This window comes from Homalodisca vitripennis, chromosome 1, assembly GCF_021130785.1.
Source record: "Homalodisca vitripennis isolate AUS2020 chromosome 1, UT_GWSS_2.1, whole genome shotgun sequence".
Classification (NCBI taxonomy): Eukaryota; Metazoa; Arthropoda; class Insecta; order Hemiptera; family Cicadellidae; genus Homalodisca; species Homalodisca vitripennis.
Genome location: NC_060207.1, coordinates 227,920,773 through 228,064,951, shown reverse-complemented (window position 1 = coordinate 228,064,951; position 144,179 = coordinate 227,920,773). Strand labels below are relative to the sequence as shown.

The 144,179-nt window shown below is 34.2% G+C and overlaps 1 protein-coding gene across 1 annotated transcript; it reads right to left on the bottom strand.

The window, feature by feature from the left end:
• Positions 1-23,824: 23,824 nt before the first annotated feature.
• Positions 23,825-82,905, bottom strand: LOC124356218 (transcription factor collier). The gene is made up of 6 exons (XM_046807406.1): positions 82,535-82,905; positions 59,364-59,517; positions 51,006-51,069; positions 45,197-45,252; positions 27,524-27,597; positions 23,825-23,897 (listed from the first exon to the last, which is right to left on the bottom strand). Exons 1-6 carry the CDS (start codon positions 82,702-82,704, stop codon positions 23,825-23,827), a joined length of 591 nt encoding a protein of 196 aa, XP_046663362.1. The 5' UTR covers positions 82,705-82,905.
• Between the last annotated feature and the right edge of the window lie 61,274 nt (positions 82,906-144,179).

Here is a 144,179-nt window from a genome sequence, read left to right as displayed (position 1 = left end):
ATAAATGAAAAAATAGGATTTCACCACTGAGAGATTGGCTACGGTCAAATTTCGTTTCTAAAAATAAATAAGGATCTAAAACATTTTCAACTACAGTTAAGGATCAGTTTTATAGAGTGGTGTTATCAGTGCAACAATCAAAGTGTAGGATAATGAACACTCGCTTATTAACTTTAAACCCCGAATAAAGATGGTGCCTGTAATTTGGCTTTAACAACAAATTATTCATCTGTGAGACACTGTAGCAGGGAACTGGGGGTGTCTCAGTCACAACATTTACAAGTATTTAAAGTACACTATTGTTTCTGCAAGGAGAAATCCGTAGCTGCCATAAACCCGGGATGCAATCTGATATATCGGTCTGGCAATTTCTGTGTTTTCAACAGTCAAGAATAAAAGTGTAGTGGAGGCAGTAAAGATGACCGAGGGGGCGAGGGGGCTGGGGGACGGGGGGATGTCCAGTGGCAGGAATCGCTGACCAGTTGCCTAGCAACGTAGATTGCTCTTCAATCCACACATCATCTTGCACTTTTTGCACATTCGGCTGGCCAGCCTGCTATCGACTCCTTGGCTTACACCTGTTGGCCATTGGCCTCCAACAAACAAAAACTGAGATTTGTTTTTATAAAGATTTCAGAACATAGAGGTCTTTGTTGTACATGACAAATATGCAAATATGAATTTCAACCCGTTGTTAAATTAATACACAACTTAGTATGCTTTGCAACAAGTATTATGTTGAAAGAAGAAAGCCTTATACTTCTGAACTACCTGCGTTCTGTATCGTTCGAAATGCAGGCGTGGGCAAATTATCTTCAGAACTAATCTTTTTGTTGGGTAAAAGGTTATGTTGCAAATTTATAGTCAACCAGTTAAGCCTGAGTGGGTTTTTTATCTTTCAAATAGTATGCTGAAGGAAAAAAGCCTTATAATTCTGAACTCCTTGCAATATTTACTCATTCAAAATGCAGGCGTGAGACAAACTATCCTCAGAACTAATCTTTTTTGTTGGGTAAAAGGTTATTTTGCAAATTTGATTATCAGTTAAGTCTGAATGTTGTTTTTTAATCTTTCAGAATGCAACGCAACTTACCATCCGTGTTGAGGGGAGTGAGATGGAAAAGACTGTGTTCCGTCTTAAACACATTCCCTAAACTGCTGACCACAAACTTATTGCACATACACGGAAGTATCCAACCACTAAAACAGAAGTAAGGCCGAAAACAACCACAACAGAGAAACAAATATGGGGTATCAGGTTCCTGAACAAACAAAGATGATTATGAATGGTCAGTTCCGCTGTCAACCCTTTTCAAACGTAAATGATAGGTTTCCTCGGGTCTTTAACAACAGTGGCAAATTACTGGGAACCACAGTAGGTTGTGGGAGCTGTCTTCTGTCACAGCCTTCACAGCGGAGTTGGAGGGCCTTCACACATCAACATGATTTATGCCTTCTTCAGTTGGAGATTTAGCAACAGAGACCATTAATTATCTGGTCAAGTAAACAATAACGTTTAGGAAATCTTTTGCTCTAATCGAAGTGCCACTATGAAATCTTTAAACTTTTAGGTCCTAACGAATCCGAGCCCATCAGTCTTTCCAGATCCAAATTGACTACTAAAGCCACGCGGACACTGTTGGTAGATCATAGTAAAAGATCCCACGCTCAAATTTCTCAAATACAGTTTGTGGTAGAAGCTGAATTATATCCCTGGTTCATCAATTAGGTCATTGGCTGAGCGTTAGCGAAGCCTATCACTTGAGGGGCTAGAAAATTTCATTTCTTTCCGTCTGTCCACATGATATGTAGACAGTTGAATCAAAGAAAAAGTAGACTATCTAAATCCTATAATACTCTATTTCAAAAGACGTTCTTATTTTTGGGGCCAAAATCAAGACCAATGAATCTTGCATCAACATTAAAAAAATCCAATAATGGTTACTCTCTTCTACTCATGATGATCTGAAGCATATGTTTCGAATCTATCAATAGTTGCCTTTTTTAGTTATCAAAGCTATATAACTAACATATTCGTGTGAGTGTGTGTGACTTTCTCCTTTCAAAATTTGATGATTTATTTGAAATCTTGGTAACTCCCGCCTTCGATCAAGGTATAAATATGTCTCTTAAAAGGTGCTTATATGTTCTCTTGAGTCAGTCATGATTGATTAAAAAAAATTATATTTTATGAACATTCCAACACATTTTACACTTAAATAAAAAAAATATTTTTTGTTTTCTCATATTTTAGGAGGCCTACTGTAAAAAGATCAATTACTATTACATCACTACATCATTAGCAATGTAACAATCTAGTAATATAATTTTAAGGAAGTATGTTTTTGTTTAAAGTTTTGTTACAGCATACATACTTTGCTTTATACTGTATGTAATATTGTTTGGGTTGTGATTTGTATACTTGAGTCATGTGATGAAAGATTATTAATATATTATTATATCTCAAAAAGAAACTGATATATAGACTTCAAATTTTACGTGAAGCTTCATTTTCATACAGGCAACACTGAGTTCGATGATGGTTACTGTCATTTCATGGGATTTGGCTTACATTGGTATTAAGGGTAACCATGATGGCAACGATAAAATAGTAAAATGAATAAATTTGTAAGCAATACAATCATAAGAGAAGAATATGTGACATATTTACAACACAATTTTACCATGACTTATTATTTAAATATTGATACCAAACCTAATGTAATGAACATAAATGTGAACGTATCATGTGGCAAGGTATGTTTAGACTGTAGACTTTAAAATTGGCAAGAAACTACATTTCTATATGGACAAGAATGAGGTCTATGTTGTTGCATGCCCAACCTTGGAATTTGGCTGAGCTTGACCTATCACTCAGTAAAGTGGCACAATTTCTCTTTTGTATACCGGGGGGATGTAGGCCTAAACATTTCACTTTTGTATAATAATCTGTTGTCTACATACCAACAACAGGTTAAGTGGTAGAGAGGACTTTTAAGTCCTAACTTCGCCTCTGTAAATAAAGGCATTTTTCATTTCATTTCATTTCAACAGTTATATGTTTGAAATTTTGTTTCAACCAACCTTGTTTAGACAGTAATGAGTGTTATGCTCCTTTTAAATTGTGGTTCAAGATTAAAATCACACAGTAATTTTTTGTGATGAGACATATATTTTCTAAAAATAAAAAAATGTTCGTATCTGAGAACAATCATAAAACTGACGAAAAGCCAATTAATATGACGTAACATGTTTCAATACTGTAGTACTTAGAGAGGTTGGATTTTTGTAATGTATCATATATGGTACATTAGTACTTTTAATTAGTCACCAACTTTCCAGACTTCCAGGTAAGGCAGTAAAAAAAAGGACTAAACTAATCACAATACGGAACTAGAAGTAGCACAGAAAGTAGGAAGGAAATAAACAAAGTTAGTCCATTATACTGGTCTGCGGTCGGTGAGCTACTATTTATTTATCTCCTACTTTCTCCTATCCTATAATGCTGCCCCTAAATAGATTTGTAGGGCCTCCACCCTCCAGGGCGGGCATCTGTCACAGGGAATCAGACGGACGGACAGACGGGGTGATCTTGCCTGAATAAGTAAACAGACGACATGATGCAGGGTACACGGTGGGCGAGGGGAGGGGGAGGGGAGGGAATCATTCATAAATAAATTAATGCGCGGCCCGTGCGCCACAATCAAACCGGCTGTAAACCACGATGCCGCTTAAACTTCAATTTGGACGCTGAAGGAACCGACAAATGAAAGAACCAAACAAGAATCCAATAAAATGGGTGTAATAAACGTATCTTGTTTATCCAACCTTCCTCCCCCTCCCCCCCCCCACAACTCACTACACTCTCACATCCTCGCCTTCACTCTATATTCCGTGAATTCGTACGACAGTAAAATATAGGCGTTTTCAGTTTATCACGCGCCAATTAATTTTGGGTATTTTCTTAATCTATGAATTTCCAATTATTTTTTTGGCACTCCAAAAACGAAATTCCCTGTTTCTCATGGCACCTGAGTTCCTCGACTCAAATGTGATAAAGTTTTAAAAATGCCTAATTTAATATAAAACGTAACTAGAATCTCGAACTAATAATCAATTTACACAATTTGATTTCATATATTTGTGTATATATCTTCAAAATAGGTATTAACAGTATGCAAACAAAACTTGCTTTACAAATGTATGCATCGATATAGATAATACACTTATTAATGAAAATGAATATATAAAAACATTGCTTTTTGTTAGTACACTTATACGTGTATACACTGCATACTTCATTATATATTGTTTTCTATTCGTTTTATTAACAATGACAAATATTATGTTTTATGTCTTGACAAATTGAATTACTATTAATACAGTTGACATTTATACATATGGATGTTAAAATTCTATTTAGAAATAAATTCAAAAGTACAGACGTGCTTAAACGTTGTGAAATGTTTTAATTAATATTAAATGTATTAACAATATAATAAGAATATTTGTATAGTTTAATTTGTTGTTCCTGGGCACAGAATTAAGTCTTAAATATGATCGTATTCGAATTTCTTTTATTAGAATAAAAATACAGAAAAGCTACAAGGCATAGATTGTTAAAAGAAACAGAATTCAAAATTGTTGTATTGATAACAACAGTTTTGCCATGCTGCTTTTACTGGTTTATATAACTGTGTATGCTTATAGCAATTTATATTACAAACCTTTATCGTTACTTTCTTTAAATAAAACACGACTTTAAAATATTGACCTTGAATTTCTGTTCGGGTGTGACTGTTTTACTCTTTGTTTAGTGGAAACCGCGAAAACCACGAACGCAATTTCAAACCGTACTCACTTTTAAAGAATACAGAGCGTAACTTCCCCGGCCAGAAAAACTGCCTATCGAACACAGAGCAGAAATATCAGGGAGTTGCTTTATAACCATAAACGGAAGATTTCTCGCAGTTGTAAAATACCCGATAATGGTGAAGGGTTGGTGGGGGGTGTTGGGGGGTCGGTGGGGGGGCGGGGGAGTGACACAGAGGAATGGAGCGAACAGGTCTGCCTCTGTGAGAATACATTATTTATAAGACAGTCAGCCTGCTATATGCAGCATTGTAGCTACGATTGAGCCAGTAACGCGAAGCGGCGCCGAGTTGTCGAAAGAAGGCGAAGGCGTCGGCAGCCGCGATAAAGGAAGACTTATCGTCGGGACGCAAATTGTTCATTTAATTCGGCTTTGTACGCGCCTCACATTCGGCTGACGACGCAATCTCTGGGAGATAGCGGATCGCGACTATCTTGATTTTGTGAATTGGGGAATTAATTAGAAACAAAATCGGTTCATCAGCGTGAGGCCTTGGGATCTGAAGTAATTTGGGGAAGTTCCACTAAGTTGTCTGCTGATGTTGTTTGCGATGTTACAGAAAAGTCATCTTATATATCAGGGCAGTGGGGGGCCTTATCTTAACCGGGCATAGTAATTGAATTATGAAATCATAATATATTGAAGGGTTATACAGTAGAAGGAAACGATTTAATCAAGCAAGTTATGGTGAGGTAGCGGGATTTACATATTTTTGTTGAATTGAAGTTTCGAAAGGTGGTTTGTTCTGTTTTCTTCAGGTGTAACACCCTAAAATGCAATGTTAAGCACACGCACAATTAAAAAAAAATTGAGTTTCGTATTTATTTAAACGAAAATTTTTGAAACAATGCGCCTTGCAACGCAACCTACTATAAGCAGAAGAAATTCGACATAGAAGAGAACAAAATGAGCGATTCCTTAAAAAATAAATATCAATAAGATAAAATTTGAATTTTCTTCAAACAGAACAACAATTACAGAGAGGAAGACCGACGCTATATGCAGTGTTACACGTACGCCACGCGTAACAAATAAAAGGTGTTGCACAAACAATAACAGAGCGCTCTGACGAGCCTAAATCGTTTACCGGTTTCACCTTTATTATTCACAGTTGTTAATAGTGTTACTTTCTGCTTTTAACAGTCAGGCTACAGTTGTTTCAAACTGTGTCTAAATCCAAATGCTCACTTCGATTTTTCCATAAGTTGTACATATTAAATATTGCTAGTTACCTAAATCAATATTATGTGCAGAATATTTTGTGGAGACTTACGCTATAATACGTGGCGGAAGGTGCAGTATTACACAAGTTATAATAACCAACCTAAGAATTTCTCTCATGAAAAATGGTGACTCTTTAAATGTCAATAAAAATTATTTTCATACAGTTGCTACAAGAAGCAAATAAAACATGTACTGTTCAAAATAACTAATTGTAATAAAATCGCGAGCAAGTCTTGAACGTAAAAGAATTTGCAAAGGAACAAATTTTTACCCAAGGATTTGTATTAACCTAAATAGACATTTATCGTACAATACGATGTTATGAGATACTCAAGCACTTACGATTAATCGAGAAATTGAACCACTGTGAGGCTTTATGCGCATCTATTGAGTGTAAACCGAGCGAGAGTAAACCAAATTGATGATCCCGCTAAGTGCACTATTTAGCACACCTCAGTTAAAAGGCTCATGGACGCGCGAGCGGGTAAGGGCTAACACATGCAAATCTAAGCCGGGCATTCCATTTAATCTATTTAGGACTCGAGTGGGACTGCCACGCGTACATTCAGGGGATGTCACTGAGAGGCACGCGCGATGTGGAGTGTCCGCTAATCGCCGGGAGAGTTGCCTTCGCAGAGGCCACATGGTGTAGGCAGTCGAGAGTAATTAAACAACTACAGACCTATCGTCGTCGATGGGATAGTCACTAGGAAGATGAGTTCCAATTGATTTGTTAAAACCATTAGTTTTTTGAATAATGAACACTCTACTTTGATCTATCTCACAGTCTCTATGAAATAATATTCAGAGTGTTCATTAAAAGTGTTCCCATACTTTGGGATTTTGTTCTACACATAAAAATGAACAGAAAAGTTTACATGAAGGTATGTCCTAAAACCTTTTACCAAAAACATGATATCTTTTGAACCAGTTAAAATAAAGTTGTGAAACTTGAGTATTGTAAGGACTTTTGGTAGACCTTTTTGAAAATAAAATACTAACAAAATACATTTACCCGTTTCAAAATGGCAGGGGTTTAAATTGTTCCATCAAAATAACTAAGTTAATGTAAAGGGATTTGTTAATATTTTATTTCCAAACATTTTTACCAACGATTAATACAATTCTTTATTAAGTCGTTTCTGTGTATGATATTTGGGTTACAGTTAGGTATTGGAAATTCTATTCTAAGCTTTGGTGAAGCAAAAATATGAGGCTACAATATTTAGCAAATGATTCAACCAAACTTTTGTCTCTCTAGCAACAATTATTAATCATCTGTTATAAAAATTGTGTTTTTATTTTTGAGACGAAATCTTCTTAATTTTATGGTATTTCAAAAATAGTACTGATAACAAATCAATAAAATTGACTGTAGTATTTTGTGCAAACATATTAACATTTACAAGATAACTGAATTTTAGAGTTAAAGTGAAGCATTAAAATTGTCACTTAATTCCATCTAGTGCATAGACCTTCATTTCCATAAACCATTTCAATCAATATCTCCCCATTTTTCGCCAATACTCAAACTTAATCGCCGTTACATCACAAGACTAGTTAAATAACAGACGGACCACGTTAAAGATCAACACTGCGCAATTCACAATAGGAGTGGAGTACATAAAAATAGCGCAAATAGAGCCATATTGGCGAGTAGGGGTGGGGGTGACATATGGCGAGGTCTGTCCCACACGGCATCACGTCACGTCTGTTGCGTATTTGATACAGTGACCTTATTGATCACCAGACGCCAATGGCCAATAGTGCAGCTAATGGCTTGCCATGCACCATTCACTTAAGGTCCGATCCGAATTGAGCCGGCTGTCGGGCTATCAAATCTTTCCGACCGGTTGACCTTCTCTCCCATTGCAAGTTTATGCGTTGGCTCTCGACTCAATTGAGAGTCCTATGCCCGCATGACTAAGTGATTTTGTGATCTTTAACTGGAGTTAGCAGACAATGATTAAGTAACTAGTATTGAGCTTTAGACCCCATTCGAGCTTCTATTTTCATTGTTGCGCCATTTTATTCCAAAGACCACCATAATTACCAACCGCTCAATGGCCACGTCGTTGGCAAGGATGGCATAAATTACTCTGTAAATTTGTTGGATTTTGTTCTTTTTCGTGTTTTCAGAAAATGTTAAGTTGCCCTTAGCCAAATTACTCCAAAAAGTCTATAAAAACTAAAATCTACTAAAGATTTAAATATTTCATTATTAAAATAAACCAATTTGGAGGGTAGGAAGTACCATGAGGAATTTTCCGTGATTAATGTAACTGAAAATAAAATGTTTTATAATGTGTGAGTACATTCACCGTGTGAGCTATTCAAAATAGATTTTTATGCAAACTTCCAAATTCGATGAAACTTTTGTAGGCTACGAGTAGAATGCATTAGAAAAAAATTATATGCGCTTTGAAAAATATCATCGGCAAAGCTCTAACGCAGTTTAAGTTAATAATTACTACAAATTTTAAGACTATGCAATATTATTATCTCGCAGATATTTCTAAAGTCTTGAGAAAGCAATATCTTCTGAGGTGTACTTAATATATATTGTGCATTTACTCCTATTGTTTATGGTATTCACCAAACAAGTCCTGAGCTGTGTGGAACATAAATTAGAAACGCTTAACATTTGGAGGATTAAAAGCTTCAATGAAGGAGAAAGTCCATTAAATTTTCTTATTTCTTATAAAGATAAAAGATATTTCGAAGCTACTTCCAAAATCTCGAGAAAAGATTATCTACTGAGGTGTACGTAATATATATTGTACATTTACTCCTACGGTATTCACCAAACAATTCCTGAACTGCGTGGAACACATAAATTAGAAACGCTAACATTTGGAGGATTAAAAGCTTCAATGAAGGAGAATTCGGGGGTATCGTGTACCGAACATCCACTGCCTCTCGCCACGACAGCGGTCGCTGCCCACATGACAGCAACAAGGCAGTTATATCGCTGTCACGTGACTGTCAAGTGACGTCACTGTCCACGGCAATCAGTAATACCACCACCGTGCTGGCCGACAGTTGGCCAGCCTGCATCCAGCGGTCTCACGCTCCTATATAATGTACGATGTTTGACCCTGAACTCATTCAAATTTGTATGACCGATGGAAGCGATAGCTTGACATTTTAACTCGGTTAGAAATTACAACCGATCTGCTGGGAGTTTGGTTTTAAAAATTTATTTTTTATATTTATAAATACTATGCTATGTGTGAAATAAAAATAAACATAAATCGACATTTTTTATTTAGGTTATGGGTAGATAAGGTTGTGATATGAACCTTTAAGGAAGCGCCCATCTTTCTTAGCACATCTCAAATTTGTATTAACAATTTCTAATAAATTAATTAACCTACGTTTATTTTTTATTAAATACTGCTTTTCGAAACAGCAAATGTCAATAATTGGTATAATTAAATAAGAGTACTAATTCGTAGCAATCGTTAACATGAGGTTTGTTCTTTAATTTTAATACAATCTAGCCGACGACGTGTATTGCTGATAATACTTCTTTACACATCATGAATAACAATGATGTTTTGTATTTTGATGTATACATTAAACGAACAGATTACAAGAATGTAAAAGAATAGAAACTAGAAATAATTATTGAGTTGAATTTTGTGTGCTTACATTTTAACCTTAAATATTTATTATTTTTCAGTTAGTAATAAAATGGTTGAAAAAAGTGTGTTTCCGATTATATTAAAGAGTATTTATTTATTTAAAGCCTAAACAAAACAAAAGATAATATTGGGTAAGATTGGAATTGTTGTTATAACAATTCAAACAAATTTGTATTCAATTATTATATATTTAAAGTTTTTTTTATATTTGTCTAAAACTATTTTGCCCTACTTTTACTATTCAACCATATTTTTTTTAACTTTTTAGGAAAAGTAAATTTTTACTGACATGTAGTACGAGAATGGTACGAAAAAAAACGTTAAAATCCGTGTTGCTATTAACGTACAGAATCAAAAGCTACAATTTTTGGCACCTGTGTAACAACTATAAAAACACACTGTATTCACGTGATTGAATAATCACTTTGTTTACAGCGCGATAATGTCATAGTCGAGATGATCCATAGCTGTAAACAAACATCGGCCGTATTTAGTGTCAAACGTTAATTACACGGTTTTTATCCCTCTGGAAAGCTTTTAAGCGTGGATTCGGCGGAAAAAATGCGCTCACAGACGGATCAGTAATGTGTAATTTGCGCTGGAATCCTTGTCCTGCGTCCTGATAGCCGTCCATGACCGCCGTGACGTCATCAATATGCGCGGACAATCGAATCTGCGCTCGTTATCGGGAATTGTTGGCGCGCTTTTTCGGGCGTTACCGAGCAATCAAAGTTTGATTCTTCCCTCTGCCGATTATTACGACCGCATTCACAGACGCTGTCGATTTCCCGGCCTCTGCCACAAAACAACATTCAATCGCCATCATTTCGCCCGACATAATCGCGTTTGCCCGCGGAAGCTCGCGCCCTTTTATTGAATAAACAGGTCGCATTATTCGCTCCGCGTGACGACTCTCTCCACTTTTACTGGGAAAGGGAGCATTACGCTTTTATCTGTAGGAGTTTTTCAATTACGGTGTGTTTACAAGTAAACATTACGTAATAGTTTAGGAATTACATATGCAAACGAAATATCAAAACTAAAATCATGAATCGTAAGGCATGACAAGGCGCTAAAAATACATTTATGTTAACCAACATCAGCTTGAAACATTCTTATAACATTTTCCGCATTGTATTTATACATTCAAATAAAATAAAGTTTTTTGAAGAGCTCTCTAACCTTGTTCTAGATGCATTAAAGCGTTCTGAAACAAATTTACTTAATTTTTAAAGGATTTCTTTTACACGAATTTCCAATAATAACATTTTGTTTTGTTCGATGTGTCTATGGAAAGTTCAAATTAATCCTGGTTTCAATTAACCGTATTGTAAATTAGTTTGAGTAACTTATAGATGATAAAATTGCGTATTTAATTAATAAAGAAATATTTACGGACCCTAACAATAGTTTTATTCGATTGAACTGTTACACTTTTAAACATTGTTAAGTTTAAAAATACTGTAACCATCTTTAACTCTTTTCGTAACTACCATAATATTCAAAACTGTTATTTATAAGATTAAAAAAAATTGTAACTGTCAAATGGAATAATTAACGACTTAGTAACGTAGTGATTTTGAAATATGATAAAATTGCGTATTTTATTTAAGTACTTAATTAATAAAGAGATATTCACGCAGTCTAACAATAATTTTATTTGATTGCACTGTTATACTTTTAAATATTGTTACGTTTAAAAATGCTGTAACCAATTTTAATTCTATATTTTGCTTAGTTGCCATAATGTTCAAAACCATTATTTATAAGATTAAAACAAATATTGTCAAATTGAATAAGTAACGACATAGTAACGTTGTTATTTTGAAATATGATCGAATTGCATATTTTAAACAAGTACTTATTTAATAAAGAGATATTCACGCAGTCTAACAATAATTTTATTTGATTGCACTGTTATATTTTTTAAATATTGTTACGTTTAAAAATGCTGTGACCAATTTTAATTCTATATTTTGCTTAGTTGCCATAATGTTCAAAACCATTATTTATAAGATTAAAAACAAATATTGTCAAATTGAATAAGTAACGACATAGTAACGTTGTTATTTTGAAATATGATCAAATTGCGTATTTTAAACAAGTACTTAATTAATAAAGAGATATTCACGCAGTCTAACAATAATTTTATTTGATTGCACTGTTATACTTTTAAATATTGTTACGTTTAAAAATGCTGTGACCAATTTTAACTCTATATTTTGCTTAGTTGCCATAATGTTCAAAACCATTATTTATAAGATTAAAACAAATATTGTCAAATTGAATAAGTAACGACACAGTAACGTTGTAATTATGAAATATGATCAAATTGCGTATTTTAAACAAGAACTTAATTAATAATGAGATATTCAAATAGTCTAATAATAATTTTATTTTATTGCACTGTTATACTTAAAAAAAAACTTTTACATTTAAAAATTATTTAACTATTTTTAACTCCATATTTTGCTTAATTCCCAGAATATTCAAAACCGATATTTATAAGATTTGAAAAAAACACTAATTATATTAAGTGACCGAATTATTACTTCATTGACAATTGGATACGTACAGACATCGTAACATCGTGACACAAGCAATACAGATCATACTTGACACAAACACACTAAGGTACAGTAATCACCAGTTCACAGATGCCTACTCGGTATCGAGCTGGCCTGTACCTCAGTTTGCGTCAAAGCTAAGGTGAAGTGACAGAGAACAGTTGACTTGTGCCGGGAGCACGGTGGAAATCTAGGGCCCAGTAAATAATGGGGTACCCCCTCCCCCGCAAGCTTACAGAACAAACAATGGGGTCTTATCTCAGGTCCCTTTGTTTTCACACCAAATCAGCTTCTAACATTCACTTTATCTTCATTTCTCTCCCTCGTGCGGAGAAAACATCTGACAAATATCTCGGGCACAGATTAGTCAGTCGCACATGCTGATAAGGCGGAGTCATGTGGTCTGTTATCAGTGGTGTTCGAGCACATGGCCACTGTGAAAACTGATCCTGGTAGGTCAACCGCTAAGCGGTAGTGATGGGAGAATCGAATACAGAAACGAATACAACCCGGGTATTCACATATTCGAATACCTCAAAATGAATTCGAATACTTTTGAAATTAACACACTTTCTCTGGAAGAACCGAATTAGAACCTACAGTATTCATTCGTTGGGAATAATATAATAAGTATTCGAATACTTATAATCGAATACATATTCGAATACCTCAAAATTAATTCGAATACTTTTGAAATGAACACATTTTTCTCTGGAAGAACCTAAATAAAAACCTACAGTATTCATTCATTTGGATTAATAGTATTCAAATAAAGTATTCGAGAGCTGTATTCGTATTCATATACGTCTATTTATTGGAGGATTTAGATATATATATATATAGACTATAAAAATAATAATTCATAATTACTACTTTGGAGATTCATAATTTTGAATAAGTAAATAAAAATTTTAAAACTCTCGACAAAATGTAATCGTTTGTCACCACTTACATGCTTTGAAGATAACACCTCATAATCAGACTACAACATAAAATGTTATCAGCCGACTCCCTCCCTTCTATTAGTTAGAACAGCGCAAATTATACACCAAACTCAACAAAAAACAGTTATCCAATTCAAAGAAACTAAATTTTTTAGGCTTGCGTTTACGTAACTTATTTAGTAAACCATCTCCAGCATCAAGTTATATTTTAACAAACTACGGTAATAACAGATTTGCATCGGTTTTATAACATACTGACTCTCCATCCCAAAATCGAGTCTAAATAAGTGGATATAATACAATTAAAAGTGTTGAGTGTTATATATTAATTGTGGGCTTATAAGTTTCTAGGGAATTTAGAAATGGTCAGAGGAAATAACTTTTGAGGTAATTAATTGACAAAACCAAACTTAACGTATGGAGCACCGAATGTTGCACCATTAAATTATTATTTTTACGTTTCTGAATTTCATAAAATAATAAAATGTGCGCTGTCTGAATTTGTTGTTGTGATTGTTGCCGACTAAGGTTAAGAACTTGTAAAAAATAAATAATTTCGTAACCGTTTCTTCTGTGAAGCACTGTGTAAATAAAGTCGAAAAAATTGGCAATTTCAGCACGAAGACCGACGTTGGCGCGGTGGCGGGAGAACAAACACGTGTCGGGAAATCAGAGCGGCAGCGCGGGAAGCGAGCGGATGGGCAATCAGCAGAGCAGTTCGATCGCAACGCCCAATTGGACTTTAACGGTCTACATGCGAGGAATATGTAACTTACAAGGGCTGGCGCGTGGGCGAGGGGAGGGCGGGGGTTGTTGTTTGATCATCACGGATTAATTAATTACGCTTTCCCCTGCATTCCGGTTTTATAACTCAATTCAACCTTGATTCAATTTCTAGCGAAGCACCTAAGTCATCCGATCATTGGCTCGTTAGCACGGCCAGACGCTGAGTGCCCTGAGGGGATCTTTGTCCGAGCCGATGTACCACGGTTCATCCCGGTTTTGTTGTAGTACTTAACAGCCACTAGTATTGTCGTTCTTGCAATAGGCTTAAGGTCAAACAAACGATGAACAATGTAAAGTTGCACTAAACGCTTCGCTTGTTGTCCATAAGCAGGGTATCATAATGCATACTGCTCTTTTATTTGTCCTTCAAAAAGTCAAGGAAGTAGGATTTGCTATCTTTCAGTGAAACAATAAATCAGTAACACTACGTTTCGAGATCTGCAATCTGACCTCTTCTTCAGGTAGGTACATAACTAATCCACATATTTACAAACTAGGTTAAAACAAACAATTATGTGTTATTTACCTGAAGAAGAGATCAGATTGTAGATCTCAAAACGTTGTGATACTGACTTTTTGTCTCTGAATGATGGCAAATGCCCGGAACAATCCTGTTTCCTTCACAATCCTTCCATTCCAATTTAAAACTTGAAAAGGTGTGTTTTTTCATACTATACTTTTTTATGAGAATTTATTACTGTTTATTATTAGTCATGTTAAGTATTGTAATTTTGCAAAATGGTTATGGGAATGTAAATAAATAAACTGTTATTTTGTGAGTACGAGTCATTAACACAATTCTAAACTCAGTCACCCCAGAGTACTTAAAACGTCATACTAATGGAACACACTGAGTTGTAAAGTTTGCAGTGATGACAAAATTTTAGGTAATAATAATTTAGTTAAATGGTACTAAAGGTGTATTATTAAGTTTTAATTTTCAAAATGTTTTAACATTATTTTTTGGAAAAGGAACTGTGAGTACTGAATATTTAAGTATTGTGGAAAATTAGTTTCTTTATAAAACAAAACCAGAGATTATAAAAATGGGACCTACAGAAATTGTATAAAGAGACCATTGCATTGTATGTTGCATTAAAATATATGTAATTTCAAAGTAAATATATTAATCTTCAACTAAGAAGATTAATTATACGATACATTTATAAACACTACAGATTACTGTTTAAAGTGATCCGAACAGGTAATTTATGTTACTGTTAAACTTAAGAATAAATACTTTAATTATATATTTAAGATTAGGCTATAGTACTTTTCATGAGAAGCGATACCGTAGCTCTAGGAACTGCCTGATTTTATGAAACGAATTTATTACAATTTGTTAAAAAAAACGCTAGTTTACTGTATAAAATATGTTTGTGCTAAGAACGCTTTAGAAGAACCATTTCATTTTCCTAATAGAAAAGAAATACATATTTATGGCTACTTAATTTGCGATATTTTTAACTAATCATTTATTTTTATCCACTGAACAGTTGTCAATGTTTGGTCATTACTAGAATTGTGAGCTGGTATTTATTGTAACCTAGATCGTAATGTGTATTAGGACACCTGAGGAAGGCATCGGGTTGTAGATTTCGAAACGTAGCGTTACTGATGTTTTGTACCGATGGTGAATGGTCGGCAAAACCGGTCATTCGCGTTTGAATGTTTTGCTGACATTCTTCCAACTAAGTACCGGCTATGAAAAAGAAGTCAATTAGTTGGAATAGTACAGTTCATTAAGTAATTTATAAATTAATACGCCTGATAAGTTTTATATACGTTTTACTGAATTTATATTTGTTACCAAGGATTAACCTGCTCGAGGAAATCCTACGGGTTGCGATCGTCTTTAGATCCTTTAACACATAAATTAAAGTCCGCGCGATGTCGGAGACATGTGGGCAAAATCCTTTAATTCCGGGGAGGTCCGGCATCTGGGACCCGGTCGAGTGGACTCAGGTGTACCAATCATTGTTCCCCCAACACATTTAATTATACATGTTAATTGCATTGCATTAGTAGGTCGGTCAACAGGGTGAGGAGACGTCGCTTGTGGCAGGACCAATTACAGCGTCCCTGCACTGCCAGGCCAACCTGCAGTAGGCCTACTGAAGTTGCACAGTCGTCAACGTATCGTCATATCCTACTAACTGCGTTGTATGTGGTAACTACGTTTCATTGGATGAATATTTTGTAGTTATAAATATAAACTACCCACGGAATTTATCCTCATTGGGTAAATTTAACTTTTGCTTTGTTCGGATAAAAACATGATGGATATGAAAATGAAAAGTCTTTCATGAATAAGATTAAACCAGGTTATGTAACAGTCTAGTCTTATTATATTGTGTCAGTTGATGATTATGTATCTATATTATATTTATCAGCATTATTGCTATATTATTATTATTTTATCTATAATATAATATATGTGCCTATAACATAATATAGGGCGAGAGGTTTTGTGCTTAAAAGAGAGCGCTTTGAATTATTTTCATCGAGAAGAAATCTAAATTTGTTGTTAAATCTGTCTATTTTTGTTTTCAATAATAAAAGCCTATTTCCTCAATATTACCATCAGTATAGTACAAGAAACAAAAACAGTTGCATAATTCCTAACCATAGATTGAAACTCTTCCAAAAATTATTATAATATTTGGGACAAAAAATATTTAATTTCTTACTTGACACCGTAAAGAACTGCACTGACTTTCGTCTTTTCAAATCCATGCTGGGATCCTTTCTTATGAATCGTGAATTTTGCGACTTATATAAATTTGTTAACTCTAGTTCAAAGTCTGTAAACTAAGTTGTTTAAGAAATAGTATTTATTATACACCATGACTATGTTCGAAACATTGTAATATGTCTATGAATAATAAAGTATCCTATTATTGTTATTGTTATATTTGTGTTATTATTATATTTATAGTCTGTATTGTTATTTCATTGCATTTATTTGACTTATCGCTCAGTAATTAGTTCTAATCCTTAGTTTGTTATTGTTGTGCATTATTTAGTTGTTAATGTCCCACTATTCACTGTTGTATCGAGCTGAGTTTGTTTTGTGCTGTGACCTCTTGAACTTGGTTCTGTTTTTGTATTATTGTTTTTGTGTATTAAATGAATAGTAATAAATGATAACAATACATATTTTAAATATTAAATGTATGTATACTATTCTGAATTGAGGGAAAAAGCCAAGTTAGAACTGGTTATGAAATTATTATAGCCTATAAGAGTGACAAATTGTAGCGTTTTGAAGCCTTATCAACCATTTATTCATTAGAGTGAACTGTTATGTTTAAAAACAAGTGCTTACCGTTTGATGTTAAATATGCTTCTAATCTTATTCATAACATTAACTGTTGTATCTCTTGAATTGATATAAGTGATTATTGGTATTTAGTATTGTACATAGTTATTTTTATTACACATATTAACATTTTAAAACACTATTAGGGGCCTAAGTCAAATAAAAAAAAATAACAAAGGAAGTGATTATATAATGCTTCTTTTAATATAAAGGAGCTTGAATGGAAACTTCCAACTGGGCTACTACGTTTAAACACGAGTCAAGAAGGAGGGGGGGGGCTCCTAAACCAAAACTTTCCTCTGAATCAGTGACGGTGACATTATCATTAAAAACCATGTGCCAGAAGAAAAATTCTGTCCTAAAAATGAAATAACATTTAAATAAATAAAAACAAACAGTGCTTTTTTCAGCAAGCGATCATCAAAGTTGCAAACCTTGATTTGCAAAACAACTCTTGTACAGATAAATAATCATCATTCTAAAACTAAAGATGCAGGGGGCAAAGCATTGTATATTTCCGGTCCAAAGTATCTAAAAGCTATCTTACCGATTTTTAGACGGACCCTTGGCAAATTAAATAGGCCTGCCGAGTACTACGAGTGTTCATTTCTTGCCTGAAAATAAGCTTTCGATGAGATATTCAGGCTTGCCAGTCCGAAGATCTTTGTAGATAAGTTGAACAATTTGCAAGTCATAGCAATCTTTAATCGATAACAGAACTGTAGACAAATCTCAGAACTCTGTTTTGCAATCTAGTGAGAACGATTACATTGAGACAACGATCGAAAGATGGAAGAGCAGAGTACACAGTAGACGAAATCGCATATACTAAAATCAGTTTTATAAGAAATACTCGCTACATACTCAAGCCCTGAGTATCAACCCTGTTAAAAGGGCACCCGCATATCATACCCGACACATTCGTTTTTCCATTTCGACTTTTTTCCCACCTCTGCGGCCCCGAGACAATACGGTCCCCCGAGAGCTCCACAGTTTTCTCAGCCGTTCCAATTAATGAAATGGGCAGCCAGCGGACGCAATCTCAATCCCGGGTTTGCATGTCTGCGATGTCCCGTCCCCGTGTCGTTGGACATGCGACGCCGCCTCCACCGCCGCCCGCCGCCGCGCCGCCTCTCGCTCATCCTAGTAATGGATTCCGTGTAGGTTGTAGCCCGCGGCGCCTCCTTCACACACTGTAGTCTGTAGTGATAGCTCACTCTGTAGTTGTTTACTTTTGCAATACCCATCTATACAGTGTGTTCCAGATTTTATGCACACTGAAGGGATCTTGGAACCGATAAGAGATGCAGCAAAGACTAAATAGACAAAAGTGTGTGCAATAACAAGACCAACAAATTAACATGGTCAAATAGATTATTGATTGAATCGTTCACTCGCTGCGCTCAAAACATTTGAAACTGGCACAGCTCTCTTATTAGTACCTATAGTATAATAGAATAGAATATGTATTCCTTCCATTATTGTACATAGTTATATACAAAATCAAAATTTAACCCGGAATTTCTAGCCATCGAATCGACAAAAGAAACGTCTCTTAAAGTGTAAATAAACTTAAAACTTGGCGGTCCACTGCAGTGTTCACAACGAAATAAAAAATAACACATAATTGAATACTAATACTATATTACCATCAAAAATAAAACATTATTACAAACCCAAGAAATTACGTATTCTACATAAAACTAATACGTTTTTGTATATAATAAGAATTTAAGATATAGCAGTTTAAAATATAAAAACAAAATAATAAATGCATCCAGGTTTCATAAAAACTTCATGTAATAATGGAAAGTTTGTTTCAACGTTTGTTAAAGTCAGCATTAAATTTCTTTTAGTTTAACAATATTACTACGAAAAATTTTTCACTACTAACAAGAATGAGCTGTAAGTGTGAAGTACATTTTTTAATGCAATGATCCACTTTTTACTGAATAAAAAGAAAGTAGATTTTTACTGTTTTCAAAAATACCATAGCCTATATGTTATAATTTGCTTTGTGGTTTCGTTTAATAGTTCTTAAAACCCCCCGTTTTTGTTTGGTTCTTTGAAGGGTATTTTGATTATACTATTCGGGTAGTTGGTAAACCTGACTGTTACTTCACTGCCAATATTGTTGAAATCAGCTGTTTAGTTAAACATAGAAATTATATGACAAGGTCTGTTTAATGTGACTGACAAAAACTTTATTGTCGTCTCTATAACCTATAATCGTACAATTTGATTTGGATAATATACACTGGTAATGGTGACAAAACAGAAACCTCATAAAATGAGTTCAGGTGTGAAACTGAACAAAATGGTGACAAAAACACCATAACATTTCTCCCTAAATATTAATATGGCTTTACACAGTTAAGAGAGTTCTGATAAATACTAACTGTGACTGTCGAGTTTTTACGGTTTATATAGAACTTTATATAAAATGTATTTATCTTTTGTACTCAAAAGAGTTTTTATTCAGGTTTGTCATAATTCATTTTAATCAGTAGTAATGAATACACGGTGGACATTTACATTAATAGATAGAACATTTCTATAAGATGTCTTACAATTTATTTAGACCTAAAATATTAAATTGTTCAAATGTTAAAGATTAATTTCGATCGAAAATAGAGTTGTAATGTGAACTCAATATTAATGGTACTTGATAAATAGTTAAAATTTAAAAGCAAAAACGATAAATAAAAGTCGATTAATGAAAATGTTATTTGTAATTAATTGTGTTTCATAATAAAAGGACAGATTACAATAAATTCCTTATCATAAATTAGACCTTATTGTTAAATTTGATCGAAATTGAACTTTCTGGATTTTACAATACCACTTTTCAGATTACAATTTTATTTCCCTCTACACCATATCTTAATAAAGCCAAATCATGTGAGCCCTGTTGTCGATTAATAGTTTTATACATATTTGTAAAAACTATTTCCAAAATAAATGTCAGCCGTTTCAAATTTAGACAGCAATATCAATAAAACAAAGTTAATAACGCCAAATGTTACAAAGACAATACTACAATGCTCTGCATCCAAATATCATTTAGGTTCCAACGAATGGGACAAACTTGCCAATTGTGCCCATTGTCGATTTCGTGTTCTTTGTCAAACATTTCTCGGCGCTTGAACACAAACACGAGTCTGACGTCACGCTGCGTACTATTGTGGCTGCAGAATAATATTCTGAGGCCAGTATTTCGGGTTAGTGAGTCGGAACTAATTGTCGAAAATATGCCGATGCGAGCTAATCAGCGTAGTTCCCCGTCGATACGTCCCTGATTAGCCTAGACAATGTGGCGGCCCACAGGGGCCTAGTCTAGGCACCATGCTGTTTCTTGTTTGCCGACAATGCACGTGCTCTGTGCTGTGGCCTACGCACGTCCAGATTACGGTTCACCCTAGAGACGTTTCTCCCGCGGCAATTGGTTTTCTGACATGAATTGTTGATCTTTAATAACAGATGATTGAATAGTAATGAACTGATGGCGATTCAATCAGAGCGAACAAGCAATTATTGAATGAATCGCGACTTGAATAAGTGATTTTGCTACTCAAATAATGTTTGATTAAAATCAGAGGTAATTATGTAAGTTTTTGTGCGGTTAAGATTCCAAACCAAAGTAAACAAAATATCTTATGGCATTATTTGAAAACGAGGTCCAAACAAATTTAAGTTAACAGAGCATCAGATGAAACATTGTCGATAATGATTCTGCTTAGTGATATAGAATTTGATGCCTAGACAAATCAATGGTTGTGTTTATATTTATTAACTATAAAATTGGTGCATGCTAATTTTAAGTTGCAAAATTCAGCTTTAAAATCCGTTATGCGAATTTTGGAGTACTGGCATTCAAACTTAAGGTATTCCCAAAAATACCTCAAATATTCATCACTTATGCATTTGCCAAATCAACAACACAATGTGCATTTATTTATAATGCACTCTGAAACTTCTTCTTGGCTGGGATGCTTTTGTCACTTCAACATAAGAATTCTTCTCCAACTTTACGTTTACAACGAACTAAGTTGATGTCGAAAGCTCCTACTTATTTATACATTGATAATTGAAAATACCATATACGTTGTTAATTGTGTAAATCAAAATTAATCAAATTACGAGACTTATTCTTTACTCATAAGCAAACTAACTCTCTAGTAGGTCTGAGCATTATTAGTCTAAGCAATTACCCATGTTGAAATTTTATTTATTTCTTATCCACTGAAGTCAGTATTATCATGCTACTGAAGAAGTCGACATAATGAAGAATTCTTCATTCGCACTTTAAGTTTGTAACGAAAAAGGTTGATCCTACTTATTTATATATTAATAATTTAAAATACCATTACGTTGTTAATTGTATATATCAAAATTAATGAAATTACGAGACGTGGTCTTTACACACAAGCGAACTAACTCTCTAGTATGTCTGAGCATTATTAAACAATTATCCATATTGAAATTTTATTAATTTCTTATTCCACTGAAGTCAACGTTTTCTTGCTACTGAAGAAGTCAACACAATGAAGAAAGATGGAATTGATGGATGGGGTTAAAGCAAGGTGAGAAGAAATGACGAGTTCGGTAAATAAATAAAATAAAATAAATTGTTTTAAAACTTTACTGTGGCGGTCGTAATGTTGCATTTAATCAGTGAATAAGTTCTCTGAGTTCGAACCCGAACCGATCTTGTGCGCGACAATGAGCAGTGCGCTACAATCAGTTCAGACCGTACGGAGGTGATGGGATTGACAATTTGCAAAAAGGGACGTGTTTGAGAAGCATTCCAGGAGCATTCTCTAAAGTAGAATCTGCCGGAAACGCTGAATAATATTATTCCGTCCGGCGCGGCGCGAGCACGACAATTCAAACCGTTCCAAATACCATCCACACTCGGTTCGGTCCTACCCTAGGCTCTATTCTCTCCCTCGGGGCGCCATTTTGTCGTCATCCCTTCATCTTCCTCTTTTCTTGCATACCCTCCACCCCCCGCCCCGCAAACGGCACGCTGCTCCCCCGTATAGTAATTCCACTATCGCGAGTTATGTGTAGGGGCGCGGGAAGAACTACGGGGAAAAACGACGCTACCCTCCCGTTATTCGACCTTTATTATAGGGCGTTATTGGCCCTTACACTCGTTCTCCGCCGCTCGATCGGAAACACCGCCAACATTTTCTAATTAGGCTGACCTACGAGGCGGTTCATTTTGTGATTTCCGCTGGATGCTGTTGCTGTCACGTTGCGTTTGTGAGCCCTTAGATTCTGCCCTTCGTTTATTCTGTAGCCATTCGCCCAATCGAAAAAAAAGTTAGATAAACCATTATATTTAATTTTTACATTTAACAATAATATGTCCTTAAACAGTTGGGTTATTTACATTAGAACAGTCCACTTATAAAATATACAATTTCGGCTAGTTCAATTTTTTAACACTGTTTACACAACATAAGAAACATAATACATAAAAACATAAAGATAAAATATTAAACATTGATTGTGGATTGATTAAAAATTCACCCTTCCTTTAAAATATAACTAAATTCATTTTGACCCAAACTTTTATACATATATTAATATTTATTTTATTTTACAATGTTTAAAAAGAAACACTAGACATAACAACATAAAGATAAAATATTAAACATTGATTTTGGACCGATTAAAAATTCACCCTTCCTTTAAAATATAGCTAAATTCTTTTTGACTCAATTTTTTATACATATATTAATATTTATTTTATTTTACTTTCAATTAAACAAATCTTGTATTCAGCTGATAATTGTTTGAATTTTAAAATATTTATATTATTTGAAACTATTGATTTACATTGACGATGGCATCTTGTGGGAAAATAAAATTATATGATAACTGTGTGTTTTCTTTTATCAAATGATAGAAAACAGTTCCCCCCCCCCCAATAAGAAGGGCTCCTCCTTCAATGTGTGCACAAGGTTTTTAAGAAAAGCGAATGAAATTAGGTGGTTTGTTATTTAAAATAATATAATCAAAAGTCTACCAAGTTGTGTATATATGAATATTCGTTTCAAAGATATACTGATTAACAGCTGTGCACGATTAAATAGGAGATAAAAATCTATAACGTCCTAATTATATTGCGATATTATGTATTTACCAACATTGATATCTGTTAGTATGGGGTATGAAACAGTTCAGGCAGCATGTATGTGAATATATTATTTGACTACAATTTAGGAAAATATAATCGTATAAGTTTTTTTAATTCTTTAAATTAGTTTTCATTGTAATTTATCAAATTTGACATCAAACACTCATATTTATTTTCCTTGTAAAGGAAACGCATTGCACTGTTCTCCAATAGTTTTGAAGAAGTTACGCTTTTACTATTGGTTACAAAAGTCTTCTAAGCGTGCCATAATTAATTAACCACTCGACTACCAAGATACGTTAAATCTGGGTACTCACCTATCGATGATGACTGGGTCTGAGGGGGTTTCGTTCCTATTGCCACAACTCTTCTTGTCACAACACCGACTGCAAAATACAAATTATATTAGGGTTTGTTTCATACTGGACAATACATACGTGAAGAGATACACAATGATGGGAAAGTGGTGGCGCACTACCTTGCAGCCCCTGTAGCTCTGGCGGTTATGTCACGAACATACCAAAGAGTAAATACCCAAAGCTATCGTCCACGCCAAGAATCAACATTGCTGGTCATCTTTGTGGAAGGCTAACTCTTAATAATAGTTCAGCTTTGCAGTTACCAATTCTTAGCCTTCCACAGGTAGCCTGAAATGTCTCAAGACAGTAATTCGGAATTTTCACTCGGTCTGACAAAAAGACATAGCATCGGCTGTACACACGCGAATGAGCTACACTTATTAATTTTGGAAGACGCGTTAAAGTTCAAAAAATTACGGATTTGTCAAAATGGTTTATTTTTACAGATAAAGATTTACTGTAAACATAGACAAATCAATCGAGATGGTTTGTGCTTGATGTTTATCAAATGGAAGCAATACCGTTGTTAATTTAAGATTGTAACTTTATAAACGCACCAGATGATAATAAAAATCGTTTATTTTTACAGATAATGATTTATTGTAAACATAGACAAATCAATCCAGGTGGTTTGTGCTTGATGTTTATCAAATAGAAGCAATAACATTGTTAATTTAAGATTGTAACTTTATTAACGCACCAGATGTTAAGAAAAACTGTTTATTTTTACAGATAAAGATTTACTGTAAACATAGACAAATCAATAGAGGTGGTTTGTGGTAGAAGTTTATCAAATGGAAGAATACCACTGTTAATTTAAGTTGTAACTTTATTAATGCACCAGATGTTAAGAAAAACAGTTTATTTTTACAGATAAAGATTTACTGTAAACATAGACAAATCAATAGAGGTGGTTTGTGGTAGAAATTTATCAAATGGAAGAATACCATTGTTAATTTAAGTTGTAACTTTATTAATGCACCAGATGATAAGAAAAACTGATTATTTTTACAGATAAAGATTTACTGTAAACATAGACAAATCAATAGAGGTGGTTTGTGGTAGAAATTTATCAAATGGAAGAATACCATTGTTAATTTAAGTTGTAACTTTATTAATGCACCAGATGATAAGAAAAAACTGATTATTTTTACAGATAAAGATTTACTGTAAACATAGACAAATCAATAGAGGTGGTTTGTGGTAGAAGTTTATCAAATGGAAGAATACCACTGTTAATTTAAGTTGTAACTTTATTAATGCACCAGATGATAAGAAAAACTGATTATTTTTACAGATAAAGATTTACTGTAAACATAGACAAATCAATAGAGGTGGTTTGTGGTAGAAGTTTATCAAATGGAAGAATACCATTGTTAATTTAAGTTGTAACTTTATTAATGCACCAGATGATAAGAAAAACTGATTATTTTTACAGATAAAGATTTACTGTAAACATAGACAAATCAATAGAGGTGGTTTGTGGTAGAAGTTTATCAAATGGAAGAATACCACTGTTAATTTAAGTTGTAACTTTATTAATGCACCAGATGATAAGAAAAACTGATTATTTTTACAGATAAAGATTTACTGTAAACATAGACAAATCAATAGAGGTGGTTTGTGGTAGAAATTTATCAAATGGAAGAATACCATTGTTAATTTAAGTTGTAACTTTATTAATGCACCAGATGATAAGAAAAACTGATTATTTTTACAGATAAAGATTTACTGTAAACATAGACAAATCAATAGAGGTGGTTTGTGGTAGAAGTTTATCAAATGGAAGAATACCACTGTTAATTTAAGTTGTAACTTTATTAATGCACCAGATGATAAGAAAAACTGATTATTTTTACAGATAAAGATTTACTGTAAACATAGACAAATCAATAGAGGTGGTTTGTGGTAGAAGTTTATCAAATGGAAGAATACCACTGTTAATTTAAGTTGTAACTTTATTAATGCACCAGATGTTAAGAAAAACAGTTTATTTTTACAGATAAAGATTTACTGTAAACATAGACAAATCAATAGAGGTGGTTTGTGGTAGAAATTTATCAAATGGAAGAATACCATTGTTAATTTAAGTTGTAACTTTATTAATGCACCAGATGATAAGAAAAAACTGATTATTTTTACAGATAAAGATTTACTGTAAACATAGACAAATGAATAGAGGTGGTTTTTGGTAGAAGTTTATCAAATGGAAGAATACCACTGTTAATTTAAGTTGTAACTTTATTAATGCACCAGATGATAATAAAAACTGTTTATTTAATTTGGCACACAATTTGAGATCTATACGTACGAACAGCGGATTTAATCACATGTTTAGACTTGTTAAACTTCAATAAAACCTGTAATTTAGCGTACATTAAGGACTAACCACATTATGTGGAGCAAACACGCGTGTTTTATCGGAAGACGAGGAACCCGCTCATGTGTGTTGTATAGGAGAGTATAGATATAAGTGAAGTGTAGTTGTTGAGGGGACTGTACCCGTTGGAAGGTAGGGGATGGTCGGGACGGGGGGGAGGGGTGATATGCGAATCCCCAGGGAGGTCCTGGAGGAGGGCTGACTTGCACTTCCTATTTTCGGAGATATCGGCGGGACAACATTACGTTGGTCTCCAAGACGCATTCCTATTGTTATTATGTGTCCCGAACTCCGCTCTACGGACGAGTATGTGTCGGCAATAAACGACCTCCGGCAGGTGATCACACACACACCAATCAACTTTATGTCGGCCTTTGACGTTACGGCAGTCAAGTAGCTATCAAGCGGGTGTTGCGGGGTGGGGGGGGGGGGTATTGACGGCCGAATATTAACAAGTATTCATCCCCTATAAAGATTCGTAAACAATATTGAATTCAGTTTGATGACTGTATAGTACACTCGCGTGTACCTGTTTATAGATAAAACGTGTTTACTTGTAAATCAATCTTGAGTTTCTGGAAATCAGATTTGTTTTATTCTTAATTATTTGGAAAATAAAAAATTAATATCGAAGTTAAATATTCGTGTATCTTTTAAAACTTGTATCTCCCTCGGGCTTTACGAATATCTTTTTTTTAATTGGCCGATTCACTCAGCCATTCTCGAGATTAGCGCTTAGCAACACATTTAGCGATGACATATCCGCGATTATATATACACTTAAGGTTTTATTATCATTAAGAATTCCGCTAGATACTCGTGGCATTGCAAACAAAATAAGAGGAAAATTTAGAGCCCAAATGTTATTGGTATTCAAGTCAAAGTCCATAAGTTATGTTCCACAAACGTAAGAAAACGCATTTGATAAAAACATTATATTAAAAAACGACACAATGATGGACTCTCCCCTGTATACGGGCAATCACGTTTTAAAGTGTGAAAATACTATCAAATCACAACTTTGCCTCCAATGCCAGTTTAAGATCATCAACGTGAGGTAAAATTATTCTTGCGCATTATAATACTGTGGATTTTTGTAAAACATTTACAATGGAACATCTAGAACAGAACAAGGTTGCACCACCAATTTAAACAACCATTGATTATGGTTGCATATTTGCATAGTAGCCTATACTGTAAATTAATATTTTGTTGTTCAGTATCTTGCTAATTAAGATTCTTCTAATTTAATTGATTTACAAAAAGCTTTTACCTGCACATGACCTCGTGGGTGAGAAGGACTCTGCACATTTCCGGGTTCTTGTCCTGGCCTTCATAGATTATCGCCTGAAACACAAAATACTCACATCAGCAACAGACTTTTGTTACCAAAACTAACAAATATTCGTCATAAGCTATAAATAAATTCCTAAATACGAGGAAGTAGCATGTGAGCAGTTAAAATTTGCTTCATAATTCATTCACCACCCCAACTGACTATCATTCATACTTGCTTTCGTATCGGTTTGTGTGTAAATGTGTGTTTTTGTTTGCTTAGACTACAGCTGTGTGGTTTTTGACAAATATTGTGTTTTTGTGTTCACCTAGTATTAAATATGTTCTAATAATTTTCAAATCAATCCTGTTAGGTAATGAGAACCTCAGAAATTCGTGATATACTCTTGTGCTCAGATCACACTTCAAGGTGATGTTTCCAAGGGTAATTGATGTACACATTAACCATTAATACTCGATGACAATTATGTAGAAGCTCATGTTACCACATATTGGCTTAAAGATTTTAGAGTTCACGCATGAACAAATAAAATAATCTACACATTTTTGCACCCCTGTTGGTTTGTATGTGCTTGTTTACTGTGAAACAAGATATCTTGCTTGTTAATAAAAATTATATTTGGCTCAGATACATGTATGAAAATTTTAAGCGAGTTTTCAAGTTTAAGTTTCAACTCAATTATATTAAAATTTAAATGGTTGCTACAAAGAAAAATACACCAAAGAACCAAATACTTCATACAATCGTGTCAAACGGTACTTGTTCTTGAAGTATCGTTCTTTTATTTAGATGGCTTTTTTAATTGTATTTACTATAATATTTTATCGTGATCAATGAGAATCACGAATTGTTAAATACAGGCGGACTTCGGTTTCGCTTTGCCCCACAACAGACAACATCGTGGCTCAGAGAACGAGTCCTAGTAGAGCGATGTTTACAATTTTCAATATTGACATAGGGGTAATAGAGGTAATAGAGTTGACAGAGGTTGTAGAAATTATAGAGGTAATAGACGTTATAGAGGTCAAAGAGGTCATAGAGGTTATAGAGGTAATCGAAGTTATATAGGTTATATACGTTGTAGAGGTTATAGAGGTAATAGAGTTTATAGAGAGGTAATAGAGATTATAGAGGTAATAGAGACTATAGATATAATAGAGGTTATACAGGTTACACAAAGACAGAATCTGTTTCTGTCATCGCCATGTGGCAAACTCTACAAAACGCCCAGCCAATCAAATTTTGTTGTGGCTTTTTTGTTTAAATATATGAATACGCTTCAAGGGAACAAATGTAGATTTTAAAATCGAGAAATTTATTAAAATATTCCGTTGTTTATCTTCTGCACAGAAGTAGACACAAATTCAGTTCACTTACGTCTGCGAAACCATGCAAATTAACAAAACTGCTAAAACCAGTTTTAAACATCCCTAGATATTCAGGTGACAAAGCGAAATTTAAGAGCTAAAACAAGCATATTAGGGGAATTTATAACTGAAAACTTTACTTTCGTCTGAATTTAGACCTAAATAGACTTTCCAATACGACTAACTGATCTCGATGTGTAACACGACAATGCGAGTGTTTGTGCGAGAGTTGACGCGTGTCCGACAATCGATGACCCCTGTTTCTGTCACAATTGACCCTGCAGACCGCCGTGTCGTGCCGATATACAGATATCACGGCCACTTCTAATATTCATAATGTGTAAACATTAACCGGCCCGGGGCTCTAATGACACGGCACGGCTCGCGGTGTTCTCTCCATTATGTGATGAGCCGCGATCATCGATTACGTAGCGGCGACACGCGATTTTTACATTGTCCTGTTCTCTTTTAGTGTTTGCCTTTCAATCTCTTCTGGTTCCAGTTTTCCACAGGACCTAACTAGAAGGATAACAGGACTTCGGACATTTCCCATCGTTATATGTTACAAAAGGTACAACACAACATTTTGAGGCTTGGAATCTATCCTCTTTGTCAGGTGGAGGAGGTATTAATACATAGAGAAATAAAGAACAGAAATGAAAAAAAGGAGGGAAAGAAAAGGGCTCAAACAACCAAAAAGCTGCTTAGAGTCCAGTCTAAGCGTTGTCACTGCACAGGATGCAAGTCCCAAGCACAAGTAACGAGCTTTTGGGTACGCTTAAACCCTTTCCTTTCCTTCTTTCCGTTCCTTATTGTTGTATGTATTAATACCTCCCCCACTTGACGAAGAGGGTAGATTCCAATTATCAAAACGTTGCATTATACCTTTTGTAACATATAGTGATGGCAAATTTCCGAAATCCTGCTATCCTTTCAAACCTTTCCATCGGCCATAATAAACTTTAAACAGAGAACTGACTAGAGTTTAAGATCCTTGAATGTCTCGCTTATGGAGACTGTTACTGAAATTTCCGAGACTAGCCACACCTAGACACTCTGGGTCGTTTGGGGCTTCGAGTTTACAATTCGATTTTCAAAACCAGACAAAGTGTAGTTTGTTTTATTAATATTTCATCAAAATGTATTCACTAATGAAAATAGTTCAGGAGTGATCTATGTGTATATGCTTTATTTACTGCTATGAATTATTACTTGTGTCTATATAGAGTAAACCGTACAAAAATGGAAAACACAAATAAACTCTTCATGCGCTGCAGCACCAATTTATTTAGAAAGAACAATTCAATAAACCATCGGTGTGAAGTAGATGTGTTGAAACTACACTTTGTCCGATGTTAATATTACTTCCTTGGGTAACATGAAATCTCTAGTAATCATGTTAGCTCTGTATAGTACCACCATGTTTCAGTGTTGGTAACTAAACATAATCACTCTATCAAGGTGAATGAAACACAAAACTCATTCAGTTATAACTCGAGTGTCTTTAGTAATCTAAAGATTGCCGTTGGTCAATAAGTGTGTAGTAACCAGTTGTCAGACTTAGTTAAAGATAACTCTTCCTCCTGTATAGTCTCTTTGTGGAAAGTCTTATTGGTCCAAAAAAAGTGTTGAGATTACACAACTATTAATTCTGGCCGCCCTTATGGCCTGTACGAGGACCTTATAAAACAAAACAAGTGGAAAAGTTGGCACAGTGCCAGTTCCATTGATAATAAGGGTTATCTAATTCCGACGCCTTACTCACCATTCTAATAAAAGCACTCACAGTGCATTCATAATATACGTTTTAAATTGTGTATTCCACTATTTATTAAATTTATCCAGCCCCATTCTCACACCTCAAAAATGTTACTAAATATACATTTTTTACAACTTCATTAAATGTTTTGTGGTGTGATCTAATGTCAGTAAGATATTACCTAACAGAGAATGAGTGAAGGTGTCCTGTGTAGTAACTCGGGTACTGGTCTCATGCCGAAAGCTCGCTCTGGTCCCATATGACGAAACTAACCTACACCACCAAGCGCCACCAGTGTTGACCGATAGGGGCTTTGTTCCGTGGATTAAGAAGCCCCTCCAGTGATAGATTCTTGTTTAATTGAATATTTAATGTTCCTCAAACGTGCAGGCATGGTGGCGACTGCCTCCCCCCCCCCAAACCCTTCCCCCAACAGCAAACGCCCTCTTTGTTTCCCTACGTCCCGAACAAGATACATTTTTAATTCGATGAAGCTATGAAAAAGGGGTTCTTTTTGGCGCGCGTGAGGAAGTCAGCACTCGATTGATGTCTGTTTCTTTCTCGTGGGGTTGAGGGGGGGGGAGGATTGAGGGGGGGGGTGAAGCGATGTTCGCGTGTTTACGTACAGTCTGTATATATTTTGCGCTTGAAATTAAAAAAATACAAGGTGTAGAGATTGCGTACAGAATCAATGTTACACAAGTTTATTAATTTGTCAAAGTAATATCAAAACAATAAAAACGAAAAAATATTCTCCTAGTACGGTTGCTGATCTAGAATTTTCTAGGAACACAAATGGTAGTTTCGATGTACTGAAATGTGTCCTCAACTTTTATAACAAACCTATCCAAAAATAACCTTTAAAATGGGAGAAACGTAAATGTGGGTCCTCAAAGTGGATAGGAGCTGAGCGGCGGAGTTCCCTGAATACAGAACAAGACGTGGGAGTGAGAGAGATAGAGAACCGAGTAAGGATTGATCAGTTGGGTTATGCGAGCCAGGACTGATCCATGAAGGTCCAAAGGCCGTCGCGGCGTCCCTGGGGTCTCGGGACTAAACCAAAGAAACAGGGACTGCACGACAAAATAGTCTAATGTGATTCACCTACCCTACCCCTCCCTGGGGGATCGGACACGGCGTGCACTGTGGACCCAGATGGGCAAATTGGGCGGCCGACCTAAACAGCATGGACTCACTGGGACATCCCAGCACTGCCTGGGGATATCCCGCGTCCCTCTCTCCTTATATTCCCTGGGGAATTGCGCTTGTTTTGGCAAATAGGCCTAGACACTACTTCCTTACTTTGATTTGTACAGTAGGAACTGGTCTCCATTGATCCTGCGATAGAGCCGTGATTGCTTCTTCCCGACTCTATCTGGCATTGTAGAAGAAGGAAATTAGAAATTATTCAGCAGTTTAAAATCACGACTGCCTAAAATTACCAAACAGCAATATTTTGGCTTGCACCTCTATAATTCATCCTGCCCCACTGCTTCCATGAACCCCAACAGGTGCTTCATCGATTTACAATATAACCTCACATTATTATTATATTTCACTATATTGTTCACTTATAACCCCCAAGTTGAGTATCAACGTGTTTAATGCATAAAAAACTTTAATCTAAATTTTGTAATTTAATTAATTAATTGTATTCGTTAATTTGATAGTATTACACACTCTACCGCACATATGGTCACTTTCCGTAAGCTTATACGACTAATACAATAGTTTTAAAAGTCGTTGAATTTTATAAAGAACAACAGTTTTTTAGTTTAACCACTACAGCTATTGTCACCTTTCAATAACTACGATATGTGAGAATGAAAATGAAGCAACAAAATAATAATAGAATATAATAGTAAAAATACTAAAAATAATAACTGTTAAAATATTATTATTGGAACTTCCGAAAAAAGAGGTTGAATCAATCCACAAGCTATGTAAGTGCAGCACCTGAAGCCTTGTCGGTGATTATTGCTAACAAATAAAATTGTAGGTATATATAACTGTATGTATACAGCGACTTGTAGCTTAACTACATTTACGAATTACTGATCATAGAAAGTGGTAAATCAAAATACGAAATTTCAACTAAGAAACTACTCTTCTAACGCAGAGTTGCTTTTTTATATTTTTAAAACTCCGACCTCTCCTAAAGATTACCAGTGAGATTGACTTCTTGGCAAAGATTTACGGAAAGAGCCTAAGTATATAACGTTTTATAACAAGACAGGAAACGATTCTGATATAATAATTGATTTCTTCGCAAATCAATTTCAACGAGTTCCGTGCTTAATGTTCAATAAAGAGATTTTGCAACGTTTGTGGGAGTGTATTATGCATGTTAACTTGTTTTATCTATAGAATTATACGGGAATCAAGACACAGTAAAATAAGGTGTAAGCAGGAGAGTTAGTTCCGCGAGTTGACGCTAGACGGCGACACTGCAGCGTATGTCGGGTCAGCTCCGCAGACAATTAACAGGGATTTATTACAGGGTAATTTAAGACATCAGGTGGTTGTAGGATTACTGTAGTACTACACCATCTTCTACCCCTCGCACCCCTCCCCCCCTACCCCCTGATACACGCAACCCTTCTTGGCTTCTTGAGCTGCAGCGTCTTCCCTACATACACGGATATTACCAGCTGATAACACTATCGTACTCCAATAGAAGTTATCAGCTGTCAGTTACTGCTAGGACTGTACCTGCCATTTTTCTTATTAAAATAGGCCTATTAATTTTTAATCTGGAATAACATTTATTTAAATACTATCACTTTCGTTATGTAGACTAACATGTGGTCTATATATTTAGTAGTTTAGGAACAGACCATTAAAGTAGCAATTCCAGCCTTTTTGCCAGAAGTTAATAAAATGAATTTATTGTATTTGTAATTTTACCAAGCGATGACCTTCCAGCAAAATATTGCAAAATAAACTTTATTTATAAAAAAAAATAAATTTACAAAGTCAGGTGTCCGCAGATCACGCGTGACTTACATATGTTATAAATTACAGGAATCGTGATCATTAGGTTTAAAGTTGGCGAAAAAACACAAATAATCTCATTCTATTCGTATTTCTTTGTGATATTTTGTTGATAGTGTAGCACTTTCAAAAACTACACCTCGACCACTTTTAATTAAAAAGCAGAACTCTTATAAAATGTCAACTTATTTGTATAATACACATGTTTAATTTATTTACTTTAAAACAGCTATACTATGCAAACTAATAAATAAATAAATAAAAAAATAGCATAAAACCAATATGCTGTATATCAAATAATAAAAAAAGAAATTGTTTGTGCCAATTATTTTGACAAATTTTGTACTTATATTCAAATATTTTAAACTAGTGTATTTACTTTATGTTCGTGTAAATATCATGTGTAGCCTAAAATAAAACAAAAAATCAAAATTATCACACCTATCATGAGTTATGTTCCTTTCCAACCCACCCAAAGTCCCCTTATGTTTCCTTATGTTATCTTCAATTTAAATGCTATTTAAAATAACGTAATAGTATACGAGTTCTGGTAAGTGTTCATATTTGTTCTTATAGTCTTTTTAATTTATCCTGTTTAGATTTTTTACGTTCTATTTATGAATAATATTTCAATTTTTGGTCATATATACTTTTACAGATGATTTTTTGTATACGGGGTTTTTTCACTTATGGATAGGCGTTATAAAAGAAGCGGTAATGCCAGTGCTGAAAAAACAGGTTATTGAAACCAACACCAATATTATCAAACAAATTAAGTTATTCCTGCAACAAAAATGTCCCAAATATTCCCAGAGCGTGTAACAGAAATAAACACGTTCCCGCCTGCGCCTCAGCCGAGCTGTGAAAGACTGCTATATGTTTTAACGCCGTGTATTGAATTGAATTATAAACGCTGAGCGAGCGATAAATATTTTGCCACGTTTGAGCAATTATTGACGCCATTCCACACTCCACACGCCCTTTGCGAGAGTTTTGTGGCACAAAAGTGTTTATTTTGATGGGCGGTAAGTTGTTTTGAAAACAAGCGCCGGGCGGTCGTCATATGGCGCGTGTTATTTGATTATTGCATATCTGGAGTACAATCGAGTAGCAGCTGATCGCTGAGTCAACAGACCCCCCACCCCCCGCTACCCCTTCACCCACCTACATAGCACCGTCCATGACCATTGTTGTCCTCTCTATCCACTCTTTCAACAATAAAACTCGCGGAGGGGAAACAACAACTAGATGATTTTTATCTAAGACAACGTGAATGCCATATTCATAATAACACATATACATAAGACATAAGCAGTTTTAGCTTTTTACTTGAAGGTAACTTCTACCAGCTAGCGTGGCACATCTACAGGATTTGTGTCAAAGTTTGGAGTACTGCTTATCTTAAAGTATTGCTCCAACCAAGGACGTAGGCAGACCCCCAGGACCCTCTCACCAAAATTTTAATTTTTTCAAGTTCTATTTTAGCAAACTATTATTATTTTTTAAATAATTCAGTATTACTGACATGTCTCATTTAAACAACCACTTCAGTAGTGAGGTTGACAGTTATTTTAAGTTACAATGTTCTTCCATTCAGTAGCTTAGTAGCAAGGACATAGCCATCGAGAGGGTCAAATTTTTACCTTTTTAGAATACGATTATTATTATTTAAATAATTCTGTATTTCTGACATGTACTGTTGAAAGATCGTTCTCAACGTTGAAACTAGTCAAGAGCTGTTTAAGGAACCAAAATGCGGTATTAGCGGTTGACTGCATTTGCCCTACTCCCCCCCTAATGTTTTTCCTGGCTACGATTTCGGTTTCAGCTACAGTGACTTTTCCATATTCTTGTATTTATAAAAATTATTTGTAGACCGTAACGACTGCATTGTTTGAGTAGTTGCAGAAGTGAGAATGTAAATAAGAAAATGGAGATCCAGCAGTTAATGATCGTAATTTTGAGTTTTAAATACATAAAAGTTACGGTTCATCAATTGTTTTATTTCTACCATACTTAAAATGGTAAATATTAAATATATTTCTAAAGTTTACTCTGATACTAGTCATATGTAATGGTTATCACCCAGCGTGAACAATATGTGACTCAATTCTTGCAGTCTCCAGAACACTAAAAGCTTTTCATATACATCACATCGAACAGTGGTTACCGAGATAATTGCTCAGCTTTTCATTGGTACATCTCCAGACTTCAGGCTCCATGTGTATTGACTTCTCATTCCAAAATGCCTTATGCATGCCATAGAAATCGTCGTATGGTTGAACAGTTATGCAATCGTAGCTTATGAACTAATTATAGGACTGTAGTAACAGACATATTATTGTAAACTGGCCGTTTGGTTTCATTATAATATTAATAACGTAAAGAGGTATTCGTTAATGAATTTTAACACTGGTGATACCTCAAGAAATTAATCTTCTATACCCATGCAAAATTTAAACAATATATTTCAGGCGTAAGTGCATTAAACAATAGTTTCAGACTTGCAATATATCTCGTTCTGTAGTGTTGTAGTTTCTTCATTAGGCTACATGAAACTAATATAAGAGGAGTTCAGAAAATTAGCCTAGAACCAACATCTCGGGGCGTTTATTAGACCAGCATATGTGTGTATATATAAAAGATCAACCGAGCTTTATGTGTGTTTCATGTTCTTTGTTTGAAGTTTGTTTTTGACGATTTAAAGTTTGTGAAGGAAACAGGATTTTCCATCCGTTCAGTGATGCAAAAAATCAGTAACACCACGTTTCAAAATCTGCGATCTGATCTCTTCTTCAGGTAAATAACTAACCTGACACAATTATTTACGTGAAGATGAGATCAGATTTTAGATCACGAAACGTAGTGTTACTGATTTTTGTATCACTGAATGTTTTATGTTGACATAATTGCTTGTAACGTTGGCTGTGCTATTTTTACAAAGTTAACTAGTACAGTTTTGTTTGGCAAATCCACACCTTTACTATCCTTGACATATTATACAGTAATATGTGCAGAAACGCCATGACTGTTGTTCTCTGTTGCTTCGCTGAGAGGTAGGGGGAGTTTTAAAAAAAATATTTTTCACCTCCAGCTTCAATAATTCGGGATTCACAATATCTCGAGGTCGCTGGTTTCTAGTTTAAGTAAAAATGAGTTGTGTATAGTGTGTCTGAAACTGCCTTAAATATGTGACTGCTCTGTGTTACAAGACAAGATTGAAAATCTTGAACAATAGAAAATTAATAAAAATAGTTTTTATAAACTAGGGAGGGAGCATACAATACTTGAGAGTAAAGAGTCCTATTTTATAATTGCCTAAGCATCAAGAAAACAAAATATTGCCAGCAAAATCCAATATTTTTGGCAAAATTAGTTGGTTTGGTACACAAAAAAGGTTATTTTTAGTTGTCAAGAAAACTTGCTGTTTCATATTTTCAATAAATCAATTAAACTTATTCAGGAAAGAATTTAAAAATCCACATCGTATGTGTGAAAGTTTGACGCAGAGTAATAAAAATACGATTACAAATTTGGTAACGCTTTTAATAGTGAGGCTTTGATGGCCAAAGGGTGTGTCGGAATGCCGTCAAACGCGAGGAAGTGACGCGGCACTGGATTGGTAATGGCGTTACCACCGATACACGGCCAGACTGCAATCAGGTGAGTGCAATCATTAGACCCCCTTGTTAATGGCCGAGAACTGATTGCTGTAACGTCATCAGTGAGTTAGACTCTGTACGCAGCTCTTTGTAATATCGGCTCTGTACGATACTGGGATAAACAGATCTAATGTCGGTCATAACTGTACACTGTGCAGTCACAGTCTCTGTCCTTTCTGTTGCTCGTGCTGTAACCTCTTTGTAATATCGGCTCTGTACGATACTGGGATAAACAGATCTAATGTCGGTCATAACTGTACACTGTGCAGTCACAGTCTCTGTCCTTTCTGTTGCTCGTGCTGTAACCTCTTTGTAATATTGGCTCTGTACGATACTGGGATAAACAGATCTAATGTCGGTCATAACTGTACACTGTGCCAGTCACAGTCTCTGTCCTTTCTGTTGTTCAGGCTGTAACCTCTTTGTAATATTGGCTCTGTACGATACTGGGATAAACAGATCTAATGTCGGTCATAACTGTACACTGTGCAGTCTCAGTCTCTGTCCTTTCTGTTGTTCAGGCTGTAACCTCTTTGTAATATCGGCTCTGTACGATACTGAGATAAACAGATCTAACCTCGGTCATAACTGTACACTGTTGCGGTCTCTGTCCTTTCAGTTGCTCGTGTTCTAACCTCTTTGTAATATCGGCTCTGTACGATACTGAGATAAACAGATCTAACCTCGGTCATAACTGTACACTGTGCAGTCTCTGTCCTTTCTGTTGTTCGTGCTGTAACCTCTTTGTAATATCGGCTCTGTACGATACTGAGATAAGCAGATCTAACCTCGGTCATAACTGTACACTGTACGGTCTCTGTCCTTTCAGTTGCTCGTGTTCTAACCTCTTTGTAATATCGGCTCTGTACGATACTGGGATAAACAGATCTAACCTCGTCCATAACTGTACACTTTGAGGTCTCTGTCCGTACATTTGCTCATGCTCTAACCTTTTTGTAATATCGGCTCTGTACGATACTGGGATAAGCAGATCTAACCTTTGTCATAAATGTACACTGTGCAGTTTTTTTTTGTCATTTTATTACTCGAAATCATGGAAAATTTGTGATACACATTTCAGTATCTTAGATTTGGAATCTTTGGTATAGCTAAAAAGTGTACGACAGTCTCAGAAGCCGTGAAAGAAGTTTGTTTCTTATTTCAACCTTTCTTAAATAATTTCCTACATTCGTTCCATTTAACACTATCAGTAACAATTTATTTGCTGTTGGACAGGATAAATCCCCGTTTTAAGGTATTTTATTGTTTGTATAGAATTTGTTTTGTCTAACAACATATTTTCAGTTTACGTGGGTAAGTAATTTTTTAATATTGGTCAGCTGGAATTTAGTGAATCAGCCCTACAATAGGTGTTATATAACAATTCAACGAGCTATTCAGGTTTTAGTGTTTTATAAGGGCTGTACTGTCCATTTAGAATACTACCCTCTTTTCTATAATCTTTTACACTTTTATAATTGTAGAACTATACTTTAATCCGTTTGTTTTAGTAGATGTCGCTGGCAATATTTTTTAAAATTTTAACATGTAATACTTATGTCAGATTCAGAGATGAGAATATTCTGTATTGTAATATTAATTATCGTCGGGTACAATAAAATGAGACGAAAAAAGCAAGCAACGGCTGTGACGAGTACAACGTCTGCAAAAGCGACACTGTAGTCCAACACTACTGACCGCCCTTATTACATGGGCTGCTAATTCTATTTGTTAGCGTTTACCCGCTTCTCTGCTAATCCAGTTTACACTCGACCTCACTCTCCACATCTCACCACTTCTACTACTGCTCTCTGCAGTTCTTCAGTCTCTCCCTCCATTACAGAACATCTGTGAGAGCGACACTACTGACCGTCCTTATTACATGGGCTGCTAATTCTATTTGTTAGCGTTTACCCGCTTCTCTGCTAATCCAGTTTACACTCGACCTCACTCTCCACATCTCACCACTTCTCCTACTGCTCTCTGCAGTTCTTCAGTCTCTCCCTCCATTACAGAACATCTGTGAGAGCGACACTACTGACCGCCCTTATTACATGGGCTGCTAATTCTATTTGTTAGCGTTTACCCGCTTCTCTGCTAATCCAGTTTACACTCGACCTCACTCTCCACATCTCACCACTTCTACTACTGCTACTGCTCTCTGCAGTTCTTCAGTCTCTCCCTCCATTACAGAACATCTGTGAGAGCGACACTACTGACCGCCCTTATTACATGGGCTGCTAATTCTATTTGTTAGCGTTTACCCGCTTCTCTGCTAATCCAGTTTACACTCGACCTCACTCTCCACATCTCACCACTTCTACTACTGCTCTCTGCAGTTCTTCAGTCTCTCCCTCCATTACAGAACATCTGTGAGAGCGACACTACTGACCGCCCTTATTACATGGGCTGCTAATTCTATTTGTTAGCGTTTACCCGCTTCTCTGCTAATCCAGTTTACACTCGACCTCACTCTCCACATCTCACCACTTCTACTACTACTCTCTGCAGTTCTTCAGTCTCTCCCTCCATTACAGGACCATCTGTGAGAGCGACACTACTGACCGCCCTTATTACATGGGCTGCTAATTCTATTTGTTAGCGTTTACCCGCTTCTCTGCTAATCCAGTTTACACTCGACCTCACTCTCCACATCTCACCACTTCTACTACTGCTCTCTGCAGTTCTTCAGTCTCTCCCTCCATTACAGGACCATCTGTGAGAGCGACACTACTGACCGCCCTTATTACATGGGCTGCTAATTCTATTTGTTAGCGTTTACCCGCTTCTCTGCTAATCCAGTTTACACTCGACCTCACTCTCCACATCTCACCACTTCTACTACTGCTCTCTGCAGTTCTTCAGTCTCTCCCTCCATTACAGAACATCTGTGAGAGCGACACTACTGACCGCCCTTATTACATGGGCTGCTAATTCTATTTGTTAGCGTTTACCCGCTTCTCTGCTAATCCAGTTTACACTCGACCTCACTCTCCACATCTCACCACTTCTACTACTGCTCTCTGCAGTTCTTCAGTCTCTCCCTCCATTACAGGACCATCTGTGAGAGCGACACTACTGACCGCCCTTATTACATGGGCTGCTAATTCTATTTGTTAGCGTTTACCCGCTTCTCTGCTAATCCAGTTTACACTCGACCTCACTCTCCACATCTCACCACTTCTACTACTGCTCTCTGCAGTTCTTCAGTCTCTCCCTCCATTACAGGACCATCTGTGAGAGCGACACTACTGACCGCCCTTATTACATGGGCTGCTAATTCTATTTGTTAGCGTTTACCCGCTTCTCTGCTAATCCAGTTTACACTCGACCTCACTCTCCACATCTCACCACTTCTACTACTGCCCTCTGCAGTTCTTCAGTCTCTCCCTCCATTACAGAACATCTGTGAGAGCGACACTACTGACCGCCCTTATTACATGGGCTGCTAATTCTATTTGTTAGCGTTTACCCGCTTCTCTGCTAATCCAGTTTACACTCGACCTCACTCTCCACATCTCACCACTTCTACTACTGCTCTCTGCAGTTCTTCAGTCTCTCCCTCCATTACAGAACCATCTGTGAGAGCGACACTACTGACCGCCCTTATTACATGGGCTGCTAATTCTATTTGTTAGCGTTTACCCGCTTCTCTGCTAATCCAGTTTACACTCGACCTCACTCTCCACATCTCACCACTTCTCCTACTGCTCTCTGCAGATCTTTAGTCTTCTACTGTTAGACAAATGTACTCAATAAAGCAATGAAAGAAAGTTAAATTTTTTTATACCTAAATTTTGAATTTAATATGAATAGTTAAAACAAATAATTATAAGTAAAAATAGTTTTATATTGAGAAAAAATATATTTTAAATATATTGTTATAAACACTATATTATGTTTGGAAAATTTCCTTATTAGAGGGGTTATGTAAATCGCATTATAAATCATAATAAAAATCCCCCGTTATTTAAATAGTCTAAAATATTTTTTGTGCATAAAGTTAAGAAATTTTATATTCCAGTACTTATATAATACAAATTAAAACATTCAAATGCCTCTAAACTTTGTTCTTATTTAACTTAAGCTTTAAACATGTACACTGACATTGTAAAACACGAAACACTGTAAACTGTATTGGATAATGTCATTTATTGTACTAAAGTAGAAATCAAAAGTAATGATATTAATTATTACAAGACTCTATGAATTCTTATAGGTGCATAGATTGTGTATATTTTGCTTTTCCAAATGAAATAAGAATCAAACTGATCAACAATGCAATATTGTGGAAATAGTTCCGCGTGTTGGTATATCCTTATCGTACCATACACAACCGCAAGTCACCATTATTTACGTACTTTAACGCCGCAGTTATTGTGTTTGAATATTGAAATAAATTGAAATGTGACACCGCGGTACAGGTATTACTGTATATTTATGATTCTGAGCTGTGAGACTAGAACTATTTTTGTTGTTATGCTTTGGAACACCAATAATACATCAATTTTTGATACCGAAATATTTTATTTACAGTTTCTCTTACCTTGCGGCCAAAAAATTTAATCTGTTGCGGGGTATTGATTTTTATATGATAAAACATGAAAAGCTGCAGAAGGAGGCTGCCCGTAACAAGCTTTCCTCTGTTAAGAATTAATATCGTAATCACGCACGTGCCGGGGGGCGGGGGAGGGGCGTGGGTAAGTCACGTGGCGGTCACGTGGTCAGAGTGATACTATTTACATTGCAGATTGGCCCGACTATAGAGAGCTTACTGAGTCATGTAATAGATTGGTCCACAAACATCTCGGCTGGGGTGGGACGTTATCGCGATCCCAGTTGTGGGGCCCGGGTTACCGGGACCGGGTCCCGGGAATGGGAAAGTCGAAAACTAGTGGGAACGTTCAATGTATGGAGACACTCAGAACGTTCTCAGGTCTGGTTTATGGTGGTTCACGATGAACAGAAGTCTCAGTATGAGCATAATTTCAAATATGCCTCGGTTCGTGTTCTTTTATTAAGAGTCAAGCAGGAAATAAACACAACGAAGCAGTGGTGGGAAGGGTTGGTTCAATGCGAATCTTGAATTAAGCTCCAGTTCACCTTCCTCTTACGTGCAGCATCTGAAATCGGATACGGCCGCAGACTCGACTCCTGAAATCTGAGTCATGTTCGTCTGGAGGGTTCCAAAAATAGTCACTCTTTACGTCGTTTCGACATCAGAGACATCTAGACTGCAAAATAGATTACAATCCAGATTAAGAGGAATTCCCATTGTCTTAACAGGTGCACAATTGTGAAAAGTCCCTTTTCAGCTTATTTGTTCTTCGTCACCGACTATTTTTGGATCCCTTCAGACGATATTGACTCCAGATTTTAGAAGTAAAATCTGCAACAGCGTCAGATTTCATATGTTGCACGTAAGAGGAAGGTGAACTGGAGCTAAACTCAAGATTCGCATTGAATCAACGCTTCCCATCATAGCTACCAACCGTCAAGGTGGTCTTTTTATAGGTTTAATTCCATATGTAGGTCTGCAGTTTGAAGTTTTAAAGTTGACTTTGTAGAACTATAAAGATCACCAGCAAATAAGACGACTTCACATAGAAGCGGTGGCCAAAGTGAACTGGTGCGTTGTGATATAGTAGTTTGTATTTGACGTAGAACTTCAAAGCTTTTAACCTCATGAACGTATTAAACTCCTTAATCTTGTTGCGCTGTTGTTGTTATATATAACATCACGGATGTAAGAATCCTGTTATCTTTATCTTAAACTGCTATTTTTACAATCTTAGACAGAAAGTAAATTAAAAGAGCCAACAAGCGACAGTAGACGCGTTTTAATCGAAATTGGCTCGGGGCACAAATTAAACTCGACTATGGCACTTGAAATACCTTAGATAAAAATTAATCTAAACAGACAAAAGTTGACACTTTTTGACTAAATTATATTTTCGAGACTTAAAAAAACCTAAAATAGAACCAGTCAAAAGTTTAAGTTTTGAATCTCTCAACCATGGACACCGAAATAATATATACCTGATACCTAAGTCTACTTTAAACAAATAGTAAGGCTCCATCAAATTACATAAAAAAATGATTTCACTAAGAAAGCTATGGCCTTTGATTTTGAAAATTGTGTAGGTAACTGCTAGGTAACTATTTCTGAATTTATAACAAGGTCAAGCAATGTAATTTCAGAAAAGTAAACTAATGGAACAAAAATTCTAAACTATTAAACTGAATCCATATAGAAAGTATAAAATTGTTTGGTTATTAAAATTGAAAATTTAAAAAGTAGTATTGTTACACGAATACATTTAGCAAGAGGACGTTTACGATCTTGGTGTCCCAAGTTGAAGACGACGACTTCCCAGTGGCATTACCCTACGCATGTTCGCCATTGATTGTAATGCTCTAATGACATAACGCAACAATCGGATAAGCGCAGGGCCATTAACAGCTCAACTAATGGTGCTCCCATGATTGCACTGTAACTGGGCAACAGATCAGCAACTAACAGTGTTACAGCCGGGCAATCAGGTGTAACAGTGGCCAGCTCATGAGGAACACCTATCTTCGGCTACCTTCCGGTGGAAACCGTGTCAAAACATATAGATACAACACGTTTGCGTGGTGTGAACTGGATAACGATCAAAATTACACCGGTCACAAAAGCATGATTGTGAAGGAAACAGGATTTTTCCGAACATTTGCCATCGTTCAGTGATGCAAAAAATCAGTAACACTACGTTTCGAGATCTGCAATCTGATCTCTTCTTCAGGTAAATAACTAACCTGACACATAATTACAAACTAGGTTAACATCAACGAATCATACCAGGGCGTTGTGACACGCGTAAGTCAGGAATCACAACCACCATGTCGTGTGTCAACTTCACTACTCTAAAACGTGCACTTAATAACAAAACTAAACACAATACTAATTAAACTGAACTGCAGAGTACAGGTCATAATAGGTCTGCATTCGTCGACCAACCACCTACGACTGACAAACTTCAAACAAAGTATCTATGATTTTTTAAAGTTTTGATGACTGAAGGTTATTTCAATGCCAAATGCCTGAGAAAGAAGTCTATGGGTATTGACTAAAACATATACGGTCGATTGGTACTTGGAGATAATTAATTATGAATAAGACCATTGATCTAAATTTAATTTGTGTTACAGCTGACTCTGTATAAGACTTCTCAACTACGAGTTCAATCTATACAGACAGAAAAATGGATTATGTGTACGATAAGCACAAAATTTGTATTTTGCTCTTTTATTTCGACACAAATTATTTATTATTTTATTTATTAAATTGATTAATACATCTTTTATACATAAAATAGTAAAGAGTAATACACTATTATAATTTCAATTTTGTTGTTTTGATGAATATTTTGCTATGAACTACAGCATAATTTTTTCATAAAAGCAAGTTATACTAGTAGTATATTGAAGACTCTTGAAGCAATTGGAAAAAAAACTCATAAATACTACTAAATGTAAATAATACAATATTTTTCCAAATTATTTATTTTTTGGACGAGGCCTTTCGAAACCAAAGGAGTTGCCTGATGATGTAACCTTTGGTTTCGAAAGGCCTCGTCCAAAAAATAAATAATTTGGAAAAACATTGTATTATTTATATTTAGTAGTATTTAATAGTAGTATATGTCTGGCATATAAAACCTTACAATGTACAATACAGAGTTAAGTACATGAACAAATACCACAATGTTGGTGAATTAATTGCTCATGTTTTGAAAGAACGGCACCACACCAGCCAACAGAAACGTGCACTGCAATATTCAGCAACAATTAAGCATTCAACAATTAGAGACAGAAATGTACTCACCTGTTTGGTGACAGAGTCGATGAGCCTGACAAAGATGTCCTGCTCCTGGCGGGCACCTGGAACACAACAGGACCTCATCAGCCAGTCACCAGGACCTCGCAGGACTCCCGCAGGAGACCCTGCAAATCAGCGGCGACAAAAGCCCTTTGTGTCACGGACCCGAATTATTCATCGGACAAGAAGTGAGATCAAAAAGCCTCATTAAAGTTGCAATTAGAACACAATTAAGGCCGGCGTGACCGCAAACGTGGTGAGATTTTCGACCCGAAGCGGAGTCCCCAGTGAAGACCTTTATCTACCGAGCAAATACCACCGGACTTTGAGGCACGGCTCCGCGGGGGGAAAGAAGTAAACACGGCTTTGTGCACCCTTCTCCCCCTGCCCCCCTGGAATTGTTAATGGGAGTTAAAGTTAACGGGTTATTGTTAAATGTTCCTCGGAGCTTTGTCATTTCCCGTAGCCTGCAGATACAGTGGAATTACAGGTCTCTGTAGAATATTGAGTGTTTGCTGACGGTTAATCCTAGCGACGGGTAGACTTTAATAAGCGACCTACACTCGTTATTCGGTTGTTTGTATCGAATGGTTCGATGTTTTTATCCGAAGCAATAATTCGATATTACAGTTTATTTTACTTAGCATATGATTTCAACTTATTATTTATGGTAATTTTAAAAACAATAAACTGCAAAAAGTAACTGGTAAAATGGCGATAAATATGAGGAATATATGTGAGGTATTTCTCACATATGACGAAATTTGTTTAAGTGGCCACAACATGTGGGTTTGGTTCCTGGTAACCCATGGGGAGAAATTCTTTCCTCCATTTCACAAAAGCGGTTACTCATTGATATCAAGCAGGGAAAATTATAAATATTGTAAGGTTTCTTTGGTATCTAAGACTAGGCCATAGTTGGTTTTGTTGTTTTGTAATGTTACTGTTAAATTTATGTTTTTAAAATTGTAATGTACGAGATTCTTCTTGTTACGGTAATGTATTATAACTCTTATTGTGGACGATTTTTACATATCGAAGTTGGAACTATTCGATAAAAACAACCGAATAACGAGTGAAGGCCACTTATTAAACTCTCCCCCTTGCGACAATGCCAATTATAAATGGCATTAATAGACAGTTTCGACGTTTTTATTTGAAATTAGAAAATTTATCTCTTTTTTAATGATAGGTACGTAATATGTTTCCTCCATTCATTTTGTACAAAGCATTTCGCTGTTCATACAAACACCGCCATTTACAATTTAGAATTATTAAACCTAAAAAATGATATACCCATTGTACTCGATGATCGATAAAATTAACTTTGTGACGAGAGAATTATGTAATTAAAAATGTATTCGCCGCCACCGAACGGCGTATGGGATGAGTGAACTTCGGCCATTTTACTTGTTACGCGAGTCCTGGAACTTTGTAAGTGTTATGTTCATTTTTTCCCCGGCAACGTTCTAGGGTTCGTCATTAATTTGAATGGGAAGCAGCTGAATTACCCAGACTGACCTGCATTCCCAGAAAAACCGGAGAAGTTCGCTAATGTGCAGTTAACTAAAGGTAATTATACGAGTGCTCAATGGACCGATGAGTCTACCCTGACAAAGCCGAATGTAAGCTATCTATTTAGTTAGAGAGAATGTAATTTGAATTGAATTCTAATACAGTTTGTTTTTATGGGTTTCATTCTCTTAATTAGAGACTAAAGATTCACCTTAGTCGCTAGTATGGTGACTTATATCGGGATTTTAAAGTGGTGTTTCTTAAATAGAACAGTTTGAAGAATAATAAACTCGAACTGAAATTTGTAACTTTCGAATAATAAATTTATACCCTGATATAAATAATTGATAAAGACATTTTTTTGGCTACACAAATGTCAAAGCAGTTAAAAGGTACTTCACCTTATAAATGTAGCCTCGAAAAGTGTTTGATATAAGTAAACAATAATAAACCTTTGAGCACTTTTGTAGATTTTATTTGTACTATGTACATTTTGGATTCGATGAATCCATCATCAGGTACTTGTAGGTTAAGGTAAATGAATTAAATAAATAATTGAAACCAAATTCACGTGTTTTTAACTTCCTAGGTGGTAAAAGTTTCTATATGTGATCAATTTATATTGTTTAAAATAATAAATTTTTTGTTAGAAAATCTTTGTAATTTAAAATAAAACATTAAGACTAATTTTAGCACTTTCATAAATTTTAAAATGTTCTGAAGTTGACAATAATGGACTTTTTTGCATGTGTGTAAAACTTGAAGATTACTTGCGATGTTTGTGTATGTTTGGCTGGTGTTACTTTAAATGTTCAGCATTTATATGTGCATTAAATCTAATTTGGAAGGATCTGCCGGTTTTTTCCAATATAGTGCTTTTGGCAATCATTGCATTTTAATTTGTATAGGTACTCCACTATGGTTAAATTTTGAATTTTTATTTTGGTTTGTTGAATAACTTTTGTTTTTTATTATAAGGCCGAGGTTGTTAGAAGTGTTGAATGGATCTTCAAACATCCGTCTGATGATGGATTCTTCGAAATGTACATAGTACAAATAAAATAAAAAAGTGTTCAAAGGTTTATTATTGTTTACTTAGTACTTCACCATCTTTCAAAGTGACCTATTACTAACTTTTAGCAAATCAACATTTGTTTACTTCTTCCATACTTATTCATTGCACGGTTTAGGCTTCTTAAAAGCTGCACTGTACCTCGTACCACTCGCTTTTTTCTTAAACCCAAATTTCCCTGAGGTGTTCGTATATCTGACTTTACCTTTGTAAACTAATAATTAACTATAACTTAAGCGTGACACTTGAATCATCGATAAAATAGTATTCAACTTTTAATACTTTACCACCTAAAATAGGGATTACACTTTTAGAGTTCTTTAAAGTTCAATAGAGAAAATATCCAAATTTAAATAAATATTTTATAACAATATATTAATATTTCTTAGTATAATGAGTGGTCAACTAAAACCCTTTATTAAAATTATTTTATTTCCAGACACGTGTTTCAATATTCAACCATCATCAGTGTGTACATTAACCTCTAAATAATAATAATAAACAACTAAATATACACAATGTCGATGATTTAAACAGATGTTAAAATTTATATGACACAGTGTTGTAATTTTGATTAGTATTTTTAATTTAATTTTTTTTCAAAATTCATTTCATTTAAAATGACGAGAGGTTGTTTATTATAATTTAAAGATCCACATATGTATATTTAGTTGTTTATTATTTATTCAGAGGTATTAATGTACACACTGATGGTGGTTTAGGATTGAAACACGTGTTTGGAAATAAAATAATTTAAAAAAGTGTTTTAGCTTTACCATTTATGATGATAAAATAAAGATAAAGGTAAGGTGGAGTTAAAAACATAATATTTCTGAAAATATGTGATAGCTTCTGTGTGTAATGTGTAATGGACTTGTGGACCATTTAAAGAGATGTTATAATTTATATGACATAGTTGTAATTTTGAATTAGTATTTTTAACTTTAATTTTTTTCAAAAAATGGTTAGTCGTATTGTTTAGATTGCTATTTAATATCTTGTGAGGAGGATCTTTATTATAACTTAAATGGTCAACACATGTATATTTAGTTGTGTATTATTTATTTAGAAGTTAATGCACACGCTGATGATGGTTTTAATGCCGAAACACGTGGAAATAAAATATTTAAAAAAGGGTTTTAGTTGACCATTCATTATACTAATATAAAGATAACCCTGTAATGTGGATTTCACATTTCTGAACATATGTGATAGCTTCACTTAATTTTTTTCTGGTTGGCACCAATGCTGTTTTGCTTATGCATAAAGATTACACGAAATGGACTTATGGATTAAAGAAAAGACTAGGATTACATTTTTTGGTTGGCTTATGAAATTGGCACATCGGTAAGCCATGATAGGGTCCAGGATGGACAGCGGCAATTAGTATTTGAGCATCCAACCGCCCTAAGCCACCTAGATTTATACCCAGATTATCATCTTAAATATATTATTGATAAGCCGGGGGAGCCGGGCCGGTTACCATGGGCGGGGGGAGGGAGGTACCTGTCTTGGCCCGGTCGATAGGTAATTAATCGAGTACCACGTGACCATACACTTGCCCTATTATCGGGCATTGATGTGATCTTGTATTGTACGATCACCAGTCATGTTGGCCATGTAACAGCGGTCCGCATCTACATACTACTGCCCCGACCTCCCCGTCCCGACCCGACACCGACCTGCAAAGTAGTGTGATTTCTCGTACAATCCACACGCACGTGAATTTGGTACAAATGCATTCCAATACCCCCTTCTTAATTTCCGTCTTTTTCTTAAGCCACGTGATGAATATTTTCGTATCATTGAACCCTTGCCTTCCATAAACAAATCACCTTGATGTAGGTTCTTTAGTATTTTACCTTGTTACACAATTAATCATTTTGAGTACGAGAAGGGTACGAGAAGCGTTAGAATTTAGAATTGATTGTTTAATTCAATACTGTAAATCATTTTTTTAAATCTTAATTTTCAGTCCTTTTCTTAAGCCACGTCATGAATAGTTTCGTACCTTATGGTTGTTTACCTTCTAAAAACACATAACCTTGACGTACGTTCTTTACTTTTTTTCGTTGTTACACAATTGGTCATTTTGGGTACTAGTCGAGTACGAGAAACCGTTAGCATTTATAATATATTGTTTAATTTAATACCGTGAATCATTCACGCAAATCTTCTTAATTTCCAGTCTTTTTCTTAAGCCACGTCATGAATAGTTTCGTATCATTGTGCCCTTATGGTTGCTTACCTTCCATTACACATCGCCTTGATGTAGGTTCTTTAGTGTTTCACCTTGTTACAAAATTAATCATTTTGAGTACGAGACGGGTACGAGAAGTATTAGAATCTAGAATACATTGTTTAATTCAATACCGTGAATCGTTTACGCAAATCTTCTTCATCTTTACTCCTTTTCTCCACGTCAAAAATAGCTTCGCATCATTGTACCTTTATGGTTGCTTACCGTCCATAAACACATCTTCTTCATGTACGTTGTTTAGTGTTTTATCTTGTAAAAAATTAATAATTATAAGTACGTGACAAGTACTAGAAACCGTTAGAATTTTGATAAGATTGTTTAACTGACCTAACTTAACATAATCTAACCTAACCTAACCTGTAGAACTATATCCGGGTATTTATTTCAATGACACCAAAGTGTAACTTGACCTAAATGAAAATGTATTTTCAGTTTTCTCGAGAGATTCTTACAATTTATAAACTTTAAACTACAGGTAAATTGATTCCCAATCCTGTTTCCTACTTTTTTTGGAATTCCCCTCCTAATCGGTAGTCACAGGTTCGCCGAATCTCTTTTCCTGACTTCTTGGACATCGCAGCTAGGTCATACCTAGTCTTCATTCCTAACTGAGGTCCTAGTCGTATTTCTTTGATAAAGCGATGGAAACATTTATCTTATTGGGAAGCTAGCAAGAGGAAAAGGACGCTACATCATCCTGTCCATAATTCGTTAGTTATAAAGCTATTGAATCGTCTACATAACCATTACTATATAAAACTACAATTTCACTGCAAAGAATTAATTCATTCTATTCGTTTTGTTTTTATTTAAATTATAAGGTAATTTTTATTTATAATTGTTTGATAATGTTTTCACATATAAAATGCGGTACATATGACTTGAAGTATTAATTCAAAATAAAATATGAAATGAGACTAGGCATTACTGAAATTATTACAATAATCAAATTAAATGTTCACACTTACCACTCGCATAAAGCAGCTGAAGCCTGTAGTGGATACCATTGTTCGTCTTTTGAGCTTCAGCTTCCTGAAACAGGACCTATAATTAAGTTAAGTCAAGGAATCACTGGGGAAATGTTTCAACTGAACGACCACTTCATTAATGAGATTGACAATTATTTCAAGTCACAATGTTCTTCCATTCAGTAGCTTAGTAGCAGGGACGTAGCCAGCGAGGGGGTCAAAAGGGGTTCGGAACTTCCCCCAAATTTTTAATTTTTTTAGAAAATTATTATTATTATTTAAATAATTCAGTATTACTGACATGTACTGCTGAATGATCGTTCTCAAACAAGAAACGGGTCAAGAAATTTTTCAGGAACAAAATAGGGCCTTACTCTCTGTCCATTACGGGCAAATAACAGTCGTCTTGACCCCCCCCCCCCCCCAAAAAAAAAGGTTTTCCTGGCTACGTCCTTGCTTAGTAGCAGCATTTGGCATGTTTGTCACACAACACTCCCGAGTCCATACGTCATCAATGCTGGCTGTGTAATTACGATTGTGTGAGCCCTCACTGAGAGACTGTCAAGTAAAAGAATGCTAGAGCAGCCCGTACCAAAATAGCCCAATGACGTTGAGGCGGTGTTGCCATATCGCTGCTAACCACGAGCTGTTCCCGCTATGACGTGGCTATGGTCGCAACTGCCTGTTTGATTAACATGTTGTCCGAAAAACAGATGAATGAAATCAAACGTACTTATATTTGTTCATGGTAACGTCTAATAAAGTTTGTTTATTGCAACAGATGTTGAGATTGATCAGTTTTTTTATACACGTAAAACTGGCAACACTGTTTGACACTGCATGTAGAGGGGAATTAAAACGCAAAGGCCACATCAATCTATTTTAGTTCGGGCTGGTCTAGTAAAATAACTGGTTAATGCGTACGAATAATGCTACAGACTTCAAAATGTTGATATTTATTGATCATCACACAAAAAAAACACAAATAGATAGATTCATTAGCTGAAAACGAATGTCAGAAAAGTTTGTGATCCTTTTTAGTACAAAAATGTATCTAGAAAATAAATGTTAGGTTTAAAATGATCATTTACTACCTACAATATCTACCTACATACTTTTTATGAGTTTGTAACGAACCAATCTAGTTCAACTCAATGTAATACTAAAAAAGTGAAACATATTCGATGTTGCCTTAAAACGTGATATTTTCTCTACAGCCACAAAATCGTAAGCCATACAATTGTGGTATTTTCGATAGGTTTGCTGGTATACTGCTTATATCAACCTTAAATATTGTTCTCCGCTTACGTGTGAGCGCTATATTTTCAAGAAAATACCACTTTTAGATAGTTTTCATATAAAATTAAAAAGACTAAAAGGTGTTGTTTATAAAAAGATCTTATTATATCCTGCTTTCAGCATATCATCAAACAATGCGATTCTTTTCTTTCCGTCCGTAATGATTGAAATATTGGAATTTTACAAGTTGTAAGGATTTATGAAAAGCAAATTCAAATTTAAGGAAAGTTTAAAAAAATATAATTGCCTTGAGGTATTAACAGTCACACCTACACAGGTAAAGCTGGTGAAGTCGAACAAGTCTAGTCACAAGATCTACGTTTATAATGAAGATCCTGGACTGGATTTGTTCTCAAAAACACATAACTTTTTTCAATAACATAAAAGTTCTTTCTCTTTTACTAAAGATTTTCGAAATATTTCAGCCAGTATGAAAAATTAGATATGACTACAGTTTAATTTTCGAAAAATTGAGAAGAAAGAAGACTGGAATTTTTAATAGGGCCTTCTTTATTGTTTATGAGTTTTTCTTTATTTCCGTTTACGTGTAGTGTTTTCCAAGCATTTAATTTTATTGGTTTTGTTACTTCTTTTATTAGTTTTTGATCATTGATGTTCTGTGTCCTGATTCAATGCATTACTTGGCTGCAGCAGATTTATTCAACTCTTCTATATATTTGTGTATGATAAATGCTCTTTAAATCGTGTTTTTATTGCACTTTTTGTTTGTCCAATATAAATTTTGTCACAGTCATCGCATCCAATTTTATAAATTCCTGATTTATTTTCATTTGAAATTTTGTCTTTAGGGTTTCATAAAATTTGGGATAGTCTGTTGCTTGTTCTGTAATTGACAGTTTTATTTGCACGTTTTTTAAAAGTTTTGCATATTTGGTTCGAGAAAGTGCATCAAGTCTGGATTATTAACTTAGAAAATACTTGCTTACTCATAGTAACATTAACAATAAAAACCAACAAAAGTATACACGAATTATGACAAATGATACATCAAAGAAGGGATCGAATTAATTATACCGAACACACTCAAGGCGTCTAATCATCAATGATAATGGCGATTACCTGCAAACCTGGACAACATTAACAGCGGTATTATCGGATTGTGAGCCACCGAATCTAGTAATCGTATTCTAGTCGATGCGGTTATTGAAACATTAATTGATTTGCGTGAACGTTGGGCCGAGGTCTCTTTGACTGCGGTTGTCAAAGTGTGACGTCACACGTCAAAGATGTCACGTTTGACGTCATTTAGACCAACGTGCCAGGGTTGGAGACTACCACAGCTACAATGTCCAAAGCCTCCAACACATCGGTGGTGTACACAATTTGGGTAAATTAAATTATACGCTTCGAGTCATAACTTTATTTCCTTTTACTGTTCTTAAAATGTGGGTCCATAAAAGCTTTAACTTTATTGAAATTCAATCAAAATTTAAATATAAATAGGCCTATAGAAATAAAATAAATTATTTGTTTGAAGTATGTTTTTGACGATGGAAGGATTGTGAAGGAAACAGGATTTTTAGGACATTTGCCATCGTTCAGTGAAACAAAACATCAGTAACACTACGTTTCGAGATCTGCAAACTGACCTATTCTTCAGGTAAATAACTAACCTGACACATAATTACAAACTAGGTTAAAATAAAAAGTCATACCAGAGCGTTGTGACACGCCTGTGTCAGGGATCACAATAAAAATAAACAATCACAAAATAAAATAAACTTACATAAAATGAAATGACAAATGTATACAATTATGTTATACTACATGAGACAAAATAAAACAAACATTATTATTAAATAAATATAATACAAAATAAATAAAATATTATTATTTCTTACTATTTAACAGCATTTAAGTAATATTTTTAAATATATGACCTTAGCAAAAATTAAAATGTAAGACGATGGTTTCATCTTTTGTTTTTAAATGTGTAGAATCATAGTTATTGTACCTGTAGTACATTATATTTTCTTATTCTTCCAATTAAATCTCATAATATAATGTAAAATGATATGTTACATGCTTGATATTGTCTTTATATATATAGTATATATATATATACATATTATAAATTTACAGATTTCCTAACTGAGTAAAGCAGGTGGCATACAGTCTGTGGATGAAACCGATTTCCAGATTTGGCAATTCAAGTTTTACGAATCAAAATTGTGTTTTGCATTTACTGGAAATTTTAAGAACTGATATATTTTTCTTACGTAACACCTATGCACAGATTTAATTCGTTGTACTTTATTTCAATTTAATAAAAAAATTTAAATTCACTATTACTATGACTATAACAAATTACACCGTACAAAACCACAACAGCTGGTTAATTTACATCCTACTAATGGACTGTAGAAAAATATTATAAACAGTAAAAACCACACAGTCAGGTCTTAACGGCAAAACACTCACAGGTGTGATATATGCGGGGGCTGCAGCATTAGCATACACATAACAAGCAGTCATGTGAGATAGATGGACTGTTGCGTCTACCACATTCGCTGCCATGCTGCACTCGTGCACTAACAGCACTGTGCGTTAGTGTTATGTGTGTGCGAAGGCTTCAGTATCAGAATACACATAACAAGCAGTCATGTGAGATAGATGGACTGTTGCGTCTACCACATTCGCTGCCATGCTGCACTCGTGCACTAACAGCACTGTGCGTTAGTGTTATATGTGTGCGAAGGCTTCAGTATCAGAATACACATAACAAGCAGTCATGTGAGATAGATGGGCTGTTGCGTCTACCACATTCGCTGCCATGCTGCACTCGTGCACTAACAGCACTGTGCGTTAGTGTTATATGTGTGCGAAGGCTTCAGTATCAGAATACACATAACAAGCAGTCATGTGAGATAGATGGACTGTTGCGTCTACCACATTCGCTGCCATGCTGCACTCGTGCACTAACAGCACTGTGCGTTAGTGTTATGTGTGTGCGAAGGCTTCAGTATCAGCATACACATAACAAGCAGTCATGTGAGATAGATGGACTGTTGCGTCTACCACATTCGCTGCTAGGCTGAACTCGTGCACTAACAGCATAGGTTTGCATACTTTGAATGTTACGTTTTGAACCTTTCAGCAGATACATTCTGTTGCATAAGGGTGAGAAGGGTTGATGGAATGAGAATGTTGTTCAACTCAATAATACCCTTCACTTAGTTCAGTGACTGAAATCTGACGCTGTCTCTAACTTGACTCCTGCAATCTGGAGTCCACGTCCTTCCAAAGAAAATTAAATAATCGTCCACGAGGAAGCTCTAAACGAACTCATTGCATTGTTCCACCATTAGAGACACGTAGACTACAAATTGAAGTCTGATCTAGAATTCTTCAGAACACCTTTTCATCACATTTGATTTTGTAGTCAAGGTGTTTCTGAAGTCAAAATGCTGCAGCGATCCTTTTGGACTTTCTTCAGGTTTCAGACACTGCTCCAACCAAAGCTGCTCCAAGTTGAATTGAGCTGAACTCAGCATTTGCAAATTCTTTACGAGGATTTGCAAGGTTTGCAATGGACTTTGGTTAGAAGGTCAGCGTACTTTAAGTACTTTAGCAAACCCTACCTTGGCAATCAGAGAAATGAGATTCCAGATTTACTCAACATCGGGTAAGTAAAGAATGTTTTTGGAATAAAACTAATTAAACGAAATTGACGTGCAGGTTTATGTCTAATGATAAACACAGAGGATATCGAGCGGGCTCTAATTATCCGCTGCTATCAGATGGATTACGTCAGATAATAGAGAGCTGTGCACGCTACCTTCAGCTCGGACACTGTTGCCGCCGACTCTTGCACGCTACCCTCTCTGTCACTAAATAATATTATAAGTTAGCTAAATGAGTGAGTACGCAAGTGCCTGTAAATTATTTACACTTTAGGTAAAGGCTCCTCAAATCCAAAAAGTTTATAGCCTAATTTCAATGTAATAAAAAATCTACATATTACAAGAATTCTATACTCATTTGAACTTTAAGGGTTGTAGATGCACAACCAGTCTGCCTTCTCTAGATTGCGTTGGAGCGCAAATCTTTCATAGCATTACCACAGAGTTGGTTAAGCCGGGTGTCTTAAAATTCCACTCTCCTCTCTCCCCACTATTAATTTCATGATGGATTTAATGATTCACTTTGGGGGATGTTTTTATGACCAACTGAGGAGTTTTTCGATGTATGAAAATTACTGACACCCCCCCCCCCCCCCCCCAAATGGGGTATTTTGGGGGTAAGTCAAAATTTTTAAATAGGAACCCCTATTACAACCCCTAAGCAAGTGATACCTCGTTTTAAAGGTATTGTAAAGAGAAGAAGAATGGCGCAAACTAGAGGTCCCTAATGTTACTCTATCACATTTTATGGCCAATTAAAGTTTGAATTGTTTTATAAAACCCCCACAGTTAAAGTTACATTAAGGCAGATAAAACATTCACTCACTAGTTATTTTGATAACTTACGAAATTACATCATGAAACACGTTATTACAATAATGAACAAACAGCAACAACCATGATTAACATAGCATTTATTTGGCTTTGTTTTGACTGACTGAAGCCCATTTTTGGGGGTAAGTCAAAAACTTTAAATAGAAACTACTTAGCGAGTAACGGGACTACAAAAAGAAGAAGAATGGCGCAAACTAGAGGTCTCTAATGCCACTCCATCGTATTTAGTGGCGAATTAAAGTTTCAATTGTTTATAAAACCCCCACATTACGATTTACAATTAAAGCAGATAAAACATTCAATCATTAGTTATTTTGATAACTTACGACACCAAATCATGAAACAAGTTCTTAAAAGAATCAACAAACGGCAACAACTATGGTTAACACATAATTTATTAGGCTTTGTTTTGATTGAATGAAGCCTATTTTTGGGGGTAAGTCAAAATCTTTAAATAGAAACCCCTAGCTAGTGACACCTCATTTTAAAGGCACTACAAAAAAGAAGAAGAATAGCGCAAACTAGAGATCTCTAATGTTACTCTATCAAATTTGGTGGTCAATTAAAGATTTGAATTACTTTATAAAACTCCCACAGTTTAAGTTACATTTGAGGCAGATACAAAATTCACTCACTAGTTATTTTGAGAACTTTGGACACAAAATTATGAAACAGGATATTACAAGGATCAACAAACATGATTAACATAGCATTTATTAGATTTTATTTTGAATGGCCGAAGCCCATTTTTGGAGGTCGAAATCTTTAAATACGAATCATAAAATCATAAAACAAGTTATTACTAGAATCAAATAGCATTTATTGGTTTTGTTTAGTCTGACCGAAGCCCATTAGGAAGAAGTCCTGGGAATACCAATAGCTGGTTTTGGTATGTTATCCCTTACTGGTTATCAAGTCACCCGTTATTAACGATTTCTAGTTTCGGCATAAGTATTGCAGCTTTAAATGCTATCTAATAATCATCTCAGTTATCTTCCATATCTCGGTAGGGAGTCCACGGTCGGTCAGCGATATGCGACCGTGCGTGTGTAGCCCTCGGATATTTAAATTACTTCCGTCCCTGCGCTCTCTTTCCGGCTGATTTTAAAGCGTGACATCAGTTTCATTAAAAGTCCAATTAGCTAACTGCGGCGCGGATCTACTGCTATCTCTGTACCCCTCCGTGAGTTAGATGAGTTTTGATTAATGCTTCCTTTTGTTTCAATTCATATGCATGTATAGATTCCTGCATAGATTCAGAGGGGGCAAATTATTCAAGAGTTATAAATAGCCCTAAAACACTTTTAATTTGATGTACTACTCAACCTATGCTCTCATTTAATATTTTCTTCTGATTCTTTGTGGACTGTCCCCTGTATAATAGAAAATATGTATAATTGTTCAAAAAACTAGGTTTTTAGGTATTAGTACTTATGTGTAAAGTTTCTTTGTTTTATCTGCAATAGTCCAAAAATAAACTATTGCCGCCCATAGGCTTTTTGTATATATATATATATATATATATATATATATATATATATATATATATATATATATACATTCATTAAATTTGTATAAATGGCAATAGCCGAATTTATTTAATTTCAATAAACATTGAATCGCAAAAAGTACTTGCTCCGCCGGGACTCGAACCCGGATCTCTCACTTGCCGGGTGAATGTATATATATATATATATATATATATATATATATACACCCTATGTATGATAGTTTCTAATCTAGTCTTTATCATTGACACATTGTAATATTGTCTGCATGAGAAATCAAATCACTTGTCGATTTTAATAAATACATGCAACATTTCAATGCAATCCGTTTACAAACAAAATATTCAAAATCAAATTTGCTCAAATTTTGCCTTCTACAACGTAATGAATAACACAAAATAAATGACATGGGGGATGATGAACTCATAGAGGAAACATATTATTCCCCAAAGTTCCTTGGAATACACCTCGACGGAGGGCTAACTTAGAAGGCAGGGATGTCAACTTAAAAATATAGAAGTACAGTCTTCAAATGACTTCCTTCACAAGTCGGGGTCAAAGTAATAAATTGCTTCCCTGATTGAATAAAAAAAATCTAAACCATTTTTCAAAACTCGTTTTGGTGTGAAACGCATTTTATACACTTGAGAAACTTTTCCAGTGCCGCTGGGAAAATCAATAATTTCCCATATTCTGGAGTTAGGAGTGTTAATGGTGGTAGGACTGTTAACAAAATGTATGTCTGAATGTGTTTAAGTGTATAAATTAATGGTTTAGTTATAAATATATAACGATGGCGCTTGCAACACAATTGTAATTGTATTGGGGCAATAAAGAAGTTATCATCATCATCATCATCGTTATTGCTGTTATTATTATTATTAGTATTAGTATTATTACTGCTATTATTATCATTATTATTGTTATTATTATTATCATAATTATTATTAGTATTATTATTGTCGTCGTCGTCATCATATTATTGTTATTATTATTACTACTACCACCAATATTATTATCATCATCATTATCATTATCATTATTATTATTATTATATTGACATACGGACTCACCTGATCCTTCTCGATGAACCCGATGAAGGCCGTCCTCTCTATCTCTATAGGCTGTCCGGCCCGGTCGTACAAGGCGATGACGAAGTGGAAGAAGTTAGACTTGCGGAGGTTGCTGGGAGGTTGCTTCTCGAAGTGCGCCCGCCCAACCCCCGTGCTGCAACACCACATACAAGTTTAGCGAACAGGGCCAAACTTTGAGCCTGAACATTGCAGTAGGGTCGGTCGACTTGTTAATCTGAAAACACGAGACTGGGTCTGCTGTTCTCTATGTCTCGGTTGCTTGTTAAAGCGTAAAGTGTTGGATTGAAAAACCTCCAAGTGTAACACCGACCTGTGAGTTTTTCTGCAATAGATCGAATTTGTGTTTTATATGTTTACAAATACATATAATTAGCATACACATTGTTGTAATTTATTATTTGTAAAACCCGAAAAACTCAAACTAAGAATATAAACAACATTTTAAAGAACTCATCGACAAACTAATCAAAGAACACTATTCTGGGAATTTCCAAAATCTTCGTTTTACAGTGTGATACAGCAAGTAAATAAAACATTTATTTTATTTCAATATTCTTATTTACATACATTTATTTACACAGATTACAAAGATCAACACAAATTACACAGATCATTTTAGATTTGATGTATAATAATTGCTTTAAAAAATAGTTAATTATTATTATTAATGATAACTATTATAGTACCGCTGTGCACAGCAACAAGAAACAGACTCGTCACTACGCACAAGCCTCTATGGCCCATGTGGGTATATTACGTGTACCATGCTTGTTTGTAAATTTTGAAATAAATTTGATTTGATTTTTTTAAAAAAAATTTTAATAAAATGTTACTTGTATATTTTTACAAGCTACAAAGTAGAGACAGAATTGATATACCCTCAGAGTTCACTAAACTTAGTTTGTATGGTTACGTGTCATAATTAACGTCTGTATTTCCGGTTACGCCGCGAAAATACTTTGATTTTTGCGCAATGTTTCAGACATGTTCAGCGTTCTTAGTTCTATGGTTACGCGGCCGGTGTCACAGTTAACATCTGTATTTCCGGTTACATCGAGTCAATAATATGATTTAAGCTCATTGTTTAAGATATGTTCAGCGTTCTTAGTTCTATGGTTACGTGGTGTCACGTGGCCGGTTTCATAATTAACAGATGTATTTCCGGTTACATCGAGTCAATAATATGATTTAAGCTCATATATGTTCAGCGTTCTTAGTTCTATTTTACAGTTAACATCATTTCCGGTTACATCGAGTCAATAATATGATTTAAGCTCATTGTTTAAGATATGTTCGGCGTTCTTAGTTCTATGGTTACGTGCCGGTGTCACAGGTTACATTTGTTTAAGATATGATCAGCGTCCTTAGTTCTATGGTTACGTGGCCGGTGTCACAGTTAACATCTGTATTTCCGGTTACATCGAGTCAATAATATGATTTAAGCTCATTGTTTAAGATATGTTCCGTTCTTAGTTCTATGGTTACGTGGCCGGTGTCACAGTTAACATTAGCTCATTGTTTAAGATATGTTCAGTTCTATGGTTACGTGGCCGGTGTCACAGTTAACATCTGTATTTCCGGTTACATCGAGTCAATATTTAAGCTCATTGATATGTTCAGCGTTCTTAGTTCTATGGTTACGTGGCCGGTGTCACAGTTAACATCTGTATTTCCGGTTACATCGAGTCAATAATATGATTTAAGCTCATTGTTTAAGATATGTTCGGCGTTCTTAGTTCTATGGTTACGTGGCCGGTTTCACAGTTAACATCTGTATTTCCGGTTACATCGAGTCAATAATATGATTTTAAGCTCATTGTTTAAGATATGATCAGCGTCCTTAGTTCTATGGTTACGTGGCCGGTTTCATAATTAACATCTGTATTTCCGGTTACATCGAGTCAATAATATGATTTAAGCTCAATTGTTTAAGATATGTTCAGCGTTCTTAGTTCTTATGGTTACGTGGCCAGTTTTCATCACAGTTAACATCTGTATTTCCGGTTACATCGAGTCAATAGTTTGATTATGCTCAATGTGTGAAGATATCTTCAGTGTTCTTAGTTCTTATGGTTACGTGGCCGGTTGTCATAATTAACATCTGTATTTCCGGTAACATCGAGTCAATACTTAGAGTTATGAGCAATGTTTCATACATATTCAGCGTTCTTAGTTCTTATGGTTACGCGGCCAGTATCACAGTTAACATCTGTATTTCCGGTTACATCGAGTCAATAATATGATTTAAGGTCATTGTTTAAGATATGTTCAGCGTTCCTTAGTTATATGGTTACGTGGCCGGTGTCACAGTTACCATCTGTATTTCCGGTTACACAACTTCAATAATTGATTTAGCTCAATGTTTAAGACATGTTCAGCGTTCTTAGTTCTTATGGTTACGCGGCCAATGTCACAGTTACCATCTGTATTTCCGGTTACATCGAGTCAATAATATGATTTAAGGTCAATGTTTAAGATATGTTCAGCGTTCTTAGTTCTATGGTTACGCGGCCAATGTTTCATAAGTTAACATCTGTATTTCCGGTTAACATCGAGTCAATAATATGATTTAAGGTCAATGTTTCATACATATTCAGCGTTCTTAATTTATATGGTTACGCGGCCAATGTATCACAGTTACCATCTGTATTTCCGGTTACATCGAGTCAATAATATGATTTAAGCTCATTGTTTAAGATATGTTCAGCGTTCTTAGTTCTATGGTTACGTGGCCGGTGTCACAGTTAACATCTGTATTTTCGGTTACATCGAGTCAATACTGATATGTTTTCAATGTTTCAGATATGTTCATCATTGTTTGTCAGTATTGATTTCACATAAAACTCATCTTTTTTACATTTAATAGTAAAATTTATTAATGCAAGTATATTTACAAAGCTCCTCCATTTACATTTATCATGTGAACATGTAACTTGTAAGCGAGTAGCAGCTTAACAATATGGGTAAGTTCACATCCAGGAAGGCTTATACTGTAGGAGGAATCCGTCTCCCGAGGAAATTCCTAAGGAAATTGCTGCAGCAGGCGCTTCCTTTGATGAATACCGGAGTTTAATCCTCTCTTGGAGGTCAGGATTAAGGCTCACACGAAAATAAGCTTCAGTACATAACAGTTTTAAAATAAAGATATGTATGAAAAAGATTTTGTAATTTCTCAGGAAAAAGAGTAGTTCGGGTGAAGTAGGCTACACACTAACAACATACGTGAGAGAAATGATGGGTATTTGATGGAAAGAGGGGGAGGGAGGGTTTGAGAATGTGACACCAGCAAATGATGGATGATAAATGTTGTGCTTTCAATTGCAAATAAATGGTAAGATGTTATTACGGCGGGGAGGGTGGTGGAGTGCCATCTGGGTGGCACCTGAGTCCTCGAGGCACCCTCTCCACTAGTGGCACGCCACTGCCCTCATGTCGTATAGGGTTGAGCAGAGTATACGATGACGTAATCACGTTAACACGTTATTATTCTCAACAGAACTTTTACAGAATTTTTAAACCTTGTTCGTTTTGTTGACACTTACAGTTTGGCATAGAATAATTAATACTGGTCAGTTCTTTGTTTGAAGTTTGTTTTTGACGATGGAAGGATTGTAAAGGAAACAAGTTTTCCGGACATTTGCAATCGTTCAGTGGTACAAAAATTAGTAAAACTACGTTTCGAGATCTGCAATCTGATCTCTTCTTCAGGTAAATAACTAAAGATTTTAATTTTGTGTTAGGTTAGTTATTTACACTGACAGTCGTAGGTGGTTGGTCAACGAATGCAGACATATTGAGACCTGTATTCTGTGGTTTAGTTTTAATAATTACTGTTGTGTTTAGTTTTTTTTGTTTAAGTGCTTGTTTTAGAGTTAGTGAAGTTGACACAACATGGTGGTTGTGATTCCTGACTTAGGCGTGCCACAACGCTTTGGTATGATTTTTTAATTTTAACTTAATTTGTAATTATGTGTTAGGTTAGTCATTTACCTGAAGGATAGATCAAATTGCAGATCTCGAAACGTAGTGTTACTGATTTTCTTGTATCACTGACCGATGGTAAAAGTCCGGAAAATCATGTTTCCTTCACTCGACAGTTCTCAGACAAGTTCAGTTTTGTCACAATCTTTGTGGCCGGAATTTTGTAGAAAAGTCAATGGCCCTGCTTTGCTTTCAGAGACTGGATATACATTTTTACTTTGATGGACCCATAAAATGCTATCCTTCATATATTCTATTTACTCCTTTTTAGGCAATGGATCAGTGAAAGTATAAAATAATTTACCATTTTTATAGATGAAGAGGTACCAGCCTCTTCTGGTATCTGTGTATTGGGTATGTTTGAACCTTTTCTTTTTCTTCTTTTCTACTTTCTAGTCTTTATTTTTGTAAGTGGTAATACCTCCCCCACCTGACGAAGAGGATAGATTTCAATCCTCGAAACGTCGTGTTATACCTTACGTAACATATAACGGAGGCAAATGTCAGAAATCCTGTTATCCTTTCAAACCTTACAACGTCAATAACAACTTTAAACAAAGAAATTATTTTTGTATCGCTTTTCTTACGGGTATGTGTATGTGTAGCTCTTGGATGAAAACAATGCGTTCAGTATGTGTAACAATATTAAAAAGTGTGACTGCCTCCTAGTAAGTCCGAAACATATTTATTTCGGTCTTGGTGATGTTGAAATCCAATTTTTACTTTCAAATTCTATTCGCTCGAGAAACACCAAGTACACATAATCCGGCTGTCCTAAAGACATTTTAAATTTATTTTTCTCAATAAGACAATTATTGCCGTTTTATGAATACGTCATCTATAATTATATACCTAATAACAAAATAAGAGCGATTCACCTACTGGGGATTGTCTACAATTTAAACAAAAAGTTATATGTATCTATAATGTATAAAAGCTATAAAACAACCCGTTTCTGTGTGTTGACAATTCTCGGGAGTACCCTCTCCCACGACCGTCACAGTGACAGCGGCGTTGTCGCCCCGCAGGCACCCTGCTGCGGCTCTTCTGAGGAAGGAAGTGAATGCCTGCGGACAGCCTTGACACCTGCGTCGTGTGAGAAACAGAGGACGATGACATTTAGATGAACGTGTATTGTTTGGAGTCCGCTCAGCGTCCGACGCTGACAGAGGTATGGTCTTACTACGGAGTTTTCACACTCTACAGACAGTGTAAAGTAAAGTAATGTCTTATACCAGGTGAAGTTAGTGCTAAGAAGCCCTCTCTAACACTTAACCTTGGGACCAACGGCTTGTAGGTGACTTCCGAACCACCACCAATGGCGGGCAGGCGGGCTGCTTGCAAGGACAGGATCACTCAACGGTGATCCATCCAAGCAGCAGCCACGCTCGACGTTGCTTGATTCGGTTATCTCGCGATAACCGCCGTACCCGCTACACTGCACCATTTTTAAGTGTATTAGTAGCCTACTAGTGCTCAAGTGAAAGTTCCCTTTCCCTAAGGAGAATGTCACTGACTGTTTGGCCATCAATCGTGGGATACTCATATGGGTAGTTAACCTTCGTCGAAATCCATAATCAAACCAATTCGTACTAAAGTTAAAAAAAGCTAAATATTTGTGTAGTGCTGAAAGACCGATGAATTTTACAGAAAATTTTTTTATTATAACATATAATTACTAAGGAAACGGTAGTTATGATCATTCAGTGATAAAAATAATCAGCAACACTGACGTTTCGAGATCTGCAATCTGATCTCTTCTTCAGGTAAATAAATAACGATTTTAATTATGTATTAGGTTACTTATTGCGTGAAGAAGAGGTCACATCGCAGATCTCGAAACGTAGTGTTACCGATTTTCTGTCATTGAGCAATGGCAAATATACGTAAAAATCCTGTTTCCTCCATAATCCTTCCATCGTGAAAAACAATTTATTTTTTCGTCATTAAAATTGTCTTGATTTAGAGTAAAATTCTCGTGGAACCATCGCAGTAGCAATGGAGGAGTCACTGCAATTTATCCTTAGCGTTATGACCTCCTCTAGCAATTTCCAGAGGAAGTTCATCACATCATGCATTGTGAAACAGTGCGGGAAACGATTAGAACGTGATTCACAGTGGCAGTGCCACAAAGGTAAACCATAATGAGAGTTTAAGTGCCGAGTGAGCGGTGTAAACCGAGTGTTTAACCGGTAGAGAGGCGGCGGCTTATCCGAAGATTGTCCGCTCGCGACGTGCCACTTACCCCCCACCCCCACCAACCCCCCACCCGTCCCTCCGTAATAACAATATTTTCCACGCCGAGATGAACCTTGATTGAATTATGTCTCGCATTGGAAAACTCACTTTCCTACGGTATAATCCAGTTATGTGACTCCACAGAAGCGCTGTTCCCCCAGACAAACTTCGCCGATACCCGCACCGTTCTGTTCACTTCTTTTTGTGGCTTAGCCGGAGTTTTCCTTCACGATTGGCTTTTATTGCGAGAAAGCGTGAAAACGGACGCCTACTGAGTGTAAGGGATTATGATTGAAAGCCTAATACAATGTTCAAACCTTAAAATTTGTGTTCGTTAAGAATGCTGTAATCGAGAATTGAAGTGCAAGGGAAAGCTGGCAGGACCTATGCCATATTTTGGAATCGTTTAGATATATTTTTACGTTCCCAACACAACTTTCAACTTGTGACTAAACTTCAATTCGGTTACTTCGTACAGGTTCTGGACAGAAACACATATATTAGTTCGATTAACCACATCGAGAGACAAAAAATGAAATTAATTTTTGCTCAAAATTAAAATAACACTTTGGCAACCTCGGTTACATAGTGTGTTGAGTATAAGCATGGATGCTTCTTGTTATAAATTCCTAAATTTCGTTGAAATTAAAAAAATATAACGAGAAATAATTTACTCGAATTTAGGGTTTCGCAATCTCCATTTTTTATTTTGTGTGTTTTTAACCTACAAAGTTGTACGTAATACAGTATTCGTCGCGTAAATGTTTGTAAGTCCACAAATTAAAGTCGAAAATAAATAAAAGTAAGTAATGACTACCAGTTGTTTTTCTAGAAGATTTAAAACCTTACTGACGTATTCCCAGAAAAAATCGGGCATTAAAACGAGTGTGTTCCAAGAAAGCGAGTTGATGCAGTACACAAATACGCCCTAATGGAGCCGGCCGCCTCTGTTGGGGATTCAATTAACTAACGTCTTTTGTTGAAAGGAAAGGGAAGCCGTTTTACTCTAAAATTAGCCGCCTATTACAAGCCTCTGTCTGGGCTCAAATGAAATCTTTTGAGATCTATTTGTAGCCGAGTCCCGCCTCTGGCCACGGCTATCTTCACTGCAATGGCGGCTACAGTTGTGCGTCAGCGAAGAAGTGACTTCGAAGGGAACATCAATTACTTATCAGCTTAAAGATCCAGGAAATTTTAGTGCATGGACCCACCAACGACAATTTTTTGCCCATCAATCCGTAAAAATTGCAGTTCGTAAAAATTGTCAAAATACTACAAAAGTCAAGAATGAAAATTTATGAACCTTTAGTCCTAGAAACCTGGTCAGATATGGCTCTCGTGAGGACCACCGTTTCATTACAACATTTTTTAAACCATAAAGTAACAATAATCATAGCGACAACTGTTTATTTATTGCTAATGCACCGAATGTCGAGTCATTTGAAAATATGAGACGAATGAGTGTGCACGCCATGCGTAGTCGAGTGACCTGGGTCACCTGGGATCCGAACCATATATTGTTAGATTGACGTGAAAATAACGTAATTATATTTCAGCTGATAGCGTTTCTTCTGCAGGTCTAACTTCATCGCAATCCCAACGTGCGGGAACCATTTTGCTTAAAAGTTCAATAATTTTAAGAAAGCCAGCACCTTTCTCATCACCTCCTTCTACTTATATTTCTGTTTATAATGTAAAACATTAAACAATTGCGGCCAGCAATCTTATCAGCGTTGTAATAAGCACAGGTTACGTATTGTTACGTCATAGACGATCATTACAATGCTACTATTGTATTAATGACGTATTAAAAATTTATATAGTAAGTATGACATTGCTGCCTTTGTATTTTTATTTCAGCTATGAATTGTAAATATACGTCCGTGTTTTTTTTGTAATCCTATACATTATGCGTTTTGATTTATGATGTTGTATTTGTAAAGAAATCATTACTTATGTTAGTTTTCGTTATAGAAAAACGGAAACTATTCTGGAGGCTGAAGATTCTGGTATGTGGATTAGTGAGTCAAAATGTAAATAGGCGCATCTAGATCTGAGCAATGTACTAAAATTTGGGTTATATTAAGTAAGTACCACGGGTAGATGCTCGAAATGCAAAATAAATTCTACGAAAATTGAAAATAATGAATTTGTACCTGAAATTATTATTCTTTAATATAATATTTTCATAATTGTGACAAAGTAGCCTACACTTTTTTGTGTTGTATATAATATCAGTTTTCGTTTTGATTTCTGATAATTTATTTGTAAAAGCTCACTATATATTTCAGTTTTCCTTGCAGAGAAAAGGAAAAAAATAACCCATACGAAAAGTCCTTGTTCCTTTTCTTCTTTAATAAAAGGTACTCACTTCGACATTGACGGCAAAACCAAACAGTTACTTAATGTACGAACTGTTGTTACAAAATTTTGGAGAATTTAACAATTTCAATTATTAACCTCTACTAAAGTTTAATATGTTTTGGAAGATTAAAACTCAATTTCAGTTTACTCCAAGACTATTTAATACAGAAAGACACATTCAAAAGCTGTCAATTCCTTCTTTCGAGGTAACAAGAAACAAATTTGCTCGGTAAAAAATAATTCTGAAAGAAGCAGTTATGTTACAAATCTACCTCAACTGATTCCTTACCACAATTTGATATCGTTAATTAAGTAACACACTACCATATTATATGCGACAGATGTAAAATAAATAAGTATCCATCAGAGTTTTTAAAATATAAAAAATATACAAAATTGTGCCTTGTATATAAAAGAAACTTAGTATAGCGTAATGGACTTTTTTGGGGTTTTATTGCCATGTGCAGGACTTAAAATATGCAAAAGCAAAATATTTAAACAAATTTTAAAACATTTTCACAGGCATTAGTAATAAAACAACTGCATTATAATACTAACGCCTATGACTAATGACTATATCTTGTTCCGTAGCTGGGTAACTCTTGTTGTTTATTTTGGTCTGATAAGAGTTTGGGCTGAGCAAGACTCTAGATTATTGATGGATTCAGCAATCAACTTCGCGCAACTTTACAACCTCGCGAACCAGCGTCTGACTCGCAGATTCATCTGCAGACCCACTTTCTGTTCCCGCGTACGGACCGGCCAAACTTTATTCTATCTCAAATTTAGATAATACTTCTTATCAGTTATATTGAAATTATAAATTTTATAATGTTCTAACGATAGTAACTGGGAAAACCTTTCAGAAGCTATAAAAGCATAGTTTTATATTGAAATTAATAAGTAAAAGCCTTTAAAAATAGAGAACATTAGAATAGTGAGCCTAAGATTAAAAGAAAATTAAAGTAACATATTTTTAGTATTAAAAGTATAAAAATAAAATTATCTACATTTACGATCCATTATAGCCTGTCAAACCAAATCGAAATTTAATTACCAATTACACGATTACATTTGATTTCGTGTCAATTGAACCTATTGGCCTAAACTAGACCATAACCTACATTTCCTTCTTTTTTTTTTGCTTTGTAGATACCTAGAAAAGTATTTATATTTAAAAAAACTGTATAAATATTCAACCAAATTTTCTTTTTATGTTAATGTCTATTTCAGTTATTGTTTATTTTAAGAAATGTATATTATGTCCTATATGTGTATCATATTCTATATGTGTATCATATTCTATATGTATGTCATATTCTATATGTGTATCATATGTGTGTAAATGAAAACTGTTTATCAAAGTTGTGGAAGATTTTTTTAAATTGAATTGAATTGAATTTCTTAGCATTTTCTGATCGTGTTGGAAAGTTGAAACACCATATGTAAAATCGACAAAATTTTCTTGTAATTTCACAATGTTTATTTCTATCATTATTCTGTTACGTGGAGTTTATTCGATTAAACGATTAAAATACCCGAAGTTTCACAGCTTAAGGCTGTTGTTTTCTCTTTATACTTTATGGGTAAATGACATAGCTCTCCTTAATGGATTTAAGTACCACTCTCGTAAATCCACTTAATAACAATTAAACAAATAGTAGAGTATTTGTGTGAGTAGGCGACGGTGAATAATTATCTCACTATTAACATGCTAATCGAACAACTTTTCAAAAATATGAATAAATATACAATAAAATAGTAGATAACAGCAGTACATTAACTATGCAAAAGGCCTATAACAAATATTTACAAAGCTTTAATACTTAAGCCTCAAGAGTAATTAAGGAATGTATTGTAGGAATAGACGTCGCAATGTATTTACTATACTTTTGCATTTTATTTATTGTACCTATTAATTTTTTATTATTATATTTATGCTTTATATACGATTTAGGAAAAAAGTTAAAAAAAAAAAAATTTAAGAACGTTTGGGAAATTATTAAAATATATTCACAGATTTATCATATCATTATCTAAACGCTCTCTATCCAAAACAAAAAGCGAAACATTGTTTATTGAATGCAATTAATACTAATATTTCTTTATTAGTATTTTTCAGTGTGATATGATACTGAGTACCTTTGATTAGCGCTGGTCAATCAGCTGGTGTTGCAATCCAAATGTGATTAGGGATATGGTTTTTATATTCAAGTCATAGAAAGCTCTTTAATATTTTTTCCCTGGATACACAAAGAGTAAGAATATGTTTTTCATCACTCTCCAGGGAATATCGGACATTTAAAGTAGTCTGAAGATAAAAACATGAAATTTTAACAGTATTTCACTGTGTACGCGATTTATGGTTAATGGGGGTAACATGTAAAGGAAACAGGATTTTCCGGACATTTGCCATTGTTCAGTGAAAAAGAAATCAGTAACACTACGTTTCGAGATCTGCAATCTGATCTCTTCTTCGGGTAAAGAACTCACCTAATACGTAATTACAAACTAGGTTAAAATAAACAAATCTTACCAAAGCGTTGTGGCACGCCTAAGTCAGGAATCACAACCACCATGTTGTTTGTCAACTTCACTAACTCTATAAACATGCACTTAATAAAAAACTATACAAAACATTAATCATTATAACTGAAGTACGGAATACAGGTCACAATACGTCTTCATGTCGTCTACTAACCACCTACGACTGACCAGAGGGCACAACCAATGGTAATCGTCACGGCAGACAAAACGATGACACATGTCCGGAAAAATCCTGTTTCCTTTACAGTCCTTCCATCGTCAAAAATAACCTTCAAACAAAGGGGGTAACATGTTTTTTGATCATTTATGACTTAATGCTTTTTTCATTAAACTTAACTTAGGAAAGGAATGTTTTAATTACTTTTTATGAAGAAAATAATTTGTTTATAAATAAAAATTAGTTTTTCCCTCATTATATTTATGTACATACTGTAAAAAAATGCATATTCTTATCCTCAACCATTTTCCATGCGGCCTTAAATTCCGTTTAAAAGGCCTTCAACTCTTCATGAAATGACAAAAATATGTCTTTCTTCTTCAGAAATAGTGTAGGGCCTAATTTAGGGATATGTCCAAAATGTTCTTTAAATATTATTCTAACCGAACACTACTTGACTAACAACCCACTAAAACAACCCACTATGAAAATATCCTTATAGAATATTCAACACCTATTAAAATTAAAAATTGTATTAAGCAGTTTAACGCGGCCAAGAGGAGGTGTAACGGTCAAAACTAATGTAATGTCGGCGCTGTACAGCATGTGTAAAGTAACAGCCATAGTAACAGAGTGAACATGTTAACTGAAGATCGCACTCTCTTTACGTATGGAATTTTATATGAATTATCCCTGGAATACGCCCAATAATTGATTCAAATTTAACTTTGTAATTATTTCGGTGTAAATATTTCAATACTAATGAAATTTAACACCTTTAGTGAATTTAAAATCTAGGTAGCTAATTAATGTATTAGTATTATTAGTAAAGAGAAATAATACTGTACTTATTACTATCGTATTATAAATAGGTGCCTCTATGCAACTTCCAATCAGTAGCGTAATCGTTTATAAAGTCACCCGTATTGTATGTTTTAATCGATTTATACAAACCACTTTAACGTCCTAAATTGAAATTTGTATTTTTTTATTAAATCCAAACTTCTAATAACACACAATTTTTCTACGTAAGATACTAACCTTAAACACAAGTTCCATCAAATATTCATAGCAGTCTACAAACAAAAGCTGACTCAGCCTTTACCAAACACAGATGTTATAAAACAAACGAGGCGTATAAACAGCTGAAGGTGAGTGTGCGTGCGTGCGTGCGTGTGTGCACTAGCTAATTATGCGAGGCTACTACGGTAATTAAAACAGCTGGTATCATATGTCTCGCTTCAACACGTTGACCGCTGCAATTTGTTGAACCGTCCGGTTAAATCATTAATTGATCATATCTAAATTTTACGTTTAACAGAGAACGTGTTCCCAAACATAACCTATACTTTCAACACGTTGATCGCTACAATTTGTTGAACCGTCCAGTTATCATCATTAATTGATCATATATAAATTTTGCGTTTAACAGAGAACGTGTTCCCGAACATCACCTTCGCTTCAACACGTTGATCGCTACAATTTGTTGAACCGCCCAGTTATCATCATTAATTGATCATATCTAAATTTTACGTTTAACAGAGAACGTGTTCCCAAACATAACCTCTGCTTCAACACTTTGATCGCTACAATTTGTTGAACCGTCCAGTTATCATCATTAATTGATCATATCTAAATTTTACGTTTAACAGAGAACGTGTTCCCAAACATAACCTATATTTCAACACGTTGAGCGCTGCAATTTGTTGAACCGTCCAGTTATCATAATTAATTAATCATATCTAAATTTCACGTTTAACAGAGAACGTGTTCCCAAACATCACCTTTGCTTCAACACGTTGACTACTGAAATTTGTTGATCTGTCCAATCAGATCATTTATCGATCAACATCTAAACACGTAGAGTTGCCTGCTTTGATGTTGTGCCATCACCTGTTAAACATTATTAATCGACTTTTGAAATATGGACACATTTATATTTATAAAATCTATTATTTCCATGACCTCTCATTACACTGCACGCCGCGTCATGAAGAACTACGATATCTCATTAGCGATTATATTTGTCTCATTGTTATTAACAATGAGACAAATGTAATCTTTTATTAAGGATCATTTAACTACTTTAAAGGATAATAATAGAAAAGAGAGTTCGTCAGATACACAACATATTAAAATTAAATAAAACAAATCGTGTGAAGGAAACAGGATGTTCGGACATTTGCCATCGTTCAGTAGTGTAAAAAATCAGTAACACTACGTTTCGATATCTGCAATCTGATCTCTTCTTCAGGTAAATAACAAACCTAGCACATATTTACAAACTAGTTTAAAATAAACAAATCATACCAGAGCGTTGTGACACGTATAAGTCAGGAATCACAACCACCATGTTGTGTGTCAACTTCACTAACTCTAAAAAATGCACTTTATAAAGTGATTGCAGATCTAGAAACGTAGTGTTACTGATTTTTGTATCACTGAACAATGGCAAATGTCCGTAAAATTCTGTTTCTTTCACATCTCTTCCATCGTCAAAAACAAAATTAAAATTAAATATCAACTGTGTTGAGGATTTATGCCCGCTTGTTCACAAAATGTGGATTTTACTTTACAGTCACAAATTTTAATAATTGTAATTTAAATTTCATGATATTAATTTTTTCGTAAATTTTGAAAAATAAAGCGTAGCTGTAAAGTTCAATAAAAGCCTGGAAGCCTCATTGAGATTAGTACAGGATCAGTAAACAGATTGCGCTAGTGTTGCGCGATATACAGTATACTGTAGGTTCTAGGTCTGGCCGTAGGATAGCGCCGCGAACTGTGTTCCAGTGAGACTTCTTTGTTTTATGTTTTCTGTGGTAGCAATTCTGTACTTATGAGTTATGGCATCATTATGTGAATGGAAGGATAATTCCGAAAAGTAAACAAAGCGTTAAACGTACTCGTTTACAACACAGCACGGGTTGGCAATAAACCTTAGCGAAATGTTAATATGAAAAATATTGTAGGTTACATTAATGTCATCGAGAATGAAAACTAAAAAGTAAATCTTTTATTATAATATCTATAATAATTTTAAAATAATAAGGAGCGTACGACTTGTCAATATTTGTATCATCTAAATAGACACAAAGAGAAAAAATAGAAATTAACGATTGACTATACGGTTTCTTCCCATTTAGGAAATGATTACGATACGTAAGTACGTACAAATAATATCTTTCCTATAGTGTATGGAATTAAAATGTATTGTAAAATATTAAATATTGTCCTGAAATTAAACTTACAACTATATAAAATCAAAATGAAATACCCTGGAAATGCATCCTAGATCCTAGTATTTATACAAAAATGTATCATACAAAATTTTCACTATTATGCTGATTACTAAAAATACTTTTTACTCAATTGAACGATTTATAAAAATTGCTTGTATTAAAAATAAGAAAAATACTTTTACCGAAATCTATTTTAAGTTCTAATATGTACTCTTTTAGAAGAACATCAATAATAGAATTTTAATGTTTGTAAAAAAAAATTAAGTGATATAGGCTATATTATTAGTTCAAAGGATCCTAGAATTATATAATTTAACTGCATTCTGGATTGTATTTAATATATTTTTAATTTTTTTTATATGTTTAAATGCTCTAAAAGTCCTTAGTAAATAAAACACAACGCATATTAACATTACCTGTGTACTTGTAGAAAATATTATCTTACGTTAACCTTTTTACATATTTCATTATCAGTAATAATCGGAATTTGTGCCTGCATTCACCTACGAAACGTTTTATATAATGAATTATGAAATATCCCAGTCTGAACAATGCGTATAAATATAGGCTAATATTGTCAATTTAATGTTGGAATACAAAATTATTGCCGCTTTAGCGTGTTTAAGTAACATATACCTGACCTTTATGTCAGCAATACGCTATAATCAGATATACAGGGTGTCCCATGAAGAAACGGAGAAACTGTCAGGACTTGTTCTTACGGTGAAAATAACGAAAAAAGTTCATATACACATAGGTCTAGAAACGCTTAGTTAGCGAGCTATACAGGGTGAAAGATTTCGCCCAGATTTCAGTGCCACCGTTAAAAGGGAGCCCTATTAAATTATTTTAGGCGTTACCCAGGACATAAAATTTAATGTATATTATGCAAATTGAACTGAAAAATTGAATAAAATTGGTACCAGACCTCTACCTGCAGTAATTTTTAAGATATCTGAAGAAATACGCAAAATTCGGTGTCCAAAAACAAGTTTCATTTAGGTTTCAAGTAGATTAACTTTGTTAAATGTGTAACAAACACGTAAAATTCTTTAAAAAAACTTGTAAAGAATTAATTTCTTAAGATAATGATGTAAAATAAGCCAATAAAAATTACGTAAACTTTAAGAAAATCAATTTTTAATTAAATAAATAACGTACGAGGAATAGACAAAATCGGTTACACTTTTTTCTTGCTGAACGTACATGTTTTATAAACTTTTATTTTCACTTACTATTGCAAAAAAAATAAATGCTAACAAAATAACTAAACTTAGTTTAGTAACTGTTCGAAATTCCCTCCTTCACAATGCACACAGCACTCTGCATTGTTAGATTGTAATGACCCTGGCCTTACGCTAGACTATAAACCAGTTACGATTATAACAACTTTATTTCTTTTTAAACGTCCATTGGAATATCAAACTATAAAAATTTGGTTTACAAAGCTTTCATGAAATAAAATAACGTGACATTATAAAATTGAACTAACTATATACTTTAAAATTCACTCTCCGTGGTATATATTTCCTATATTTTAAAAAGTTAGAAAGCCTCATCCGAATTTAAAGTAAAGTTATAAACAAGTATGCGTAACCAGAAACAGGTACAATTTTACATAGAATCGCTTCGAATACTGAAAAGTTGTGAACTTTATCTTTAAATGGAGCTCAATGCCATTGCAATTTTTAAGTTCTGTTTTGATTTTGTACTTATTTTTAAAGGATTTGATACCAAATCTTCCTTATAACATATAAATCTAATAATTTTAACGTCAAATTTTATTTATGGAACCATTTTCCAAATATCTGGCTAATACTTTTTTTCAGCGTTAACGATTATACATAACTAAAAATCTCATAACAAATAAAAATATATTTTATCGCGTTAAACCTGTTTTATAAATTATGCTAAAACTTTTCAATCAAAATGTAGAAATTATCATCTGAAATTTGAAAGTTTTAAATTAGCACTTGGTCGAATTGCTTAAATTACGTCATACATTACGTCGACTATAATTTTCTAAGAAAACATTTTATGACATGTTCATGAAAATTCTGAACAAAACAATGATATTATTTAAAATTATGCCTTCATGTACAGGTTACAATACAAAATTAATTATTTTATATACAAAATCATCTGTTCTACCTCTATTTAGAAAAATACTCAACCCCTATATTTTATTTTCACTTTGTATTTCTTCTCTTTTGTTTATGAATCCTTCTCAGTTATGAGTCCTGACAGGATTTATGGCTTTAATAACAGTTAATATATAAGTTATTAAATTAATATATTAATTACTTTAAAATATGATAATTTTGAATAACGATTCTTAGTGTGTATGCACTCAATGACATCTAACACCATGCACTGAACACTGTGTAAAAGATACGAATATGTTTAATATGCCTCTAATTTTCAGTTGAAATGAAATGTTCACATTACCTTCACAAATATTTTATTAATGAATACAATTACTCAAATAAAATGCATAGTATAGAATTATAAATAGCAGAAAAGTTAAATTTACAACGAAGTAAACGATTCGAAAACGTTTAAGGACTAAATTATTTAATTTACGGAAGAGTATAGACTTTTTAAAAAATGGTTTATCAATATACAAATTTCTAGTCCAAAGATTCACATTTCTATGCTCAATATCATGATTGTCAACATATGTAATAACACACTTAAAGATACTAAAGCTATTAGAAAAATCGTATATGGTTTCAGTAAAATTACCGAACGTTCAAAAATTATTTTAACACGGTAATAAAATAAATAGACTTTTAATTAGTAAATAAATTATCACACTAAAGTAAATTGCTGATGATATTAAAAAACTAAATATCCTAAGCACCCTAAATAAATAAAAGTTTTCAACCATTGTTGATTGATTAATTTACCCGTAGTTAAAAAATCCAAGCTTTTTTACTCGAATCCTAAATTGTATTACAGTATCGTGTTTTTGTTTACGTAATTGTTACCTACTATCAGTATATAGTATGAGGCGATTGTGAATGTATTTCATTTATGGAATTCTACAGAATTTACAGCAAAGTTAAAAAAAAGGTACAGCTCATTAAATTTCACTAGATACCAAAGTTGACATTCACCTACAGCAAACACCATAGTGTGTAAAATGTTTTACCATTCCTGGAGATTTCATTATTTAGATTAATAATTAAAATAAAACTATAAATTCTCTGGAAAGTCGCGTTATTTATTATCATGATTATTTGTTACTTAAAAAGTAATTGTAAGACAAATATTGTATTATGTCATACTGTATTATTAAGATAATGTTTAATAAGTCTACGTTGTATATCTTTACTAACAGTGTATTATTTTCTGACTGACATTGTACTTGAGTTAAACTTTATATTAAACAAATGACTATTCGGAGCATGCCAGCTAAACATATGGTCATATTACATTTTAATGATTAAAAGTATAACAACTATGAGAAATTAGTAATTTATGAAACTAAGTGATGTAGATTACGTTGGCGTATAAGGAATTTATTTATTTAAACTTTATATTGTCCAAAATTAATTTTAATGGTCCCTTAACTTAACAATTTTAACAGTGCGTCCACGTCACTCACAATTATAAATTAGTTTAACTTCATAACGGTATAACAGTTGTAATCTAGAGATAAATAATTATTAGATGTTTTAACTGGACAACATAATATGTCAAAAGCATGCATTTTAATAATGTAATATTTTTTATAAAAGATCTGTTTAAATTTATAATTCCTGTAAAATTTATCTCCTTGAAAGCTTTAAATAAATGACTCTTTCTTATTGCTTAGTCCATCATTTTTAATTTCAGATTCTATACTTTGATCCAGAAACTAAATGAAAAGTAGAAACTCAAGACATCTATTATTTTATAAAATTAACATAAGATTAAAAAAAAACAAAATTAGTTAAATCGATAACGACTAAGAAGTAACATAACTCACTTGCAGTAAAATACAAAGTGTAAAGAGGAAAGATTATATACAATTATTTTGATTGCTTGTGATTAATTAAAAATAACACAATAATACATTTAATTTGAGAAAATTAACATAAGATTTAAAAAACCAAATTAATTTAATCGATAACGGCTTCTTACTCACTTGTAGTTAAAATACAAAGCATTAAAAGGAAAGATTGTATAAAGTATTTTGATATTTTGTGATTTATTAAAAATAACTTACAGTAATGAAGGTGAATATATGTTATATAATACTTTTTATTATTTATCTATAATATAAGTATTATTTATTAGGACAATAATAAGCCTATTATTTTTTTGTTCTTGTTTTTCAATAGTTTCTTTACTCAGCTGATTCGGTTCAATAACATCTCATTTAGGTTACAAACATTAATTTATGAACTGGTCTACAATGATCTCAATCTAAAAAAAACGCTTATTTTATATAAATAATTAATTTGTGTATAAGGTATATTCTACAACAGTAGGCTGTATGTTTTCTATAATATGTTATTGCAATGTTTCGTACTAAGTAATTTTTTATTTTGTGGATACATTTACAATTAACTAAATGTTATTCATAACAATCCTTACTTTCTGCAGACTAACCATAGTTTTCAAAATAATAATCTTAATTTTTAAGTGTTGTAATAAAAAACAGTATATTCTATATAATACAAAAATATTGCCATTGAAGATTAAGTTAGTCCTATAAAAGCTTTATATTGTAACAACATATATGTAATTTAAATGCTTTTAATACATTTCAAGTACTGTTACTATAGTTTATTTCCCCTGTTATTAGTTATATTTATAGCAATAAATAACACCCTACAAACTCACTTTATTTTTTGATAGTTTGTGTCATTAATATTTGTTATATTATATCTAAACATGTATGCAATATGAAATGTACTTTTAAAATAATGCATGTCAGTTAAACTGTCAGTAAAAATATTTTTAAATAATTTTTACAACAATTTTTGTCTTGTAAAGTCGTAGTTTTCAATGTAGTTATCTGCAGATAAAAATAAACTAAACACTACTCAAGGAAACATTTGGTAGTAAAAATGTATAAAAAACAGATTTACTACAAATTTCCTATTCGTGTATTCATTATCATTATCGTTTATTTTATTTGAATGGTTTCCAAACGCCCTGTCCCCCTTTTAGAGACCGCTTTTTAGTTAAATTTATAAAACTCAAAATCGGTTTCACGGAGGAGCGATTCAACCGGAAAACACTTGATTAAACATTTATACGGTTCTTTAAATGTTTACTCTTTTAGGTTTTACTGTACTGTATAGTTATATGGCAGATTATTTAAGTTACGAACGGATCTGGAAGATATATCCTCAATAGGATCAATAGCAATATTTATCGCTAACTTTTAGAATACCCCGGTTATAATTATGTAGGTTTATTTTTGCATAAAGAACAAAAACAATAATCTGTCACTAACCACAATTTTCCTTGCACAACTGTGAAGATCACGATTTATTTATATACAAATTTAAGATATCAAAATAGTTAAAATAAAGAGTCATTTAGTCAGAACAAGATTTAGACTTAGTGTCCATTTTAGACTAAAATTTGACTAAGTCATTCTTACTAATGCAGTTTTCTACTATTCTTTAACAAACCGATTGTTTACTATATAATATTTGTAGTTCTGACATTTGTGTAAATAAATATAAATGTATTTCATAATATTATTTTCATATCAAATTTTATTAATTTTAAATCCCATTATAAATTAAAGGTGAGAGGAATTAAAAAAAAATGTGTTTTAACATATACAAAGTTTTACAGTACTCACTCTCTAGTGAGATATCCTGTTAGTGTGACACAATTAAACAATTTACTTGACAACAATCAACAATGTGTGTTTAATACATATAAGGAAGATTTTAATTATTTTCTAAAGCATTCTACTTGCAGCATAATTTATCATACATCACCTTGTAAATTACACAGATTGATGTATATTATTCATTAAACATAGCTCATATATCGCAACTATTTATTTTGTTTGGCAATACGTAGGCCAGATATATTAGTCTGCATCACTCAGTCTAGAGTGATGTATCCACGAAATATTTCCTGGTTTATAATTTATTTAAGGTAAATTCCTACTTCGGTTAGCGTTTTCCTGCTTTTACAAAACACCATTCCTTGGCTTCTAAGCTATTCTCTTGTTGTTACAATGTTCCTATAATACATTGTTCACATAAACTTTCATAATTTTGTATTGAGCTTGAAATTAATTACTTTTGCTTTTAAAGAATTTTAAGAGTGAGCCTTCCATTCTAAATTTTTTTTTGGATAAAGAAAGCATTTAAAGTGCCATGAATTAAACCTTATCATTCAATGGATACTAAGATTCTCTTACAACTTTGTCTTACTGCCCAAGTTCTGTATTTATATTCAGAATTCCATTTTTAAAACAAATGTTTATCTATACATAAAAAGTTTTCATATGGAATACATCATTATTTATTTTAGCTTCTTAGTTTATTATACTTTTTTAAATCATTGAAACTTACTTAATATTATTTATAAATTGTTAATCTTTGTAAGTATGTATAAAATATAATGTATTTACGCCATTTAGATAAATTTAGGTGTTTATCAAGATACTAGTAACTGAGGTACTTCATGAATAATTATTGTTATAAATTTAATTGTGTTAAGTAGGATATACTAGTTTACTAAAATAGAAGTGTGAGATAATATATTGTTTAGCCTAATTAACATTTCTAGTATTTAAATTTGGAATTAATAATATTATTGTTTGACATGAGCCGATCTAATGTAAAAAAGTATTGTGAAGCTCAATAATAATAAAATAAAAGTCCTTTTTTATTTATAATAACACTTAACAGAAGGTCATGAACTACTAAAAAAAATATACTGCACACTATGTTTTATTAAATTTATTTTTTATGGACATACATAATGAATAGTATCGGTACAGAAATTATAAAACTGTCTCACACTAAATAAAATTTACCAAATATTATTGATTTATTTTCATTTAATAATAATAATTGAAGTGAAGTTTTGGAAATTCTCTAACATTTCTCACTTCAGATTAAAACTTATTGAATCAGTTAGAGGAAAATTTAAACTCAAAAATAAATAGATTATTAGTATAACATTTTTAGTAGATGACATTTTGGCAAAATAAACAATATGCTAGTTTATTTACTTACATCTGAGAGAAAGCCGGGCATATTATTTAAAATAAAACATCTAAGTATTAACTGCCAGAAAAATAATATGTTAAAATTATATGTTACCATTATTATCAATTAAGTATATTGTAAAAAGTAGTCTCTGTTATTTGGCAACCGGTTTCCAAATTAATGCCTTTATTGAAAGTACTAATACATAAAACATATGATGCATAATTTATTGGTTTTAATATTAAATAATATTTGATAATTAACTACCGTATGACACAATATCCGCAAATGTATCTTTTGGCCAATTCGACGGGATTTTCTACCTAACATTGTTAAATACCAAAAACTGTTTTTAAGTTCTAATCATATCAAAAGTTTAATTCTAATTCTTTAAAAAATAAAAATTAAAAGTTCCAGGAGATGCTAAATATATAAATGGCTGAAATAATATTTACTTTATGACTTAATTTTTATCAGTTTTGACAGTGTAACTTGTGGTTTATGATTTTTTCTAAATTTTGACTAACTACCAGTAATAAGATTAAGGCAGTGCCCTGTTATAAAATAAAAAATTAGTGCAAAGCTCTAATTATTTTAATTCTTATTCCGTTTAGGATTTTAATAGTCATCAAATAGAAATAATTCATTCTGTATTACTGCTTTTACTGTTGGTTTCAGTAAAGTATTATACTTTTACTTACATACAGACATTCGGTTCCAGAACAGCAAGTAGTACATACATTGAAAAATTAACGTAAATCTGTATTAGATGTCCTTTTTTAAAGGCAGTTTACAAAACTTTCTTCAATTGCCTTTATATTAATGTATCTATCGCCCTTTAGGAAACGATATGTAAGATTCGATGAAAATATATGATTTTTACACTGTTATGTAGTTTAATGATTATAGCAATTAAACATCATGATTCTGATTCGGCGTAGCCCCCCACCCCAAACCCCCCGACATATTATAGTAACCATAGGCATTTTTCCAACAGCTGGAAACGGAAAGCCTACGTCATTTTGCGTTTTATAACTGTTCTTTTCATTCCAAAAATATAGTTTTCATTCATAAAAGCGAACGTACACAGTAAAATCTGAATTTAAGCAAATGCGCTGTCTTAATTTTCATTTAAAAATATTCTAGTCTTTGACAATAAGGTAAATCAAGAGCTACTTTTCATTTAGGACATTCTTTTTCTGTTTGTTTCCAGAGGCCTCTGGCATAGTTGTGGAGGGGGGGGGGGTTGAGTGAGTTAGAGCACTTACTCTGTTGACAGTCCCTAGAGATCTCTACCAGATCAAACTGTCACTATCATCTCTAACCTAGCTAGTGTTCTAGCACTCTGGTTCACTGTCTGAAGTGACAAAACTCCTAATTGTGTGTACTGACCACTCTGAAACATGTTCTGACTTGTGTTAGGGTTACGGCAAGGTTGGGTACCTGGTCTGCTCGACGACTCCCGGTTGCATCCATGCCCGAGCGGCCGCCAGTTGACTGGAGGTGAGAGGTTCCTCCTTGAGGCCCGTGACGGGGCCCCGGGGTTGATGGTGGTGGTGATGGTGGTGGTGCAGACCCGCGGGCTCCTGGTGATGGTGGTGAAGGCCGAACATGGTCCTCGGGGGCGGATAGAGCTTCCGTCCCCAGGCTACCACTGGCTCGAAGTCTAGTGGCCACGCGGCCGTGGTGCTCTGGTATCCGCACTCCACAGTTACCGGTAACTCGGCTTCTAGACACACGTCATTCCGATAATATCGACCGTCGCGAGGTTAAACTATATGAAATTGAATAAACTACGGTAGAGATGTCGTAACGCCGCGGTCTCCGGAGTGTATGTCCCCCGTGTGTCGGTGATAAGCGATCTGCCCCGTGTGCGCGCAGTGGCCCCTCCCCCTCCTGGCCACGCCCCCCCGCCAATCACAAGGGACCTGCTCAGCCAATAGGGACGTTCTACGTCACGCCCTCCCGGACCTTACCATTAGCATAGCGCCGCGCGGGGGTAGCGGTTCACCCGCGCTCCGGCTCAGAGCGCCGCGGAACCTCGGGCAGAGAGCAACTCGGGTTACGTTTCCATACAAGGCTGGTTACGGACTTTCGAACATTTCCAAAAATTAAATTCAGATAACGACAGGAAAGAAAACTACAATAATTGGTTTTTGTTGGAAAAAAGAATTTTTGACCATTAAGTTTGTCAATCGTCCTCTTAAGAATTGGACCTGCAGCATCCCTAAAACAGGCAGATAAAACAATTAGAATTCCTTACAGAAATCGTAATTCTACGACTCAAAAGCGAATCTTATATTTTCATAATTTTTCATTTACTAGTAGTGAAAAGATCCCAGAGTTCTATATTAAAGCATTCCAAGTTTTCTCTTTCCCAAAGATGTGGTGTTCATAGTCATAAATCAACATGATTTCGTACAAATTGATATGTAAAAACGAAAAAGATGAAGGAGTAATATCTTTGAATACATGTAGTCTATATTTATGGAATTTGTTTTCCACGCTGATGTATTTAAATCTAGTAGAAAAATACATATTTTTGAAAAAATCATCAAAAACTTAGAGAAATATAACTATATATTTAGTTTTATTTCTATACAATCATAGTGGACCCACACTTTGCGCATATATATCTCAAACCAAACTGAAATAACTTGCATCTATGTGTAATGGGTTGATGCTGATATGTTTTCCCCTTTCCGCCTCTTACTTCATTCATTCTTCATTATACGTGTGATGATACTTTTAACATTTTATTTTCGAACCTGAAACCATTTTATTTAATCATAATTCGGAAAACTATACGAGATATAAAATATATAAATTAATCTGTTAGTTCTGTTTACAATGCTCTCTCTCTCTCTCTCTCTCACACACATTCGTAAAACCTGAGATGTAAGGTAGGGGGGCCCCAAATATCGCCCACTTAAGGGAAATTTAAGTAACGGTTAATTATGGGTCATTTTGTTCAAATAATTGTTGAATGTGGAAATACGTAATGTAGTTTTCAATTACCTTATAAACGTAACTTGTATATTTTTCTAAAAACAACACAGTTTCACCATTTTTAAAAAAATATATAAGACAAGTTATGAATGTTTTAACTTAAAAAAAAAAAGAGTTCCTAATATCGCCCACCATGTGTTCCTTTTCTCGCATATGGGAATAGTTATTGGAAAATTTAGTTAGAAACATTTAAAAATTGTTTGAAAAGAATTGTATTGTAGTAGTACAAAAATTCATTGATTTGTTGTGCCAAAAAAGTTATGGCTTCAATATTGACAACATAAATATTTTGTTTTTTTTAGACTTTCTTTTTCACAAGCTTCATGAAACCATAGGAAACATTTCTTACATTTTAATCCAAGTCTCACCATTTTTGTCTCTTGAGTAAAAAAAACCATCACAAAGTCACATTGAGCATCTTCACCATCACCCATAACTACTGTCACTGTCATCCGTTGACACATAGGGTGGGTCTTCGTACGTCATCTGTTGAGTCAGGAGACAGGCATCCCTTTTTTTTATGATTTCTCTTATTCATTCTTTGACCTGAGGACTTGCCTTGAGTCAAAGGTCAAACTGCCGTTACCTTTCGTTGTCCTGGGGTTTTAGACCCAAGTAGTGCATTTTTAAAAGGGGAAGCACTGACAACAGATGCTGATCCAGCTGGAATTCGATGTTGTTGGAAGAGACGAGACGGTACAGGATTTGATGTCTGTAGGGAAACTGTGATTGAGCTTGGCGAGTTTTTTGTTGAGGTGTCTGTATTTCTTGGACTTCCTTCTTCCATTCTAGTTGTTTTGTTGGTGGATGGAGGAAGGAAAATCTTCATCGGTGGAAAATGTTAGGATTTAAATGGCAAAATCCCGTAGCTGCAAACCCTTTTGTGCGCGATTGATATGTAGCCGCTTTTATAGGCTTTTCCAACAAGATCACCTATTTGAAATACGTAATGGCTCTAAATGGTGGTTTACCAGCCAGTTCTCCAATTTTACTGAGCGTAGTAAGTCTTGAAGCTCTCATAAATGTTTTATCCAGAGGTTTGCATGGTGTCTGAAGAATGAGGAGGGAGGCACACCAATGAGACGCCATTTTCACGTGCTAGATCGATCAAGTCTAAATTGCGAGTCGTGAGTTGTTGTGGCCATCAAGAATCACGCCACTGGATATCTTTAGTTGGTTTCACGTACTGAAATTAAATGTTGTATACCATTTTGTAAACAAAATCTGTTGTATCCAACCTGAAATATGACAAGCGCAATACTGCCAGGAGGAGCTCCATCCATCAGTTCAGGCTTCATTTTCTCTTCCGTGGGAACACCAGCATTGGAGGAACCAAAGTTTCCTGAATGCTGACTTACAAGCAACAATGGTTTTTTATGAGGCGACCTTCTTTCGGCAGATAATACTGTCTTATGAACTTTCTCTTTGTCCCCTTTAAAGATAAAACTCGCATGCCTTCTTGATGCTGTTACAATTGTTTACACCAGTCTCGTCTGACGTTAAATACCCGAGTTGGTGAGGAAAATTAACGCGCTCTAGTTCTGGCTTGAGAATGTCATAAACTTTTTCACATTTTCATGGGTGAAATATCCCTTTTATTCTGCCCCAAGGACAAGGGTTGTGGTTTCCGTATTGGACAACTCAGGATGGCGTTTTTAAAAAAACAGCCGTAGCCATTTTCTTTCCTGCATTTTTGTTTCCTGCCGAAAAAGGGTGGGCAATATTGGTGTTTTAGTTTATAGCTAGTTGGAAAAAGGCACATTCTTTTGATATCTTTTGCTGTGAAAGCCCATAAAAAGTCTTTCCATTTTTTTTTTCTAGACAATACTATAGGAAGCTCATCCACCATTTCAGTCGGCAAGGGACAGGGTTTTCGCCCCAATGGAAACTAAAAGAAGCTTTTCTGTACGTCTTCACTTTTTTTTTCGTAATCTTTTAGTGTTTTCGAATCTAGGCACCAATAAAATATTTTTAGAGCTTTAGCAAACCATTTCTTTATTTTTCACTGGAAATTACTGCCTCCTTCAGCTTTTGTTATCCCATGTTTTCCTATGCGCCATTTGAATAAAAACAAAGAACGAAAATGTTTAAAAAATGTGGTTCCCAATTTCGCCTAAGTGGGCGATAATAGGAACAATGCGGTGGCGATGATTAGGAAACAACTCCTCAAACAAAATGGCGGCCACCTGCAGCCAAAACACGCAAAATAAAAAATGGATCAAAATATTTTCTTATGCCAAAGCTGTGTGTCCGAAGTTTTTGAATAGGTTCAGGTAACATTTTGTAATTACCTTAACTCTTAATTTTTATACTAATAATAAAGGTCACCATGGGTTTTTTTTTTTTTTTTTTTTTTTTTTTTTTTTTTTTTTTTTTTTTTTTTTTTTTTTTTTTTTTTTTTTTTTTTTTTTTTTTTTTTTTTTTTTTTTTTTTTTTTTTTTTTTTTTTTTTTTTTTGTTTTTTTTTTTTTTTTTTTTTTTTTTTTTTTTTTTGTTTTTTTTTTTTTTTTTTTTTTTTTTTTTTTTTTTTTTTTTTTTTTTTTTTTTTTTAGTTTTTTTTTTTTTTTTTTTTTTTTTTTTTTTTTTTTTTTTTTTTTTTTTTTTTTTTTTTTTTTTTTTTTTTATTTTTTATTTTTTTTTTTTTTTTTTCCTTTTTTTTTTTTTTTTTTTTTTTTTTTTTTTTTTTTTTTTTGTTTTTTTTTTTTTTTTTTTTTTTTTTTTTTTTTTTTTTTTTTTTTTTTTAACTCCATCTTAGGCGAAGAATATTTTTGAAAAAATCACAACATAAAACTGAGACACGCTAACCTTGCCAAACTTTACAGATTACTCCAGATTGGACGGCCTAGTTAGTAGTTCAATATCGTTTTTTGGGTAGACTCGAAGCACTAAACCAGCACAAGTTACTGAGTGGGCGATATTAGGAACATGGGCGATTATTTGGGCTCCCCCTACCTTAACCTTTAATATGGCTGTCTTAAAATATTAATTTAATTTGGAACAACATTGTTTGTTTGAAGTTGTTTTAAATATATTGCGGTGTTGTAAAGTTTATTTTTTGTAATTGTTTGTAGCCGATACAGCAAATATTGTACAAATATACTGTAGGTTTTACCCCCCTATATACTATTTGCCGATTGGTTTACAGTAAAGTACTCGAATATGCTAAACACCATTTTCTAAAATTGAAATTCACGTCATAAATACAAACAGGTTAATGTTAATCCGTTTGAGTTATTTATTTATGTTTTATTATTCCAAAGGCAGAAGCCAATTATTTACAGAGATAATACAATTAAGGTTGTGAATATTAATTAAAGGTTATCCTACTTACCGCTAAGAACGAAAAAAATATAACGACAACAGTTTTAAGTAGCATTTTAGAGAGTTATAAGGTGTAAAAAGTAACAGAGGACTGACATGCGATAATATTGATGCAAATAAAACACTTTAAATAAATGTAATAAGCAAAGAAACAGGAACTGCATACACTGACGAAATATACAGGTATTATAGGTTAGGAGCTGGTACAAAATACAATCAACAATATTAAGTAAAAAAAGTTTTGAGTAAATAATATTTCAAATTTAACAAGTAACAAAGAGACTAAACTATAATAAAAATACAAACTAGTTACATTACATTAGTTTTCGAAAATTAAACGTTTTAAAAACTCATCTTTTTAAATATGTTGTCGAATTAACATTACAAATTAAATAAAATAATAATACTAATAAGAATTAAACCAGAACCATGACGCGTTCTATCAGTTCCGGTCATTCCGGCGGAAGACTAACAAATATTTTGTGTTATAAATAAAATAGTGACTTTTCTAGTGAAATACAGGGACGTAGCCAGTGAGGGTGTCCAAGGGGTCCGGGTTTCCCCATAATTTTCAATATTTAAATTACTTTTTCAGTTAACGATTATTATTATTTAAATAATTCAGTATTACTGACATTTACATGCTGAAAGATCGTTCTCAACAAAGAAACGGGCCAAGAACTTTTTAAGGAACAAAATGGGGCCTTATTCTATGCACTACGGGAAAAATATCAGTTGTCTGGACCCCCCAAATTTTTTTCCAGGCTACGTTCTTGGTGAAATAGTTGTGTTTTTGTGTCCAACGTTTGTATCAATATTGTAGTAGTAGAATTGTCCTTATGAATGTGTAGAGGACGAATACAGTTTAGGCTATAACGTATAATGTATCAGATGTATTTAATAGGACAAGCTAATCTATTCCATATATAGAAATTGTATTCCGTTATTGTATAAAAGCTCAATAAATTGTAAATAACCTATTAGGGTAAGTTGGACTTGTTCTGTAGTATTTAGTTTGGATATAGTAGGCATCTTTGTGAATTCTTCAAATCTATCTGTTGCTAGTTTAATCTGTATAAATGTGTCCAAGTAGACTAAAACAAACGTTTGCTATAATAGTCAGACTGGAATATGCTAGTGTATTATGTTTTGTCCAATCGTCTATTGGTTGTGACCCAAACAATAGCTAACAGCTAGGTTACTTGAAAATCAAAATTGACTACTTGAATAGTTCTAAATGTATATCGGAGCCACAGTTATACTGTCAATCTGCTTCCCATGTTGTTTTATAAATAGTGTTCAAAAAGTGCAGTCACGCGATTAAATATTACGTGGAAACAAACAAAAAGTTCCTATGGTCTATTTTACTTCGTGCAGCGTCTATCTGTATTTGCAATTTAAAACAATCATAACTCAAAAACTGTTTAAGTCTCGGTGTTGTATTTTCCATGACTGTGTGTAGTACGTAACTTTCTGCTCACAGGAAATAATCTATCATTAATATCTAAAAAATGGCTGCCATTTTACAATTTAAAGCAAAATATTATGAAAACCATAAGAATAGGTGTCCGATGTTTTGTCAAGAAACACGAATTATACCTTGTAAAAACAAAGCTTTTAATACCATATTTGTTACTTATAACTCAGAACTCAATATTCTTTACTATTCAAGGTTTTTAGGCCTAACTGTACAATAACGGCAGTAGATTAAGTTTTCACAAATATATATATATATATATATATATATATATATATATATATATATATATATATATATTACAAAGTAATAACTACAACTGTTTTAAAATATACTAGTACTAAAATATTACATTTAGGTAGCCGCAATAGTACGGTTTAAATATTCCTGACCGCTGTTGGAGAAGAAACTATTCAAAAGAAGAGTTTCCAGGCTTTTTCAAAATCTTTTACAGTACTTCCGGTTTCGAGGAAGTCAGGCAGTGCATTATAATCCTTTGTGGCGCTGATAAGGAGATGCAGATCAAGGAAACTTGTGCGGTGCTAAGGGATTTTTATGTTGTTGGACTGCCTAAGATTGTAATGAACTGGGATTGTTAAGGCTAAGATTTTGTTAATGAAACAAATTACAGTATTTCTGTAAAAAGGTTAAACAACTCAAAATGTAAATAGACGAAAAGGTAAGAATATAGGAATTCCTTGAATATTGGACTGCTGGAAAACCGGCAGAAACAAGAGAGCGATAAAATAATTTAAAAATGAACGTAGTGTTACTGTTTGTATTGTATCACTGAACGATGGCAAATGTCTGAAAACTTTCTGTTTCCTTCACAATACTTCCATCGTCAAAAACTTCAAACAAAGAACCTATATAGATGTATTACTTGATTGTACGTATGGTATGTTAATGTCCACGGCTCATTAAATGTATTGTTTTTCAGTAGACATATTACATAAATGGAACGCACCCTATAACAACAATTTCATTTTGAAAATTTTTTTAAAACGTATATAAAATAGTGATAAATAATGCACATTCAAAGACACTACAATAAAGTATAATCACTACAGTATTACTACAATTTCATATCCAAAACTATACCTTGAGTAGCCGACTTACCATTGAGATTTTAACCGGAATTAATTAGTTGTTATACTTATGGTCTATATATTCACATGTTGCGTTATGCCAACTACACCAGTAAGCATAACATTTAATATGAGCAAAACATCAGTAATCGTGTAGCAACAATTACTGATTTGATTGAATTGAGGCAAGCTTCCGACTAAGTTTCCAATATTTGTGTTTGGATATATTGAACACAAATAGATGATTACACGGATGGATTCAAAATTGTGTTAGATGATCTACTGGATTTAATTTCAGTTATTAGGCTCACGTATATGGTGTCATGATCGTTATCTAAGCTTCCCGTCTCACACCGCGTAGTGCATCGCTAGTATTACTAGATCTTGTAATATTTAAGCAGTTTTGTTAAAAAATATTCTTTTGACTGAATATGTCTATCCACAGTAAGCTCGAGATATTTCAAGGATTTAGTTGTGTTCACAATGTTCTCACGCGTTGTGAATAGAAAAAATTACGGGTTAATTGTTCTAATAGGTTTGGCCAGTGTGCTTTGAGTAGCATTATAACATGCTGTGGGGTTCTATAACATGTGGCATACCACAGAGATAAGGTTTTCGCCCACTGTTTTTACTATTTTTTTTTTTTTAATAACATTAATCTGTTTTTAAACGTTATAACCAGGGAGGGGATCGAAGGGGTCAGAACCCCCCCCCCCCAAGTGTTCAATTTGTTCAATTACTTTTTTATTAAACTATTATTATTATTTAAATAACTCAGTATTACTCACATGTACTGCTGAAAGATCGTTCTCAACAAAGAAATGGGTCAAGAACTTTTTAAGGAACAAAATGGGGCCTTACTCTCTGTCCACTACGGAAAAATATCAGTTGTCTGAACCCCTCCCCCAAATTTTTCCTGGCTACGTTCTTCTTTGAAACATATTAAATTTATGCTAAATATTTACAACTATTATTACTTTTAACTTATAGAAAACTATTTCTTAACTGCATTTATTTTAACAATTAGGCTCATGGACAAAATATAATTGACTAATAATTACATAAAACTTTTACTACTATTAGATGATACCTACTATTATATGATAGATACTACGGGATGATTAGGCCTACTGTTAGATTCGATTGATGTAAAATATTGATATTAATACGGTACATAAACAATTAATGGACTATATATCATATACCTACGTATGTAACTTATTGATATTTATATTTTACATCAATCGATCTGATGAAATATATTCTTAAGGATCGTTTCAAAATTGAGCTATGGTGAAAATAGGAAGTCACAATAACATGTCATAGAGCTTTAAACGGTATTGTTATAGTCATAACACGCGCAAGTTTCTGCCATTTAGTGTTATAGTGATTCTGAGGAAGAGTCTTATACTGTAATTTCTGTACTTTGATTATTGTTACATCATGGTTTGTAAGGATGTAAGGATCATTTCCATTACATTAATCGGGATGATTACATTACACCATGTTATCGTTGAAAAACTATCACAAACTTTAAAATATATAATAATATCCGTTACTGATTACAAATACGTATAAACATAGATTAACAACATACATTGTAACTAAAATTGTATATTTTTATATTTTTTACTAGTATAAAAGAATATAGCAATAGGTACTGCGTATAAAAATTTATTTAATTTCGGCGGATCACTGAACGCTATTGAACTATTGCGCTAAACGGAATCAATCTGAATAATTGAAATAAACATTTTGAATTTAAATGAATATGTAATGAGAAATAAGAATTAATTTTTCAACTGTACAAAAATTTAAGAAAATTTTAATTTATCACTAAAGAAACTAATAATAATAACAACGATGGATACTTTACTAATTAATAAATGTTCTTTTAAAATTATATACATTTTTATTGACAATCCAGGCAATATATGTTTTATTCATATTAATATGACGTAAGTACAGGTCAATAATAAGATTATACGAATCATAAATATGTGTATTAAAATTAAACAACCCTTTAACTATGTCGTTGACTTAGTTTTACATGGGGAGGTGACATTTATTATAATTTATATCAGCAGTATAAACCTAAGATTTTGATGTTCTTCGTTTAGGTGTATTTTAGTTTGTATACTATTTTAAAGCAATCAAAACTCTGAATTTTAAAATCGAAACAAAGATTATGACGAACATGGGTTACAACATTGTCATTTAAAGAAATTATAGATAAAAAATGTTCAACGTGTAAATAAATGTTGAAAGTTAGATGTCCAGCGGAAGCAAATATTTCACAGTGTCCATGCCTGGCAAGGAAGACAAGAAATATATCAAGCGAAAGTTAAAGTGCGATTAAAACATTGCAGTGCCCCCCTAATCACCTCCCCGGCCCACAAACTATGGACGACCTGTTTAGAAACTTTTTATCGTGTTTTCAGGGAGCGAGGAGACGCCTAATTACAAATTACAGGGTGAAATTTACATCAGCCACATTCTAACTTCACATCGGGCCCGGATTTATGTGCAGATCTCCCTTCATTGCAGTGCTCTGTTTTTCGTAAAGAATTACTCCAGTGAAACGCTTCGTTCTATCAAAGCCGCTAATTCGTTTTATTCGCGGGCATTTTAGTTTCTCCTCTCCCGCTTACTCTGTCTTCTCTTTGACTCGCAATTAGCCTCTGTTCCCTTATTTATGTATCCATCACCGCTTTATGCCCTCCATCAATCTTGTCCGAAAATGATGGAGGTTATTTATGACATTTTGTTCCTTCCCACAGCAAGTCAGGCAGTTCTGCTTGTTTTCTTTAGAAGCAGAGTGTATTTGAGTGAGTTTTCCTCACAAAATTAAATGTAACATAAAGTTCCTACACTTCGACTATGAATATATTTGGTTCTTTGCATAATAAGTGCTTCGTGGAAAGTTATTGTCATTCACCTAGGGAAAAGTCATAATGTTCCTTACAGAAACCACTCATCATCGACCCATTACATTTAGTTGTACTGAATATTTATCTCAAATTCCTTTGACGCCAGCCGCTTAACTAGTAAGGAGACCTGTGTAGAGAAATACTTTTTAGAAATTAAAAGCTTATTAATCGTGATAACTATACATATAGGCCACTGAATCTTTTTAGTACGCTTGCAACATGGCAACATGTGGCATAATATATATGATAAACAAGTATTCGTTATAAGCTCTTAATTTCTTTAAAAAAAATACAAAGATAAGTTTGAAAACTACATTTCGATCAGAGTGCATAATGTTTTTTTCCAATCCTTTTATTGGTCTCAAAAGTTGGCTGAATACCTTGAACTCAACGCTTGGAAAAACACTATTGATTTATTGACAACATAAATCAGGTTAAGTATTAAAGTATAAGGTGACAAACATTCCTGATATTACATAAATTAAGTTTACTCCCTTTTTAAATCCTCCTTGACACGCTTTAACATATTATGGAGGTGTCGATGGCCGAGCGGTCTAAGACGTTGGATTTTGAGTCTGAGTTAGAGATAGCGCAGGTTCAAATCCTGTCGGTGACCGTTGCACTTTTTATCAGTACCATCGACCTTGTACTATCGACTCTTCTCCGTTATTCTCTTTGATAAAATTCTTGCACAGGCCAGTGGTCCATTTGAACGGGCAGAATAAGGCTAAAAGGAAATGGTTCTATCACAAAAAATGTCTAGTTTTTACTCACAATCAACTAAACAGAGCTTTTCCAATATCAGTAGATGTGGAATTGATACTAAAGCTCCCGAAAAAAAAACAAAGATTAAATAACTTCAAGACCCGGTGTTCATCTCAGACGCTGCAGTAGTTTAGATTATTGCATTATTGCGTCTGATCACTCCTGTGAGTGTCCAAGTTTTTGTATCTTTTTATCGTATCCAACATCATTCGAGAACACAATAACTAAAGAATATGTTCAATTGAAAGGATAACTTTTCGTATAAGGTGTCATCGATGAATATTAAGATTATGTTTAGAACTCCGAGGTCACATCATAATCGAGAACATATTTGGTGCCAAGGGAGAGCCCTGGGGTAGTCCATAGTTGATGCATTTTACTGTAATTGAGATTTGGATCCATTAACAGACACAATATGGTTCCTGTTTCAAGATAAAAGCAAATTAAAAGAGAAGAGAATATCAAATATCTAGCCTCTAAATGTGTCAAAAGGATCTCTAAACTTTTCAATATAAAACTGTAAACCACGTTCAAATGTGTAAAAGGGACAACAAATATAGGTATGGTGTATTAGATACTCCATGCATTATTGAATACACATATATTAAGTTAATTACCGCTGAGAAAGTCAACTATGGAAGTAATTATCAAACCCCTTGAGCCATACTTACTCAGGAGTAATCAATATAATGTATACAAATTCACCGAACACAACAACTTCCTTCTGGGAATCAGCAGTTAATTGGAAATGAGCGTAGGAATTTATTATTAATCGTTCCATATTCGTTTTACTGTGAATTCTAATAAATTATGAAAACCTTGTCTCTTGGAAGCAGTCTGTATTCCCGTGTTTTATTAATTATCCCTGCTGATTCATTATGGCAAATTAGTTCAATACAAGCCATATTAACTCTAAGAGAAATCACCTCTAATAATCTCTAGTGAGTTTTTGGGAAAAACTCGAATTCTCTGTAACGTCTTTTTTATAATTCTACATTTTTTAAGGGACAACATTTATTCTTTTTACAGTTTTTAATTTAAAAAAGCCAGCACTAATTAATATTTTGAAATTAAAATGAATCTAACCTCTATGATATTATTTCGGAGTGTTTCTGCTGCTATAGTTCTTGTAGTCTTGATTCTACCACGAGACTAGCAAATTTAATAAAAATGTGTAGTCACATTGTTAGCTTCTTTTTTAACTTTACGAACTAATATCTCACTGAAAATTCACAATTTTTACCGAGCAAGATCTATTTTTCTATTTTCTATGACGCTTTATGCATTCAAAACGGGTGGCAAAATATATCTATAAGCTACTTTGTCTATAAAATATTCAAGCAACATAAAAAAGCATGTTAACAATGAAAATTTGAGCTGAAATAAACTAATTTAAATGAACTGGTACCTAAAATAGCAAATACCTAAAATACTGACCCGTGTATTTCATCCAACTCCAACAAATGAATATTATAAGCGTACTGCTTCAAATCCAGAACGTCTAGTGTTTGTAGTGTTTCTTGGAGAACTCTGCTGGATGAAATCCAAACCTATGAAGATTTATGCTCTTATAAATACATATGTTGCGTACCAACAGATCGCAAAAGTGAACGAAACAGCGTCAGTATCAAACATCGTACGCCAGTCTCAGCGAAGCGAAGGCACGATAGTTTTTGAAGCATTGGGCTGTATGATGTCATTCCAGATGCAATCATCTCTTTAGCAACAAACATACGCACCATAACAGAGGAGAAGTAACAATCGAAAGCTTAGAGGCGAGTCAGATGTCGTGTTGCCACCGATTGTCTAAATAAAGCCTCGTCTTCATTTGCAGACCAGACAGCCGGTTGTGGATATATGTCTGCAGACACAGTTTATAATTCAGTTTCGGACTTATCTACGTCCTATTATTACGTGTTTCTCTACATGGTGACTGAAGAGGACGTGGTTTTAGTTTGTGCGTGCTTTATCTTCGTAAACCATGTGTTGCGACGGTGGACCCGCAAGTTTCTTGAAGAAAGTTCGCACTATGGTAAAAACCTTTGTATTGCTTTTTACTTCTATTTTTGTAATCCGAAAGGGTTACATACTACAATAATGAACAGGGAATGCAATTCTTCGATCGGTTTTATTGTCAAGTGTTGATTCTATATAGTCATTTTAACTAATAAAACTAGTAAATTAAACAAAAACCTGATTTCACTGTGAATTAATCACCAGTCAACAGATTACGATGCGCATGATAGTTGCGGGTAGTAGTCTATCCGATCTTTTGTCAACAGACACGTCCACACATCACATGTGAGATAAAATACTGGTATCTGTCTCCGTGTTTCCCATTCGTTTGAAAAACAGAAATAATTTAATTTTGTCTCCAGTAACACACAGACTTGTCTGCCCTGTCGGCAGATTAGCTATAGACATCGTCAGATACAGAAGGAAACACTGTAGAGACAATCAGCTGACAATGTTTCCGCAGACAAGTCTATAAGTGTGGACGAGGCTTAAAACTCAATACGGTGTTTGCTGTGGCTTAGTGTGCTCAAGCCACACATCGAAGCTAATTCAATTCTAAGCCAATGTCGCCTACTTTGGCCATGAATTCTGAATGACGTTTTTTAACACCACCTACAGAACAGTGTCTAATATTGACGTTAATTGACACAATCCCAAAGCACGGTGGAGCAACCGAGTCTTCTATACATAAACCAGCTATGGTGGAAAAGGCTGATTCGATGAAAATGTTGAGTTTAGCTTCAGTTCACCTTCCTCTTACTTGCAGCATCTGAAATCTGATGCTGCGGTTGCAGACTTGACTCCACGTAAGAGGAAGGTGAACTGGAGCTAAACTTAACATTCGTAATACAATTTATAATTTCCTTTCCTTTTCAAATTAATCATCATCAGACCCGCATAACTGAAATAAAGTGGTTACAATAACAAGTAAACAATTTTGTACTTAATATATATATTAGATAATACTCCTCGATGCATATGAAACAATTTTTATAGAGAAGAACCAAAATAATCTAGTATATAATGAACCTAGGCTTAAAAGAATATCCGTTACTTTTTACCTAACTAAATATTAACTTTATTTTTTTACATATAAATGGACATACTTTCCTGTCCAAAATATTATATCCTGTTATTTTTAATGACATCTGTTTATTAAAGTCTAAACCTTTATATTATTAAAGTAACCACTTTATTTCATTTGTGAGTCTGACGATGTTTTCTTTTAAAAAGATGTGACTCAGAAAAATAAATAATTATTGGAGTGTTTGTTTTTAAATTAATTAGGAATTCCAATAAGAAAGGGGCTTCCACAATGTACACTACTCACTATAAAAACATATTTTACTGTCGTTATTTTAATTTAATACTAATAATGAAACAGTTAAGAATGTGTATTTGATAAACAAAAATCACTTAAGATCAATCAATATTGACGAAAAGACAAATAAATAGTAATGCAAATAATCATAAAGATTAGTATAGTTTCATTTCAACAAGAGACGAGAAGGACGAGCTGCTCTTGTGAACAAAAACGGAAGTATTGTTGCCTTATTGTGGGTTGATGAATAGACCAGATCCGAACTGTCGATAAATAACGATGGTTTCACCAATACTCGGGCAATCCCTGTAATGATTTCTCCTTCTTTTCATTTCGCTGTGAACAATTTCTTTGATTCCACAGCAATTCATTGTTTCAGTAAATGTCGACCTAAATCTGGCTACCTTTTGTTATTTTACCACCGCTGGCAGCTGAAATTCTAAATGACAATGAGTTCGCAGAATATAAACACAAAGCAACCCTTTCAATGATAGGCTTTAGTTACGATCTTAATCACTATAGTTTGTAGTTTCTCAATTTGTTAATTGGTGATTTTGAAACTTCATGTTTACAACATATTATCGGACACGTGACTGTGAATTTGGAAATATTGATAATCAGTAAACCTGCAAAGATATACGTATTAATTCTATGTAGAACATGGACAAGCGTTGAGAACAAGACGGTTTTGCACCAAAATACAGGTTATTTTAAAAGTGGTTTTAGTGTATCAACTCATATTTTGTTCATTTATTTAAATTTTATCTGTTACATTATATTAAGACGATTATCGGTTTCATTAATTATTAATGTGACTATTTATTTCGGTGGGATATGGATGTATGTTTTGCACGGGAAAAAAACTTTCGGTTAGCGTCACGGAACGTCACGCATATTTCGCTCTGTAGCCGCTAGGGACGGAACTATCACGGCCATTTTGATATCAGTGCGTTTCTGCGTTCGTTCATTGGCTATCCATCCGTGCTAGTAAGAGGTTACTGTCGCTCCTTGTTGAAGTGGCATCTTTTTTGGCGGGCTATGTATGTGTGTTTTGCACGGGGAAAAACTTCCATGCCGCGTCACGGAACGTCACGCATGATTGTGTTTTTGACACACTGTGCAATGAATACGTGTGAGACAGAGGACTCCTTCTAATACATTCTTTCCTCAAATTGTCCAGAAAATCTTATAAATACATAGAGCTTGATCAAAATGTACATTTTTAAATAAATGTTAATCAAAGAAATGTTTTAATACTTTTGGATCCAAAGTGATATAGGTCAATGGTAATTGTTGTTTTCCAAAAAATTCTACTTTGACGATATCAAAATAAAATTTGTGCGGAATACCGTTTGTTATTGTTGGCAGAGATTAAAAAGGCAATGAAGTCTGTAGGCATATAAACTCAAATCATGGTAGCTCACGGACCACAAGAAAATTAACCATGAATCATTGTAAGGTATCGACTTCTGTCAGCTGTATATGTGTGGGGAACTTCAATTCTGAGATATCTCAGCTTCTAGGAGATCCTGCCATCTTGCAGCCACCAGCTTTTGGGAACACTTGAGCAATACAGTGTTGGCCTGTATTCTCAGCTTCTCATGCCATTTAACTTCCAGGGGTCCACAGAAACTAACAGTTCCCTCTTTTTCAGACTGGTACTTGTACAGTGAAACTTACGTCACTAAACCACCTCGTTCCTTACAACCTGTAAGAATGGACATACATTCACTTGAAACATGTAACCATAGTGGCTTATTAGAGACCTTGGAGTCTTTCAGCTGTCTGTTTTGGGAGATTCCAGTCTCTGAGAGATCCTACCTTCTAGGTGCACTCGTACAACAGGTTTTCTCAGCTTCTGATACCATTTAGCCTCTAGGGGCCCTCAGCATCTAACAATTTCCTCTTTTTCGGAGCTCAAATACCTGATAGCTCTCAGTCTCTAGGGCTTCACAGCCTCCGGATTCGGGCAGGTTGTGAACTCTAGATGTCCCTGTATCTGGAAATTCCTGACCAGAATGAGAGCAATCGGCCTCCAGCAGCTTCCACCCTTGACAGCTCCTTGGTCTTTAGAAACTCCCTAAACCATCCCCTCTGGTAAGCCTGAGCCTCTCATAGGTCACAGGCACTGGCGGTTCTCAGCCATTAGGTCAACCGCCACTAGGCAGTTCCTGGTCTTTAGGATCTCTCGACTTCCCAAGTTCGTCACTAATTGTGGTTAAAGTCTGTCCTATCAGAAACTATCAGAATGGAAGTGTATAAGTAATGGTATTAATTCTAGAGCCTCACCCCCTTGTTTCAATCATTCCAAACTTGTCTAAAAACCACCCTTATGTAACGTTTATCATGTAGAACGTTTGTGCCTATTTCGACCAAAATAAATAGAATAGAACCACAAAGTGTCTCGTAGTTGTATAAAGGGTTTTGGGCGCGTTGCAGGAGTCCACGTCCTTAGGTCAAAAGTCAGTTATGAGCACTAGTTGGTTATTTATTTGTTCTATAGAACATTCACCTCAGCTTTTGTTAGGATCTATTGAACTAGAAAGCAAAATAGTTTTATCCCTAGGCCCCCAGTCTTTTGTCACAAATTACGCTGATCCTCAACTCTGGGTTCACATTGATCTTTAGTATGTTCAATTTCCTCAAAATCCATCCAACCGTATAAGAGATCTATAATACTTGTAAAGAAAGAGACTTGGGCCCTGGGTATTGCCCCCTCAGTCCGCTTGTACCTTACAACGACCTTGACCTTGGAATTCACTTTTAGAAAGTCTCTACTGAAGTTTGTCAAAGACGGTTAATGCAAATAGCAACATCGGCAATGTGTAGGCTATAATATACATGGATGCATATATAATGATCAAACTGTTCAGATAAAAATTAAAAAAAACAATAAAAATGAAAAGATTTTGGAAACATTTAAGAGAATTTTTTCAATGTAATTTTGGTTTAATTTAAGGATATAAATCGGAAATGGGATGTGTATTTGTACTGTTTATGGATCTTTTATGCCGTTAAAAAAAGAGCAAAGAGAGGATCAAATTTTTATTTGTTTATTTTTTCATATTAATTTTTTATATTAACAAATGAAGTTTATAGCTTCCTGAGTAATGTATAAGGAAACAAATTTAATTATTATACTTTCAATATAATAATTGGTTACATTAGATTAAGTAAATCTATATGCAGTTCAAATCGGGACTTAGACTACGTACAGTGTAATTTATTTATGGGCATCGACTTAAAAATATTGTTAGAAATTTATTTTCACCGTTTGATTTTGAAGTCAAATTCATTAATAAAAACAACTATTTTACTATTGTATTTTATAAGAAACATATATTTTTTGCCTTTTAACCCCGAATTTGGTGAAGTGTGTAAGGGATTCTTGTACTTTATATTTATTCCACTCCTACTCCACAATGGTTAAGTACCACTTTGGTAAATGCCTCCTGAACTTGATTGGTTACTCACTGCGCCTAATTCCGCGCGTTCATTCAATATAACTATCTCTAAATTGGCACTAGTTAAAATTTCCATTCACAGTTTCCAATTATAATAAGAGCAGAGTACATGGACCATTAAAACTGCTCGAGTGTTGGCCGTGTCTCACAACGACGGAGGCTCATTTCTTAGCGACAATCAAAGCGACGAGACCGGAGTGGTGGGGATGGGCCATCCCTCACACCACGCTGCAGGTAAAGACAATTCCGTCCCTAATGAATAGAGACGCAGAGAAGGGTATTGAGCAGGCTTCATTACTGTAATGGGGCGTATATCAGAGCCGCCCGTAGGGAGTTACGCCACCTCGTCTCCACGTAGCGAGCTCGCTAATACCGGATTAATATACATTAGCGGTTGCAGTGTGGCGGCTACAATGGCGCGATTGTGGTGCGACACCTTTTACAGCCAGGGCGTGCTGGTGATGCGACCTTTGATTAGGCAGGTCGTGGGGCCGAACTGCCGGTTCATTTGTGGTGCGACACCTTTTACAGCCAGGGCGTGCTCGTGGTGCGACCTTTGATTAGGCAGGTCGTGGGGCCAAACTGCCGGTTCATTTGTGGTGCGACACATTTTACGGCCTGGGCGTGCTGGTGGTGCGACACCTTTTACAGCCAGGGGCGTGCTCGTGGTGCGACCTTTGATTAGGCAGGTCGTGGGGCCAAACTGCCGGTTCATTTGTGGTGCGACACATTTTACGGCCTGGGCGTGCTGGTGGTGCGACACCTTTTACAGCCAGGGCGTGCTCGTGGTGCGACCTTTGATTAGTCACGTCGTGGGGCCGAACTGCCGGTTCATTTGTGGTGCGACACCTTTTACAGCCAAGGCGTGCTGGTGGTGCGACCTTTGATTAGGCAGGTCGTGGGGCCGAACTGCCGGTTCATTTGTGGTGCGACACCTTTTACAGCCAGGGCGTGCTGGTGGTGCGACTTTTGATTAGGCAGGTCGTGGGGCCGAACTGCCGGTTCATTTGTGGTGCGACACCTTTCACAGCCAGGGCGTGCTGGTGGTGCGACTTTTGATTAGGTGGTTGAAAGTTTGTCCGGATCTTCATCTCTACATGGGCAGAATTTTATGTTATCTTTCCAGATGGATCTCCAATTAATCTTAGAGATACTAGGACAGGTTTTGCTTTTTAATTTCTGGTTTTAAGTTACAACCGATACATGAAAGGTTGTCTATAAAATCCCACAAATTAATCTAAGTAGTTGAAGATAAATTCTTTGTTTACGTTATAGTTCTGAGCTGTATTCTGAGCTTAAATTACACAAATAGTGTTTTCTTCTAATGTCTATAACTGACGCAAAAGAACATGTCGATAATCGGTGGAGTTTTCTTCAATTAACTTCGATTAGATATACTTTTGAGGAAACCACTTCAACTAATTATGCAGCTTATAGTGCATATAGTCATGATTGTACTAATAACCATGAATAAATAACCTCAATGTTGCTACGATACAATGAGGCTAGGCAAACGTATGCGACATGAGGTTCAGAATTGTATGAGAAGAATTTTTTAATGGTTTGGTAAACTGTTAAGAATTTGTTGGGTAAAGCTATAGTTACTCGCATGTTGTAAAATTTGTACAAGTATTAGGTATTTTGAACAATGAGTCTTATCAATATGTACTTCATCTTAAAGTAATATACCCCTATTACATTATTAAGTTGAAATGAAAGGAGAAATAACTTATAACTTTGTATGGGCCTACCTTAGATACAATTCGAGTTGCAAAGCTCGTAGAATTATATCCATTAATCAAATTCATGTAATCATAATTTACGTATTTTATAAGTTTTCCTAACCCTGAGCAATAAAACCCATTGTATGATTTGTTTATGAAAAAGAAACACAGCGTATAAACAGTTATGAAGAGTACTTATTAATACTTTATTTTTTGTAACGTGAACACTTTCACTCGTCCTATTACGGGAAGAATACTTATTGATCCTCGATTTTAAGAAAGGTTGACAAAACAATATTTATTATGCCTTTTGCAGCAATTTAAAATTCTTCCGATTTTATTAGACATTATTATTATTTATTTTAGTTTTGCAGACGTGTAAAGGCAACTAAAGGCAACCAATTGCCGATTCCAAAATTAGAAAGTACTTTAGTTTAAATCCTGCCACTGAAAGGTTATGGCAGTGTTTCATATTAAGTTGATTTCATCACGGTTGTTGCAAAAAAAATAAAATAAAATCACTTCCATTTATGAAAACCGAATACTCTTGGTCAAGCACATGATTTTTTGTTGCGTTTAGTTTTTTATTGGCATGATCACAAAACAATAAACCGTGTGTAAATAAAAGTGCTGGAATTCCAAAACTGCTCGACAAACTGGTTGAAACTTCTGTAGCGAACTACCCAACCGCAGCCATTCACAAGTGGAACAAACATGTGGACCAACTCATTCATAAATGCAAACAGGTTATTTCCCACGAGCAGCGGCGTTAATTCCGTTCTTGCACGCGATCAAATATTTAAGGCGCTGCGGGCCGGGGCGGGCGCCTGGTGCATAAAACGTTAAAACAATCCGGGCGCAGGTTTATACTATAATAAAGTGGCGCAGCAAGGTGTGACCGCGCTGCTTAGTTATTCAGAACCTTGACCAGGCTGTGTAGCAGAGTACTGATTATGTGCTTTAAACTGTGCTGTAATAAAGTGACGCAAGGTGTGACCGCGCTGCTTAGTTATTCAGAACCTTGACCAGGCTGTGTAGCAGAGTACTGATTATGTGCTTTAAATTGTGCTATAATAAAGTGGCGCAAGGTGTGACCGCGCTGCTTAGTTATTCAGAACCTTGACCAGGCTGTGTAGCAGAGTACTGATTATGTGCTTTAAACTGTGCTATAATAAAGTGACACAAGGTGTGACAGCGCTGCTTAGTTATTCAGAACCTTGACCAGGCTGTGTAGCAGAGTAGCCTACTGATTATGTGCTTTAAACTGTGCTATAATAAAGTGGCGCAAGGTGTGACCGCGCTGCTTAGTTATTCAGAACCTTGACCAAGCTGTGTACCAGAGTACTAATTATGTGATTTAAACTGTGCTATAATAAAGCACGCAAGGGGCAGCTAGTTACAGAACCTTGACCATGTGTGTACTGATTAACTGCTTTATAAACTGTAATAAAGTGGAGCAAGGTGTGACCACGCTGCTTAGTTATTCAGAACCTTGACCAAGCTGTGTAGCATAGTACTGATTATGTGCTTTAAACTGTGCTATAATAAAGTGACGCAAGGTGTGACCACGCTGCTTAGTTATTCAGAACCTTGACCAAGCTGTGTAGCAGAGTACTGATTATGTGCTTTAAACTGTGCTATAATGAAGAGGCACAAGGTGTGACCGCGCTGCTTAGTTATTCAGAACCTTGACCAGGCTTTGTAGCAGAGTACTGATTATGTGCTTTAAACTGTGCTATAATAAAGTGACGCAAGGTGTGACAGCGCTGCTTAGTTATTCAGAACCTTGACCAGGCTGTGTAGCAGAGTACTGATTATGTGCTTTAAACTGTGCTATAATAAAGTGACGCAAGGTGTGACCGCGCTGCTTAGTTATTCAGAACCTTGACCAGGCTTTGTAGCAGAGTACTGATTATGTGCTTTAAACTGTGCTATAATAAAGTGAGCGCAAGGTGTGACCGCGCTGCTTAGTTATTCAGAACCTTGACCAGGCTTTGTAGCAGAGTACTGATTATGTGCTTTAAACTGTGCTATAATAAAGTGACGCAAGGTGTGACCGCGCTGCTTAGTTATTCAGAACCTTGACCAGGCTTTGTAGCAGAGTACTGATTATGTGCTTTAAACTGTGCTATAATAAAGTGGCGCAACTAACTTTTTGAGCCGTTTTGAGCCTGAATTGAAAAGGTGTGTGTGTTGTATCTTTCAGTATCTACAGTATTAGCAATTACAGATTTGCAGCTGAAGGGCCAGGTATTTGGCTCGCACACACGCACCCCTACATTCACGAGCACACATGCCTGTGGTTAACCCTCCGTTTTCCGTCCCGTTTTATTCAATTACTTTTTAGAACTTTCAATACTATACTATAGGCGGACTGATTTCTGTGTGTGAGATTTGCTCGTGTCTTGGTATAAAAATACCTGAGTACCAACCGCAGACACTATTTGGTAGTACTATAGTACGTACTTTATGCATGAACTGTCAGATACTCTTTATTCATAACAAATCCTGGTAATATTTCTACCATTCAATAGGTGAATGATATTAAACCCTAAATAAAATATAATTATGGATATTTTCGTACTTTTATTTGTTCAGGAGAATCGCCTAAGTTTGCTACGTCACTTGTGTTCGCATATCGCCCAGTGTCACCGCGGCCTCACCGCCGCGCCGCCTCCGCGTCTTCTGTCTCAATCTGCCGGTAATGGTATGCGGCGAGTGCCGAATCCTGTTGAGACCCGAACTCCCTCGCCTGCCAATCCCTCACTCTGTGCATCTCATCCTGTCCGATCTCACAGTTCCAATTTTCTCCGCTCTCCAGGAAACTTGTACTTTGGACGTTTTGTTTGTAACAGTTGTAGGCTGTTTTCAGATAAATCAAACCATCGACTTTACCTGTACGGATTGGATGTATTTAAAAAATCATAGCAATTTTGTGAAAATGTTTATATATTTTTTGTAAATTAATTAGAAGTTTCTTATTTTTTTAAGGGCAGTGTAGAAGATTTCTTGAATTGGTAAACAAGCACGGTACTATGAATTTTTTAAGCTTTGCTTGCAATATATTCTTACATGTATTTTGTATTTTAAATTCTGATTGTATTCATTGTTTTAAGACATTTTGTATGTAGGCCTAGTGGCTCTTTGTTAATGACAAACAAATTAATGAGTAATGTATTTTAGATTTCAATATATTTCTATAATGTTTGGGAGTTTTTTCTTTTGTTTTCATAATAAAATTCTTTTATAAGTGTTTTACTTTTAAAGCCTATTTAAATTTTTTACATTTAAATTGCCCCTCCACACAGGCTTGGCCTTGGAGGTACACTTTTATTTTCTCTTCAAGCTTTTTTATGTGTTTTTATAAGTTATCATTGTTATATTAGTATATTCGGCTACATTGTACTGGTCAGACTTGGCATTTAGGTTAAGTTAAGTTTGTACTATTGTAATATTGTTATGTACTCTTGTATTGGTTGATTGAGAAAATAAATATATATTATTATTATTAAGAGATTATTATTAATTGAATGTAAACGCAATAAAATATTACTAAATGCATTCGGAGCCTGGGCTATAGCAAATTAACTATTGTTTAATGTAATTTTGATTGAGATATATTGTTTAAACTTGCATGAGTACAGAAGATTAGTTTTTTTGATAACACTAGTATTTCAATTTTAAACGACAAATTTCTATATTATTAATGAATAATACAAACAAACGGTAGGCTTGCGATGATATGTATCGTACTATAATAATAATTATTATCTTTATAGTCAGATTATAATTGCTGCTACTTTGATGGACGATCGCTGAGTGATCCTCTCTTGGCAAGCTGATAGGATTTGGGGGGAGGCTTCGGAAGTAACAATAACAGAATATTAAATATTTCGTTTAACCTTTGGCTGCTATGCAACGATATATCGTTTTCGGTAATCGTGCCGAAAAATGCTATGCAACGATATATCGTAGTTGGGCTTTGTTCCGAAAAATGCTATGGAACGATATTTCGTTGTTGCGAATTTTTTTTCCAGCGCTAAATATTACGTTATTTACACGTGGATTGCGGTAAATGACGGTTGAATAAGTTTACTTTTCCTTACAAATAATAACAACACTTTTGTTTTTATTTGTTTACATAGTTTTGTATTTTTCAAAATTTATTATTTTTTTATTTTCTTACACATATTATACTAAAAAACAAAACATAAATCAATGAATAAAAATAATAACACTTGTATTTGCTGGTTTTTTTATAGTACACTAACAGCAAAAACAGCTGCGATTTAGATAGCATAGAGTAAGTATTTTTTGTGTTTTTTTCATTACATAAGTAAAAATCTATATTTTTGCATGAAAATTTCATTATGTACTCAAAACAACATATGGTTTTAGGTAAAAATGTATTTTAAAAAATAAAAGTTAAATTTAATTATGTTTTTCTGTGTCAAAGTTGAAAAAAACAAAAACAAAAAAATATTTATTTATTTGTTTACATAGTTTTGTATTTTTCAAAATGTATTATTTTTTTATTTTCTCACATATATTATACTACAAAACAAAACATAAATCAATGAAATAGGTTAAAATTTAAGGAACTTATGATTTTTTTAGTAAAATACAAATTCACCATTTTAGGCTTAGCACTGTTGGGATAAAATCCGATAAAAACCTGAGCACTTTTGGGATAACATGTAACAAATTCTTAGCAGCCAAAGGGTATATAACAGAACTATAGTAAGACATTGTTCAACTATGAGAATATCACGTACCACTATATTGAGATGTTTCAATGTTATAATTATTTACGAAAGGTAACCGGGATGATATTGTTTGTGAAACAGGACCAAAGATAAGTTTTCATTACCCCAACAATGTATCTCTCTCATGTAGCTAAGTAATAATCAAATCGGTTAATTAATTAGTTGCATAAAACTCTTCCGAATACTACATTTACTAGCTTTTGTTTATTGACATTTTTGTAGTTTTGATAACCATTTTTGACCAAATATTTTGATAACACAATTTAAATAATACTTTTTAAAGTTTTCAGCATATTTTATATGAAAATAAAAGTGATTCCATGCTCGTTGTATATGTAGTATGAGGCGTGCTACTTTGAATCAGACAGCTCACTATAATTCCCTGCCCTTGACCGAAAGGTTTTATTCTATCCCGTCTACCCCAGGTTCACACATACACATAAGTATAGCAGTCCACTTTATCCTGGGCAAATTATTTATTTATTCATTTATTTATTTATTTATTCACGGTAAACCCATACATACAAAAATTGCACAAATTGTTAGAAAAAGCTGAATAGAATAATCAAAGTAAAAAGTTCAAAATAACTATGATTATAGTACAAGAATAGTTTGAATTAATACCACAGTAATAATACTTTAAATGCAGACAAATTAATAATATTAACATATCAACAACGTATTAAAAATAAATAATATATAACAACAATATAATAATAAATAATATAAATAACAATAACAGCAGTAAATAATTTGATAACAATAACATAACAATAGTTTAAAAATGAAGCAATAGCATAACAATATTAAAAAAATAAATATCTATAATAATGAACTATTTTTTACAAAATAAATTAATAAATAACAGCATGCTATGTTGCGAAAATGCGTTAAGGAGGGTATTGCTGTTCTAGAATGGCCAAGGAAGCTCTTTTAAAGGAGGCGATGCCATCATGAAAGAAGTCAACGTCCCCAGCAACAAGATTCCCAAGTCTTTGCATTCGGTTAATCGTGCAGTTCATCTCGTAGTTAGTGGCATGATGTCGACGTCCAAACAGGTCCCTTGATCTACTGTTAGACGGTAAACGAAGATTGATCGAACCAATGACATTCAAATTGGGAAACTTATTAGTACTTAATGAACAACCATAAAGTTAAGACTAGAACATTATTTATAGAATCAACAGTCTGCCCCTTCGAACCCTAGACTCTCGTCCATTCTATGCAATCCTTTTGATATTAAATAACAGCGTATGAGAGATGTGAGGAAGTCGGTTCACTAACCAATATTGGATGGGAGAGGTTCAAAGAAGGAGTCCGCGCACTGGGTCACAAGGAATTTTCCCGCGATACTTTCATTAACAAATGCATCACTGTCCCACATATGGCTGCAGCTGGTGGGCGAGAACCTTAAAGTCTAGTATGTACAAACAAGGCAGTGGAAGCATTTGAAGTTTCAAGGATTGTAAAATTTCATCAGACATTGTAATTAATATTTTTCTGTATTATAAAAATATATTGAAATTGAACCACAGCTTTTGTTAACAATCCTGAAGATAATTACAGTTTTGAAAAGGAAACTAAACAATTGGATCAAGCAGAAGCGTTAGACCACTCATCGTAGACCATCCCTATTTCCTGAAATAAAAGTGGAACCTTCGAAATAAAAGTATTCATGAAAGTACAGATAAAAAGATAACAAACAATAATCTAGTCCTATAATTCTCGAGTCCTTTTGTTTCGAAATTAATACATGATTCATAATAATGAGCTTCACGTTCTAGATTAACCTATAATGAAGAAGGAGAAGGCCGCAGATGTCGAACTAAAATCGTATTTCTAAATTGTATCTAAAAATTTCTGTTAAAACTAATAAGTATGGATAGTTTTTATTATTACCCAATATAGCATTATTTATCTAAAACATGTAAAATCGTTAGTGCTATTTTTGGTACGTTATTTATATTTATTTTATTATATAGCGGCTGGAGCTGCCCCCCCTTACCTGAGTAACTTGTATTAAAGTGTACTTTACTTTCAATATCAAAAGTTGTCAAAAATTGCATATCCTAATATTATAAATGAGAACTTACCTTTGTTTGTTTTGCTTTCACGCGTAAATTATTCAACCGATTGTACTGAAATTTAACATGGACATTCTTACGATCCCTGGTATAAATATAGGTTTATTCTTATTTCGAAAGTGCCTTTGGCCTACGCCCCACTGGCTTTTACAGTAGGGAAAAATGCTATTTTGGTCTCTAAAGTTGTGAAATATTTATTGAACCTGTCAAATATAATCAACTGTTCTGTGTAAACATTTTTTATTATTTTTAATTTGTTTAAAATTTTTAATAGGATTTAGAGAGAGTGGGTTTACACACAGTTCTAGATTTCAGCGATTATGTAAGTATTCATCTACCTTAGAAAATTCCCCAAAAAATAAGATGGTCAGAATTTGACTCCGAAGACTCCGTTTGAAGCAGTTGGCAAGAGTTATGCAAGATGAAAGTTTGCTGGACTGTGCTTTTGAACTAATGTACCAATTGCAGCTCTAAATGTTCCAAAATATGATATGCAAGTTTGTCGGTGTGTTTCAGTTACACCCTGTATATATTTAATTTTTTTCAAATAGTACAGTAAATTCTGAATTTTATTTTATTTTACCATTATTACAACTTTTTGTTATTTTTCCTTGTAATTGTTATTACAAATTTGGTAGTACATATATATATATATATATATTGTAAATATATATATAAAACATACAACAACATATAACATATGTACATAATACTATATATGTACTGTTTTATATATATATGTACTGCGTCTGGTCGTTTTAGTCGTGGAGCAGACGTCATGGAGAGCAGCTTGTTGGCTGGAATATAGTTTTTATTAGGAAAGGACTCATTTTATTTTAGTAAATTGTTTTGTTTTCGTTACGCTGACCAGCTACTGGTTTTTGGTCAGTGTATTTCCAAAGAATGTAAATTGTTTTTGATTTGCTTGTAAATGGTGGAAAATAAAAGTATTATTATTAAAGTATTATTATATACACACACTCATGAAGTTTCTAATACAACCACTAGAACGTGTTCCAGAGAAGTGAGTGAGACCAGGAGGAGACACGTTTTACTGTAGTATTAATAGGGAACAAACTGAAATAGTTGAATTACACAATAAGAATGTGCTAATAATAATTATTTTTTCTAATTAAAAATGTCATGATTGTAAAATAATTTCTATCGAGCGCGGTTTGATTAGTAAATTCCGCTCGAGACAGACAAATCCCATGATGTCTCGGCGTGATATTAGTTTAGAATACCGATCATGTCGTAAGTGCGGGGAGCGATGTTCCATAACCGGTAAATATGGTGTCGGCCATTACCGTAAAAACAACGCCGCCGTAAAGGAGTATCACGGCGCCTAGTGGCTCGTATACCAGCGGTAAGTGGATTTTTGAGCAATAATAGAGCGTTAACGGTGTCCCCGAAGCGCATAAACACATTAGGAACTGACGCGAGGCACTCTGGAGAGCCTACCGGAGGTTTTATGAATGAAGGGGAGTTGTAAATAATGACACCTGGGACACTGAGAGATTCTTGTGTACGGGGTTAAGGGGTGATTGTCGATTTTGTCGCCACTACAAGGCACGTAGTGTTTACGGATACTTGGCCTGTACTGCCCATTCAGGGTCACTGCCTGCACTTAAACAGAATTCTTTCACTAAATATTTATTTTGCGATCGTAACGAATGCCACCATTTTACAGTATGAGGTGTTTTAGAAATATAAGTTCTCGCATGATGTATTTGAGAGGGTGGGATGATTTTCTCAATCTGTATCCGACTAACTGCATGAATCTTTCTTGTATTCCACTTTTATTTCGAAAATAATCATTCCGATTAAGATTACATTTTACAAAATTAAGGCCAGTGCTGGTCCAATCTCCTGCAAAATATATAACAATTCATAGTCACATTGCCACATTACTCACAAAACACTTATTTTTGATTTTTTTTAGGACGTAATATTGACCTAGTTTCGATGGTCTTTGCTATTTTGAGATTGTTTGATGTATTTGAGATGGTGGGAATTATGAATGTCTCTATCTGTGTCCGACTAATTGCATGAATCATGCCTATAGGCATAGGCTTGCCTCTAGGCATCTACCTTCCTCTTTTATTCGAAAAATAACCATTCCGATTAAGCTTAAGTTTTACAAAATTAAGGTCAATATTGGTCCAAACTCCTGTAAAATATAACAATTTATAGTCACATTGCCACAATACTCACAAAATACTTATTTTTGAATTTTCTATGACGTAACATTGACCTAGTTGCGATGGTCTTTGCTATTTTGAGATTGTTTTATGTATTTGAAATGGTTGAGAATTATGAATTTCTCTATTTGTGTCCGACTAATTGCATTAATCATGCTTGCCTGTAGGCATCTACCTTCCTCTTTTATTTAAAAAATAACCATTCCGATTAAGCTTAAATTTTACAAAATTAAGACCAGTTTTGGTCCAATCTCCTGCAAAATATAACAAGTTATAGTCACATTGCCACATTACTCACTAAACACTTATTTTTGATGTTTTTTAGGCCGCAACATTGATGAAGCTTCGATTATCTTATCCATTTCAGAATAAAACTATTCATAATAAATTATAAAAGTGTGGATTTTTCATTGAGAGAACGTTTTACTGTACATATGATAGAACATCACAGACCCCCCCCCCCCCTTTGTAGGTAATGTCATGTCTTTGTTACAAATTACAACTTTTTGTTATTTCTTAGCAAAAATAGATTGGTTATTTTGGATTTAATAATGTTTAAATCTAAAGTTTATAAGCTTATATTGGGAACATTTATAATCCTAATAATAACACACCATCTAAGTATATACAGTGTTCTGATATAATATTTACAATTATCGTTTTAACTCTTTTAACGATAATAAATTTTGTTTTATCATTTAATCTCGAGGAACAAAATTAACTTCGTTTTCAATTCTAAGGAACCTTTTTTACAATTCTTAGTACCTTAATTGTGTTTAGGTGGCTACGAAAGGGAAGTTTCTCAAATTTTAGATTAAGTTTTTGCAATTTGACGGATTTAAATGTAAATTCTTACAGGTTATGTATGCTATATCAATTTTAATTGTATATTTGAGTAGTCAGATATTAATTTTTACCATTATCAAACACAATGGTGCAAATAAACTTGTTTGAAATGTATAAAATATATGTTGAAGAAATTCACCTATATCTATGATAAATCTACAGTTTTCTCAAAACAAGAAAAATTCCAAAGTTTTCCACGAAGAGATATGTTGTAAAAACTTAATTGTTGAAAATCACCATTAAAAAGAGGCTGTATACACTTTACACCTATATTAAGTATTGCTTTAGTATGTTATACATTGCTATTGTAAATAATTATATTTTAAGTAAATACAAAAAGGTCTAGAATTTTGTTTTGTTTTGTTTCCGGCCTATTTAATGAATTAAGTATGTAGTTTAGTACATTGGTATAGTTCAGCATAAAAGCACACATTTTGTTGGTGATTTTTTTTTTTTTTTTTTTTTTTTTTTTTTTTTTTTTTTTTTTTTTTTTTTTTTTTACACCACAGTATACCTGTTAATTATAGACTAATGCCCTAGAACCCATTTAATTTGTAACAGTCTTAATTATTATGATGGAACCCCTAGATGGGCTAATTAGTAGCCAGCCTTACGGGCCTTATTACTTTTCTTTTAAGGCCAGCCTGGATCTTGAATTAGTATAATTTAACTATTAATTTGTTTTAGGAATTTGAAAATGTTAAATATGAATCAATTTTGGTTTTGTAATGTACGATTTCATGAGGAGAATAAGTATATTTATTATTAATATTAGTAAACAACGCCTTTCCAGCGACATCATACTTCTACTACCGCAGAAGGTGTATACTGTAAAAGGAATTATTAATATTTTTAAATACGAATTTTACTACTACACACGTATTGTAAAATTTCCCACTTATTCTTCTTCAGGCCAGGGCACGTCTACCGGGGTGGCGAGGGGTGGGCTGGGACAAATCGCGGTAGCGACCCCCGTCTGACAGTTTTACTGGTTTCACTTCTTCAGCAGAGTATTGTCCATCTGTCTGTCTGTCTATTGTTACTTCCATGAACTGAGCAGACATAACTCAACAATACGGAAATTGTTGACACGTTACGAGTGTCACGTTATGACGTTTAAAATTGCTTTCAAGATTCAAGATTTTATTGACCACACGACATATAAACATGCCATTAGCCTCGTCAAAGAATTTTAAATACCAAAATAAACATACAAACAAATAACGTAGCAATGGTAGGAAGGGTTGATTCAATTGAAATTTGAATTTAGCTCCAGTTCACCTTCCTTTTATTGCAGCGTCTAGTATCTGACACTCTCAGACTTGACTCCTGGAATCTGGAGTCATGATCGTCTGAAGAGATCCAAAGAGGTCGGCGACGAAGAAGCTCAACACGAATCATTTACATCGTTTCGACATCAAGAGACACCTATAAATAGGTGCAGTGGTAGTCTCACTGCCTCACTTCAGGTGCACAATTAAGTGCACTACGATGTGATAGACACGATCTCTAAGCACGGCAGAGCAACCGAGTCTTCTAGACATAGCGTAGCTATGGTAGGAAGGGTTGGTTCAATTGAAATTTGAATTTTCACCTTCCTTTTATTGCAGCGCCTGGTATCTGACACTTTACTGTCTCAGACTTGACTCTTAAAATATGGAGTCATGTTCGTCTGAAGAGATCCAAAGAAGACGATGACGAAGTTGGAAGTCTATTGTACAATTTAATAGCAGTGACCTTATTGCTTTTAAGTATTCTTGAATATTTATTACACTTAATAAAAGTATTGTTTTTCTGTCTGGTAGAATACTTATGGAGATTATCACACAATATGGAGTTCTAGATTATTTTTACATACAAAAAACAATCATATATAGCTGGAAGTGTGAGAAGTTATAGTTGAGTAAATAATACCTTACAATGATATCTAGGCCTAGCTGTACACATTAGACGTACTGATTTGTTTTTAAAATTTATTACTTGAGGAATAGTTACCCCAGGCAATAACACCATACGACAAATCACTCCAAATGTGACCATAATAAACAGTTTACTGAGACTCCTAAACTACGAATCCTCAACATAAAAGTACCTTAACCAATTTTATTTATAAGATAATTTACATGAGTCTCTCACCTCCACCCAGGCTCAAGATGAACTCCCAGAAACGTAACTGTATCAGCCTGTGCGGGCCTGACCCGACTTGAAGTAAACAAAATTTGGTCTTTACGACAAAGGCTATTGGCGGCAAAACTAGCCCTGAATGGTAGTAGAATCACCATCAAGTCTTAGACTCAAAGAATCCACATTATTGTCAGTAACAGAAAGTGCTAGTTCATCAGCAAATAAATATGGATATATATTTTGTTCATAACGTACATGAGAGGGGAGATCATTAATATAAATAATAAAAAAGAAAGTTCTAAAACAGAGCCCTGTGGAACTCCGCGCTCTACTATCTCGAAACCAGACAGCACACCATGCAGCATCACAGCCTGGTATACATTACTAAGGTAAGACTCTCGTATAATATACTGTCTATTTATGAGAACTGGGAGTACATATTAATTTTATTTTTATCTTCAAATTATTAAGCCCAACTAAACATTTTTAGTCAATATCGTTGTTGGATTATGTGTTTTAATATCTTTTATTTTTTGTTTTTGCATTGTACAAACACAGAAACTACTTCGTTTTGAAATCGATAAAGACCCCAATCGTTTCGCGAACAATGGGGGTATATCAAAAGGGTTAAAAATATCAAAGAATATTTTTCCTAGATCACGTTTTTGCTACTCAAAACTATGCACTAGACACGAAAGTTAACCCTTTCAGGGCCAGGACCAAATATGAGATGTTGTAAAATTTTTTCACATATCATATCCCCTTGTGACTAGTCAAAAGTGCCAGGCTAAAATTGGCGATTTTGCAGTCTCTTAGATTAAAATTTATAACTTTTTATAAACATTAGAGAATGACCTAAAAGTTGCACCAAATTACTCGTATAGATATTTATACTATCAACAAAAAATATATAGATGTAGTTTTTAAGTAATTAAAATTTTTTTTTAATAATGTTTTAATAGATTACATAAAAAAATTGTATTTTTTTGTTTGTTTGTAAATAACTAAAAAAGGAAAAATAATTTTAATGTAGGAAGCTATGTTATTATATTGTACATTTATAAAGGAACAACAATACAAAATTTTGTGTTATTTCTCTCATAAATAAATTTTTTATGACACATTTTTGTATAAATACGCATAATTATACTTCGCAACAAGTGATAAAGCAACTGACTCTTACACTGCAAGAAACTTAAAATAAATATTCACATTATGGATGTACCGGTAAACAGATGATTGTAGGATCCATAAGCAGTTTTCAATACAGTTAAAAACACTATTTACCAAGAAATATTTACACAATTTTATTTGAAATTTATTTACACTTTTTCTATTTACAAATATGCTACTTACAATTTCACTCCCGTGAGATCGCAAATTGTCAGTCATTGTAACTACTACACACAAATAGTTAAGCAGGTAACACTACTAATATTTATAACCACAAAATAAAATAATAAAGAAGAATCCAGCATACAATAGTACGATTACACTAAAGCATAAAGAATTAACAACAATAGATCGAGTCACCTGATAATGTCACGTGACAATTACGAAATAAAAAATGCATAGACCTCCAAAATAAAAATTATATTCATATTAACTATCTACAAATATACCAGGGAATAAAAAAACATAAAACTTTAATCATTTGCCGTCGTATTTTTTTTAAGAAAACGACGAATATCAAGTCGGCAATATATTTTCGCGTATGTCACCGACGGCAATATATTGCCGCCTGGCCCGGAAAGGGTTAAAGTAAAACAGAGTCAGCCGATCCTATAAAGGTTTTGGGTAAAATTGGCCTATTTTAGTCTCTTTATCTCGTAGAGTAAATTGATAAATATTATTTTTATCTCTGGCTGTTTGGATTTAAGAGATATAAGGTAATGAAAATGTAATAGGATAAAAAAGTTCTCTGCATTTTTACCCTTTTCATATCCTTCACAAAAATACGCGTAGCTGTGATTTATTTCTTCCTTAAAAATATTCCTATATATATATATATATATATATATATATATATATATATATATATATACACAAAGATCCATAGATGAACTTAAGTCTGAGGGTAATTTTCATAATTTCAACAAGGTCCTTTCCCAAAGTGTCTCGGTTTTCCACGGCAGAGAGTACAACATAATCTTTCACAAGGATATTGACAGAGGAATGATTTCTAGTCTTTGAGGTTCGGAAGAAAATACCAGTAGGCTACTATAAAAGAGTGTGTATACTTCTGATACGTGTATATTATACAGTAATTCTATATCTAAAGTTATGGTTTCTGTTCTTTGAGGTTCGGAAGAAAATACTAGTACTATGGAAGAGTGTATACTTTTGATTACGTAGCCTATATTATACAATCATCGTATATCTAGAGGATTGGTTCTCTTCTTGAAAGTTCGGGAGAAAATACTAGTACTATGGAAGAGTGTGTATACTTTTGATTACGTAGCCTATATTATACAACCATCGTATATCTAGAGGATTGGTTCTCTTCTTGAAAGTTCGGGAGAAAATACTAGTACTATGGAAGAGTGTGTATACTTTTGATTACGTAGCCTATATTATACAACCATCGTATATCTAGAGGATTAGTTCTCTTCTTGAAAGTTCGGGAGAAAATACTAGTACTATGGAAGAGTGTGTATACTTTTGATTACGTAGCCTATATTATACAACCATCGTATATCTAGAGGATTAGTTCTCTTCTTGAAAGTTCGGGAGAAAATACTAGTACTATGGAAGAGTGTGTATACTTTTGATTACGTAGCCTATATTATACAATCATCGTATATCTAGAGGATTAGTTCTCTTCTTGAAAGTTCGGGAGAAAATACTAGTACTATGGAAGAGTGTGTATACTTTTGATTACGTAGCCTATATTATACAACCATCGTATATCTAGAGGATTAGTTCTCTTCTTGAAAGTTCGGGAGAAAATACTAGTACTATGGAAGAGTGTGTATACTTTTGATTACGTAGCCTATATTATACAATCATCGTATATCTAGAGGATTAGTTCTCTTCTTGAAAGTTTGGGAGAAAATACCAGTACTATAGAAGAGTGTGTATACTTCTGATACGTTTATATTATACAGTAATCGTATATCTAAAGTTATGGTTTCTGTTCTTTGAGGTTCGGAAGAAAATACTAGTACTATGGAAGAGTGTATACTTTTGATTACGTAGCCTATATTATACAATCATCGTATATCTAGAGGATTGGTTCTCTTCTTGAAAGTTCGGGAGAAAATACTAGTACTATGGAAGAGTGTGTATACTTTTGATTACGTAGCCTATATTATACAATCATCGTATATCTAGAGGATTAGTTCTCTTCTTGAAAGTTTCGGGAGAAAATACCAGTACTATAGAAGAGTGTGTATACTTCTGATACGTTTATATTATACAGTAATCGTATATCTAAAGTTATGGTTTCTGTTCTTTGAGGTTCGGAAGAAAATACCAGTACTATGTAAGAGTGTGTATGTTTTTCATTAGGTACATTATAGAATCATATTATACTTTTTGATGCAAAGTTGTTGCTTGATGATTACATGAGATTGAATATTGCTAATACCATATTTATGTATAATATATTGTAAAAGAAACATAATAAGTTTTTGAATCACTACTATTTCTATTTAGTGCAATTTTTAGATTGTTCTATACTAATAACGTACAAAAATACTTAATAACTGTACGATATAACCTGATGTAATCAGCTATTTATTGAATATGAGAATCACATTTTTTTTAATTACGAAGATTGTAGATTTTGAAGTTAGGAAAATATCTGAATACTATTATTTCTGTTTGCAAATATTAGACCTTTTGCTTCAAAATGAAGAAATTCGCATATGAATGGTTTTCAGCAGTGTATTCAGAAGGAAACAGGATTTTCCGGATATTTCCCATCGTTCAGTGATACAAACGTTATTACGTGTTAGGTTAGTTATTTACCTGAAGAAGAGATCAGATTGCAGATCTAGAAACGTAGTGTTCTTCACAATCCTTCTATGGTCAAAATCAAACTTCGAACAAAGAAGTGTATTCAGAAACTGACAAAAATGTTTGTTTCAGGTTAGGTTTGAACGTCTGTTGTCAATAACTAAATATTTTACGACCCAGACTATGGACCCTATCTCTTTATCTCTCTAAAATAAAAAAATCGTATTTTTCCGATAAAATGGCTACAGTATTGGTCCAAATTTCCATGAAAGTTCGCTTGAAAAGTTTAAAATCAATGCTTCTAGAGAAAAGATGAGCGATCGTATTTCCTGGAAATGTGAGGCGAGCGCCCGGGCTGAGGTGGTTTAAAATGAAAAGTTGGGACCATGTCCGCAGTCAGAGATAAGTGAATGATACGACCAATAAAACAGATATGATGGCTCTAAGATAATGGATGGTCTAGTTTACGGCTCGGCGCTGCAGCGCAGTCCTGAGGGACGCGAGGTAGGAGGAGTTTCTACGCGGTTACAAACACATTAATGATCACGGAATATCAAACTACTTGAGGATATCAGTCGATATTCGACAGTTCTTTCGTCTTACACTTCATTAGCAAGTTTTTTTTTGTTTCGATGGATGCATAAATAAACCGGAGAAAATCATTTTTATATTTCAATTAATACTGTAATAGATGTTAGTCAACATGTGTTGGTTCGTTTTGGATTTTCAGTAAGGAATAGTTCACTGTTTAACAATGAAACTGCTAATACTACAATTTACCCTACTCACTTAAGTATGCAACATCTGTAAAAATAATACCCTCTGCTCCACCACGTACAATCAAACTTAGTGGCTTATGTGGCTGTTTTCTCATGCACACACCACGTTCGTAGAAAATTACTAACAGGAGTAGAATCTCGAGATTTTGCCTCGCTGTTTCAGTAAACAAATTATGTTAAGCTTAAACTGTCAGGACATGTAATTTACATCCACAAAAAAGTGTAGGAGGCTTTCATCAACCAATCTCCGATTACTCATCAACGATCATAGGTTTTTTAATGCAAGCTGCCAGGTTTTCGATAATCTGATGCTAAAACCTAAGGAACAGGAACAGTCATTTCCTTTTTTATTATTTCTGCTATTTATGTTTCTGTCTATCCCAACGTTCCGTATTTTTGGATATTGAACGTTATGTTCCCAGTTCCAGCAGACAAGAGCTACAAATACTGTAGTGTCATAATAGTCCAGGCGTACACGGTGAAATCGTGACTTCCATTGTTCTCAAACAGTGTTTCAAATTCTAATCGTTTTAAACATATTTTGATATTAAAATTTTTATAAACTACTATTTCTATGTGAGAATATAGGCCAATTTTGGGTCACTTTATTTTTATTTAGCTGTAATTCCTAATAACTGTTGTTTTTAAGAGAAAATAAATTCAGAAATTATAAAAACTTCTATAGAATAGGAAGACGTGATATAGAATATCCATTCTGGCTTAGTCAGAAGAAAGATGGATTTCATTCTTGGTGTCATATTGAAATGTCAAACAAAAGATTATTGAGAAATCGATGTACAAACTTCACCATACTTATGAAAAACTTTGTTGAATATTTCGAAGGATAAAAATTCCCCCCCCCCTCTTTACAAAGGGGGAGAAAAAATTTAAAATTTTCAAATTGCAACCTCTATCTTATGATATGCCATTTTAAAGGTCTATTTAATAAAACACAATGACGTGAATAAAACACACACACACACACACACACACACACACATATATATATATATATATATATATATATATGAAACGTTCCTAGCAAAAGTTTAAATTAATTAAACATATGGTTGTGCTGCATGAAAATGTTGTATATAAAACAGTTAATTAGATTTAACAGACTTTCAATTAATAATAATTGTTCCCTGTAACACCAATTTTGAGATCAAGATGGGATGATTCGCAACTTTAGAGACCAATAATTGGGCGTAGTCTGTAGTAATTTTCGAAATAGGAATAGCCAGAAATATCTGTTAACCAGGGACCCTAATAGTGTCCATGTAACATTTCAGTATAATCGGTTGAATAGTTTACGCGTGAAAGCAAACAAAACAAAGAAAGGCACTTCTGAATTTATAATATTATTAGGATAGGATGAGAACTGCACTTTATCAATGTTTCAACATCGTAACAGCTCTCGATGGAAAGTTATTGAACTAAGTTACTATTACAGTTTTAAAACAGTGAGAAGTAATAAGAAAAGACGAATAGTTGGAACCAGAACTACTAATAGGTTGGGGAAAGTAATGCACAGCATTAAAGTGATGGAATCCCCTTAAAAGGCTTGATACGATAAAAGCGGCCATTAGAATTAAAAGGGTTTACTCTTACAGTCTGACGTGTTTCCAGTGTATCCGCTAGAGAGCTCTTACAACATCATCGCCGGAAGTGACTTGGAAAACAAAAAAAGTCTGAATGGAACATGAAAAAATCATACGCGCAGGATGAAATTAATGGATTAAGAGCGATGGGAACCGACTGTTGGGCGATTTCCGCTACTACTCCAGAGATCTCTCCCCGGGCCGTACTTGCCTCTCGCTCCATCTACTGGTACTTCTGCATGTGCTGGATACTATCCGGGAGGTTTAACCATTACTAAGTTCTCTGTTTAAAGTTTGTTATTGGCGGTGGAAGGTTTGGAAGGATAAAAGGATTTCGACCATTTGCCATCGTTATAGGTTATAAAAGTTCAAGTTCAAGTTCAAAAAACTCTTTATTCAAGTCAACAAAAGTACATAAATCTCACAAATCCCAATGCGCCTCACAGGGCGCGTGCGGGAAAAGTAACAACGCGGGAAAAGTTATAACACAACGTTTCGCGGATTGGAATCTATCCTCTTCTTCAGGGGTGTAATTAAACATACAAAAATAACGAAGGGAGAAGAAAAGAAGGGAAAGAAAAGGGTTCAAACAACAGCTGCTTGGAATCTAGTCTTGGCGTTGTCACTGCAGAGAATGCAAGTCCCGAGCACAAGTCACGAGTACGAGAAACACAATCACACATCACACCAGCACTGATGAAAGTGGGATACGTTTCCAGTCCCTGAAACGTTGTGTTATACCTTTTGCAACACATACATAACGATGTCAAATGTCAGAAATCCTGCTTACCTTCATTACTAAGTGTTACACCGTCGTTTACAAATACGACCGTTCCCCCTCTCAGGCACTTTTCTGAAACATTGTTCTTAAGATAGTGATTAGGTACGAAGCAATATCCAGAATAATTACAATTTAAATTTTTTTAATCCCAATACTTGTTTTTACTAAGATCTCTGTTTGCTGATATTCCATAATTGTTACAAAAATCAAAGTTTCGTTTCCTTGAAAATGGTCCGACAGATTGTTATTAATTATCAGTAAATTCTACCTGTACAACCTCCAATTTCTTTTCAATTTAATCAGAACATAATAAGTTTTCCAACATACTCGTACATTAAATTGTATATACGTTATACTGATTTCACATAAATCACTTTTAAACTATTCGGCAAGTGATAAATCTAAAAATACAGTTGTAGTAAATAGTTCAAACTAAAAATATGAATGTTATATAGCATATTTTGACTTCCACAGGAGATAGTGTTTTAAATTTAATTAAATATTCACTTCCAATTTGTATCGATAAATTCAGTTCAGTAATTTCATACCAACGTTCTTTCCCTGCTGTGAAGGTAGAGTCTCTAGTTATACTTTGGAACACCACAACAAATAACTTTGAACTTATCACGAATTATGTATTTTCAAATTAGGTATAATTTAATTTGTAGAGAAACCAATATGAGATATTCACACTGGTATGATATTTTTCTTCTTTGTATATTTTTGTAATGTACTATATTTTACTATACCTAGTAATAGTATTGCAATTATTTAATTTAGTAAGTTTAATTTCTTTTTTTAGCAAATTAAATTACAGTTTTATTTAAGTTTTTTCTAAGACATTGATAATACTAACAAAAATAAAATTCTCTTGGTTTTATGATATTTCAACTTATACTTAAATTTTATTTTGCTTGTGTTATAAGTGAAATATCAAAATGTCAAGTGATCTTGAAGAAAAGAATTTAATGAAGTAGAAAATAAAGTTATATCAAAAGTTTTCAAGCATGAATAGGAAAACGTTTTTACACACTATGATTATGTAGGCTATAAAAACATTTAACACAAAAAAACAACAACCATTTCTTACTGTTTTACTATTACTATTATATTTCATTTAGTTGTATATCTCAATGGTTTTCAAGATTAACGAAATTTAAGGATGTTTTTATATATTATGCTTTTCCGCTTTGCGATTCATGCACAAGAATTAGTTATAGTAATTATATTGAACCTGATATGTCCGTTGAATATTCTAATAAAATATATTGTAAGGGTAGATGATGTTACTTTTAACGTCCAAATATATTTTTTTTAACTAGCAATGCTAGATCATTCAAATGTTTTTTAAATCTAGTTGATAAAATAATTGTAAAAGAGATAAAAAAGGTAAAGAATATCTTATTTTACCACGCGAGGTTATGACTAAAAAGCTTTTCTGACACTTAATCTGGGCTAAGTGTGTTTATTTGTTTTAATTTTAAATATGATAATAGAAATTAAAGGTGTTATGCTTAAATGAAAGTTTACAAATGAACAATGCAACATACATTTTCTTAAATTTTAAGGTAAACCTTTAGACTTTTAAGCTGCAGGAGAAGTATGTACTAGTAAACGACTGATGCATTCGGTTAGTAATTGTCGCAAAGCTTCATCTCGTTATATCTTTAACTTGTGGTCAGCAGATTAACATCATAATAGGTCTAAATTTAGGAATAATAGTTTGAATCAGCGTTTAACAAAATAACAACTCGTAAGTAAACACCTGAATTCTATCGTGAACGCTTTCGATATTTTATTTATTATGCTATTTGGGACGGAGAAGAATCCAAAACATCAAAGATCATTATAGTCGGTGCAGCCATTTTCGAGCTATAAATGGTGTGTAACTAAACCCGATTTTGTTTTGTGTACATAGATTGATAAAATATGATATTATTAAAATCCTATTCCCGATGAAGAAAAATTCAAAAACACGAAAATTATAAAAGTCTGTCTACGAGTAATAAAAGGCATAACTAACACGACTTTGAATATATATATGCGTTTTATATCGCAACCAATACTCGAATTTGGTTATCATGTATTGCAGGATTAAAATTGAATTTCATTAAAATTACACTTCCACGCACACTTGCGCGTACAATATTCAAAATTATCAATAAACAAGAATCTTTTATCAAATTTAAGACTTATCAATATGTTAAAAATAATTATGTCTAAAATTATAATTCAGATTTTTGTAATGGGATAACTGGAATAACAGGTATTGAGTAATCCAAAATAGATAAGAAATTCATTAAATAAGAATATTATACAATTAGCTTAACGTCATTATGATTGTTTTTTCGTTAAGTGCACTTATCGAAAAGCAACGTTGCTCAAGATAGAACTTAATAAGTTCAATCATCTTCTATGGTCCTTATAATAATAGTGTTTTACAAGCCCATTGTTAATTAGGGATTAACAGACCACTATCTTTAGTAGTTCCCGGCATCTGTGTAGAGCGCAGTGCCGCCCCCGCCACAAGACGAGATGCCACCCTCGGGGGCAGTAGCAGGCACCGCCCGATTGCATTGCGATTACCCCGACCAAAGTAGATTTCCCGCGGCCGCTGTAGCCTCTCAGGCCGATAATTGACCGCAAGTCTGCCCTGACTTATTGCCGCTCTAAGTTTGCTTGTAAACTCTTGCAAAAAATCTTTTTTCTAAGAAGTCGTTTTGTGTGAAATTCCCATTGTAAAAGAAAAGCGTTATCTGAGTCCCTGTTTGCCTTAATGTTTTGTGTGAAATTCCTATTGTACAAAGAAAAGCGTTATCTGAATCCCTGTATGCCTTAATGTGTTGTGTGAAATTCCCATTGTAGAAAGAAAAGTGTTATCTGAGTCCCTGTTTTGCCTTAATGTTTTGTGTGAAATTACCATTGTACAAAGAAAAGCGTTATCTGAATCCCTGTATGCCTTAATGTGTTGTGTGAAATTCCCATTGTAGAAAAAAAGCGTTATCTGAGTCCCTGTACGTCTTAATGACTCTTAGCGTATACCGGATGTCTGTAACATTATGCCGCTTAAGTTCGTTTGTAATCTCTTGCCAAAAAAAACGAATCTACAGAAGTAGGCTTCTCAGACTTGTGTATATTTACATATTTCACTAGTCGGAAAACACGGTTAAAATTAACATTAGAACCGAAAATACTAAGAACAATGGCCATAAATGTAACTTTTAATGGATTTTCTTGATCTTGGCAACAAGGCAAATACAATATTGGCGTCGGAAAAATAATTCTCTCGAACCAGAAGTATTCATACACGTACAAAGTCTACGAAATTGCGTGTGAAGCCGCGGGTAACTGCTAGTCTAAACATGCGGACAATTTTGTACACAAGTAAAACTGTCGTGTTTTTGTTTACCTACTTCTTAAATCGACTTTGTTTCTATATTATCTTAACTTTGTTAATCGTACTAGCCTTTTCTATACAAAATACAATTTAATAAAACACAATTTAAGCAACACAGTTAAGTTATTAATACAGTATCCAAGCGAATTAGTTCGTCAAACAAGAAAACCATCAAGCTTATTTTGAACATAATGTAGCTATGGTAGGAAGGGTTGATTTAATTTAATGTTGAGTTTAGCTCCAATTCACCTTCCTTTTATTGTAGTTTTTTCCTGGTATCTAGTGTCATGTTCGTCTGAAGAGATCCAAAGAAAATCGGCGATGAAGAAGCTCAAAACGAACTTTACACCGTCTGACATCCGACACGTATAAAAATACAACTCCAGATTCCAGGAATCAAGTCTGAGACAGCGTCAGATACCGGACGCTGCAATACAAGGAAGGTGAACTGGAGCTAAACTCAACGATCAAAAAGCTTATTTGACCATACGCTTGGAGATAAACAAACAGTGTACATGGCTCTAAAGCATGTAGCCAAACTGAAATAATTGAGGATTTAGCCTATTTTAATTGAGAGTCATCACTAATAAAATTCGATTACAATCAAATATTTCAAGTTCAAAGTTCAAAATCTCTTTATTCAATAAATTACAAATAATACAAATAAACAATTTTCTCCCAATGCGCAATATGCGCGTGCGGGAGTACAGTTGGTTTTATAGTTTTTTCTTATACTTTAAATGCAAATTCTAGTTCAATACTATAATACTACATACTAAGATTGTTTTACTACTATGAGACACAAGCGGTACAGGCTAAGGAGTCTATATGCTTTACACAATTACTTGTTTCATACAACTATAACAAATATATAAAATATAACAAATATAAAATATACAAAATATAACAAATACAAGCATAACAAGAAAAAATAAATAGACAAGCACATATCACAAAAACAATTTGGACCCAGATAACAATTAACAATACTTTGGGTTTATTGAACTAGCATACGTTTCAATATCTCTCCACTACGTTCACAAGCGTGCCCCCTCTACTATTTCCAAAATATAATATTTATAAGCTTTTGCTCATGTTACTCTACTCAACATATGTATTGGCGATTTCTTCCACAGTTTATCCACCGTTGTATGTCTTAAGCACGCGTGCCTTCGGCACGCGTGCGTACAATTAACGGAGAATATATTTTATTTTTCATTAAAACCTCTTTTTGTGCTACAGCCGATCACTAATTGTTCTTATAGGTATCCGAAGGACTAGACATACAGTGACTAAGCATTGTTTGGTACCCTGGTCCAAACATACCGCCCTAGGAGCTGGAAGGATAAAGCCTCCGTTGACCAACACTCCCCCTACAAGCGAAGCAGGGGTAACCAGCTCCTGCATCTGCTAGGGCCCATAAAAACTCACGTCATAATCCACTCCGCTATCTCCCCCATTAAAGCCAAATCCATAAAACATGAGCTCGATAATATCCTAACTGCACTTGATTTTCAATTTCATTTCCCTCTTCGGCTCTTTACGTCCTCTATTGTATCGCCATTACTTTATTGTTTTACTTTACGCGATTCCACATCCAAAGTAAATTCGATTAAACAGCGTTTGCTTTGCAGCGCCAACGCCAATCGCCAGTGCATTGCACCAAACTAATAACATTAAGCGTTGTTTTATCACAGCGCTGGTGTTCGACACTTTTTGATACGAACAGGACATTGTAATCGACTTTCGGAAATTTTAACATTAAAAAATAAATTTCTGAATATTTCACATCTATGCTTGTTTTCCGTAATATTTCTTACTTGTGAAGAAAACAGGATTTTGTCCGGACATTTGCAATCGTTCAGAAATATAAAAAAATCAGTAACACTACGTTTCGTGATCTACAATCTGATCTCTTCTTCAGGTAAATAACTAACCTAACATATAATCACAAACTAGGTTAAAATAAACAAATCATACCAGAGCGTTGTGACACGCGGAGGTCCGTAATCACAACACCATGTTGTATAAATAAATAAGTGCACTTAACTATTGCTTACTTGTGAATATTGTCCACTTTTAATCCAGGTAGACCTACATGACTGAGAAGTTCGTTCTGAAAAAGTCTTCTGATTTATTGGTTCTAATGTAACTACCAATAGTAATATGGACTTTTACCTGATGAAGTGTTCTCTAATTAAAATTAATTATTCGCCTAGTTATCATTACATATTTCATATAGACCGATTCCCAACATTAATGGGCTGAATTTTTGGTGCAGAACCGACCACAGCACGGTACCAAAAGATCTGTTTGTGACCGAAGCACTTTTTATCAGTACAGTTGACCTAGTTCTGTATCGAATCCCCTCCTTATTCTGTTTGATAAGATCTTAGCACAGTCCAGAGGTCCATGAGTATTGCAAGAATTAGGCTTAAAAAGGAGGGTGGGGAGGGATTTATATATAATTAAAATTAATAGACAAATCCGTGAATTTGTAACACAACACCACCACCAAAGTAGATGTAAAGGAAATTGTTTTGGTTCTGAATCTGCCCCTATTGTCCGGACTTAGTAGTTATCTTTATTACAAATTTATATGTAAATATTTTTTATTCTGATTTGTCTTTTGGCTGGCCTTATGTACCGTATAATGCGGCCTCGATGTACATTTGTTTTACTTTTCTTTTATATAGTTCTTTTATGAGTCAATTTTTCTGTATCAATTTTTATAAATCAAAGTTTTTTTTACATATTTCTTAGGTGTTTCATGCCTTATTTCCTTGGGTTTTCTGTTATGTAAATATAATATACCAAATTGTAAAAATATGCAAAATTATGTGAAGTTAAATGTGACATATTTATTATATACAAAAGACTGCTATTATTTAACTATTATAAATTTTAACGAGTATTATAAGAATGATCTTAGTTGTCTATTGACAAAAGAAGGCCTCTCAGACTTATTTTTATATATTTTATTGGGCAAAACCAAAGTAACCTCATTGTATATAATTATATATATTGTATAACGATACAATGTATTTGGAATTCAAATTTAAATAACGAATTTTCAGCTGCACGTTTGTATTTTTTAAGTAATAGTTGCAGTATTTATTTATATATTTTTTTTTCTTTTTATATTTTCCTCTCAAATAGCTAGAGGGGATAAAAAAACTGCATTGCAAAGAAATGGTTATTCTTGAATAAAAATGTGTTGAAATTTTAATGTACTTGTTTTAATTGTATTCCTTGTGGTTATTATTTATGTAATTAATTATTGCCATATTTTAGAGTGGTTTACCAATGCTGACGCTTACACATTACTGGGCATACAAATGCAATCTAATTGTACCCTATTCGAAGTTAAATGGTTCTTTTAGTTCTAATTAAAAAAAGCATTTAGTTCTTTATAAATTTGAGTGTCGATGAGGTGTTAACACTAACCAGGTGTGCAAGATGATTATTTTTACGTGCACAGCTTTTCTCTTTATAGGGTTAGGTTTGATTACAGGTGGAGCAGAGCCCGTAATTGAATAGCGGCAAATCAAATGACAGTGTGACAGGCGGCATGCATAACCAATGATTGCAGGGGCAGCGTCGCGCTCTCTGACTATAGTAGTGGTCACATTAGCTAATTGTTCCCTCCGTAATATTTGGCTCTTTGACTACCCATTTTATAAAATTTAATTATGGGAGTTTAAACCTTAATCTTTCGACTCCGTCCCTGAAACTTCCAACGTATGAATAGAAACAAGAACGTAGCCAGGAAAAAAATTTCTTTTTTTGGAGGGGCGAGCAAGACAACTGATATTTTCCCAAAGTGGACAGAAAGTAAGGCCCCATTTTGTTCCTTAAAAACTGTATCTATGTAGATAACGATCTTTCAGCAGTACATTTCAGTAATACTGAATTATTTAAATAATAATAATCGATTACTAAAAAGGTAATTGAAACTTTTGAAAATTTGGGTGGTCCGGATCCCTTGAACCCCCTCGCTGGCTACGTCCTTGAGTAGAGATAAGTTCCGATTATCTGATAATCACGTAATTTATTGTTGATTAGAAATCTACCTACACCTTCCGTTTAAAAAAAGGGTTGTGTTGAAGGAGCCCAGTTTATACAAGGCAAAACCATTATGAATTATTTATTTTCTTTATAGAATACATATTTATTACTCAAAGTTAACGTTTTTTTTAATGCTGTGTTATGTACCAAGAAATTTTAATAAACTTGTGGTTCCATACTATTTCCCACGTAAGTAAAGTAATTTTTATTTTCCCACTAATTTCAGGTTATGTTTTTCGTATATTTTAAAAATTGTGAAAATGATTAAAGGGTACTCTAAAATTAATATGTAAAAACAGGAAACGTTGGTTCGCAACAGCCGTTTGGTTAATAAAGTTTACGTGTTTCCTTAACAATTCTCTTATTGGTAATGATATTGTATATACGTGCATTCATTGTGTTTAGTTCAACCATAATAATTCTTTGGAGTTTTTCATGTGATGTAATACGGTGATGAGAGCTAAACACATATGGTTGGTTTTGTGTCTTTGCTTACCATGGGAGGTTATTTCAGTTTTCTCTATTTTATTAAATGTTAATGCTATCGTCTTATTTCGTCCTTTGCCTGTTTTTGACAACAAGTATTTACATTTTGCTTACTAGATCCTAGTGAACAGACAATCATTGTTGACATTTATAGCATGGCAATTAATTGTAATGTGTAAAGTATATGTAAAAGAAAATTCCAAGTTTTTGGCTCCTACCATCAATCTATTCTAGTCCTGTAGAGACTCAAAATGAAAGATGTTATGTAAGGTGTCTATTTTATAAAAAGGGATCCGATAATTTGGGCACCTATTAATCCATTTCTATTATTAAAAAAAAGGAAAAGTTTTTAAGGCCTTCATGGCAATTATGAATTATGTCAATAATACAAAGAATATTACTCTTCACAGGCTTCAACCCTATTACCCTGCATGAACAACGTACCGCCAAGTTGGTCGCATTATTATAACCTCAACAAACCTAAACCACTTTTACGTTTTAGGCAGCATATTATATTGTGTATTTGACATCCATTACAATTATCGGAATTCTGTTATGAGATATTACAAAATGGTGGGATTGAGATCTTGCAGAAGGACGAGATTGAGATCTTGCAGAAGAATTAGATAGACATCTTGCATAAGAATTTGGTTGAGATCTTGCGGAAGGACGAGATTGAGATCTTGCAGAAGAATTAGATAGAGATCTTGCATAAGAATTTGGTTGAGATCTTGCGGAAGGAAGAGATTGAGATCTTGCAGAAGAATTAGATAGAGATCTTGCATAAGAATTTGGTTGAGATCTTGCGGAAAGGTGAGCTTGAGATCTTGCATAAGAATTAGATAGACATCTTGCATAAGAATTTGGTTGAGATCTTGCAGAAGGATGAGATTGAGGTTTTTCAAATGGTTGTACAACCACAAGAGAATGCGCTGCGTGTCATCGCAAGGAAAATGCATTTTGCCACAACTCCAGCTATGGTTTTTGGTCAATGTATGTGCCCGCATTTTGTTAAAAAAAGTAAATTCCGTTATTTATCAAAATTTTGCTGACGACTGGTTTTTTAATGAATTCTTTCAAGTTAACAAACGCATTCCACCTCATGAAATTTCACCATCGTGAAGACTACTGGTCTGATCCAGCCTGAACCTGAAATTGGGATATTTTTAAATGGTTTTTCTGTCTGGAAACAGTCAACACTTAAAAATTATTTTTAATAGGAACCAGTCGTACAGTGTATTAAAAATAGCAAAGACTTATTTCTCTACAATTGTTTGCAGGACTTGAATTTTGTAAAATGAACCAGTGATACATTTTGGAATTACATGCAGTTTTGGTCACATAAGGTTCGGAAACTATTGGGATATGGCATGTAAATATATTTAATCTACTTACCACGATATTTTACTTAACGTTCCGATTACATAAAAAATAATATAACTCAACTAGATAATATTGTTCGTCAAATAGCAAACGAACTGTAAACGTGTTGAAAACAGCTGATAGGAAATTTAATATTTCTTCTGAAGAATTTAAGATGGTCACCTACAGTTTTTTCTGTACTCTAACTGATAATTATAAAGTACAATGATTTGAAAATCCTTTACTGGAACAATAATCAGTCCAAAATAGCAGTTTTACAGTGTTGTTATCGGTGGAAAGTTCAAGCCACCCTTACTTTAGTTTGCATGTTGCCGACGCGTGGACCAGCAGCTGTGACTCCACCACCTGTTTCTACCCTTTACACACTACACAGACCATAAGTCACGGGCGAGTTTCACAGTTCACCGACCAGGCCAGACAGTTGCATTTAAATGTTTTCCGCCGCACCGCACATCTCTGATTTGTTAGCCCCGAGCCCTGTCACATTTCTCGTACACCTCATCAGGCCGATTATTAAATTTACATTCGGGGTGTGGGCCGTTGGAATATTTGTATCATTCACTACTAATAAACAAATTATTAGCAGGGCAAACAAGTATAAAGGATTTTTCCGGACATTTGCCACCGTTCAGTGAAACACAAAATCAGTAACAAACTGTTTTTTATTAAGTACGTGTTTGAAAGTTGGTGAAGTTGACACACAAAATGGTGGTTGTGACTCCTGACTTAGGCGTGTCACAACGCTTTGATATGATTTGTTTATTTTAACCTAGTTTGTAATTATGTATGATTTGTTTATTTTAACCTAGTTTGTAATTATGTGTTAAGTTATTTACCTGAAGAAGAGATAAGATTACAGGTCTCGAAACGTAGTGTTACTGATTTTTTTGTTTCACTGAACGATGGCAAATGTCCGGAAAAATCCTGTTTCCTTCACAATCCTTCCATCGAAAAAAATAAACTTCAAACAAAGAAAAAATTATAGCACTACCTTTCGAGGATTGAAAAACCCCCTCGTCTTCAGGTGTAAAAACTGAATACATTAATACACTGAAAACTGCGGCAATGGACTGCCAGTCAAGGAAAGGACGTAGCCACCGAGGGGGTCCAGGAGCTCCCTCCCAATTTTCATTTTTTTCAATCACTTTTTTAGCATACGATTATTATTACTTACATACATAAAGTATACATTATTACTTACATTTACTGCTGAAAGATCGTTCTCAACCTTGAAGTGGGTCAAGAACCTTTTAAGGAACAAAATGGGGAATGAGCGGTTGGTTGCACTCTCTTACTTTCTGCCCCCTACGGAAAAATAACAGTCGTCATGCCCTCCTTCCCAAAGGTTTTGTGTGGCTTACGTTCTTAAGTCAAAGGTATACGAGGTCCAATCAAAAAGTATCCTACCTTTTGGTGCAACGTAAAACTGAAGTTACCTGAAAAAAAGCTGGCGTTAATTTCCTTCAAAATAATAACACCCTGAGAAGCAACACAACGATTCCAGCGACGTTTCCACTTCTGGAAGCAGTCTTGAAAATCACTTTTCGGCATCGCCATGAGATCAGCCGTCGTTTTTTTTCATAATTGCTTCTCGACTTTCAAATCTGGTGCCTTTCAATGGTTTTTTGAGGTGGGGGAAGAGCCAAAAATCGCATGGAGAAATATCTGGAGAGTACGGAGGCTGAGGAACTTGCGGAGTGCCGTGTTTCGCCAAAAAAGTTTGAATGAGCTGGGAAGAATGAGCTGGCGCATTGTCGTGGTGTATCCGCCAATTTTGAGACGCCCACAAGTCAGGTCTTTTGCGGCGAATCCCATCTCGGAGACGACGTTGGACACTTAAATAGTACTGTGCATTCACAGTTTGACCCTCAGGGGCATATTCATGGTGCACAACTCCACGGTGGTCGAAAAAAACAGTAAGCATCACTTTGACATTGCTTCGAACTTGCCTTGCTTTTTTTGGCGAGGATCCTGGGGAGACTGCCATTGTGATGACTGAAATTTGGTCTCAGGGTCATATCCATAGACCCAACTTTCGTCTCCAGTTATTATCGATGTCAAAAAGTCCGCATCATCCTCACAACATTGCAGCATGTCCTCGGCAACATCCAATCGCCGTTGCTTCTGCTCGTCTGTCAGCAATTTTGGCACAAATTTTGCGGCTACCCAGCGCAATCCCAAGTCATCCGTTAAAATTGCTTCAGCTGATCCGAAACTGACATCTAACTCAGTACTTACTTCCTCCACAGTCATTCGACGATTTTCATAGATCAAAACTTTTGCTTTCTCGATGATTTCCGGAGTTCGACTTGTTTTTGGTCGGCCCGAACGCGCGTCACTTTCTGCCGAGGTTCGACCACTTTTGAAACGGTTATACCACTCTTTAATCTGCGTAACACTCATTGCCTCATTTTCGAATGCTAGCTGAATTTTTCCGAATGGTCTCACTTTGTTTTTCTCCGAGTTCCACGCAAAATTTAATGCAATAACGTTGTTCCACTTTTTCCCTCAACTTCACAGTTTGAGAAAACCGATACGCGCACTTGACTTATCAGTACATACTGACCCGTCTCCGGCGAACCAGCCGGGGGATCAAGATAAGACTTTGTACCTTTCCTTATCATAGTAGGAACTATTGTCGCAACAAATCTTATCTCATTATTGGCAGCAGAAGCCGCGATACACGACGAGGTCGGATACTTTTTGATTGGACTCGTAAATGATATCTGGTAGGTGAACCGAATGAATTCCAGCCTTTGAGTGGTATTCCATTGACAAACGTTTTAGTTTATTAATGTATTGGAAGATTTACACCTGAAAAAGAGGCTAGATTTCAATCTTCGAAACGCAGTGTTTTACTTTTTAGTAACATAAGACAATGGTAAATCTCCGAAATCCTATTATTCTTTCAAATTATCCATTGTAAATAACAAACTTTAAACAAAGAAATTATTAGCCTTCTTTACTTATGATTGAGAATCCCTTATCGCTCACAATTGAAGGTATAATTTCTCATTCTCAGTCTCTTTATCGGTTGATACAATTTTTGCACCGGCCTGTGGCTAGTTAGGGTGTGCTGTTAAAAGGCTGAATAGTAATAAAATTGCGAAATTTCACTGTAATAGCGAAAGACTTTGGACCCAAAATACTAAGGATTAAATGTCAACTTATGAGGTTTATATATTTAAAATTGTAATCTTAATAATAAAAGCAAAGGTATATGATATTAACTTGTATATTTATGTTCTTCTTGTAAATGTGACTAGTTTTATCAACATTAATTTGATAACAGGTTTACAGCAATGTTTAAAATTGCAATTATTAATTTATTTATTTCAAAGGGTCGATTTTTTCAAACTGTTACATCACATAAAACACAGACTGAATCTATTGTGTTAAGATTGAGATTTATTTATTTAAAACATTATTTTCCTTTATGTATAATCAAGTTAAACAAAAGTTTGCTAATTTTTCTGACATCTCTATTGGTTTTGTTGTTGTTCATTGAAGAAAATTATTTTCTCGCCCGAGAATGTACATTAACATACGGTACATGAAAAATTATCTCAGTGTTATTTAAGTAACGTGTATATACTTCATAATATTTATTAAACTTACTGAATTAGCCGATAATACGTTCAGATTGCTATTGACTAATCAGTTTTAGATGATTTTCAAGTTTTAACTAATTATTGACCTTTGCAATTCGATTTTTATTAACTACGAATAAATCTAAACATGCTTAAATTTTGAGTTTAGCTCCAGTTCACCTTACTTTTATAGCAGCGTCTGGTATCTGACGCTGCCTCAGACTTGATTGGAATCTGGAGTCATATTCGTCTTAAGAGATCCAAAGGAAAGTCGACAACGAAAAAGCTCGAAAACAAAACAATTACATCGTTTCGACATCAGAGACACATATATAGGTGAAGTGGTAGTCTCATTGTCTCATCAGGTACACAATTTCGTGGTCAACTTTCTTTGGATCTCTTCAAACGGACATGACTCCAGATTCAGGAGTCAAGTCTGAGATCAGCCTTGACCAGGACGCTGCCATAAAAGGAAGGTGAACTGGTGCTAAACGCAAAACATCGTATTTAATTCACGTTAGCTAAATATTCTGAAACAACGACAAAAAATTAAAATTTCTATCACAATACTAAATAAAGAAATTTCAATTTACTTAATACAGACTTAACTAATGCATTGAAGTATTCATCCCTTGCCAATGTTCACTTATGTCGTTTATTGCACTAATAATTATAAGGGATTTGGTGCAATATCGTTTGCAAAAATATTTCTGGGTGCAAAATTTCGATAGTATCAAGCCTACGGTGACCAAGTTCCACGCTACATCGTTGATTCTTGTTCTCAACATTCTTAAGGTTTCGGAAATGACCTGCCGCAGGACAATCGCCACTAACCCGTCACCCCAGTAGTGCCTGGTGCACCACCACGCCATTATTTATAGCTGTCGATATCCCAGTTATAATGAACCGCGCCCAATTATTTCCACTGTTAGGGCGCAGTAGGTTCTGCTGGGGGTGTCCGCTCGGGCGCACCCGCAGAATCGCTTGTTTGTTTTCTAGAATTTAATCTGGCGAAGAGCAAACACCGTGACGTCATGGTTGTGTATAGTTGAGAGCATCCAGTTGTGACGTCAGCGGCCAATCTGGTAATTACATCACTGAAGATTCAAGTAGTTTAATCATCGGATTTAAAAGTGTGTAATCCTCTTACAAAGATTGATTATGACCCCTTTCAGAACTGTCTTAAATATCCAATGCAGGAATATAATGTTCGTGTGTCCTACCGGCCTTTCTATAAATGAGTTTATATATGGATTTCCAATGATACATTATTGAGTACTATAAACAAGCACGGAACTGTAAGTCTTACCATTCTTACTTATGGTAGTTTTGTATCTAGATTGTATTGTTGAGAGAAATCACTACCATTATAAAGTAGCAATTGTGCTGTGGATGAGACTAGTACGAGTATTAGAAATATATAACCCTGAAACATACCACCCTTACCTGAAGTCAGGTTCTGAACAATTCTGTATCTAATTGTTGATATACATTACTACCATTACTTTGTAGAAAATTGTGAAATGGATGAGATTAGTATGAGTATTAGAATTACATAACCTAGGAGGCTACCACCTTGCTGATGGTAGTTATGTATCTAAGCTGTATTGTTGAGAGAAATGACTAACATTACGAAATTTAAAATTGTGCAGTGGATGAGAATAGTATGAGTATTAGAAATGCATATCCCTGAAGCCTACCACTTTCCTCATGGTAGTTATGTATCTAAACTGTATTGTTGACATACATTACTTCTATTACGAAGTATCAAATTGTGCAGTGCATGAGGGTAATATGAGTATTAGAAATACATAGCCTTAAAGACGACCACCTTTCTGATGGTATTTATGTATCTAAACTGTATTTTTGAGAGAAATTACTACATTTACGAAGTATAAAATTAAGGAGTGGATGAGAATAGAAATACATAACTCTGAAGCCACCTTTACCTGATAGCTGTTATGTATCTACTACCTTTTATTATTGAGAGAAATTACTACCAATACGAAGTGGAAAGTTTTGCAGTGGATGAAATACAATGACAGAACCATGAATCCTACCACTCCGAAATGAACACATACCTAATTATACCTACAGACAATATGTTGTATAGATGTTGTCTATTCATTGTCATTCTATTATATTTTTAGACTATGTAAGTCTTATTACTCGAAGTTAATGCATTAAATGTCGATCCTATGAACCTAAAAGCGAAATAACTTCAACAACATCTGGTTTCATGTTCTTGTTTTCCACCAGTGGTGACGTGGCAATTATAATATAGGAGTGGACGCGATTCATCTTGTGAAGGGCTTATACTATAACTTGCAAAAATTATATGCCCTGTAACTTGAAATTACAGGTTTATTTCCGTTCTGTTACGAGAGGAAGTACCTTTTTCCTCATACAACAACAGTTCTCCCTCTGGTGAGTTTCAATTCTTCCTCTAAGTGGAAAGCAATGTTTGGAAATAACAAAGGATTTATATATTTTTAAGGAAATGAAGAAATCTGGAAAATTCACTGTTATTATCTGGTTTTAAAGTTTCTTGAGAATTAAATTATGTTCAGTCATAATGTTAAAATATACATGAGTAAAAGAGGTCCATTAAAGAAACGTAGTGGAGAAAAACTTGAAAAAGCTTAGGGTTTTGTTACCTCCAGTTACAGAATGGCTGCTTACTTATATTAAGTTAATTATTGCATATAATACTCCGATAATTGGCAATAGATATATTTTATTAATATTTATCATTTACAATGTGGAGAATTTATAAACTTCAAAGCTACAACAATATGTCAAAAATCCAAGAAATGTGTTTAAATTTGGGTCTTCTAAAGAGATTTTTTACTAAATATTAATCAGTTACATTTTGAATAATTACATTTAACATTAAAACGATTAATTTGTATTACCTCTCTTAGAAAATGTTATCTCGAGATAAATCTTACTATAAATTACATCTAAAATGTCTCCACGATTATTTACGTAAATTTACCTAACAATTATTATGACATACAACTTCATAGTTTTCTCTAAACATTGGAAACTGTTCAATCTGCATATTCTCTCCAGATATATTTCATACATCATATTTTAAGAATTAAGTGTTATTCTTATTTAGCTGAACACACACGATAACACCAAATATACTTTTACACAAACTGTAACCACCATACTGACATATTCAGATACTGAAATAATGTATAATAGTTTATAACTTATATGTACTAAGAAACTGTATTTATTTATTATTTCTATTTATTCTAACTAATTTACTCAAATGCCTTCGAAATTAATATAAAAACCATCTATGTTTTATTTTATTTTATTTCTTCAAGTAAACTTTTACTAATAGTGTTACTGTGCTATTGCACTCTGTTTTAAATTTCAAGAATTTTATACTTTTATTCACAAAACTAATAATTCCAAAATGATTTATGTCTCCTAGCAGAACACTGATTATTTTTACAATGGATAATTTAAAAATGAAATTACAATATTGCAATATATCTAAAAAAAATATTAGGAATTCATTAGAAGAAAACATGTCTCTAATGAAAATATTTGAAGTATTCGCTTTTAAAATAAGGTCAACAACAATAAGGCTGTCTGAGTGTCTACACTGCAAAATTGAGTTAAATATTCAAAATATTATTCGACCGATAATTTAAAAAGTGCTTACTAGAAAACCGTATAACATGAATTTATAATATAAAATAACAATAATAATAAATCGTAATAATAGCAAACTGAAAATTACAACAAAATATTATTGCCACAGCTTAAAATAAGTAACACTATAACATATCTTAACGTATTTACAATAACTGCTAAACTCAAATACAGAAAATAAAAATTTAACTCTACTTAATTTACTTCCAGTAGGTACAAGTAAGTACCTTAGATTAATACAATATATAAAGTAGGTTAAATCCTTCTAGATTTTTTCTTTCTCCATTTGATACTAATAATTATACCAATCAGTTTTAAATGATAAGGGAAATTTAGGTGAGGATACTGTATACAGAAAGAGTAAAAAATAAAAATAGCGAAACGAGCAAGAATTAAATAATAAAAAAATATTTATTGTAGTTTATCCAGTAAATAGTGTACTATTAACATTACGTTTCAAATTTTGAATTTAACATTATTATTGTGCTACAATGAATAAAGGATTTATCCAAATTTACAAATTTACATGTAAGGAATTACTAATATATAGTTTCCATCTCGCACTGTGCCACTGGCTCAGGGCGCTGTGCCTCACGTACCGAGCTGGGGAGCCTGGGGCCAGATGGCGCAACAATACACTGTAATGTGACCCAATAAGCCGTGACCACAACAACCATGTGTTCTGCTCATCTCCGGCCACGACCTGCATCAGTGACGTCATACCACCTGCACTCGTACTTCACTGGTACTTGTACCACAGAGTACGGATCACATCACAATATTATCACAAGTATGCAGTTTCTTAACCCTTTAAGTACCAAGTATTTATTGAGTGGGGTACTGAAAAGTACCCTTTTGAAGGCATTTTGCAAGTTTTCGGTAAAAAATTCACAGTTTCATCAGCTATTAACACATTTTTTAAATTTTTTTTTGAAACTTCTGCTTAATTAACATAGAATAACACAGCTACCATAAAATTAAATTTAGGAATATCAAACATGGACTTACATAAAAAAATCCAGAATTTATTTTAATTTCATTTTTCAATCTAATTATCATTACCAAAAAATTCATATCCTTTTCTTTGTCCATATCACTGGAAAGGGTATTCAATTGTCTATAAATCTTGAAAAATGTATATCATTATCTTCAATAACGAGTGAGTTATACAAACATTTTAAGAAACTAATGCCACATTGTTTCCGGTAGCCCTGTCTAACAAAAATGTTTATGTGTGAGTTCGAGTTTGATTTTCGTTAAAGTCAAATGATCGGGAGTGTACCAATAACAATGTATTTTGAAAAGAACAGTTCTTCATGAACTATGTAATATGATGTTTGTTTAAAAATATAAAGTTTTCGATTTTTAGTTATTTTTTCCCGAACGTCCGGTAAAATCGAACGTTGGCACTTTTTCAGACAACTTTTGACGTCCAGTAAAATCGGAAGTTGGCATTCAAAGGATTACAGGCGAGCTAACTTAAAATATTGATTGTATGTAAAGGTATTCCCTTGCCATATACATCTAGGTTAGTGGGAATTTTTATTGAATTCTAGATGATAATAAAATATCTTAACTTAGAATAGTATCGAATTTACCAATCGTTTCTTCGACTCTTTAGTCTCTTCAGATCATGTGGATTAACTATTAAATAAACAAATCTTTTCCCCTTATTAAAACTAATATTTATCTAATATTTAATTCTTGGTTTTGAAAGTGTGGTTAGTTATGAACATCAAATTACACTAGATGTAAAAACATTAATTTCAGTCATGGTAAGCCATACTTTCCTCGGAGTGAGAGAATAATTAGAAAAGATTATAAGTGGCTTGCAAAACCTATTCATTGTATTGATATAAATTTACTTGTTTGTGTACGGGATATGTTCAGATACAAACATGAAATTTTGACATTGGGTGGGGGGGGGGGGGGGTGGGGGGGGGGGGGGGTGGGGGGGGGGGGGGGTGGGGGGGGGGGGGGGTGGGGGGGGGGGGGGGTGGGGGGGGGGGGGGGCATTTTTATCCAGAGTACCATTTCTATCCAGAGTACCATTTTTATCCAGAGTACCATTTCTGTCCAGGATACAATTTCTATCCAGAGTACCATTTCTATCCAGAGTACCATTTTTATCCAGAGTACCATTTCTGTCCAGAGTACAATTTCTATCCAGAGTACCATTTCTATCCAGAGTAATCGCACAGCAGGCAGAGGGACGGTCGGACAGAGTGCCCTTTTACCCTTTGACCTGAAAATCAAATAGCTTCTTCCTTGAAACATCAGGAACCTATGTACCAAATTCGAAGTGTCAAAGACCTCACAACAAGAATTATCGCATAAATAGGTAGGCGACAACGACAGTATTTTAATAAGGCCCCATTATATTCGGTTTGACATTTCATTATATGCTCTCTATTGCTCTTATACTGTACTGGAGGGAATATTTTAGAAAAATATTTAAAAGTTTGATAGCCTGAAGGAGAATAAGCTGTACTTTTCATATGTGAGCAAATACTTTAAAATAAAAAATAATTGTATTAAAAAATACTTATTTGTAAAAACTGAGGACTACAAACGATATAACAATACTAATAGGTTTGTTTCGTAACTAGCGTAGGATCGTGTTCGGTTTTAGTGAAAGTCTTGGACTCGCTTTGCGGTAGTCGAAACCACAGTCCTACGCGGCACTTCCTAAACCACTTCCAATACCACTTGTGGATCACGTTTATCATCAAGCTTATCTTTGATTTGGTAATTATAAATTTAAATATATCATCCAAGAAGTTAAGGAAGTTTTGTTGACTTGGCAATTTTTGAAAGTGTAAAATAAGTGCAAAGACTTCATTACAATTTTTGACGACCTGTTATTTTGGACTTCATAGAATGCAAAACACAACTCTTTGTACCATCACATCGATGAAAAGTCTTGTATTATTTTGAAAGGTATGAAAAATAAAAATGTTGCATCGTTAGTAAATGAACCGTATGTTGAGTATGAATAATGATTGGGTAGAACACATAACTTTATTCGTGGGGTTTATGAAATACGAGCTAACAGAAAGCGATTTGACACGTGTACTAGTCTTTTAATAAAATAAATGCATTTGATTTATTTACAAAAATAACTAATGTGTAAAATATAATTATTTCAAAAGGCATAATTGTGGCCATTTAAAATATTTTAATCAAAATCCATGGTTTTATCAAACTTTCTGCAAAAAATTCTACAGATTATTTCGTTTTATAAATATCGTGACAGACGGACAGAAACGAAATGTTTCCAGCCCCCCGGTGATGAGCTTCGCTAAAGCTTAGCCATCTAGTATACGACAAGATAAGCCTAATAATGTCGCATATATTTACTGTGCTTCGTAATGTATATTTACTGTCAGAGTGACATTGAAATTTTGCGTTTAGATAAGAAAAGTAATTCTAAACGTATCTTTAAAAGTATGATTCTTATCCAACTCCTACTATGAATCTTATCAGGCGTGTTGAACATTGCAGAAATTGCTTCCAAGTATGCTCTAAGTGATGGATTATCATAAAATTGACATTTCGATGGCTCGATAACGCTCAGGCTTGCGAAGGCTTCAATTGTAATTCTAGTGCTTATTGCAGAAACTAGTCGTCCTTTCCAGTAGTAAAATGTCTGCCCTGAGGAATTACACAGAGAACTAACGACATAACAACACTCATGAGTGTCTGTAATACCTGAGCAGACAGTGCTCACGCGAGATCCGAGTGCACGTTTCTCAATGCACAAACCTACTCTTGTTCGAAATATGAGGAAGTTCGCGTAACTCATTACTCATTGGATTCCAGAAGGTCACTGGAAGATCACCGTAGCAGCCTCCTCACAGCGCAGATGTTTACCGGCGCGTTGGAGCCTTAAGCTACGCGCCTACTGGGTCGGTACGGCCGGTACGGTCGCCACGGTATTTTTTTCGAGCGGGCGTTACGCACTGTCCTCCATCCGCCTTCCGCCAAAACAGAAGTCAGTTTGGGAGAGGATCTGTTGAAAGATGGATGTGCATGAGGAAATTACGGTAGTGAGTGCGTTTTTGACAGAAGTGGAGAATGTTCAAATAAGAAAAATGAGGTTTTGGATTCATGAAATTAACAGAAAAAGACTGATTTGTGGTGAATTTTACACTTTGTTCTCTGACCTTGTGGAAGATGACCTTAAGGTTTTTAGTACTTCAGGATTTCTTAAGACAAGTTTGAAACGCTATGACTGATGCTGGAAGCAGAATTGTATAGAGAAGAAACTAATCGAACTTAAAACGGATTATTGACGTCCTAATGTATTAAAAAAATAAAAGCAAACAACTGGTTGGTAGTTTCATCGCAGCTCCAATTTATTCCCAGACGTTTTCTTTCTTCTCACATTGTTAGAACTATTCTAGCGTAGAACGCTGAAAATGCTGTACCGACCGCGTACTGGATCGGCCGGGCGGATCCCCTGTCACGAAAATGTCCAACACTTCGTAGCTCCAGACTTTCTATCGGACATGCCGAAGGTGCGGAACGCCGTTGACGGCCGTAACGCGCAGTGGGCACATGCTCTTACGCCTCGCCTGGTTAGGAGGGTCACGATTAGTGCACTAATTAGAGGTTGGTGTGTAAAATTAAGTAGGTGGAGTAGAAGGCACCCAGAGTCTCGTATGTAAAAGCATGCCTTGCGCAAAACACTGCGCAAAAGCTTATTTACCGAAGATTGCATTCCGTTAGCACTTCGTGGAAGACGTTAATCGGCTAGTACAGACAGGTCTGAAGACAACTGCCTGCTTTGTGCGTGTCTCTGACTGCGTAACACCGCTTACGCTCGGGCTCCAACACGCATAGTCTAAGCGGTAACCGTGTTGGGGTCACAAAATAATGATTACATATAAAAAAAGTAAACATAACTGAGTAACGTAATGGGATAAGTTTATTTAGGGGTAGTAGTCGAAACAAATTGGTATTGTTGAGATAACAGTCGTGTAAAAGATCGCAAAATAGTAGTTCCATATCAAAAGGCAAACATAACTGGGCAACGTAATTACATAAGTTTAATTTAAGGGTAGCAATATTTGCTAATATATACTTACAATTAATGATTACATTAAGGTAATGATCTAGTAACATGTTTTAAAGATAAGTTCTTATTACCAGGACATATTTAGGTGACTTGTAACAAACAAGATTACATGAATAATTCATGGTTTAAAAAAAACTAACTTTATTATTAAATTGGATTGTAGTTATAACAAGCAAATAACTGTTATATGACTACCCTATAAATTTTCTTAAAAAGATAATACTTTTCATGTCAGACTTACCAACTCGACTTTAAGTTCAAAAGATACCAGGATTTCGGACTTAACATCGTTATAAGAGGTATAACACAACGTTTCGAGGATTGGAATTTATCCTCTTCTTCAGTATGTATTCATACCTCACCCACCTGACGAAGAGGGTAGATTCCAATTCTCGAAACGTTGTGTTATACCTTTTATAACCTATAACGATGGCAAATGTCCGAAATCCTGTTATCCTTTCAATCCTTCCATCGTCAATAACAAACAATAAATAAAGAATTAGTTTCAAGACACTAACTCTGTGAGGAGCAGTCCATATAATATGTTACATATGATAATGTCAACATGACAACGTTTTGCTCCAATTCGATCAACATCATTAATATTAATTTAAAATCATAATTTTTGCTTTCCATGTTTCTCAAACTTATTTAGCTTATATTTTATTGCTTATAATATGTCAAACTGTTTACTGATAAGGGCTTAGTTATCTATTAGACTATATACTAATGACTGGAAGACAAAATTCCTCTTAAGTTTTCACATGATTTCGTACCTATCACATTCATTATAAAAGTTGATGCATATAAAGTTGATTTAAGTGGCATAGCTATTCAAGGTAGATGTAGTCATAAATAGATATGCCAGCGAATCATAATAATGTAATTACACTAGGGTATAACCAGATGTTAAACTACCAGCATGTCTGTTTTATTGATTTTATTGGTATGGGCGAAAATTATGATTACATGACATTCTAAACGTGTACTTAAATATAAGGAACGCAACGATATAAGCTGTTATTGGTTAGTATGGATTTTAGCTGTTAATCGCTGAAAATTATTTTTACGAATAGTTTTATATTCTATTAGATGTGTTCCATCCAAAGTGTACGTTTATTTCTGGATTTAATTGTAAAGGATAGATGTTTTT

What these genes read in the sequence shown, in the direction of transcription:
- LOC124356218 (XM_046807406.1), bottom strand. Translation starts at nt 82,704, where the DNA reads ATGTTCGGCCTTCACCACCATCACCAGGAGCCCGCGGGTCTGCACCAC. An exon ending in TCAGCTGCTTTATGCGAGTG is followed by an intron (nt 45,253 to 51,005) that starts GTAAGTGTGAAC and finishes GTTGTGTTCCAG; the next exon opens with GTGCCCGCCAGGAGCAGGAC. An exon ending in TCGACTCTGTCACCAAACAG is followed by an intron (nt 27,598 to 45,196) that starts GTGAGTACATTT and finishes TTTGTGTTTCAG; the next exon opens with GCGATAATCTATGAAGGCCA.